Source organism: Dipteris shenzhenensis, chromosome 22 (genome assembly GCF_047967505.1).
Source record: "Dipteris shenzhenensis isolate YYH24624 ecotype China chromosome 22, Dip_SZ_1.0, whole genome shotgun sequence".
NCBI lineage: Eukaryota > Viridiplantae > Streptophyta > Polypodiopsida > Gleicheniales > Dipteridaceae > Dipteris > Dipteris shenzhenensis.
In genome coordinates this window covers 49,685,596-49,829,774 of record NC_141617.1, presented here as the reverse complement: position 1 = coordinate 49,829,774, position 144,179 = coordinate 49,685,596, and the positions used below count along the sequence as shown (strand labels likewise).

Here is a 144,179-nt window from a genome sequence, read left to right as displayed (position 1 = left end):
ACGCAACCACCCAATCGAGTATCATTTGAAGGATCAAACACACGCATACAACAATATGATGTTTTACCACGAGAACCCACGTAAGTTTTACAACACCAGAGGTATAGGAAGAGAGAGGGAGAGCTTTTTGCTTCACAACACTAAGCCAATGACCTCATGAAGGATCATATGAAGGATCTAACACACATACACAATGAAGAGAGAGAGTAAAACATGTTTGTGCAATGCTTATATTAGTTATGCAAGTGTAATAAGCCATGCTCTTAATGCATGTCTACATACATGCATGTGTGTTTGCATGCAAGTATCTTTATGTGATACATCATGTTAGAGAGAGAGAGAGAGAGAGAGAGACCCCAATATATTTATCCTTTCCACTCATTTCCCTTTTTGAGTGCTATAAATTGTGACCGTTACAATGGACCCATTCTTTGAATAACAGTAAGGCCACTCACCAAGCTCCTTTTTCAAAGTACAAGATAGGGAGGAAAGAATGCTCAAAGTGAGCATAAAGAATATGTGGATTCACGAACTTGTGAGGGTATCCACATATGTTTGCTTGCTTTCTCCCTTTCTCCTCCCAACCACAAGTTTGGCATTTAATAAAATTCCTTACAAATCCCAAGACCATGAGACCTTCACACAAATACTATAAGGGTCTAGGCTCTAGCACAAAATTATGAATATGATGTGTTGAAGAGGTGGAAAGGACACATGGCATTAATCCAATCCTTCAAATGGGAATCCCATCCCCTCTTACTAGAGGCCAAGTTGGTTTAAGATGGAAGGAAAATGTCTTAATAGAAGATGGGAGAAAAACTTGGTGACTAACACCATCCTACATTATGTTCTAGTCTAGCCTAATCTATTCAAATGGGACTAGTATATATTCACATCCTAAGCCCATGTTACTTCCCTCGATTCTAGACCAATAATCAATTTATTAAAATGGAACTAGGATCATGGATTTATACAAATTCAATGCTAGACCAATTTATTAAAATGGGATTAGGATGGAAATATAAATTCCATGCTAATCCCATACTAGATCCCTTCAATTGCCAAGCTACCCTAAGCACAACATACAAGTCCCTCACACTACTAGTAAAGACTCTGGAGGCCTTTCATGAACATAAATATTATTGTACCTTAGTGGTGTGCTAAGTCGCATTATAGCATATGTTAGATGTAATAAAAACATTAAAAAGGGATGTGTTCTTGTATGGGGACAAACAAGTAGCAATGCAACATGTGACACATTATGTTTAAAAAGAAAACTCAAGCAGGGATGTGTTCTAGTATGGGGACAAACAAGTAGTGATGAGACATGTGACACTTCATGTTTTAAAAGATTAATGAAGTACTTCAGAGTTGAAACACTTTTTCGATAAAAAAATATTTTGATAAAATATAAGGGAAATTTTTGTAAAATCTACTTTCCTATAGTGGTTCTTGCCAAAAGGTTGTAACTCTTGAGCATGTTACAAAATCCTCACAAACCTAAAAACAAACTTAAGAGAGAAACTATTGGTAGAGAAATTTCCTCCCAATTCTTTAAGGCTTTAGGCCTAAAATTCAATTGCTTATAGTACTAAAGTATATTGATTTGTTGAGAGGTAATACATGTATACCAGTCTAGTGAGTTTTAGATAATTTATAGAGGTTCATAATAAAATATGAATCCTCACGATAGTTATGTAGCACTTAGAGATTCACTAGCTTACCATTATGATCCAATAAAATTAAATCATTATACTTTGGCTTGCATGTTGCCTAAATGGATTTTCCTAGCTAGACCAAGTGACAGCTAATACATCTTGTAGTATAAGGCTTACTAGCTAAACCAACTAAATTGTACATCTTGTAACTTGTATATCTTATAGCTAGAGGAACTAACAAGTGCATCTTAAGTTACAAGCAAAAAATTATGGCCTTCCAAAAATATTGTGTAGATTTTGTAGCTTTCATTTTAAAACTTGCCTAGGTAAGTTGAAAATCGATGTCCCCTAAAGTGACTTTTGTAATTTTGGGCTTATGTACCAAAAAGTTTTGTTCAAATTTTAGGATGAGCAATGTGGCCTTGAATCTTGTAGGTTTTTGGCAAATGAAAATGCAAAGGGAATTTGCCATAAACTTACGAGGCCTTGACCCTTGATTTTTGGAATGGTCACCTCATAGAATCAAAATCATTTAGGGAGTTGAGTATGGAGGGACTAAAATTTCTTAAATTCCACTTTCGAATTCAGGCATCAGTGAGTTTTAAATGGGCTTTTTATATTCTCACATTGCATTTTTGACTGAGGTTGAAATTGAGGTCTTCTACTTTTGGAGCTACCACATGTCACACAAGGTCTTCTTCCTTGCAAGACTCATTTGAGAACCATGATCTATTTTGGTGCTTTAATCTCCCTTTGCCTTTGCTTTGTGTGCCACCTTTGTGGCATTTGTTATGTTACTTCTATAAGGCTTTCCAAAAAAAATTTAGCACTTTTCATAGCTTATTGAAATAAGGCTATGTCTCCATGATCCAATGCTCCTACTCGACTTCTTAGAAACTTGCTTGAGCTTTCCACATACATTAGTACTTTACAAGTCCTTTTAATAGCTATATGATCAGTTGCATCACCCGTCTAGGACGGGTTAGAGGCCCACTCTGCTGGGTCTTAAGGTGGGATCTTAAAATGTCAATAAACAAAAATTCAAGTTTCATATAACCCAATTTACTCAACAAGTGCAATTGCGTTTATTAGGGAAGCTGTATGTAGATCTAATGTATCTTTTGAATTTGTTGTCTTTGCTCTATACTCAACAAACACAATTCAACTTATTAGGGGAATTCTATGTGGATCTATTGGATCTTTTTGTATATGGCTTTGGAGGCTTTAAGAATTTCTTTTGTATCATTGTGTTCTTTTAAACATCATTGTGATGAGGACTCTCTCTCTCTCTCTCTCTCTCTCTCTCTCTCTCTCTCTCTCTCACAGAGAGAGAGAAGCTCCTTTTGGCACATGGATTGAAGGATGCTTAAATTGCAAATCAATTCACCTTGCATGCAAATTTTAGCTAAGTCTTAGCCCATGGCTTTGAGACCTTCGATCTCCTCCTTTTGTTCCAGTAACCTTCCCTCTCCTCCTTCCTCCCAAAGTTAAACTTACATCTCCTCCATTCCATTAACCTTCTGTCTCTTCCTTCCTCCCAAAGCTATCGGGTCATTGTTTGCTTACATGTAGCCATTTTTTGTGAGGTTCAGGGACTTTTCTGTATATAGGTATCTTGCATGACCCATAACTTATACATTGCTCAATGGAATTCGTAAAACTTTGTCTTCAAGTTGTAGTACACATTCCAAGCTTGAACATGAGGCCAAAAAATTATGGAATAAGGATTTGGAATGAGACTGTTAAAGCATCATAATTGCTGTGTTGCATGTGAAGCATGCATCCTAAAGACTATGGGATATAGCAATTTATTCAAAAACATCAAAATTTTGTACTAATGCAATGAAATAATCATTCAAAAGTACACTATGTGAGGTTCTCCTCAATCCAAGGACACACCTAAATGAGAATATTAGGCATGGGTTAACAGGCCTCCAATGTTGTGCTAAAGTGATGCATACCCATTTGAGGGCACGCTCCATATCTTTTTTTTATTTGTTGAAAACCAAAACGGATTGAAATCTTGGAATCCAAACTACTAGGACTACTGCATGTTGGTCTTAAAACATTGATAGTTGTTGGTATTGGTATCTAGATTCACCGTAAAATGAAAGAAGTTGAAAATGTGTAGTTTGTGCATGTGCAAAGATCTTTTAATAAATCCAACACTATTTACAATTTTGAATTGTTTCTTTTTCCATGCACTTACTTGCTATATGGCTCATAAGCATGCCAAAGGACATTGCATTTGATAATACATAGCATCAAACCCGATAGCATGCCCTTTGGCCTATTTGTGCTTTGAAGCATTTCAGGCCACATTGCACTTGTTTGGGATATCCAATTTTGCTGACGTGTATCGCCTGAGAGGAGAAAATTGGAGGCTAAAAATTTTGCTACTACAAATTTAAAATTTTGCTACTACAAATCCAAATTTTCACACCTCCCGCCCATCAAATCTTGGAACATTAAGTACCTACCCTTGCCCTGCAACCCGCATGCACCTCGATGTGACCTTGCACAAACTTTAGTTTGGCATTGTCTTCTTTCGGGTAAGTTGTCTTCTATTCTTTGCTTGCCTCACTAGCTAGCTTCTTGGGTCTATTTTGTACTGATCATGGCCATGGCATAAATGGCAACATGTAGCTTGCCATGGCTTGCAAGAGAAGTAGACAGAGGCTACGAGACAAGAAAGCTGAAAAGCCTAGTCAAGGCACAAGGAACAGATTACGGGTCGAGGAAAGCGATGGCATGGTATCAAAATGGCAATGCAAGACACTTTTGCAACATCTACGAAGGGAGAAACAACGAGAAGAAAGAAGACTCCTTGCAAAGAGTAGCAACAGGAAGCCATTGCAAATGCACAAATTTGATCATTGCCACCATCGGAGCAAAAAACACGAGCTGTGGTGTAACGATTGGTGGGAGCATTTGTGGCAGTACCATCAAGCCATTCGGGTGATTACTAGTCTCCAGTCTTCACAAGCTTTAGCCTGCACCCTAAAGTTCATAGAGTTATAGCCCTACCAACACCTCAGGAGATGCACGCTCAAGTGGTGATGCTCTCCAACTTGGGAAATGGCCTATAGAAAGTAAAAGAGGTGCATAGATTAGATCAACTAGCTGCAAAGAGGGCTCAATCGCTAGTTATGTGATTGTCCAGAACCAGCATGGTTGAACATACATTAGTTGTTGTCCAACCCGGTGGTTGGAACATCATGCAATCGTGGCTGCTTCAACTCAATCACTAATTATATGATTGTTCTGAACCAGCGTGGTTGAATAGACATTAGTTGTTGACTAGCCCGATGGTTGAAATTATTGTGTTTCTTACTACTTAAATTTGTCAAATTTAATTTCTTGCTATTCGGGTCATATACCACTATTTCTAGACCAAGATGGCTTGGACTTAATGTGATTGTCCTAAACCAGCCCGCCGGTGCTAGTTCAAGACAAATAGCAATTACTAACTAAAGTCGTGATTGAAATTGTGAAATTCAAAAATGAAAAATAATATATTGTTATTTTCTAATTGTGAAATGTTAATTTCTAATTGTGAAATTCAAAAATGAAGAGCAATATATTTGTTATTGTCTAATATGTGAAGTTGAGACCATAAGGCTAAACCAGCCCAGTGGTTGAAATTGTGATAGTGTCCTAAACCATCCTGGTGGTTAAAATTATGACTGTCCTAAATGTGTCTAAACCAGCCCGTTGGTTGACTATACTAAATGTGCCCTAAACCAGCCCGTTGATTGAAATTGTGACTGTCCTAAACAAGTGCGATAGTTGAAATTGTAATTGTCCTAAACTAGCACGATGGTTGAAAATTGTTTTGCTTCATTATATACTTTAATTAGATTGTGTTTTGTTTGAGTAATGCAAAAAGGGGGCTCACTGTACTGTTGTTCCATTTAAAAGAGGGCTCACTGTTCTATTGTTCCCATGACAAAGTGAGGGATTAAGGAGGATCAAAGCACCACAAGAGAGACATAGGGTAGCAAACACTCAATCTATTGTAATGTGTGTAATCAACAATATATGATAGCCTTCTTATATAAAGAGAGCCTTTAGAATAGTCAAACCATGTGGGATCCTCTCATCCACATCTCTCCTTGTGGATATCCTCAATCCACATCTCCACATCATGTAGTCCACATCCTAGGGTGGCTACTTTAATTCTTTCCTATACCATACCTTAGCCTCTAATATGTGCTCATGGCACCACAACTCTCAACACCTCCCCTTAGTGCCATGATCCTTTGGCTACTACAAGGTGGTTAGATGTGAGTTACAAGATCAAATCCTCCCCTGGGTGCTTACATGGCTACTCTCAGGTGGTCAGGTTTGGTTTACAAACATATGGGCTAAAGGTGGCAAGGATGTTGCCTCTCAATACATGTTGTTCTTGTCATTCTGCTCATGGCTTGATGATGACTCCACGTAGTTGACCTGCTAGCTCTTCAATCTGCAATCTTCTTCCTTGTGTCCTAGCTTCTTGCAATGGTGACACTTTGGTTTGTTCTTCAGTCTACAGTCACTTTGATAGTGACCCATCCTTCCGCAATGGTAGCACTTCGTTGATGTTTTATTAAACAATGCTTGTTCTTCATTATAGTTGTTGTGTGTTGATGTAGATGTTGATGTCGATGTCAATACCTTCAACTCTCTTTCTTTTTCAAGAAGAGAGGATACGCATTCCTCAAACTTTGGATCTGGCAATTTCTTCAAAGTGGTTGTTAGTGCACTGTACTCTGTAGGCATGCTTTTAAGGAGAATTGCAAGTGCATCTTTTTCCCCTATTTTTGCATTTATGCCTTCTAGTTGGGTCATAATGCTTTTGATTTTGTTAACAAATTGTGCCATGGATTCATTGAAGCTCATGTGCAAACCATAGAATTCAATCTTAAAATGAATTTCTTGGTTTTTGGCTTTTGCACCAAACACTGTGTTCAACTCATCCCATGCATCTTTGGCATGATCCTTGGAGTCTATATGATGAATTATGTTTGGACCCAAGTGCAAACCAATAAGTGATAGTGTTGCTTCGTCTTTTTCCTTCCAGGCATCATTTTGTGCAATGGGTATGTCTTCTTTTACAATCTTCCAAAGCTTTTGATGCATGAGTAGATACCTCATTTGTGTAGACCAGGAGTGAAATCCTTCCCCGATGAACTTCTCAATAGTTGGGGTGCATATTGCCATTGCAAAGGTCTTACCAATTGAAGATACTTTCAAATCTGGTAGTGTCTAATTGCATACAAAAAATATGAGTTGACAAGCATGTAGAGCTCAAATAACCAGTTATTTTTACTTCTTGGAGTGCATGCAAATTCTTTTTGGATTGAGAGTTATGGCTTATCAAAGTTTTTATGAAGAAGAGGCATGATGATGTGGCACAAGGGGCATTCACATGCTACGAATACGCTATGCTTAGCAAGGGCTATGTGCTTGGGTTGTACTATGCCATGTGGCAACTAGCTAGACCAAACTTACAAAGACTTAACCATGGTAAAGTTAGTCTAACCATAACCTTAACCCAAGGCCATACTTAACCAAGGTCTGGTTGATTACCCTTCCTTATCTGCCACGTGTCTCTACCAATGATTGCCATGTGTCCTAAGGTTAGACTTTAGAGAAGAATGACTTTGAGGCTCTCAATAATGATGTGGTGAAGAGCGACACGGTCTGTTGGACAGGGACGCAGTGGGGAGTTGCTATAGAGGCATCGTTCATCGTCACTGGCTATTGTCATGATTTCTTATGGGTGGCTGCAGAGGTTGGATTACCCTACAGCTTGCTGTCATGACCTATGGAATTGTGTGCATGAGAGGCTGCTATCGCAGCGATGTAGGTTGTAGAGAGGCAGTTAAGCATAGGGTGTAGGTGCGCTTGCTCGATTGATAGGAGCCTGTGGTGGATGATGAAGAGAGGAGGAAGCCAGTTAGTGAAACTTGATGTGTCAGTCAATAGGTGTGATTGAGTGAATATAGGAGTGTGGTGTGTGATTGAGAGATTCTAGGAGACATTGGTGGTCTTCTGGATTGAGCTAGATTCCACCTACTCATGGGTAGTTGCCTATATGTACTCCATTCTATGAATGAATCAATTGCTCATTGCCTTCATACTTGTGCCATTGTCTCTACCTCTTATCTACCTCCACATCATGCTTCCATGCTCCAACATGTGGTATCAGAGCCACTCAGCCTCCATGAGCCTCCTTGAGCCATTTCTAGCCATGTCATCGTCTTCTTCCTCACACTCATTTCTTCTCCATTTTTTTCTCTTTTGAGCAAAATTTCCAAGCACTTGTTCTCCCTCTATAGGTGACCATTTCTAGAATGCCTTGAGTTGTAGAATACTCTTAGTAGGGCAAATCTCCACATCTAAGAAATTAGTGAAATATTTCTCCAGTCGCCCGTGCCGACAGCTTCTTCAATCGGTAAACTTTTGCATAATTCCACGTGCTAGAGTCATATTTCATCAATTTCTCCTAGCAACAGCTTGGAAACCCTATGAGCTAGCTACAGTTCAAATTTGAGCCCAAATGCTTTAGTATTCGAGGAGAAATCGGCAAAAAATCAGTCGAGAATGGCACACTTCTCACAAACAAACTGATGTGGCATTGCGCATCTCCTTGCTAGTGGATTATCTCTGGTACAAGACCTTTCTTTCTACCTAGAAAGCCCTCTCAGAGTTTTTTGGTGCTAGTCGAATTTCATCCTCCAAGTTGTTGCTATTTCTAGCTACTATTTTGTACAATTTTAGCTTTGAAAAGGTTAACCAAGTCAACAAAAATTGGGGCTTTTGACCTTGACTAGAAGTTTTCAGTATATTGACTCTTCTTGAGGAATAGAACTCAGTTATGGAACTCATGGGTGTCATTGTACTTTGCATTTATGGAGATGACTTGATGGTCTATGCACTATATCTTATGATGGATACTCTTCATAGGTTCTCTGCCTTGGCTTTGCCTAAAATGCATGTAATGGTGAAAGGTTATGTGCTTCACTTGAGTAGTGACTTCATGAGCATAGATTTAAAGATCAAGGAAGACATTATGTGCCTCAATGGTGATATACTAGCTATACTAGCTAGTGATTCTTTTATGGAGATATGTTCTTGGATGCATGACAAGAAGATTATGAAGTACAATACATCAGAAAGTCTAGTGATCAAAGGACATGCTGAAGACATGATGATGATCAAGTTTGATAGTCTAGGTTCCCTTGAAAAGGACAAGGGAGCATCCCCAAAGGATACCTTTCAACTTCAATAAATTAATGAAGACATTCCACATTAGGTTTAGGGTTTGTGTGTGGTTAATAAGGGTTCTCTACCTTGGGATGTCTTCCTCAAATGATTGTTAGTCTTATGTTTTACCTTGCTGGATCTAAGGGTATTCCCATGCATAGTCATTGTCTATCTCCAAATTGTAAACCAAAGACCAAAGTCAGAGTGAGATCATATTGGGGTGAGGATGCCCAAATGAGTCTATTGCTAATGCAACTAGAGTGAGTCCAAGTTGTGGGTCATGTGTTTGCCACTAGAGGTGGGCAAGCCATGAAGTTTCCCATGGACTCTACTACTAGGGTTGAGGTCATCAATTTGTGGGGGTATGAAGGACAAATTGATGTAATGGATCATACCACGGGTTACAAGGTCTATGGTTGTGAGTGATCACATGAGTGAGTGTGTGAACACGTGTGTGTGTGTGTGTAGGTGTGCTTGATTAGGTGTGAGTAGTAGGTGTGATTGAGTGAATATAGGAGTGTGGTGTGTGATTGAGAGATTCTAGGAGACATTGGTGGTCTTCCTAATTGAGATGATTGTGGATCTAGATTCCACCTACTCATGGGCAGTTGCCTATATGTACTCCATTCTATGAATGAATCAATTGCTCATTGCCTTCATACTTGTGCCATTGTCTCTACCTCTTGTCTACCTCCATCATGCTTCCATGCTTGCTCCAACAAAATTGTAGGCTCAGTTAAAGTACATTGAGATAGTAGAGAGTTATTTGTAACTTTAGAACTCTCTGTCTCTCCCTTTCTCTCTTGACCTTGTAGAGTGCTCAAAAAACTCTCAAAGGCTCATGAAATGAATCACTCATAAAATTCAATCTCTTCCTTCTAAAAAAAAACTCTCTCAAGACAAATAGAAATCTCTCAGGAAGAAGGAGCCTCTCTCTCTCACGTGAACGAAAATTTTCTTCACATGAATGGAAGTCTCTCACGAAAGAGAACACTTAAGAACTCTCGATCACTCTCGCATACACAATCTCTCTCACAAGGATGGTGCCTCAACAAAAGGTAGAACCATGCTGTGATACCATGACAAAGTGAGGGATCAAGGAGGATCAAAGTACCGTAAGAGAGACATAGGGTAGCAAACACTCAATCTATTGCAATGTGTGTAATCAACAATGCATGATAGGCTTCTTATATAGAGAGAGCCTTTAGAATAGTCAAACCATGTGGGATCCTCTCATCTACATCTCTTCTTATGGTTATCCTCAATCCACATCTCCACATCATGTAGTCCACATCCTAGGGTGGCTACTTTAATTCTTTCCTATACCATACCTTAGCCTCATATCTGCTCATGGCACCACAACTCTCAACATCTCGCATGTTGGGTCAGTAGACGGAGTTGTATCTTAAGTTTATGGATCAGAATCTGGACATCTCAACTGGGCAGAGGAACTTTTAGCATTGTAAGCCCTGGTACGTCAGGAAACTCAAAGACAAGAATGTTTGTTGTTGCAAAACATATAGCCCAAAAAGCTATGAATGACTTGAGATCTGGTTGTATTGGACCATTGCTCCATGGGGATCAATGCCCATGTCTCCCCAATGAATGCGTAGTTTGTAGGCCACTTGGATCCTCATCATGTGTTGCAAGGGAGAGCAAGTTTTATAGCCTAAGGTCTCTATGCAGCCACTAGTTTGTCCAAAGGGAGACCATGAGAAGTGGCACTGCATTGAATTCATGCGTGCCATATGCAAGCATTGCAGTCTAAAGTTGAAGAAGAAGACATTTCATGTCTATCCAAATGAAATGAGGGAAGACAACCATGTTGCTCTAAAATGGAGGAGATTTGAAAATATCAATGTTGAAGGATCCGATAAAAAGAGATGGCTACTATCATATAAGAGCACTCAGCCAAAGGAGCTTATAGATCATGTGGTTCAATCCATCCCAAAATATGTGCTTCACAATTTCATGGCCAGATGGCAAGATAAGCAGTTCAGGGCGTGCCTTGCCAATTTTCCCCATGACACTATTGTCTTTGTCATAGATTTTGCTAAAAATTTTCATTTCAAGAACAAGATGAGATACAAAGTGCTCATTGGTACAACAAGCATATAACAATTCTTGTGCATATCACATACAATCATTTCCTCAATTCTTATATGCTTATGCCAATCTGCTTGCTAACTCACAGGTAAGTGCAATGCACATACCATTTCTACATTTTAAATGATAGGGAACATGACACCTTATTTGTGCAGCATGCTTTTATACTGTATTGGAAATGGCTGAAAAATGAAAATCCCCATGCAAAAAATATTAAACAACATTGGGCATGGTCATATGATGCTGCCTCTCAATTTAAATCAGCCTGTGGATTCTACTTTGTCTCAAGGTTCAAACCCCTGACCGGTGGTCTAGACATGATGTGGAATTTCTTTGGGTCTATCCATAGGTGCACATTCAACATATAGTAAACAAAGCCTTAAGAATAGTGTAGTATGCAAAGTCTTCCATGAAGTGACAATGGATCAAGTGCAAAGGAGAAGCCGGCACAATTGCAAGAAAATTAAAGGAGTTCATGGTCTACAAAGCATATGGGTATTTTCAAACAATCAACTGATTAAAACAAGAAAACTTTCTTGTTTCTATAGTGCGTGCATCATAGGGGACCACGACAATTGTGAGAACATTGCAACTGTGAAGAAATGGGAGCAAGTTCAAGTTTTTCTTCTATGTTTAGATGGAGTGACAAAAAATGACTCGCCATAGTTTGGGGAGAGTTTTGATGACTTCACTAACTGTCTGGAAGAGGGGGATAACTTTGTAGTTGTCGCTACCTCTAGGGAGAATGAGGAAGATGATCCATACTTTCTGTTGCAGTGCACAAAACCTAAGCACAAGGTTGAGCTAGCATTTAAGGATAATTGGGGAACAACCTATGAGAAGTGGGATATAGTAGTCAAAGCTTTTTCGTACCAAAAAACATCCAAGAGAGGCCACAATTACGAACTACTACATAAGAGTCCACAAAAATTTGTGTACTCTCATCTAGTAAGAGCTATTAAGTAACAACCACCATGCTAGTTTTATTAAATTGGTTTTGTAAATCTCAAAGGATAAATCCCATGCTTGTTTTTAGTATATCCCAAACAACCACCGCGCTTGTTTTATTAAATTGTTTTTGTAAATCCCAAACGATAAATCCCATTCTTGTTTTTAGTATATCCCAAACAACCACCGCGCTGGTTGTATTAAATCCCATAACAAATCCACACATCCACAAATCCATTCATCTTGTAATAATAGAAGCAAACCACCGCATTGGTGGTTGTTTATATCCTAGTGCAACCAACCACCATGCTGGCGACTACTTATCCTGTACTACCACCGTGCTATTCTAAAATTCATTGCACAAATCTATACTAAAACAGTCCCCTTTAGACCGGTTATCTTTAAGTGTTAGATTTCAACCACCGGGCTACTTAAAACATTTAAGTACTAACATGGAAGCAGGTCAACACAAAATCAAGTATTACAAGCACCATAGATCATGGATGATTGCAATCTGAGAAAGTCCACAAGTCCAAGAAATTCCTGCAAGATTTTTACTTTTTCAAAAATACAATGACATTTTGCGGCTCAAGGAAATTCCAAACTCCCAACTATCTTATTAACCTCTCTATAGCAAGCATCTCCTAGCTCTTTAGGCTAGTCTAATGGATTATCACAAACACACTCGAACCACCAACTGTTTGCTTGCCTCTTCCAACTTGTAATCCCATAGTAACTTCTCCTTTTTCTCGGGGTCCTCTTCATCCTAGTATTTGTGTTCTATATAACTTTGCTCCTCCACTATGTCCTGCCAAAAGAAACCTACATCATGAGCTTGACAAGTACCTTAAAGGAGCGGGAAAATTGATAGCCAAGGAAATTAATATTCACTATCTTTGTCGACTCCAAGTCATACACCCAATTGCGAAGAATGTCCTCCTTGTAGCTATTTTCCTCCTAATTCTCCGGGTCTGTTTGTGCAAGGAGGTCATCCAACATTGTTCTCAGATAGCCCATCAGCATTCCGAAGTCTTTTGGGTATGCCATAGTAGATTTGCAGTAGGTGGATCGGTGTATAGAGTTTCGGGGCTAGATTTCATAATGGGCTCTTCATTGTGTATGCACTGCACTAGAATAGGGAGAGATTTCATTGAGCCCAACCTTCTCATTCTTCTTTCATCCAATTGACTAATCGAAATCTTTCAGTCTCACATTAGTTGTCTAATCAAAATCTTTTGTCTCACATTAGTTGTCTAATCGAAAATTTTCATCTCACATTAGTTGTCTAATTGAAATCTTTCATCTCACATTATGGTCCTTGGCCTATGAAAGGACACTATCTAGTCACATAGCTGAGAAAACATCACTTCAGCCACTTTGGCTAGTTAGCTGGCACTATCTAGTCACATAGCTAAGAAAACATCACTTCAATTACTTTAGTTAATCGAAAATTTTCATCTCACATTAGTTGTCTAATTGAAATCTTTCGTCTCACATTATGGTCCTTGGCCTTGGTTCTTAGCCTGTCAAAGGACACTATCTAGTCACATAGCTAAGAAAACATCACTTCAGTTACTTTGGAAATATTATATTATTGCATATATATACATATACATATATTATTATATGTGTGTGTATATATATATATCTTAACAACTACACTTACATATATTATTATATGTGTGTGTATATATATATATATCTTAACAACTACACTTACATTGAGAAATAAGAAATCCCATAACTAATTATATGCCATTCATCTTGTCTTGTAATAATCATACTATAAGCAAACCACTGCATTGGTGGTAGTTATATTCCTAGTGTGCAACCAACCATCGTGCTGGCAACCAACCACTTGTGCTGGTGGCAATGAAGTTAATATCCTCGGAATAATAGAAGCAAACCACTACTGGTGTTATCCTAAAACAAATACATTGCCCAAGTAAACTCTGGACAAGATTAATAATTTAATAGATTACACACAGATTACATAGATTACATCTCAAAGACTCCTTTCCTTTAGATTACATCTCAAGGACTCTTTCCTTCAGGGGGTTGGTTCCACATTTCTTTGACCAAGTTGCCTTTTTTAGCTCCCTGATTGTGCAAGCTCATCCCTCCTTGCTCCTTTCTCGAAGGGGGCTAGTTCCTTCCTTTAGGGGCCCGGCCCCTCCCTTCATGTCGCTTCCTCTTTCCTTGATTTGAGCTTCTTGGTTACAGGCTCGGCCCTTCTTGCTCCTTTCTTGAAGGGGGTTGTTTCCTCCCTTTAGGCTCCTTTTTCACAAAGTCATGAGCTTTGGCCTTCTTTAATTTGAGCTCCTTGTCTTTTGCATTTTTTGCCCAAATGGAAAACTGAGCTATAGCATCTACTTTCTCGTCATATAGATAGCTATATGAAGGTAGGCACATTTGATCTATCCATGATTTGGGCAATGGCAAATGGCATTCTCTACATAGAGAACTTGCATGCATAAACACCCCAAAGCAAAAAACATCCACAGGGTGGTAGCACGCAGGCCATTGGATCATGCAGTCATCTGTGATGGGGGTATGGCAGACCATGCATTTTGGACCTTGCTACATAGCAGGATAGGAGGATAGGCATCCGATTTAACTATTGCGGCCATCAATACCACAGTCTTGCTTTGTACATGATAAAGTTTCTTCTTGATTCCTTCCTCCCTTATCCTAAGGCTGCGGATGTTCTCCTTCATCTCCTCCACTCTTTTCTCACTTTGTGCAATAGCTTCATCTGAATCCCTTAGCATCTGTTGAAGCTGCTTAAATTGCTCAAAAACATCAACATGGGCCATTTCCAAGACTTACACTCTAGTTTGGAAATCTCTCATGACGATGAACTGCTTTGCAAAACTGTCAAAAGCCATGGCAAACTTGTGCACAACCCTATCGTAATCTTGTTGCAAGGTCTTGTAGCTTACTCTTTGAACTTCCAACAATGTTTTCGGAAAAACTTGTATCTTACTCTTTGAACTTCCAACAATGTTTCGAAAAAACAACACCCACTGTGACTGAAGTGATGTTTTCTCATCCTTCCTGGCCTGGAAGGATGTTGCAACTTGCTCCACTGTGGTTGATCTCTACACCCCTCCTGGCGAGCTGCCTCATTGTCTTCTCCACCCCGGCTGCTCTCTGCCCCATCCTTCCTAGCCTTAAATCTCTCTCGCAATTCCTGCATCACTTCTCTGGTTTCTACATTCTCCCTTTTCAGCTCCTCCATCATCTGGTCTTTTTCAATAATTAATGTGTTCTACATGTTGCAAAGCCATTTGTAAAGACCCTCTTTTTTGGCTTTCTAATCTTCAAGCTCCTTTTGCATCATTGCTAGCTCCTTGTCCGCAACGTCCCCATCACTTCTAACTTCTTCAAGCCTATCTTAGAGCTCCTTGATGTGCTTCTCTGCTTCTTCTCTTCTGTGCCTTTCCATGTCGACCATTTTTGCAGGGCCTTAACTTGCTCTTGTACTTGCAAGGCCCTTGCTTGTGCCTCTTCTACCTTGGCTTCTGCATCCTCCCTGAGAATTTTCTCAAGTTGCACTACCTTTGCTGCATCGATGGCTTTCTCTTGTAAGAAAAGTCACCTTCTGAGACATCTTCTTATCGTATTCCTAAAAATTTCCTTTAAGGGTAGATGTCATCAGGTGCATTGCAACTCTAGTGGACTAAGATGACAATTGGGATTTGCCATCCATGTAATTCTTCAGGTTGGTTATCACGCTCTTGGAGATCGCCCTTGAGGATACATCATGTACTTTCAGCTACTCTACTGCTGCTTGAATCTGTCAAAACTTCACGGTTCCTCTTGTATATCAAGAAAGAAGTGCAATGTCTTCTTTAGCACATCTTGGAGGTCTGTTGACAAGCTAGAAAGCTTGACTCCACCATCTTTACTAATCTAAGTATTGGGGTATACATCTAGAATATCTTTTCTCTTCCAGTGCTTCTCGAAGAAGTGTGCTTGCGAATTGCCTCCAGGAATGCCTAGTGCATTTTCAATCATGCGTTTAGTGATGGTAATCTTCTAACCTTGACAGACTATTTGTCCCTCCACCTTCACCTCCTGTACCAACCTGGTGAAGTTACTGAGAGCATCCAAACTAGGCTTTTGAAGAGCAAGTGAGGAGCTCAGATGTCACAATTTCAAGATCAGGGGAGGAGAGGCTCTCGTACTGTGCTATAGAGGGGGAGGAAAGATTGTGTGAGGAGCTCTCTGACTGTGCAAGGCCCATTACAAGAGGGGATAGAAGTTGCAAGAAGAGTGCAAGGGAGATAAAAATGGTCGAGAGGGATAGAAGATGAAACAATGAAGGAAATGGAATAGTGGAGGCTTGAGTTTGCAGTCCAAGTGCAAGGGAGAAAGAAACGGTGAAGAGGGATAGAAGATGAAACAACTAAGGGAATGGAAAAGAGGAGCTTATGTTTATAGCCCGGCTACACTATTAAGGTGAGAGTCACCATGGTGGTTGGCCCAAATTTCAATTAATTCAAGGTAGTAGTACTACCTTGCATGGTAATGAGTGATTAGAGGTGGTGGTGTCTAAGATTACTAGCCATGTTTGTGGTGACGGCTAAGATTCCATCGGGTTGGCATTTAATTACCAACCACTGCAGTGGCCCACAATTACTCACCTTCCAGCTACTACCACCACCAGGCTTGCATCCATGATTACTACGAGGGCAGTAAATTACCAATCATTGAGCTTGCATGCTCAATACAGTACTAGAGTGCATGGAAATGAGTGATTATACGTGATTACGCTTCATGATTAATGCCCACTCGTGGTGGCTCTCATCAGCCACATCTATCGTGGCTAAGTTCCACTTGGCTGGTAGTTAATTACCAGCCTCGGATGCCAACTCAATCTATAATATGCTACTACCCTCATCCAAAATCTAGGGTATGGGGGGACAAGTTTCATATATAATATGCATGGAATTCCTTTTAAAAAATCAAATATGCAAGGGAAAAATATGAAAATTTCATTCGCCCCCCCCACAAAATATAAGGTATATACCTTGAAAAATGTGCAAGATTTTAATATTTGTACATATTTTTCATAATATGTGAGGCCCAAGGGAGGGGGGGTTCTTTTGGATGAAGGGGGGTAAAACAAAAAATACACTAAAATATGAAAACCCATCTCCTTTCAAATTAATGTAACTTTTTCATGTGGTACCCAAATTTCAATTTATAAAGACATATTTGAAGCTCTTTTAGTGTAGAACACAACCATGTTGATTTGAATAATTTCTACTCATGTCATATTGTTAAATTCATCTCATACTCAATATTTTGATAGGTTTTCTTACTAAAGGGAGTTGGCACCCCGGGAATACCAGCCATCACAATGGCATGCTCACCCACCATCGGGCATCTACCTCATGATCAATAGCCTGCCGTCTAGGGTGGCACCTAAGATTCCATTGCGGTGGCCTGCAATTATTAATGGAACCCCGGGCTCCAACCACCACTGTGGCTCAAACTTTATAATATATAAGATCCATGGCATTTGGCATTTTACTACGTTGCTCTCATCCACCCTTGCTCTACTACTTTGCTCCACACACTCTGCTACTTTGCTCCACACACCCTCCTCTAGCTCTTCTCCTCCCCTGCTCTACTTTGCTCTACTCTCTCTCCTCCAACTCTTGTCACTCATTTGCTACTCACCCACTCATCTTCATCATGCCTACCACCACCACCCCTCGATGCACTATGATCCCAATGTTATCTACCTTCTCATATAAGGTGATTGCATTGCACTCAACTGGAGCAGAAATGCTAGCACTAGTGGACACCCTTCATTCCCACAGTCAATTCCCCCCATATCTACATGTCACCACTGTAGATGACATGCTCACCTCTGGCCTCTTTATGGCCGTGTTGTATGGGTTCCCCCTAGATGTCAACAAAGGCCTTAGGATTTTCATAGCAAAGTACTCTCGACTTGTTGGGGGGGCCGTAATCTGAGTCCTATTGTGCATGTCTCCAGTGGCTCCCTAAAAAATTTTAATGCAACAAGCTGGGCTGGCGGCAATACTAATTTGTATAAATTTTCTCTTGCTCGATGAGGCTCATAACCACTCTTGGATGTAATCTTTTGGCCTCTAAGGCTCTCAGCGATCTTTTGGCTCGCTGGATGTAATGTGAAGGGCCATATCGTTAATTGCATTTCTCTTGGTTGCACAAGGAAATACATTTTCCTTGGTACACAAATATATAACTCCAAGAACTAGTGCGGTGGCTGTCATAGATCTCCTTCTGTTTGCTAGCATGGTAGTCATCATAGGCCTCCTCCTATAATACGTAAAAATAGGTAACGGAGCTATAACTCTAAGAACCAACAGGATGATCACTCCAAGACAACCTTGAATTTTGGGCGATGATAAGTCATCATGCTAAGGCACGATGATTAGAATGATATATTGTATCTCATTATCATGCCAAAAACCAGCGTGATGGTCTCTCCAAGACAGCCTCTGTCAAGCTAGAGACTCAAGCCAGAGATTGCATTGTGGTGATGTTCAGAATGATAGATTGTGTCTCATTATCATGCCAAGAGCTAGTGTGATGGTCTCTCCAAGCCAACCTTGAATTTTAATGATCTGCATGGGTGCACTACCTGGTGACAGGTGGCAAAGCTAGGGCAAAATGTTGCGCAATGATAGGTGGTCATTCTAGAGACTGCATTGCACGAAAAAGTGTAGAGATGCACGATGTAATGCAGAGCTACCGTGTGTCAAGCTCTGCAGTGTTCAGAATAAATAGATTGCATCTCAAATTGACATGACCATATCTCTTGTGCCATTTTGCGGATAGTGGTATCGATTGCGGTTGAGCTAACATGGCACACATATCTAGTACTATAGCTAGCATTATGTACAATCATCCTTCCTTGACACCTTTACCTACTAGCTGAAATCTTCTGGATTTGTCTCTGATAGTGCATTCATCTCCATCGAAGATGACTCGGTAGTTGTGTTCCGTCATTTGACCTACTGACAAGAGGTTCTTGCTAAGCTTCAAAACATAGAGTACATCTTTCACCAATCCTTTCAAACCAGTGAAAAAGTTCATAGGGATAATGCCTATCCCTTGAATTGGATTTGGTGTATTATCTCTGCTATGTAGTTGACATTATTCTAATCTTCTAATGGTTTCAACTCTGTGAACCATTCCTAATGATTTGTCATGTGAGCTGATGCACCGCTATTGATGTACCAAGGATCCTATTCTACTTGGTTGACTTAATAGCTGAAATCCTCTTTTGGATTGCAATCAATGTCTAGGTACACTGTATCATTCTTCTGCATTTCTTCGTTTGCAAGAAACATATTCCCATGTTCATTTGCAAAATGATTGTGACGAATGTCCACCACAATGATTTCCTCTTCCACAGAAATTCCCTCGATTACTGCTAGATTGATTATCTTGGTCGTACTGCTTTTTGTGGCAATCTCTTTCATAGTGTCCAACTTATGATAGTAGTTGCACTCGACATTTAACACGTTGATAAATGCATTCCCTCATCATTGGAATCTTCCTCAGTTGGAATGATTTCCTCTTTGCTGATTTTGATGTTGCTAAGAATGGTATTGATGCTGATTCTGACTTTGATGATGATTTTGTTGCTGATGATGACCACTTCTCTGGAATGATCTGCCTCTGCCTCTACCTCTGTCTAAAGTTGTGAATGCCTGATTGTTAGAATGACCTTTGTGTGCATGAATGGCCTGAGTCTTGAGTTCTTCACCCAGTAAGACTGACTGAAGCTCTTCCAATGTTGGAATTTGCTGTTGAATGGTAGTACTCTGGACTAGATTCTCGTATCCCTCTCCTAGTCCATTCAAGGTGACTTAAACCATTTTCATTGAATTCATGGTCTCTCCTAGTGCTACAAGTTGATTATTGTAGTCTTTGATTCTGAGTACATAAGCATGATCAGTTTCGCTGGCTGTTGTGGAAACTCTGGTTGATTTGGTTTCTCAGTGTGAGAATCCTGGAAGTGTTCTTTGACTCGTAGAGAGCTATGAACATATCCCATGCTTCTTTTAATGTCCTGATGGTGTTGAGTTGTCTTAGCATGACATCTTGCACATTCAGCTTGATCAGATGATATGCATACTTATCTTTCTTATCCCATTCTACTCGGGCAATGGTAGGATTTACTACGGGTGTGAAAACTATATGTGTAGCTGGAGATCCCACTGTAGATCCTACTACTAGTGCTGTGAGAACAGGTGGAGTAGAGCTACTGATGATTGGATCATCCAATGGTCTAGGTGTAGATCCATCGAGATACTCCCATTTATCCTGAAGTACAAGAATGCTCTCCATTCGATATTTCCATGTGCCATAATTGAAGTTGTCTAGCTTAGCAGATGCCTCCAAATTGAGGTTGCTAGTTGTAGACATGGTGCAAGAAATGTACTCAAAGTGTCATGAAAATCACTATCTGAATCAACTACAAAACATTGACTATGGCAAGTAAAATCTAAACTATTGGTGAAGGTAGAACTGCAATATATATAATCCGATCTGAATTACAAGACTTGTAGCAAATGATGCCAGGAATAACCAAGAGGCTTTACAAGGTTGAAATGATGTGCACAATGCCGTGAAATAGCCAAATAGGGTTTACAATGATGGCATGTTTGTGTGAAATCAAATCATGTGCCCATTGATCAATCGGCAATGCCTCTAAAAACTTTGAAGTCTACTCACTGAACTGATGAACGTCAAGTTTCAGATAATGTGACGATGTGAAACCGTATGTGAGCATAGGGACTATGACTTCGAGTAGGAACTAGTTAGGAATTTTGGGCATGGCTTAGATTAGCAACTTGTGGAAATTCAAAGCATCCCCTCTATGGCGATCTAGTCTACTTTGATCTAGATCTATAACAACTATCGATCGATGAAAGAACAGCAAATAATTTCTTTTCTTTGGCTCTTTTTATGTGCAGGGTCAGATGCATCGATGTAGAGGCTCATGTGCATGTAGGAAGTGGATTTGACGGCAAGGCTTAAAAGTGAGTGATACTTGTGCCAAAATGTGTGCATGATGTGATAAGCCTATAGAGCACAAAAAAATCAATTGTTTCACCTTTTTGTAGCACCCTCAAATTCCTTCTGGATCAAGAGATACGGCTTGATCTAGGTGGAGGGGCAAAAAAGAGTGAAAATGTGCAATGATGATGTGGACTGATGATGTGGACTGTGACTCACATGTAGTGATGATGTGGCACAATTCTTAGCAAGAGGTATGCCTGTGGAGCAGTGATGAGGTGGTAGCTGTGTGTCACATGAAGTGCCTGTGGAGAGGTAAGTGTGCCTAGCTGGCATTGTGTGTGCCATGTGGCTATTGACTAGTCAAAGGTGACATGGCACTTGACTTTGATTGTTGAGGTGTCAGGATGATGTGGTAGCTGAGCTGGCAGGATAATGTGGTAGTCGAGCTGGCAGGATGACATGGTAGGTGACATGTCACTGATGACATGGTAGATCAGATGATGTGGCAATCGGTGCCACATGTCAATCGATGGTGACATGGCACACCGATGTGGATGCTGATGTGGCATGATGATGTGGCTACCACCATGGTAGATAGGGTGTTGATGTGGTAGATAAGTTGATGTGGCACACGAGCCATGTGTCATAAGCTGAGAAGCCTTAGGATAAGATGGTAGAGGCCATGTGTCACCTCTCTAGCCACCAGAATCTTTTGAGATTTTGATGGAATCTAAAAAGAGTTCTACTGGAGGGCACCACAGATGCTATTGCAGCATATGAATTTGATTTTCGTTCATCTCCATGAATGATTGGCATTAGTCTGTACTTAGGTGTGAGGATTTGTTTCCGTCAATCAATTTACTACCACTACCACTACTTGATGAGCTTTGAGAAATCTAATAATTTTGTTGGGTCCATGGGGACCATCTCCACCATCACGTTGTGGAGGGGCTAGACCTATGTGTCTAGAAGCATGGCTCATGTGGTGTTGGTATGTGTGCTATTGGCAAAGACTATTTAGCATCCATACATGCTTCACTCTCAACCTATGCCTGGTGGAGTGTGGTGACATCTTATGAAAGTTTATTGGCCCAATGGTACAAGAGCACTGAATGGTCAATGTGGAAGTTTAACCAATTGCCAAGTAGATAATGCCTAAATTTGTTGATAGCATAGATCATCCTAAGAGATTCTTTCTCAGTGGTGGAGTAGTTATTCTCAATGTTAAACAATCGCCAGCTAGCATAATAGAGGGGTCGGTATCATCCTTTGTTTTTCTATGCATCAAGACTATGCCAATAGCCATGTCAAAGGTGTCGATTAGCACATGGAAGGGAAATTTCCATTTTGGAGGTTGGTCTATTGGATCTTTTTTTAGTGTTATTTTTAGGTGCCAAAATGCACGATCACACCGTTTGGTCCGTGTGAAGGGATACATATGGACTTAGGTGTGAAGGGGCATGATTATGTCTGCAAGGTATTGGAGCATCCAATTGAGCCACCAAACTTGGCATAAGGGTTGGGCAAATTGATTACCCATGGTGGGGCATTCATACTTGCAGATCTATTTGACCTTAGTCTAATCAAGAGATATTGCTTCTTTAGAAATGATGTGCCCGAGGAGCATGCCAATTAATACTCTAAAGGTGCACTTTGCTAGGTTGAGCAAGAAGTGGGTTGCATGGAATTTGGTAAGGTACAACTCGAGATGATGGAGGTGCTCTATTTGGGCATCAAAACACTAAATAATCCAAGAAAATTTGCATGAAGGACGTCAAGTCTTCATCAAAATTTTATTCTACAAGGCATTGGGATAGCATAGGCACATTCTTAAGGCCAAAAGTCATGACACTAGATGTGAACACCCCTCATTCCATGATGAATGAGGTTTTCTCCTAATCTTCCTCAACCATGTGTACTTTGGTTGTAACCACTAAACCCGTTAAGGAAAGAACACATGTCATGTCTGGCTAGACAATCCAACATGGAATCTTGGGGCACCAACTCAATATGTAATATGTTACTACCCTCATCCAAAGTCTAGGGTATTATGGGACAAGTCCATATATAATATGCATGGATTTCCTTTAAAAAATTCAAATATGCAAGCGAAAAATATGAAAATTTCATGTCCCCCCTCCCATAAAATATAAGGTATATACCTTGAAAATATGCAAGATTTTAAGATTTGTACATATTTTTCATAATATGTGAGGCCCAAGGGGGGGGCCTTTTGGATGGGGGGGGTAAAACAAAAGATACACTAAAATATGGAAAACCATCTCCTTTCAAATTAATGTAACTTTTTTGTGTGTTATCCAAATTTCAAGGTGTAAAGACATATTTGAAGCTCTTTTAGTGTAGAACACAACCATCTTAATTTGAATAATTTCTACTCATGTCATATTGTAAAATTTATCTCATACTCAAGATTTTGATAGGTTTTCTTACTAAAGGGAGTTGGCGCCCAAAGCATGGAATGAGGAAGGGTATAAAGAAGGGGTTGATTACCATTCTAGCATTGAGCCAACAGTAATCCACATAGACTCATAGCTTTTTATTTTTATTGAGGATGATGAATATTGGAGAGATTTATGTGGCTTGATCAATGGGGTATTGAAGGCTACTTGCAACAACTTGTTAATTCCTTATTGTACCTTTTCAAATTGAGTATAATTTGGGTCAATTGGTATCATTGTTGGTGGATCAGCTTGCCATCATCCTTGATCATAATGCGGTGTTGGTAAAATTAGGGATCAATGTCCTCAATGTCAATGTAACTCTAGGCAAAAATGTCTACAAAGGAACCAAGAAGGCTCTATGGATGTCAGACTAGAATTTGGGAGTAAGCTAGGAATTGACTTGAATAATCTGTGGGTCATTGTTTGAACCAAGTTTTAGGCCAAACAGGTCATCTTCTTTGAAATGCCAAGAAAATAAGAGTTCTGAAGGTAGGATCTTCTTCCATGTTATCATCAAGTGGAATGGCCAAATTGGGCTTTTCTTTTGCATCGTGAAGAGGTTACGTCATTTCTTAGGGAAAGTGGTACTTGTCAAGAATGGCTACAACATCCACTTCAAAGAGGCTGATGAGATCAAGATTATAGAGGAGCTCATCTTCTTCATCTTCATAAACCCCCATCAATCATGTTGATCACTTTGGCAAATTGAGGCTATATGTGTGTGGGTGAAGAGGGTGCTTCACCTTTACTGACATCTTAACCTTCCTTTTGCTCTTTCGGATAGTGATCTAGTCAGAGTATCAATATTGTTTGACATCTTCTTATTGGAGCCACATCCTTCTCAATAGCATGGGGTCAGTGCCACTAATATATTTTTTATTCATAGTGCTATTTTTATTCAACAACACTTATAGTAAGTCTATAGAGAGAAGGCCCAATGGTTGTGCATGCCATTGATTCAACATTCTTGCTGCAAATGGGGATGACTCCCATCTATAGAATCTAAGAATATAGCACATAACATTAGACATAATGTTCATGCTTGAGCCACCATCAAGTAGCACATCTGGAATAGCTTGACCCATCAATGTTGCAATAATAGTTGCTATATTTTTGTGGTATACTAGACCTTTCCCTCTAGTAGTAGATCAAGTTGGGTGGTGCAAATATCTAGACTAGGACCCATCGGGGCTACATCACACATCATTGGAACTGCAACTATCAAAGTAACCTTCTTTGGGATTGGTGTAGTTAGCTTTGTTGTGCCCAAGATTTGCTTGTGTAGGTGCTAGTAAAAGGTTTTCACAAGATTCAATAGCTACTAAAATAACATGATAACCTTTGCATCCTTTAACACTTCCCACAATTTATAACCGACATTTAAGGCTATATCATCCCCTTTACTATGGCACACTCAACCCACCCTCGAGGACTACCTTTGTCTCTATGAGTAGGGATCTTTCTGTATCTTTTACAGCATGCCAATAGAACCCAGGAAGAAGGGAGCTTCCAAGGATACAACGGCCCCACTAAGGCTAAGGTAGTAGACCTGGCATCAGAAGGGGTGGGCCCACAACCATTATACATAGCAAATAACCTCACCATAGGAGCTCGCTTTAATTGCCCTCCTCTAAGAGTACAAGGACTGCATGGCCTGGAAGTACACAAACATGAAGGGTGTGCCTATTGGAGGTCATGCAGCACACGGTACCCATGCTAGATGACATCAGGTCAGTGCGAGAGCATCCCTATCCTATGAATCCCAAATATGCGCTCATAGTGAGGGAGGAGATCCAAAAACTCATAGATCCAAGATTCACCTATGAGATATAGGATACAGGCTGGGTGTCACCCATTGTGATAGTCCTAAAGAAGAATGGAAAGATTCGAAAATGTGTAGACTTGAAAAAGGTCAATTCCACCACAAGGTGTGACCACCACCCATTGCCTTTCACAAAACGTGTTCTAGAAAGAGTAGCTAGGAAGGAAGCTTATAGTTTCCTAGATGGGTTCTCAGGATACAATCAGGTATCCATCGCCCAAGAAGATCAACATAAAACTACCTTTGCAACTAAGTGGGGTGTGTATGCAGCCAAAGTGATGATATTTGGACTTACCAATGCACCTGCCACATTTCAACGGTGCAGCTAACGCCTTCAAGGAGTACCTAAGGGACTTCATAGAAGTCTTCTTGGATGACATGTGTGTGAATTCGGCATGGGATGATCATCTGAGATACCTGAAGCTAGTCCTTGAGAGGTGCATGTTGTACCAGATATCCCTAAATCTTCTCTAGTGTCAATTTTGGGTCAAACACGGCGTGATTCTTGGTCACATAGTGTCCAAGAGAGGCATCTCCATGGATTACAACAACATCAAGCTCATTCTAGAGATACGCCTCCCCCCATGAATGCCAAGGGAGTGCAACAGTTTATAGGCCATATGGGTTACTATCAAAGGTTAATCCTATTGTATGCAAACAGAGCCCGACCATTGTACAAGCTGTTAGTAGTCTTTGAGTGGACCGAGGAATGTAAAAAATCCTTCAAAGTCCTCAAGCTAGATCTAGACATAGCATCAATATTGTGGGCACCATAGTGGAATCTAATATTCCACGTCCACATAGATGCCTCAAACTTTGCCATCGGATGCATGTTAGCCCAACCAAAGGAGTACAACTTGGACTACCTAGTGTACTTTGCCAGTCGGCAATTAAACGATGCCGAGGTTAATTACACTACAACAGAGAGGAAAGGCCTGGCCATGGTTTATGCCATAGTTCTATCTAAATGGAAAGCATTAGAGAATAGATTCAATGCAATGAACATTTCTAGGGTAGTAAGTACTCTCACAAAATCAAGTAAACATTACAACAGATATTAAAATAAAGTAGGTGACTAGACTATCTATTACACTAAATAACATTGTTTATCAACCAAATTCTGCATGCTAAGGATCAAGCATGAAAGATTGGTATAAACTTAAATAGTATGATAGTAATTTATGATAGTCATTCTAAAGATGCATCACCAACAATTGAGATTATTTCAAATGTGCTTATGAAGGAACAATTAGGAAGAGAGAACAATTTGGACAATAAAATTCAAGACATTCATTTTCTACCAAAACACGAAGTAGTAAAGGAGATCAAGTCAAAATACGTACAACAAAGGAGCATGAATTTTCCAAGGTGTACTCAAAATACACTATTTAAGCACGTTGTTTAGGCAAATACATTCAAGCAAACATCTAGACAATTGTTAGGCATCATGATTGAATAGTCATCAGAGTCATTTTATTACAAATTATGGTGTATCAAGAGTTAGGAAACAAAATGCAAAAAGAAACAAAGAGATTGGGAAAGCAATATCGACATAGCAAATAATTTGCGCTTTATCAAATCTGATCAACAATTTTCAACACAAGCACATTTTCTCATTATACTATCACACAATTGTTTAGAGGACATAGATGGTTCAATATGGTGTTTTGATACTACAATAACTGTTTACATGATCCATTCAAAAGGTTGGCTTTCACAATTGCAAAGCAATAATAATGGAAAAAGTATAGATTTATAGGGGATAATATACCACATAAATTATAGCCTTTGTACTATTCCACTGCATAATAGCACAAGAGACGTAGGTAGCAATGGAGATTCCCTTTTTACCATGCAAAGTCAAAATGTATTCTTAGTAGGGCAATTATTGATAGATTCATGTAAGAAAACTCTAGAAAAGTTGGTTGCATAATCAAATAACAACATTCAAAATGATAATCTAGTAAGCATAATGTGAAATTGAGACATTTAAGGTGACTATATCAATACAAACACTGTCACCTAAATTCTAGATATCTCATTTCCTTAGAAATATCAAACATGCTGTAACAATGCCTACCATATGCCTAATTTCGATATGGTATTTGTGAATCCTATTACATGGGTAACAATTTGGATAACGAATTTTGACTTCGCTCTATTAGGAAGCAATGACATATGTTGTGACTATTCAATCTCACACTCAAGGACATGTTACAACACAATCACTCATTAGAGCATGTAATCCATCACAAGAATGCTGATAAACTTTGATATAGAAACTAGATGCACTCAAATAATTCCAATCTCTAACTAAAAATAAGATTAGAAAATGCATGTGGCGATGGAGGAGCATACATGTCAAATGAATTTAAATCATTCTACAATTATTATAAAGAGAATTTGACTTGCAAATACACACAATAATCAAATGGCATTCTAAGAAGAATAAATTTGAGTCAATTTATAATTAGATGTATGCATGATAGATGAGAAAAATGTACCAAGATCTTTTTGGTTATAATCATGTGCAATAGTTGTGTATCTCACGAACAAAAAAATAGCACAATGTAACAATAGAATAAGCACTAACTAGTGTTAAATAAGCATTCAAGCATTTTAGAGACAATTTGGATGTCAACCTTAAAAAGGCACTTCAAATGATCTAGAAAATAGGCTAAATTGGAATTAAAATATATATATGTATTTATTTATTTATCCTTAAGAGTTCAAGGTTAAACGCCTCTAAGGCCTGATTGAATGAAGATTTATCATTTCTAGAGAGGCAATTTTTTATGAATCAGCTTCATGATTTAGTCAACAATACTTATTTACATAGTAGTCAAAATCAAAGTTTCAATTCCAACTCAATTAGAGACTCTTTGATCCAAAGTGATGGCACAAAGCAAAGAAAACTATGAAATGTTGACTGGTAGACACACGTGTCGTGGTGATGCTTAAAGTGTGCCAACAAAGCTCCTCACTCTTGTGCTACTCCTTGTGGGAGCATTGTGTAGTTAAGCCTTCACTCATGTCACTTGAGTGGATCGTTGCAATGGGGTTTCCACCGAGAAGAAGGGGGTACAAGGAAGAGAGAAAGGGGGGGGGGGGGAGAAGGAGGGGGATGGAGGAGGAGAAGAAGGGGAATTGGAATTGTGGCAAACACCAAAGGCAAACAAGAGAGCAAGCAAACCTCAATCTCAACATATGAGCAAGAAGAGAGCTTGTACTTCTCAAGGTGGCATACAACAATGAAGACCAAAGTCAACCGTTTGGCCTTTTATACAAGTCACCTTTTGAAGGGAGGGTCAACCCTATTCCTTATACCACTCTCTCTCATCTCTCTTTTGCTACAACCTCTTGGGCCCACATGGCGCCAAGGTATATGCTGATTCTCTCAACCTCCTCTTTGTCTTCAAATGGCTTTTGTGTTATCCTTGCTAATTTAAATAATCCTGGTGACTACCTCAGTCCTAAGCCATTTGAAGCTCAAACCCATAGGACTACCTTGATCTTGAGCCATTTGTAGCTTAAAACTTGTAGGGCTAGATCTGTCAACGTGCTCAATGGCTGTTAACATGCCCCCTTCCTGTTGCTGAGCCACCCTCGAATCAGCTACGCTGGAGTAGGTGAGTGGAGAGGACTGTCTGGAGGACTGCATAGTGGTCATAGTGGTCCAATTGTCGAGGGATGATCCCTATGAAATAAGCCCGGTTCTTCCAGAAGTGGGTAATATGCATGTCATCGAATGGCCATGGAGGTTGCAGACCCGAAGGTATAGGCATAAGTCCTAGAATTGGGAGGGACCGGTGTCGGGGTTGAAGACAATTTGGTTGTTAAGATTATGTAGTTTGTCGTCAATGGACCGACTGTGGGTGGGGAGATCGCGGAGTAGCAAAAGGATAAGGTGATTGAAGTGTACCGCTGCAACCACTAGAACTGAGCTGTAGGTATTGTTGAATGACTGGAGGCAAAAGCAAAATCCTTCTTGAGTCATTTCCTTGGGGAAGTTGTACTTCAGGAAGTTTTATATGATATTGGGATCCTTTTGTTGGAGCTCTTAAAATTGAGCCTAGGTCCATCGTCTTTCCATGGGCATGTAGAAGGGATGGATCTGCCACGCGAGGTGTGCATTGCGATAGTAGCACCGAATTTCAAAAAGGGGATGTGCCAATGGGGCTGAAGGCCGGGACCTAAGTCGGTGAGGGGAATGGGCACGTCTAGGGCTAAGTGGTAATGGCCACATGTGTGCTTTGGGTGGGTTCACCTCCAGTCGTTGAAGGACTAGGTGATAAAGTGAGTGAGTGGGTGAACTTCCACGATCTCATACAGATGAAGGACAGAGCCTTCCAGTTATGCATGAGGGTGCTATCAAGTAAGTCTTGGAAGGAGTGCAAGTTAGGTGGCCATTGGATATCTTCGGGCGGTGAGGAGGGGGGTGTTGGAGGGACATCATCATCGACATTGGGCATAGGTTCCTCCTCTGCATTCTCGATAGGCGAAGGGTCGATGGGCATATGGACAAAATTTGTTGGCCATAGTAGTGGATTGAGAGTCTCGTATGGAATGTCGACAAGAGCATTGGAGGAAATGGACTAGAAGGTCCCGTGCAATGTAGTGCTAGTGTTGAAGGCATTAGAGGAGTATTTAGGTAGGTTTGTGCGAGGATGGGATTGGTGTGTTGTTGAGGGGGGTGGGTGAGATCTATAGGGAGTGGCTGCTGAATTTCTATGGGGAAGTGGTAGAGTTAAAGATGGAGATGGCATCTTAACCCTCCTTCTTGGTGACATCTTCGGGGTATGCTATATGAATTGTTTTAAAATTGTTGACCAAGGACTCGAGTGAGTCATGGAGAGATTGTAGCACTCGATTGTACAAGATGATGATGCCGAGGGGATGGTAGGCCGTGGAGTGATATTCAACTAAATGTCCTTGCATTTGAACTACAAAAGCTCGGCCATGGGACAACATCCAGCTGATGTCGGCTTGTAGGCTATCGGGAGTACAGACCCATGGGCTAAGCTCGTCGGGCTTGGCTAGGTGCATCACGTCATCATCCTGTGGATAATTGGTGGACTCATTGATTACTTGACACACCGCATGGAAGTTTAGGAGGATGGGGTGGGTGGCTAAGTTTTGAAGATTGGATAGGACAAAGGAGGAATAGGCTGGCTCGCTGAAGGTCTAGGGAGAAGTAGGACATGGTGACGAGGACGGGGCGATAGTTGGTCAAGATTGTGAGAGGATGGTCGGGAGAGGGGTGGTGAGGTCTATGTGGAAGATGAGGTTTTGGGCGCAGGGTGCATTGAAGTGCATTTGAATGTTCAGGGGATGGTGCGTGGGGCTAGGGTGTAGGTGGTAAGTTGTGCATAGACCTCCCTGAACATTGTGAACTTGTCCTACTCTCTATCTTCCAACATGGATTCCTCTTGGTGGCCAAAGGTGCGAAGGTTCTTGTTGTCAGCTTGCATGGCGATAGTGAGGGATCGCTCATGTGCGAGGAGATCCTGAAGGGTTTGGATTTGTCGATCGGCTTGAGCCTAGCATACTTGTCTCAACCTGTGTCCATTCTTTTGTGGTACAGAGGCTAGATTTGTCTAGCTGTTCCATCATGGTTTGGAACCAGGGTTCACTTGTAAAGAGCTCCCTTGAGCTTTGTAAGAGTGACCTCTAGCTCTTCGACCTTTGCCCTATACTCCTCTGCTCTGTCGAGGGTGGTTTGCCTAGTAGCTTGTGCGGCAACCATGAGGGTGTGGCTGTCATGCGCACTTATTAGTCCTTGTAGGAGAGAGGACACTTGGGATGCATGCTCTTGCCTCTGTTGCAAAATTGAGGGAGATAGCCATTGCATCCAACAAAAATTGGAGCTCCATGTGGTCTACCTATGATAGCTATTTGGGTGCCATGTCACTGTAGCCTCTAGGTGTTTGGTACTGAGGCACGCTACAAAATTGTAAGGTTTCTGTGAGCTCGGACCATGGAGAAGAGGAAGAGCCTATGATAAATGAAGCGGGCTCTTAGGGTTGTACTAGGGTAGTGATTGTAGTTTGGGGAGTAGAGGGGTGGGGGAATGCTTGTTGCCACAAGGTGGAGACAAAAATTTACACTATCATCCCCATGAAACCCTTCCACATCAATGGGGTCCTAATTGGTTGTCTTGCCTTTAGGGTGTCGAGTGGAGGCCTCAAGGCATTGTTGTCTCCTCAGGAATTCCCGCAGCTGTTGACAATCTTTGTATTGTTCCCGTAGTTGAATGTCAAGTGGCTGTTGAGTAGAATGGCTGGAGGGGGTGGCGCTTGGATCACTTCTCAGCCGTTTGGGCTGGCCACCATCATCTCTTTGTCTACTGGAATGGGTCCTGTGGCTTCCTTGTCAGTTAGCCCATATCTAATAGGCAGCTGTTGTCCCAACATACAGTAAAGTATGGTCATGTACAGCATTAGGTTTTGGCTAGGACATTGCCATGTGTCTTTAGGTCTTCCCTCAGCCAAGATTGGGTGCACTGCTCCTTTCAGCACACAAGCTTCTCCCATTAGCATGCATACTTTTTTCTTACCTCTGCATAGTGACAAGATATTAATCTCCCAATTTTGCTTGATTTTAGCCTGCCACAGCCAAGGTCTTCCCAACAAAATGCTATACTCCAGACTAGGCACCTCCATGTTAAGAACTATGAACGACACTATAAATTAGATCCTTGCAACTTCAAGCAACCACCTTTAGAATCCCCAGTGGCCAAACATGCTGGCCAAACACGCCTCGCTGATCTACCATCCCCATTAAGAACGGTGCTAGATTCCATTCCGTCTAGCCCATCTCCTAATGACACAGGTGGACCCTTATCGATGTGAGCACTTGTGAAAAGAGTTGGCCTTGTGCTTTTGTGGAAATAACTGGTATGTGCATGTCAATGAGTGGTGCTGCCAAAACCAAAATTGATGTGGCATGAAAGGCATCCACCTCGGGTACTGGAATTTTGCCCAACAATGATTGGATGAGTGATTTGTGAAACTACAGCATTAACTTTAGCAATCGACCCAAGGAAATCTAGATTGGTGCATCTAAGAGATACTAAGCTCCGGATTCATTGTCCACTTTATGTGGGATTTGCAATCTTTGGTAGGGATTGCATCGCTTGATAAACTTGGCTGCATCTTCGAAGAGAGTTGGCCACCATAGGCATGCCTCTAACACTTTACGTGCCGTAATGTGAGCAAAGTGACCGCTTGCTATCTCGTAGTGGGCTTCTTCGAGCATGTCGATATATTCATGTTCGCACATGCACCTACGCATGATGCCATCCTTGCCCATGCGATAGAGTTGGCATGAAATTAGCTAATACAATGTTGCGTCCTTAATGAGTTTGCGGGCTCTGTCCCTTTTGAGAGCTTTGTCCAAGGGCAACCCATTTGCCAGGTAGTGGCCTATTTCGGCTACCCATTCCGGAATTATGTCAATGAGAAATAGGGGAGCATCTGGGAGGTCATCCTTGACTCCCGTTGGAGCTTCCCCATAGGGAATCTGGTCAGCTAGGACGTGGGTCTTTCCTTTATGCACCACAACTATGAAGTCTAAAGTCTAGAAGGATTAGCATCCACCCTGTTATGCATCCCATCATGCAGGGCTTGTTAACCAAATATAATAATGCTTGATGATCAAGAAAAAAGATGAACTTGTTGGCTAGCAAGTAATGCTTGAACTTCTTAACTATCTTTTTTTATTTGGTTAATTTTGATGGCTCTTTCCCTTTGATCATATTAATTTATTCCACTCTAAAGTCTTCCATCTAATATATTAGTTCAAAATTACAATTACCATAATTATTATCCATCTAGCTTCTCTTTTAGTTTTAAAAACAGTGTCATTAGTGTTTGTAGTAGTTAGTATTGATGGCAATGAAGGCTATCTTGACTTGAAAGTTGGTCAAAAATAGTTTTAAAACTTTGAAAAGAGTTCTCAACCTAATTCTCTTGTTGGCTACAAAAATGAAGTTTAAAACCTTTCAAAGAGCTTTGAGAAATTTCCCAACATGTTACTCTTTTATGTAAAAAATGGGTTCAATTTGTACCAAATATGATGCTTGAAATCTAGCTCAAAAAGGGACATGAGGGTGGCCATGAGGTTTTGACGACATAGGTGTGAATATAGTTCAAATACAAGCCACCCATGTAAACGTGCTTAAATCCTTGGGTCCTTAGTTTAAGTAGCCCTATGTAGGAAGGGCTGTTATCTTATTTGGTTACACAAACCAAACCTTTTTGTGGGGTCATTGTCTAGCTTAGATATTACACATATCAGTCTTGGGTAGCATGGTTACACTATCCTAAGGTATGACTAAACTATCTCATCCTCATGATCTATGGTTGATTAAAAGGAACCTCTATTTTTCTACTAAAGTCCACCAAGATCTGATGATGTGGCATGATGGTGTCATGTGGTTCTTGGTTGTGTAGTACAAATGGGGACATTTGGTAGGTACATGGACTATTGAAATATCAATCTTGATGTTGTGGAAACAAGGATATTGATGACATGGTAGCTTATGGAAGCATTGTGATGGCACTTAATGATGTGGTAGTTGGTGTGAGTTGACAACGTGGTAGAGGCTAATGTATGGCAAGTGTTGATTAACTTGCAAGTTATGATGATGATATTCATATGCAACTCTAAGGTTGAGCTACAAAAAGGATAAGAATTAGATGCAAAGAGTCCTATAATGTACAACTTTGACATTAGTAATGGATAATTTTATTTTATACATCACATTTAAACTTGGCACTTTCTATGATCCTTTGATGGTCCTCTTTGACTATGCAAATGCATATGACACTTTGTCGATTTAGTAGCTTCAAAGCAATAATTCAATCCACAGATGCCTCATTCACATCGTCGTTCTCAATATTAGCTTCACACCAATCAAGACATACGACACCACTCAGAGGAAAGCAATAAATATGACACCTTAAGTGAATAGGACACACCTTAGTGAGGATAGATGTTAATGGAATTCAACTCTTACATGTTTTGTCTATTATTAATATTACTTATCACAAGAGGTTCACCATACTACATACTAGTATAATTTGTATTACTCTGTGAACCCAAAAGTTTATTCTAATATGTCTTTTAGTCTACCCAAAACTAAATAAGCATTTTGAACCCATCTATTTTAATGTCCATGGAAAAAATTTATAGCAAAATCATCTCTTCTACTTACCACAGTGAGAGAAATAAAATACTTTTATAAAAAACTGATGCCACACAACTACCTCAAATATGTTGCATGGGAAGCAAGCCCTAGAAAACTCATAGGAAAATTTATTCAGTTTGGTTGGATGTATGCCAATATGAGGAAATGGTTTCACGCATTGGGAGGCATACATCTTAGTGACAAATTCATGGATTATTGTGGATTTCCTCTAAAGATGTCTCTTTCACACCTAGGAGTAAGTAGAGCACTGCACCAAGTTGCTCCACTACTTTGTCTCGATCTCCCCAACTATTTAGATTATATATATGGCAGCTAAGAGGATGCATAATTCGCCATACCTCCTTAAACCATCACCATAATCAACCCAACGGACTGTCATTGCATCAACACTACACTTGTAGACTGTGAAGCAAGGTACAATGCTAGTAGATAGCTAGACTACCTTCATAATCTATTATCCACATATGCACATGCTGTGATGCTAAATCAATCAAGGATGAGCAACATTGTCTCATCACCTAAACAACACATGAGGACATTAGAGCTAGATCCCTATGGCTCTTGTTCTCAATTGTAGCCCTCGTCTTACAGTTGGATGGATGACATTAGCTATTCTCATTGTTGAAGTTCTTGATAGACAAGACCAATTCTTTGGTCCCAAGGCCAACACTACATGATTTACACCTTCCCCTTGCATGGATCCCAAGGCCAACACTACATGATTTACACCTTCCCCTTGCATGGATGAAGCTAGCACTCACTAGACTAGTTGCTCATCTACTATTCCTCACATGTTTTGCTATGTCTCTATCTTTTGTCCCATTGGCGATATCATCATCTCATCATCTTCTCTTTCTCTCCCCCCCCGGTCTCTCTCTCTCTATGCTTCTAATTTCCCCCCATTAGAAGTTGCATTTACATGGCATGAAGTTTCGCTTTGTTTTGGCATTCCTATGTGGAGTTCCTTAATATACCCAAGAAAACCATTCAACTTGCCAAGATTTGTGTATACAATGATGGTCCAAAGCCATGCATTCCTTATGTATTGATTCCATGGTGCAACAAAAAAAAGTACACTCTCAATTGAACAAATTCCCAAACAAGACATGTCTTAAAAGATTATGTTATAGGCAATTTACATTGAAATCTTTTATTTATTTATGATTTTTTACTTCCTCCAAGGATTCAAAGTGAGATCACCAACTTTAACCATGTAAGTACTAAGCTAAATATCATCTACATGATGGTTGGAGCCTAAATGCGACTACCTAACCTGTAAGTCCTTCCACATCACTTATCAACCTATATGACTAGATAAAATGTGTCGGCTACCTTAAAGACTATCATCCTTAAAGACAGTTCGACACATTTTATCCTTTGATGTAAGTTATCCTCACACCCCAAATAACCAATTTGATCTAGATCTCTCCACTTAGCACTTCTCTCAATCACATTTACTATTCAAATATTGTCCTTGGAGTATTAAGAGTGTCATATTAATTTGCTTTACAACTTTAATTTTTTATTGATGATGTCATTGCATAAGGCCAATATTTGAGTCAATCATTGACATCCTTCAATATATATATATATAAAGCATGTCTATGAAATTTCATTAAATTTATGTTCATCGATGTGTGTCAACTTAATAACTATAAAGCTTTGGTTCATTCTTAAGACAATAGTGCCATTTCTCCACCCACTGACATTTGTTCCAATATTGATTCTCATATCCCAAAGAAATAATCTTCTAGTTTATAACATGAGTATTTTTGTGAAAGTATAACTATGAACATCTCTTTTTCCACATCCAGGAGATTGATGACATAGATACTCAATAATACTTGGTAAGTGTGAAGTTTTAGAGAACCCATAACTATCTCCAATCATGGACATTCAAAATTAGGATCCATTATGCTTCTAAGACCTTTTTAACAAGTATTTTCAGGAGCGCACGGTTGGGAGGCAGCGCCATCTATTGTATCAGTTCTATAGTAATCAAATTTTTTATTTTCCATACTATCTTGTTTTCGGCAACGCGATTCGCAATGTTGTGGTAAATCGGCGTGGATCACGAGCCGTTGATTTGATCCATATGAACTCTATTAGCCAGTCGATGTACTTAATGTAGCCGGTAAATATTTGGACCACACATTCTGATTATGTAAGAAACTTGATCCAACGGCTGGGATCTCGATTCTACTGACCCCAATCGCCTGCTGATGGGTGTAATCGGTTACGACGATTGCACCGTTAGGCCAAAACGCCCCAGTTTCATTGGCTCCAATTCTTGGCCATCAACAGTCGAGGGAACACGTAACACGTGGCATAGATCGAAGTGGATTTGTTAGCAGTGCCCCTAGGGGCAAGCTATAGCAATGGGAAAGTTGCTTTCTAAGGTGCCCGTCTAAAGCGTACTTGCTAAGTGTGGATTTTACATTAGAAAGCAAACTTTCCAGATTACAATCAAAATAGAACTCTCGATTGTTGCTGCCTCCCGTCGTTGCATGATCGCTCCTCCTGTTGAGTCGTCCCCTAGGGTGTGTGAGAGCTCTCGAGCCAAACACCCAAGATGGGCTGAGTCCGGGAAGGCTATGGTAGGTACCAAAATGTCAATTGAGAGAGAGGACCCTGTGGCATGCAGTGAGAACGAGGGACTCCAGAATGAAGGCTCTGACAAGCCATCTGAGTCGACTCATGCTTCTGACTGAGAAGATGACCGGCGCCCTCCATCATATGCGGAGATATTGGCCAAAAGGATGCAGGGAGGTTTCTATGAGCTCCATGATGAATTGGCAATCAAGATGCTGCACATAAAAGCTGGTAGGAGGTCGAGGAAAGTCGCCAACAAACCCTAGTTTGGGCAAGAAGCACTATGCATCGTGCAAGCTAGACTTGGTTGACATCAAGCCTAAACTCACCAGGTTGGCAAAAGGCAGGTTGTACCTCTTCTTCACTGGCAAAGTCCCTTCAATGGCTGAACTGGAGGGCTTTCTTCTCTACAAATTTGATATACCATCGATTGGGTTCTCAGCAAGATTTCTAGGGAAGGGTTTCTTCTTGGTCAAACTGGTCTCAGAACAACTTAGGAACGATGTGGCAGGTCACTCTTACATGTTTGCTGGCACAACTGTTCTAGTGTTTCCTTGGAGCTCGAACTTCAGCATCAACGAGTTTCTCTACAGGGAGTTCCCCATGTGGGTGGAGTTCCCAAACATGCCCGTGATCTTGGGGGACTCAGTGGAGCGTCTAGCCTCGACTTTGGGAAGGGTGCTCCTTGTGCCTTCCCCCTCAACTTTGGGAAGGGTGCTCCTTGTGCCTCCCCCCTCAAAGACCCCATCTAATCTTAGAAGGGCCTGGATCCTATGGGATAGGAGCCAAGATACTATGGATTTCGTCGAGGTCGAACTTGCTAGCGATGTTCCGTTTGCCCAACAAGTTAGGTGTGGGATTTTCCCCAACTCCTGCTACATTTGCCATGCAACATCTCACTATGCGAAGAACTATCCAAGGAAAGCCAGCAACACTTGCCTGGCCGTGGGGGATAAGTGAGAATCTACTCCACTGCTACCAACGAAACCCTCAATCGAGGGAGGCTGGCCAGAAAGTAGATGGTTTATCGAGTGTTGGAGGGACCTCAGTTAGCGAGATCCCTAACAGGAAGCCGAAGCCTACGCGATGTCCAGAGGGAGAAGCCTGGAAGATGGTTGACAAAAGGGGAAGGCGAAGTTGGGCATGTAGGACAGCCACCCAACTACCAGCGTGCCTGCACAAATTACCGCGTCAAGGGAGGATACTGTCCCAGACGCCCGGAATACTATGTCGACCTCTATCAAGACCGTGGTTCGTGACCGACTTGTGGAGGGCTATGAGGATAATACTGCTCGACGAACCCCCCCAAGATGCAGCAGATTGTCTATGTGGATTCTTGTGAAGAGGAGCTACCGGATGCGAACCATCACAAAAGGATACTGGAGGAGAAGAAAGTAGGCGATGCTAACTCGATTCACTCTAGCATCCTGTTCTCAAGGATTGTGTCAAAGAGAATCAAAGATAAGCAAGGAATGCAGGCCAAGGGAAAGATAAGCGTTTCCACTTTTTGTGCGATGCCTACAGAGCACTCTCAAACCAACAAGCTGATCCGACCTAGCAGAGGTAAGGCTCTAAAATCGATGAAGCTACTCTCTTGGAATTCGAGTGGGTTTTGCAAGCAGCCAACAAAAAAGGGATGCCTATCTGTTTTAGCGAGCATTGGTGGGGATGTGGTGTTGTTGCAAGAATTGAAATGTAGAGAACATGACCCATTCTTTCGGCTACTTCTCCCTAATGACATGGGGAAAAAAACTAATTCCCCATGTTAAAGTATCATAATGGTTAGTGAAAAATGTGGAATTTATGTTATTTTCAGTCCTCCAATGCTTCACAAACTCTTGTACTCAAGAGCTGGCTTTTATGGAGAAAAGGTGGGGGACCACACTTGGCCTTGGCATTGATGTTTTGATGCGCCAGGGGTGGTTGAAGATGAGTGGAGTGAAAGGGGGGGGTAAGAAGGGGAAGAGAGAGAGAGGGGGTTGAAGAGTCGTCATCAAACCATGATACCCTTCACCTTCCACGTCCAATTCCACCTCCCTTTTGCTTTCCTGTACCAGTGCTTGTGCTTTAATGCAAACACAGGTTTGACCAACGACTGCCCAGTGTCCCCCCCCTTCTACCGTCCTGCTACCTAGGCGCTCACTGACATTACCTTAGGTGTTGTGCTTTCTACCACCTCGGTTTTGCTGTTCTTGATTCTCTTCTCTGTGCGACATCTCTCTATCTGTATGTATTTGTCCCCGCCCTCTTCAATCGAATTCCTCCACATCCCATTTTCCAATCTTCCTTCAGTTGGGCGATTCCCAGCACCAGCTCCACCAATTCCACCCATCATCCAATGCGTTCACCTCCCATTAACTCGCATTCCTCCTCTCTCCGCAACCCCATGCACCCAGCCACTCCTTCAGCTGTATATCCTGGGACCCAAATTGACTTCGTGTTGCTTTATTTTCTCTCGTGTGGCTTCCAAGGTTCCGTCTCCCTGTTTTGTCGTTTTTCTCCTTCCAACATTCAAGTTTGAACATAAGTACTGCACCATTAATCCCATCATCATATGATCCTACCCGAACCTCCACATAAAGCAGGGAAAAATCTAACTGGTCTCATTTTTGCTTCATCATCGCGCGTGCGAGAGAGAGTGGCTGATGAGGAGAAGGGTCTGCATCCGAGAGGAGGAGAAAGACAAGGGCAAGGAATATGCACTCTATGCATGCTGTAAGCTTCGCTTGCGGCTCTTTTAGCCGGAAACAATACAATCGGGAGAACGCTCGAAAGTCTCCTGGCAAGGATAGCCGCAGGAACATATTGTCAAGACATGGACCCTTTCAGAGATATCCTTGGCAACTATACTGGCTTTTTTGCATCGCTGCGTTTTGTAATTTATGCGGACAGTCCCTCGGTGTCAGGCCTCTCAAAGAGAAGACTCTGGCAATGGAGGACTATATGTGGTTAAATCAGGCAAGTGGCTCCATGCAACCCCTCTCCTAGTTTTGTTCACAAGAGAATAAAAAGAAGAAGCTTTTAGCACATGCAGGAAAACGGGGGGGGGGGGGGGGGAGAGAGAGAGAGAGAGAGAGAGACATAGAGAGGTTACTTTTAAGGACATGTGGATCAACGAGAGAATGTGAAGAGATCTTTTACACTAATTAGGTGAAGAGATCTTTTACACTAATTAGGGGACGCGTTTAAAGTTATCATATAACGTTCAAGTCCACAACAGGATTATTCACTCAGGTCTGGGTGAGTGTAAAGAAATCTCTTTCAGATTGGAATATAAGGCACATGTTGAATATGGACTGTATCATGGCTCTAAGGCTTTAGAACAACAAATAAAGCATGAATATCCATTCGGGTTTCAGAGAATTTGGGGTGGGCTCGTTTCCTATGTCCTCCAGCTGCTCCAAAGCTTCAAGTGTGAACACGGATGCCTTATCTTTCTGCACCCTGGAATCAGGCTGCCTTTTAGAGCCAGGAGAATATCCTTTGCATGGGAGCTGTGCAGAACCTCTTAAAGTTTCCATCGTAAAGCAGAGTTGGAGCGTTGCTTGTCAAACAAGAACCAACAATGCGGAAGCACAAGTACAAGAACAAGATAAAAGGTGTACTCACACAAACTTGAACAAGCTGTATTGCAAGAAGCAGCATCAGACTCCACCCTCTCTCCATATGTACAAGAGTGATCCTCAGTATAAGTGTTCGGGCTACAAAAGAGCCTTATATTTGAACCTTATTCACATAACGTGACCACTCTTCACTATTACTTTAGCACTAGAACTGATATTACGATTTATTTGATCGCTGGGGTCAGTTAGGGTGATGGCCAAATATACATTGACTAAACCCTCTCTCAATACATAGACCCATATGCCATGTATCGCGACGAATATCACTGCCAACAAATTCTTAGTGGCCTGGTTCTCTTCCTCTGTCAAAAAATGATCCTCAAGAATTACGCACAAGAATGATCCTTAGAATAATGGTTCAAGTCCACAAAAGAGCTTAACATATGAACCTTATTCACTTAAGTGAGGTGGCATCTACATGGCCACTCTTTACCATACTGTAGCATCTACATGACCACTCTTCACCATACTAGCTAGTATTACATGACCACTAGACCACATATACGTTGATCTCCAAACTCGTCCTCAATGGATATTTATCCCATGAGGTTACAAGAGACTGATTACCTAGTACATGATACGTGATACGTGAGACATGCTGCATGATAAGTGATATAGGTTACATGATACATGAGTTTTTTGGACTCGTGACACCCCTATAGTTATAAATTCTTCTTTCTTTAGTTATCAACAAACTTGTCTAAGGTTTTTTTTTGGCTTAGAAAAGCTCGTTTGTGAGAGACTAAAATGAAATCGTAAGTCATTACATGGAGTTGTCAAATGTGTGATTTGATGAGCCTTCTCCTTTAGTGCTAGCCTTTGTCATGGCCAGTCTCAGTGGCGGTAGAACTTAGTATGAATATCCTTCTCAAGTATGTGTGGATATATGTATATGTGAGAGCATATGTTTATACTATGGTCTACACAGATAGTGGGCAGGCGTTGATGAAGCTGGTGGGTACACACACACACACACACATACACACATACATACAATGTATGCATGTGTATTATGTGATGGGATATCTCAAGGTGTATGCCCCAGGCACACCTTGGTTTCTGTGTGTGTGTGCTAGAGGCACAGTTAGGTGCCCATAAGCACTGTTAGGTGGTGGTAGAAGCCACATAGGATGATTGAGAGAATCTAGGAGCAGATTGAGGAGATGATTGTGGAGCTCAGAGGTCATCAGTGATGTCAGTGATCATGTAAGAGGTGCCTATTTAAGGACCTCACCTTTCTTCATTCTATAAGCAAGAATTCTCAGTTTGTGTTCACTCCATGCTTTCCTTTCAGTTTTCCAACATGGTATTAGAGCCCTTTGATCCTCCTTGAGCCCATTTGTGCCACATCATCTTCTTCTTCTTCATCTTCACCAATTCTTCCCTTCTTCCCAAATCTTGCTAAAGTTTGTTCTCCCTCCAAGCCCTTCCTGCTGGAGATACCCCTCGTTTGGGCGAACTTCCACTTGCAAGCAATTGAAAAAAAAACGTCTTTGCTGGCTGCCATTCTCCAAACAGCGCATTTTTTTGTCATTCTTCTGTTGCAAAATACTCCCTGCCTGCTGCACCATTGCTCGAGCCCTCTTAGGAGTAGATGGACGACCTCAAGACGAACATTTTGAGTCACTTTGCAGCCCATTTGGTTCAGTAACGAAGGAGAAAACGTCAAAACACAGGTTCAGCCTACAACAACTCCCCCGGGCAAAACAGCGTGCCATTTCGCCCAACCTCTGTGTTGGATCTTCTCTGGTATATGAGCTTTCTTTTGCTTCTGAAAGCCCTCTTTTCTTTGCTTTGAAGAGTGAGATACAAGCCCTCCAAGTTCAGGCCTCTGTTTTGGACAGTTTTGACAAGGTTGTGAGTGTGATGCTACATTAGATGCTACTTTAGCATTTCTGAGGTTTTAAAGTTTTGAAAAGCATCAGTACAACTGTGGCTACAACTTTCTTTTAAGTTGCTATACCTGGATTTGCTTGGAAAGCTTTCATTTAGCCATCTCTGTGAAGCATGTAAGTGAAAGCATCATTGATTTGTAGTATGAAATTTGGTCACAAGTCTTTGCTACATTAAATGCTTATACTTTGAAGCTTTTCAGTTGTTTTTCTAGCCTTGTAAGAGAGAAGACACTGCCCAATTCTTGGGTTAAACCCTCTCATGGCTACCATCTTGAATATGGATAAGTTCAATGGTAAGGGCTTTCACACATGGCAGATGAAGGTTAAATTTGCATTGATGAGGGAAAACCTCTGGGGGCTTGTCAAACCGGTTTTAACTTCTTCTTCAACAGCCTCCAATGTTGGAGAATCCTCAGCTCCAACACGCCCGGCAAGAGATCCTGCTAGAGAGGAGAAAGCATATGGCATCATTGCTCTTGCCTTAGGAGATGACTATATTCATCACATCTCTGACTTAGAGTCTCCTTCAGAAGCTTGGCAGAAGCTTGACATTATTTTTGGTGCTAGCTCTCATATCTCAAAATTGTCACTTAAGATTGCTTTCTTTGAATTGAAGATGGTTAGTGGCACTCCTTTGGCTACCCATGTCAATTACATGCGGAGTTTCATGACTCAACTTGCTTCTATCAACTCTCCTATCACTACAGATGATGCAATGGCAGTGTTGCTCAAGAGTATGCCTGAAGATTATGATCATGTTGTTACCACTTTGAAAAATCTTCCTAATCCTAATCCTAAAGGTCTTATCTCTGCTCTTCAAGAAGAAGAAAGACACATGGAACTCCGGAAAGGCAATGATATAGCCTATGCCATAAAAATCCAGAAGGGCAAGTTTTCACCTTGCAATCATTGTGGGAAGACTAATCACCTCTCAAGAGAGTGCTTCAAGATCAATCCATGCAAACACTGTGGCAAAAACAATCATCATGAAAAGTTTTGTAGAGCCAAAAAGGAAGCAACTTCAAAGTCAGAAACTGCCAATCTACTTTCAGTTGATGTGCCTTCACAAGATGAGGCATCCTATGAAGATTATGCTTTTTGAATCATCTCCATGTATGCTCCAGATCTCTCTTTTTGTTGAGTCAAGGTACTCAGCCTAGATAGTCGTCCAAAATGAATGAAATAAATTATTGTTTAGTCAAGGTACTCAGCCTAGATAGTCCTCCAAAATGAATGAAATAAATTATTGTGTGTTTTGTAAACACCTCTGGTCACCATATGATGTAGGCCATGTGTATGTGTTTTGCTCCATGGTACCTCCTGCAGACATTGTGTGCATGTATATGCAGGGGAGATAACCATTGGAAGGTCTTTTGTATCCCTTTTGTTTACTTCACACCCTTGGGAACCCCTTGCTAGTATGAGAACCTAGCCATAGATTTATCCTTGACCACCATGAGATGGCATGAGAAACTATGAGACTAGATGTATCCTTGACATAGCCTGAGGCATTCCCTTGAGGGGGGGTATGATGGGATATCTCAAGGTGTATGCCCCAGGCACACCTTGGTTTCTATGTGTGTGTGCTAGAGGCACTGTTAGGTGCCCATAAGCACTGTTAGGTGGTGGTAGAAGCCACATAGGATGATTGAGAGAATCTAGGAGCAGATTGAGGAGATGATTGTGGAGCTCAGAGGTCATCAGTGATGTTAGTGATCATGTAAGAGGTGCCTACTTAAGGACCTCACCTTTCTTCATTCTATAAGCAAGAATTCTCAGTTTGTGTTCACTCCCTGCTTTCCTTTCAGTTTTCCAACAATGTATGTATACACATACATACACATACATACATACATATATGTATGTATGTGTATATATATGTATATATGTATATAAATCTAAAAAATCTAAATTTGTACGATTGGATATATTCTAGTCTTACAAAGGTATGCTAGCCTTTGTCATGGCTGAGTCTGCCATTCACCTCCGAAGAGCCGACAGAAACTCAATACGAAGACTTTGTATAAACGGATGCTTAAGTATGCGTGGATGTGTGGATTTGTATGTGTGAGAGCATATGTTTATACTATGGTCTACACGCATTGTTGGGCACTAATGATGTCAGTGGGGATGTCATAGCAGCTAGTCCCTGCTATGCGTGATGGAGTCTATGGTTTTCAACCTTAAGAGTGACTATCAAGATTGGAACTGCACTATGTTTTAGAGGATGAGCTTGGGCATGTTCTTGGATTTGTGTGTGTGTGTGTGTGTGTGTGTGTAGATGTGTGTGAGTGTATGTGTGTGTGTGTGTGTATACCTTTGTAAGACTAGAATATATACAATCATACAAGTATGTATGTATGTATGTACAGCACGCACGCACACACACATAAAAGTTTCTGACTCTTTTGACATGATTGAGTTCAAGAAACTATATGCTCGTCATTCAAGAATATTCCCTCTGATACTTGACTTTTGAGTCAATACATAACACTCAACAAGACTCAACAAAAGCTTTATACCCTGCCTTGTGCCTTTATTACTCGACACACGATATGAGAGAGTAGCGATACCATATAAGAACAAGAATCACAAGCTTCTCACAATAGTAATTACTTGAAAATAATGAGAGTTTAGAAAAAGTATGGTTTCCTTCTTGACATTTGTGTTTCAGTCCTTTTTGCAAAGACCTAAATTATTCTTGCTTGATTGTTCTGCAAGATTCACAGGATTACCGCCAAGTGAAGAAGATAGATCCTCACTTGCATGCACCTTTTCTTACCTCTAACTACAGGAACTAGTTGATAGATTACTTGTATTGACCTAGTCTTAGTTGATGGATTGACCACATTTGTTCTAGTAACATGTTTCTCCCTCCCGCACTGCACTTGAGCAAAAAACACTTAGTTGTTTACCAGTTGACATTGGGTGAGATTAGGAATTCATTGACTTTATTGCATATCCTGATCTTTAATTGGCATTTTGGAACTCAGGTTGAGACACCTAGTATTTAATGTCTTCTCCTCCTTTAAAAAATCAATGAACTTTGTTTGTGAAGTGATCAAGAGCATTAAAGCATTGAGCATCATCTCAACTTCTTGGACACGAGTTCGGCATGATAAGTTCTTTTTTGCTCCTTTTGTTCCATGCCTTCTTTTTCTCTTCAATTGCAATACTCTCTTTTGGTTGCTTCTTATTATGTTTAACTAGATCACCATATGCCTTGTGTTCATAAATGTTCATGTTGAATCTCCATGCAGAATAGTTGGAAGCACAAGTAGTGGAAACATATTAAACACTTTCACCGTCTGTTAGCCATGCGACCATCCCCCAAGTGAAACCCCTCTACATCCTTTGCGTATTATCCTTTGTGTTGCTGGGCAGCCCTAGAGATTGTGCGGTATCGTCTCCAAATCTTTGTTTGCGCTGTAGTGGCATTTGCGTCCACACACATCTGCTCCAATCAAGGCCTGATGGGCAAGCCTCCATGCATTACCATCCATTAAAAAAAAAGAGATCTTTCGCGGCCTGAGACTGGAGCACAGATGAGACCAAAAATGTGAAATGACCTTGTGGGGAACCTGCTGCTTTACCCGATCTCTCTCTCGTGAATGGGTGCAATCGACCTACTCTTGACCTAAGCAGATGTTTAGTTAGAGTGATTAGACTTGACCTCAGTTGTCCAAGCTTGCTTATTTGCAACCAACCCAAGTATGGTTAGTCTAACGATGATTAGTACTAACCTAGGTACCAATAATTCCGGTTTAATATTAATTGGAGGTTAATCAATGACGTGGCTTTTTGGAAGACACTGGCAGGCTTGTATACTCGCAAGGTTGTGGCATTCGCAAGATTCTTTTGTTTGTGGAGGACTAGCAAGATTGCATCAACACTTACAAGTTTTGGTGATAAAACGCGCAAGTTCTTGGGTCTCTTATAACTCGCAAGAGCTTATGGATGCAAGTTTTGCATGCCCTCTGAAAGTGCTACAATCGGCCAACGTATATAGACAAGGCCTTCCCTCTATAATGTGATTAAAGCTCTTAGCTACTTCAACAAGCTTGAATGTCAACAGAAATTGCATGAGTTATGTGCCCTTTCTTTTAGCCTCGTGGTGGCCTCATTGCATGAACTTGCTCATACGTGCAAGCTCTGAAGCTCTATATGCCGCTATACAAGACGGCTGTGAGCATAAAGCCATTGCATCGTAGACCTATAGGCTGCAATGCTGCATTCCAAAGCCAACTTCTTTGATTCTTGTTAGTGACCATAAGGAGCCTTAGTGCTTTGCAAAATCCACATGTTGTGTGCACTTCTTATGTAGAGGTCTGCCTGTCATGTGCATGAACTGTATTTGACATGTGCTCTCATCACACAAGACTAGCTCAGAAAGCTTGGGGAGACTTAGGGCTAGGTAGGCGATTCTCGGGTTGAGTTGCAAGGGCACTGATGAATCAGGGTTTCTTGCTAATTTAGGCGTATTGGGCCCAGCCTATATAAAGAGCCTAGTGTTAGAAAATACCCAACAGAGGGTACACACAGCGGAAGACTTATAGTAATGCCCAGGAGCTCACACAGTGTGGTGTGGGGTGTGGAATCACAAACTTCTTAACTTATGTGCATAAAATAGGTGTGCAGACTCATCAATAGACAATGAACCAGCCAGATAGAGAAACCACCAAAATAATATATTTCCGTCCAAAACTATGGACACAATACAAAAGAGATAGATCCAGAGTCCCACCAATGGTGTGGTCCTCTGATCTAACCACAAGGTCCTTCTCCTATCTGCTGGCTATCTCTAGACTGGAGCCCGCGTGCTCCACCTCGAGCGTCTGTAGACTTTCCGTCCAGTGTGTTCTTCTCCACCTTACTGCCTGTGAATTAGCCTAGGTGGGCAGCCCCTGCCAAGCTTTGTCTGCAGCACACAGGTCCCTGTTCCACTGCTCCAACCTGCTTGTGAATGGCTGCTCCAGAAGGTATGATGATCTCAGCACCTTGCTGCCCTAGAAGACAGCCAAGGTCCAGCCTCTCCCTAGAGCTAAGTCTGCAGCACCTGTTGCACTCTCTCACCTCCTGTAGATAGGCCCAGAGAGTAGGCTTCCTGCTGCTCCTTTCTGCCCTGGAACTGCTGGCTATGCTGGATAGCAAATGAGGCCTGAGGCCTCTCCTTTTATAGGGCTCAAGGCCCTTTCAAATGGACCGACCAGCCAGCCCCAACTGGGCCGACTGGACAGACCTGATTGGCTCAGCCCAACCGACCTGGTTGGCTCAGCCCAACCAGCCCTATATAAGGACCCTAGCCAAGCCCTTTTGGGCTGCTGCTAGGCTCCCCTTTGCTGCTGCTGGAGACCCTGCTGCAGGCTGTATACCTGCCCATAGACCCCCACTATGCTGCGCTATTTCTTGGCTCCCTGATCTGCCCACACGTGTGCGCCTCAGCTCCGTACTGTTGCTGACGTCATCCGTGAGCTCATGGCCTCTTCTCTTGGGTCCCTACTGTTGTCTTCTTGCTTCGCCTTTTGCTGCTGCAGATCCATCCTAGGTACCCTCCTCTCTTCTTTTGGGTATATCCTGCCCTAGGTCTCCCTTCCCCACGCTCTCCTCATATGGGGGCTTACAGATGGGGAGGTGACCATTCCAACACCTAGGGTTCAGTTGTTTACAGAGCAAGTTGAAGTGAGTCAGGTTGCCCCTTATTGGTCTGAACCTGGATCACGTACTGACGTGTACCTGCTATCTAGTGTAGCCCAAGATCCAGCAACAGTTCCAAGGCCCTTGGCCACCTCCTAATGGTATAGGAGAGTGTGTTGGGTGGGAGAGGGGAATTGAGATCGATGTGAGAGAGAAGATTTTGTGCGCGAAGTGCATTTGGAGGGTTTTTTGGATTGTGCGTGGGGAGAGTGTGTAAGTGGCAAGCTGTGTGGAGACCTCTCTATACATGGTGACCTCTTGCTGCTCCCTGTCTTCCAGTGTCATCTCCTCTTGTCAGCTAGAGGTGTGAAGCTGCTATTCTCTTTTTGCAAGGCGATGGTGAGGGCTCGCTCCTATGAGAGGATACCTTGAGCATTTGGATTTGGCAATCACAACCCTCCCTGTGCCTTGCATACTTCTCCTCGGCCTGTTCAAATTGCTTCTCCGCTGTTTTGAGGCCATGTCCAACTGGTCCACCATGGTTTGAACCAGGGACTCACTCATGGAGAGGTCATCCTTCCAACACTAGCATTCAATGATAGACTATAAGGGATGCGATGGAAGGGTCCAACAATAAGAAGAGAGCCATCTCTGTCAGTTAGATAGAGATGGCTCTCTTCTTATTCTTGGACCCTTCCATTGCATCCCTTATAGTCTATTATTGAATGCTAGTGTTGGAACTTTGCCTAGGATGGTGCCCCTAGTCCTTGTTCCTTTGCTTTGACTAGAGCAAAGCTTAGGGTATGGCATGGGTTGTGTCTAGGATGGAATGCTTGGTTTCTGATCGTCCAACATGTGCTTACGGTGATCACAACGTATGTGAATTCTATTTGGAACTTTAAAAGGATGCACTGGATGGAAATAGAAAGTTTGCTACGGGCCTTCCTATGGGTTGAGGAGGATAACAGGAGGAGAATGCACTACATCTCATGGGAGTTGATGAAGCTACCAAAATAGGTTGGGGGTTTTGGGCTTCCAGATGTTTACCCCGTCCTCGTGTGAGTTGTGCCATACCCGCATGGATCATCGTGAAACCTGGTCTAGTGAACACTATCCCCAAATATGCCAGGCTCGCTGGGGATTGGTTGGATGATGTGCTAGTAGCTCAGCTTGTTGCTCGGAGGGGATGTCCTAGAGTCACGAGTCATTCACTAGTGGACGTCATGGTTGGGAGGTGAGCAAGCCTTCCCTTTTCTTGGTAGATGAGGGTGGCTCTAATACCATGAAAGAAACAGGATGCCTGCTAGACTATAATGCCCTCCACACATAAATGGAAATAGATGCACACACAATTTGAGATTCTGCAATGGAAAATGCCAATACTGGCTACAATGGATGCACAAACTGATAACTACATCAACAACTGACTACAAAATGCATATGAACCCAATACATAGCAAACCCTAACAGAGGAGGTGAGAGGTCGAAGCCATCAATGGCTTCTTACAGAAGCTACAGCCTTAGCCTAGCACATAGCACCTCCATGGCTATAGCACACATCACCTCCATGGCTGATCCTACAGCACACAACGTTGAAAAAACCATTCGCTGATCCTAAATCTTCGTGAGTGTGAATGCTAATGGTGGCCCCAGCTGTGCGACCCAACTTGAGTGGATCCTTTCAGCCTTGGCATTTTCTCCGGCTGGCCTGAGCGCAACAAGCAAAAGCAAAAAGTGGAAATCGATCTTGGTGATCACGATTTGGTGATCGCGATTAGGAGAATGGAAATCAAATTTTATGAGCTTTGTTTGGGTATATATAAATATAAAAATAAATAAATAAATAAAAATATAAAAATATATAAAAATAAATAAATAAAATTAAAAAAAAAAATATATATATATATATAGAGAGAGAGAGGGGGGGGAGAGAGAGAGAGAGAGAGAGAGAGAGAGAGAGAGGGGGGGGGGGGAGGGAGGGGAAAGCAGCTTGGAGGGAGCGGAGAATGAAAGGAGAGATATAAGAGAGAGAGAGAGAGAGAGAGAAGAAGAAGAAGAAGAATGTATTACCGTCCTCTGGGGGCCGAGAAACCGACCCATGGGACCCATGAAAATTACAATACAAGTGTCTCCCTTCTTTTATGGAAGGGGTAGGAAAACAACTATTCTGAAATACATTGAGTAATACAACATTCCAGAGAGAGAGAGAGAGGGGGGGGGGGGAGGGATGGAGGGGAAAGCAGCTTGGAGGGAGTGGAGAATGAAAGGGGAGATATAAGCGAGAGATGGCAGTGCTGGAGGGCATTCTAGATTCTCTTGCGGTGCAGGAGGGCATTCTACACTTCTCCACGTCGAACCTTCTTGAGCTCTGTAGATTTCGTTGGATGTTATTTTGCCGAGTCGCTTAGGTTAATCTCTCCCTTCAATTAATTCTTTCACAAAGCTTAGGTTAATCCGGCATCACACTCCCTTTGATTAATTGAAATTCCCATTTTTCCAACGTTGTGGGCACCTATTGTCACCATGCTCTCTTACAGAGAGAAACTTCCCATGCTAACTCAGCTTCATCATTACCTCATCACTTAGGAAACCAAAAGTTAGAGTTAGAAGGTTGTAAATTGGGATGACATTGCCTTAATGTCTAAAAATAGAAACAATATCAGAAACACCGATTTAGTCCTAAACCAAAATAAAATTTTAGCTCTTTGTGTCATCATGATGACAATAAAGATCATCATGAGCATACATATACAAAGAAGAAAGGACTTGGGAGCATAGCCATTGTGCTTCAGAGTGTAGGAAGAAAAAGGGGATATGGCAGACTAGTCTCAACCTAGTGGTAAAGACTATGCGAATGTACTAACACTCCAGACTGGTAAATATTAAAGAGATGTGGCTATATCTGAGCCAAACAAGTCTGGTCATGCTGATCCATGACTCAGGAGCCTGCAATCATATCGCTCCACAAACTGTGATTTTCTCATCTTGTAGTCATTTCACTTCACATAAAAAGTGGTTTTCTAATCTCGAGAAAAGTAGAAATGACCAAGTTCAGCTTTCAGACCCTAAGACTTGCGGTATTAGTAATGTATCGATACGAATGCCAAACGAAGACTTGTTGGATGTAATAATGTTTTCGTTGGAAAATATGGTCTCACCTATAGCCCTCCAAATGAGGGGAGCACAGGGACATGGTGCCAATGTAGGAATGGGGGGCATCAGAGTCTACTGTGTGGGCATCAGGTTTGGATGCCACATGGGGAGATCTAGGTGGAAGGAGATATCCACAAGGCAAGCATGTGGATAGCGCCACATAGTCCAAGATTAGGGCTGGCAGCGGAGTTCTGAAAGGGGCATACCTGTATGGATGTTGCAGCAACAAATATGGAAGCTGTACCAGCAGGTACAGAGGCCAGAACCTGTATGGAAGGTGTAGCAACAGCTGCGGAAGGTGGAGCGGGATGTACAGAGGCCAGCAGGCTGTGCAATCATGCGGGGTTGCAGCAGCAAGCACATCAGCCTGTACAGAACGTCTGAGGGGCCTGGAAGGGAGCGCACATGTTGGCAGATTAGCAGGTGGGACCGCCTAGGAGGTGAAGGATCACTACTGGCCGATCTCATGATATAGATATTGCTGTATGGCTGATGACATAGTCCTCATCTCATCCTTAGTGGAGGGGCTGTTGGAATGGTCACCTCCCAATCTGTAAGCCCTCATATGAGGAGAGCATGGGGAAGGGAGACTTAGGGCAGTACCCCACAGAAAAAGAGAGAAAGGGGCTGCCACATGGACAGCATCATGGCTGTCATGTGGGCAGCACATCTAGAAAAGTATGGCGCTGCACACGTGGCTGGAGATAGCCTGGCAGAGGGCAGAACCAGCAGGGCAGAAGGGGCAGAGGTGGAGGCTATGGTGGGCCAGCCACCTGGTCATAGATATGCCCAAGAGTAGGGCCAAATGGGGGCTGCCCTTGGGGCCAGGCAGGAGCCCAAAAGAGCCCAGCAACAGCCCTTATATAGGGCACTAAAGTCGGCCCAGGAGGGGCCAGAAAAGACGGCCAGGGGGGGCAGAAGAACCGACCAGGTCGGCCAGATCTAGGGACCTGGGTCGGTAGGTTTTCCAGCCCCTTGGGGCCTATAAAAGCAGAGGCCCTTGGCCTCATTCTACATCATCTGGAGCAGCAGAGCCTCAGCAGACTGGAGCAGCGGATCAGCACCTATAGGGCCTACATCCAGAAGGTGTATAGGAGGCTGAAGAGCTGCAGACAAGCTGAGTTAGGGCTGCACACCTAGGCTGACATCCAGGGCAGCAAGGTGTAGAGATCAAGGCACGGTGACCAAGTCTACAGAAGCTCGACAAGGAGCACGCGGGCTCGAGTCTAGAGATAGCAAGCAGATAGGAGGAGTACCTTGTGGTAAGATCAGAGGACCACACCATTGGTAGGACTCTGTATCTATCTCTTTTGTATTGTATCCATAGCTTTGGACGGAAATACATTATTTTGGTGGTTTCTCTATCTGGCTGGTTCATTGTCTATTGATGAGTCTGCACATCTATTTTATGCACATAAGTGAAGAAGTTTGTGATTCCACACCCCCACCACACTGTGTGAGCTCCTGGGCTATTCTATTAGTGTTCCGTTGTGCGTGCCCTCTGTTGGGTCATTTCTAACAGGGGCTGCAGAGACACTTGGAGGCCCTAGAGGTGTTTTGTAGAGAGAGAGACCTGACAGTCAACCTTGGGAAGACCAAGGTTATGGTCTTCAACACCTCACATGCAATAATCCGACGACTCAGTTTCATTTATCGAATTGAGCCAGTGGAGATAGTGCGGTCATACACATATTTGGGAGCAGTCTTCACGGGACCCCTTGTCACTATGACACATGCAACCCAGGCACGACTCACACGGGGACAGGGTGCTCTGGCCCGATTGGGCACGCTTCGAGGATCCATCGACGAAGTGCTGGCTTTTTGATACGCTAGTGCGATCGAATGCCATGTATGCAGCACCTTTCTGGGGATGTGATCTACCGATAGCAATGTGGAAGACATTTGAGCGGCTTCAGGTGACAATGGGATCTAGGATGATTTGGAGCAAGCCCTTAGTCCCGCATGAGATAGAACAAGCAGAGTTTGCCATGACACCACTACAAATTGATGACATCTTTTAGAAAGTGACTTTCATTCATAGAGTCTGGGACTTACGCCATTGGCCGACGCTGGCTCTGGAGTCATCTAGACGACTAGTTGAGGGTGGGGCAAACACATGGTATGCACGTATATCCACATGGTTTGCCAGACACGGGATTCAGATGGGCAGGCTCCCCCCCTTTCAGTATAGTCTGGATGCACCCCCTGAGTCGATCCCGCAAGATGAGATTAACGGTATCATACGGCTATATCTTCTCTAGCTCCACACGTCTCGGGCTTGGGGGGGAGATTAGGAGCTCCCCACCAAGACATAGTTCTACCGTGACAATTTTTTGAATGTCTTAGAGAAGAGATTCATCGTCAGACCCCTATATCTCGAGGACGGAAGAGTCTCACATGCACTGAGGATCGCCATTGGGCAGATGCGGGTTTCATCCCATAAGCTAAGGATTGAGATAGGGAGAACAGCACGTATATCTAGAGAGCAGCGGACCTGCACGCTATGCACATTGGGAGGGGTTGAGACAGAAGGGAACACTTTCTTTGCACCTGCCCAGCTTACTACGAGATCCGGGGACGATACCACTGCCTCTATCAAGATGGGAGTGGCTTCCGCCCACTATCACACTTGATCCATTTTCATGACGAGGTCTGCATTCGGCTCTACCTGCTTGAGATGCGCCGACATAGGGAGACCTTGCTACGACAGATTAGAGAGCGGCAGGAGGCGATCACACCACAGGATGCAGAGGCTGACCACAGACATCGGCACGTCACATATTTTTATCCATTCGAGTCAGCTCCAGGGACCAGGACACAGTGGGGTGGAGGAGGAGGAGCTAGTTGCTATGCGGGCAGTTTGGATTACCGAGAGAGGACTGCAGAGGCCACCCATGACACAGAGAGCGCCCAGAGCACACTCGATTGAGGTTCGCCCTATCATAGCTTTTCTCAGAGGGGACTGCTCGAGACGAGGTGTCATGTGCACGGATCGGTATCTGACGTGTACTAGGTACACAGAACTAGCTCAGGTTAGCCTGGGGAGGCTTAGAGCTAGGTAGGCTTGATTCTCGGGTTGAGTGGCAAGGGTACGAACTATTTATAGGTCTTCGCTATTTTTGGCGCCGGGGCCCGAGTCTATAAAAGAGGCCCAGGGGGTTCAGTTCTCAGTGTGTGCAGTTGGGAGCAAGTCTCGTTCCCAGGTGCTAGGTCTGATCCTGGATTGTGTCGCGGACGCGCGCCTGCATCTTAGCGTAGCCCAAGGCCCAGTGGCAGATCCAGGGCTTCACAGCGCCACCTGGTGGTATGGGACACCAGGCTGGTTGGGATCTGATTGGGAGTTCGTGCCAGTAGCTCAGCTCGTGGCTCGGGGGGACATCTTCTGATTCGGGATCACATCCCGTAGATGTCACGGTTGGGTGGTGAGCAGCCTGCTCAGTTCTGATGTTGTGTGTGGTTATTTTGCAGATCAGGGGTTTCAGGAGTGCTGGGATGTGTCAGTTGGTATCAGAGCCAACTCCTGAGGTAGGAACTTCTGATGCGAGAAATTTGACGGATTTCTCTTCCAGGTATGCCCTAAAATTCGAGATTTCCTGCTGCGTTTCTGCTGACTACCTGGGGTAGAAGGGGTGAAGAAATATCTGGAAAAGGAAGAAGAAGAGGAGTGAAATAGAATCGAAATTTCTGAAGGCTACGGAGAGAAGTTTTGAGGGAGGAGAAGGAGAGCAGAAAAGAAGGAGAGAAGTGCAGGAAATAGACAGCCAGGGAGTAGGGGATGCGGAGCTTAGGAAGGGGCGCTGTAGGCGAGGCAGTGTGGCGGGACAGCCTGTGTAAAAGGCTGTCCACAGCCAGCGCAGCGGGCTGTCCACAGCCTGCGCAACAGGCTGCGAACAGCCTGCGCCTAGGGCTGCGAACAGCCTGCGCTGAAACAGGGTGCTTTTTTCGAAAAAGCACCCCTCCAAAGTTGGAGGGGCTCAGGTGTTTTTTTTCGAAAAAGCACCCCTCCAAAGCTGGAGGGGCTTAGCCTTCTTTGGAAGCCTAGCTTCCAAATCAGGCAGCCCTGCACCCTATATAGGTGGGGGCTGGGTGCTAGGCAAACCACAAGCAGCCCAAGATTCGAGAAGCTATCTCGAGATTCGTGCCAGCCAGCCTCGCCCTTCAGCCTGCGCCCTGTTCGATCAGGTCCCCTGCATCCGCCCTTGCCTGCGATAGCCCTGCACAACTCCCGAAGCTGCCGTACCAGCCGTACAGCTTCAGCGACAGCCGTACAGCTTGTACGGACTGTCCTGCCTGCTTCAGTACCAGCTGCTGTACCGAACAGCAGCTGCGCCAGCTTCTGCAGCTACCGTACGGCCTGCGTCAGCAGCCGTACAGGCCACGTCAGCAGTCCGCACAGCTTCAATTCCAGCCTGCGCATCCGGTTGGCAGGTTCGGGGAGGCACGAGGACACGTGGTCTTCCGGTTCACCAGATTTCAGCATCTCTTCTGTCAGTTTCATCTGGGACGGTTTTCTTCTGCTCCATCTCCCTCCGTGCTTCGTTTCAGTCAGTTATTTCTCTCCGTTTGTAATCAAATCAGATTCAGCCATGTCTGATGCTCCGAATCCCGAGTTCGCTATGGGAGAGCAGGACTTAGATTACACTCCAGTGGGAGAGGATGATCAGGGTCTCTATGACGACCTGATCACTAAGAAAGCCTTCAGTGAGTTCACGACTGCTCTGGATGGTAAATTTGAGCAGGTCAACGCTAATCAATCGGGGTTGACACAGCAACTCCAAGGGATACAAGCAACTTTGACTCTTCTGGCTAGCACGGTTCAGGCACTCACGCATGTGGATGCCATGGCCTCCGTGCTAGGCCCGAATATCACTCCGGATCCCTTTCCAGGTGACCAAAAATCAAGAACAAAGGAGGTGGTTGACACTTGGTTACACAAGTGGCAAGTACACTTCCAATTTCACCCCTATCCAGACGAGAAAAAGATTCAGCTTGCAGCAGGGTTTATGTCAGGTAAAGCCTTGCTTTGGTGGAAAGAACTCCAGCCTAAGCCTGACACTTGGACAGAATTTGAGGGTATCTTCAGGAAGGAGTTCCTGAAGAAGGAAGATGACTACGATATCGTCGGCAAACTCAAGGCCCTCGATATATCAAAATTGAATTTAACTTTTGAAGTTTATCTTCAAAGATTTAGGGATCTGCAAACCAGGGCCACCAAAATGGATCCTGTAACCTTGTTAGGTTTTTTCGTGGATGGTTTGCCAGACTCCTATAAGTTACAGATTAAGAATAACAAGTGCACAACATTGCAAGAGGCCATGACATATGCGCGCATATATGATGATACCATAGCCGGTACCAAGGCAACCACAGTTACCGAGACCAGCGGAAAGAACAAACGCAAGTTCTTTCAGCATGCAATTGGTATTGGGGAGACGAAGTCTACGAACAACGCCTCTAGGAAAAGCTTAACTCCTGCGAAGAATGGTAAGGCCCGTTTCCTTTGCACTCTCAGGCTCAAGAAAGAGGGCCGGTGTTTTTATTGCGAGGAGCGGGGCCACACGAAGAATGAGTGTCCTAAGCGGAAGAACCAGAAATTGGTGCTAGGACCCAAGCTCCAGGCAGGTCCACGTACCGCAGCCAAGGGAGCCAACCAGGTTACGATGACAGGTATTTCAGTAAATGTCATTACCTGCCCCCTTTCTTGTAATTGTACCTTTAATACTTCGTTGTTTGGTTCCCATGATCTTTTCCGAGTTTATGGAGAAGTTAGGGACCAACAGGTTCACATTCTCTTTGATCCGGGCAGCTCTCACAATTTTGTTAATTACAAATTTGTGCAGAAGATGGGGCTGTCCACAGTACCTAGCGACCACACCTACGAGGTGCAGCTTCCAGCCGGGAAGCAGTTTTGGGATCGCAAGGTTGAAGCGCTTCCCATCCGGATTCAAGCCTACACAGGAGCTCTCACATGTTATGTTATGCATCTAGAGCATGTAGACTTGCTGATCGGGATAGAGTGGTTTAAAACCCACAATATCCAGATCGGATGGACGGAGCATACGCTTTCTTTTGTAGACAAAGGCACCCAATTTTGTATTCAGTGTGATAAGATTACCCCTTCTCAGGGGCCTATTGTATCTGCGATGCAGCTTCGGAATATATTGAACACTTCTCATTATGATGTCTATCAGTGTGTTTTGATTCCACTTTCTTCATTTGTTGTTTCGGTAATTAACAAAAATGAATTAAGTGTGTTTGAACACCGAGAATTGAGAACGTTGTTAGATAATTTTAAAGACGTATTCCCAGCTCAACTGCCGGAAGGTTTACCTCCAGAAAGGGCAGTAGATCATCGCATAGACTTAGTCCCAGGGGCTCAACCTATCAGTGTACCACCTTATAGGATGAGCCAGGTAGAGGAGGATGAGTTAGCTACCCAGCTTCAGGATTACCTGAATATGGGCTATATCCGCCCAAGTAAATCTCCTTGGGGTGCACCTGTCCTATTAAGAAAGAAGAAAGATTCTTCTTGGAGAATGTGTATAGATTATAAACGATTAAATAAAGTCACAATTAAGAACCGCTATCCTTTACCTCGTTCTGATGATTTGATAGACCGTTTGGCCGGAGCGAAGTATTTCACTAAGATTGATTTGCGTACGGGTTATCACCAAATCCGTATCTATGCTAAACACATAGATAGGACCGCATTCCGGACTAGGTATGGTCATTACAAGTTCCTCGTATTACCTTTTGGTTTGACCAATGCTCCTGCTACTTTTCAGCAGATGAAGAACGATTTGTTCAGAGATTATCTGGGCAAATTTGTTGTAGTGTTCTTAGATGATATCTTGGTATATAGTAAAACGCTTGAGGATCATATAGGACACCTTTGGGTTGTCTTACTTGTTCTAAGACAGCATAAGCTTTATGCCAAGATGAGTAAATGTGACTTCTTTATGAAGGAGATCATTTACTTAGGACACAAGATTTCTTCTGAAGGTATTAGCATTGATCTGGATCGTATCCAGAAGGTTTTAGAATGGCCTATCCCTCAGACTGTGAAACAACTTCGTTCTTTCCTAGGATTTACGGTATTTCTTCGGAAGTCAGTGCGTGATTATTCACATATCACGGCACCCTTGACCAACATATTGAAAGGTTGTGGACGCAGGTCTACCCAGCCGATCTCTTGGAATGATGCAATGAACAAGGCTTTTGAAACCTTGAAGTTTTCTATCAAGGAAGCACCCGTTCTTGCATTACCCGATCCTACCCGGCCTTATGTTTTAGAGGCCGATGCGAGTGATTATGCGATTGGGGCAGCTCTATTCCAAGAGGGCAGACCTGTAGCTTTTGAGAGTAAGAAGCTAGACGACACTCAGTATCGTTGGCCCACACTTGAGAAGGAACTTTATGCAGTAGTGTATGCTCTCAAGGTTTGGAGACACTACTTGTATGGTTCAAAGTTCCTTGTATTAACTGATCACCAGTCAATTAAGTATGTGTGTGATGGATCAGAATTGAGAGGAAGGAAAGCTAGATGGGCAGAGTTAATGCAGGATTTTGATTTCGAAATACGTTATCGTAAGGGTTCGTTAAATAGTGTGGCGGATGCCTTAAGTCGAGTTAAGTTTGTAAATGCTTTGTCATTTACGGAAATATCCTCAGACCTATTTCAATCCTTGAGAGGGCTATACGCAACTGATAGTCATTTCAGTTCTTATTGGCAGAGAGTCCAGGATGGAAATTCCATGGTTGACCAGGACTCAGGGATTGTGCCACCTAGGATACAGGCGGCGGGAGGTCAGTGGATGATTAGGAACGGCTTGCTGTTCCGGAATGAAAAGATTTGTGTGCCTGATGTTCTGGACCTTAAATCCAAGATTCTCTGGGAGTGTCATGATGCTCCTAGTGCGGGACATCCAGGTATACATAGGACTCTGTCTCTTGTGAAGCATACCTTTTATTGGCCTAAGATGCGTGCATTTATAGAGAACTATGTAGTAGGTTGCCGGGTTTGTCAGGTTACTAAGGCTGAACGCCTTAGGAGCGCGGGCTTACTACAGCCATTACAGATTCCAGGTAATAAATGGGAAAGTATTTCCATGGATTTTATTACTGGTTTACCTCGAACGCGCAAGGGTCATGACTGTATTTGGGTCATAGTCGACCGTTTGACAAAAATGGCTAGATTCTTACCTACAAGAACAACTATTTCAGCTGTTCAGTTGGCTCACGAGTTTGTGGACCACTTGTTCAAGCTGTATGGTTTGCCATCTGACATAGTCAGTGACAGGGACTCAAAGTTTACAAGTAACTTCTGGACACTTGTATTTGAGAAGTTGGAAACTACTCTAAGTATGAGTTCCTCAGATCATGCACAATCCGACGGCAGTACAGAGAAGGTCAACCAGTTAGTTGAAGACATGCTTCGGGCATATGTATCTAAGAGACAATCTTCATGGGAAGATTATCTACCCATGATTGAATTTGCTTACAACAGTGCAAAGCATTCTAGTACAGGTTATAGTCCTTTTATGCTTATGTACGGGTTTCAACCTAAGTCACCAGTTATGGTAGGATTAAAAGTACGATTTCGAATCTGTCTTTCACGAAATTCAAGAATTCCTTCAGGTTCGTGAGGAATAAAAGTTAAGTCTGTAACTTCTATAATCTCATGAGGAGAAACAAGTTGATCATCTGCACCCAATACTTCTTTCAGTCTACTGACATGAAAGACTGGATGTACTTTAACATCAGGAGGCAATTCTAGTCGATATGCAACTGGTCCAATTCTTTTAATGACCTTGAATGGGCCACAGTATCTGGGGGATAATTTCGGAACCAAACCAGTACTTAGGCTCTTGGATTCCTTAGGAATTCTCAAATATACCATCGTTCCTTCAGAGAACTCTCTAGGTGAACCATGTCTATTAGCATAAAATCTGTCCCGATCTTGGGCACTTCTAATAGACTCCTTGGCAAACTGCAACATTTCCTGCATGTCTTGCAAGAAGTTCTTAGCAGCATCATTTTGAATCCAATACAAGATTAAGTGGAAGGATCGTGTTGAGGAGGATGCAACATGGGAGACATTACAAAACCTCCAAAGAACATTTCCCGATTTCTTAGCGAACTCAGGAGTGAGTTCTTAGAGGAGGGGGAGTATGTCATGTGCACGGATCGGTATCTGACGTGTACTAGGTACACAGAACTAGCTCAGGTTAGCCTGGGGAGGTTTAGAGCTAGGCAGGCTTGATTCTCGGGTTGAGTGGCAAGGGTACGAACTATTTATAGGTCTTCGCTATTTTTGGCGCCGGGGCCAGTCTATAAAAGAGGCCCAGGGGGTTCAGTTCTCAGTGTGCAGTTGGGAGCAAGTCTCGTTCCCAGGTGCTAGGTCTGATCCTGGATTGTGTCGCGGACGCGCGCCTGCATCTTAGCGTAGCCCAAGGCCCAGTGGCAGATCCAGGGCTTCACAGCGCCACCTGGTGGTATGGGACACCAGGCTGGTTGGGATCTGATTGGGAGTTCGTGCCAGTAGCTCAGCTCGTGGCTCGGGGGGACATCTTCTGATTCGGGATCACATCCCGTAGATGTCACGGTTGGGTGGTGAGCAGCCTGCTCAGTTCTGATGTTGTGTGTGGTTATTTTGCAGATCAGGGGTTTCAGGAGTGCTGGGATGTGTCACGAGGGGTCACTTTGAACATAGCTCAGTGGGTTCAGAGATCGAGGAGACCACGTCTCCCTCCGACGCCACAGTATGAGACAGCAAGACAGACTCAGGTTCGAGACATTTTCACCGCTCATAGATGAGGCACCACAGTGCCGGGCTTCGATTTCTGAGTTTCCAGTTCCAGTTCTCAGCCTGCTCCAGATAGCAAATAGCACATGATATGATATTTTTGTACTTGTTTTTGCTTGAGCCATTGAACTCTCTTTATTTCAGCACAGTACTCAGCAAAGGGTCTTATCGCACCCTTTGCCTCAGCCCCTTGTGGCTTGTATGAGTTTTTCTCTTTGGTGTCACTTTGTCCCATAGGCCCGCGAGGCCTTCCGTGGACGTTAGTATATCTTTCTTTCTTTGTTTCTCCTTTTCTTTTGGGCACATGCCCTAGGTCTCCCTCCCCCACGCTCTCCTCATATGGGGGCTTTACAGATGGGGAGGTGACCTTTCCAACACCAACGGGCCACCTTGAAAGCATGTCCATAAAGAGCTCTCCAATACTCTCTCTCTTCTACAAAAGCAAAGGTATTACTTCGAAACACGATGCTTCAAACATAGGGAGCGAGGCGACAACTTGTATGAGTGTCCTCACAAGCGGGATGGCAAAGCAAACAGCAATAAGGAGGCTTTGACAAGACACCGGCAACGCACAAAAGGATGGGATCTTTTAACCTATAAACTTAGGGTCAGGTAAAAAATCATTCAGCCCTTTTCTTGCTTGATGATGGTGCAAAACATAATTTTATATTGCAGCACAAAATCTGGGCATAGCTACTAAAGACAAAGGTGAAGTATATAAGGCACTTGGTGCTCTCAAGTGTCATGAAGAAAAGGTCTATCCTCTCATCGGCAAACTTAGGGTTCACATTCAGGGGCATCTTGATCTGTCCTAATGTAAGGTGCCGATGTTATACTTGGAATGCCTTGGCATAAGCAAGTCAATTTCCTGAATTTATTGCGCAAAGAACATCTTGACCATTTTAAAACAAGGGTCAAGATTCAAGCAGCTCAGTTGGAGTGTCAAGAAATACTATTCCTACGGTAAGCCATTCACAACCTTCAGCAGACACTTATTAGAAAAGAAATATGTTCTTTCCTTATTTATGTTCTTGAAAAGGAAGTTCCAGAAGGGATTTCTACAAATCCATGAAGCCAAGAAAGGCTAAACTTTCTTGGATGCGTCAATTTTACGAGCAAAAACCTATGAGCAAGTTTATCCGAGCGTGTTTTTCAAGAGATTTTTAAAAATGTTTTTCTTTAGGAAACATGGTTTTTACACTTTTATTTTCACTAGAACTAGATCCCTTTATCATAAAAATATACAGACTAGTCACTCATTCATTTCTACACAACATAATTTTCTTATTTAGAGACATCCCTTTGTACCCCTGTTATTACCTTAAAAAAGTGTTGATTTTTTTAAGAAACATTCCTCATAATCACTCTCAATGTAATAATACTATGCATATATAATTACTTATTAACACATTTATATCATATGGCAATATCTTTTTAGTGTTTTTATAGCATATTTATGGACATGTTTCTAAAGAAGTTTAAATTACTATAAATAAGTATTAACTTGGGCTTATATATCACTCTCATAAAATACATGTAATATTTAATACTATATATGAAAGATTTTTCAAAATAGAACTCCATAGATGTGCTCAAATGGGGTGTTCCGATCAATTTGAGTGGTTGAATGACTATATTTGGACATTGGATATGAAAGTTATGTCACTTTTAAAAGTGCTGTCCAAGGTAGTGAAACTACCTTGGGAGACTTGCTTCAAAGGGGTTTCGCTGGCGAAACTACCTGGATGGCTTGCTTCAATGAGTTTTCTTTGAAGAAACTCAGATAGGTTGAGAGAGGGTTTTCAATGTCACCCCCTATTAAGTAAAAGTTGTAAGAAGGATCATAAGGGAATTTTCATAGAGAAATCTACTCTACATGTGGGTTTCTTCAAAAGCCATCCCATTATGCTCTCACCATTCCTACAGATTCACCTAAAGATTTTTGTATAAAATAGGCATTGCTATAATACTTTGCATATTTCTAAGTGAAACTATGTTTTCTTCTGATCGATTTTTGCCATATTTATGCATAGTTGGAAGCTTTTTTTTTCCTTCGCTCGGACGCTCGGAAGATTTCACTCAGAAAATGCTCGTCCCCAACTTTCTTAAAGAATTTTCAAATTGTTTCTCACAAGGGTTGTCTAGTCAGCTTTCACGAGAGAGGGCTGAAGACCATAAGATTGACTTAGTTCCCGGATTTTCTCCACCCCAATAGACCATTATATCGAGTTACTCAAACCCAACAAGATGAGATATTCAAGTAAGTTCAAGAACTCTTGGAGAAAGGCTTGGTCCAACCTACTAGTTTCCCCTTTGCTCTCCTGTCTTGCTAGTCCTTAAGAAAGATGGGCCTTTCAGGATGTGTGTAGACTATAGAGCCATCAATAAACAGACCATCAAAGATCATTTCCCTATTCCTCCAACAGATGACATTTTTGATCGTTTGGGAGGATCTACGATTTACGGCCACATAGACACTCTTGGCATCATGAGGTTCGAGCAACTATTGTTCAAAAACCATTGAGAATTCATAGGAGTTTTCTTCGATGACATTCTTATTTTCAGCAGGAATGAGGAGGAACATAGAGAGCATTTGAAAATTGTGCTCAAAGTATTATCTGAAAAATGCGTTTTTGTCTAATGAAAAGAAAAGAAAATTATTATACATATTATCTCCAAAGATGGTATTTGAAGTGGATCAAGCCAACCACATGCCTCGTCCTCATCATTCTTGACTTAACCCTTCTTGGTAGCAGCGGAGACTAGTGGTGTTTGCATTGGAGCTACTCTAAACCAAGGCACTCATGCAGTAGCCTATGTAAGTAGAAGGCTGAAAGACGCTGAACTTCATTATGACATCTATGTGAAGGAACCCTTGACAGTAATATAGCCTTAAAGATTCAGAAACATTATGTGTTATCAATAGACTTTCTTGTTAAGACTCATCATCAAAACCTACAATACTTTTTGAAGCAACCTCTCTTGTGTAGTCCTTTCATTTCCAAATCCAGTACCCTCCTGGAATGATGCACTTTCTCACAGGCCAAGAATTCAGCATATCTTAGTTACATATCATGATGACTCATGAGTTGACAGTTTAAGGACATGTATGCTGGAGATCGTGATTTTTTTCAAGTATGGGCACATTTGGTGATCAGAGGTACTTGCTATGCTTACTATATCGATGATGGATACTTGTACATGCAAGAGAAACTATGTATTAGAAAAGAATTCGGACCAAAGGTTTTAGAGGAAAACATAATCCACTCTATGCTGGTCATGGAGGCATTGTGGCTACATTTACAGCCTTAGATAGACTCTTCTATTGGCCAGACATGAAGAACAACACTATTGCTTACATCTCAGCATGTATGTCATGTCAAAGGCCTATGATAGAGGAAAGTTCAAAGGGCTGACATGATTTAAACCATAGTGGTTAGGTTTAGTAAACAAGCTCATTTCATTCCATGTCGGAAACAACTAAGGGTTCCTCAAGCTGCACACCTATTCATTAGATTACCTTAAATCGTCATCGAATTTATAGTTTCTGATAGAGATTCTAAATTCAGTAGTAATTTTTCTGGCAAGCATTTTTTGAAAACCTTGGATTTAGCATTTTATCCTCAAACTGATGGCCAAAGTGAAATTACTAATAGCACAGTATTGGGATCTGCTCAAAATTTATGTACATGACTAGCAAACCTTGTGGGAAAAGTATCTCCTCATAGTTGAGTTTGCTTACAATACTACCATACACTATTCTAAAGGAAAGACTCCTTTTTACTTTATCATGGCAGATCCATACCAACTCCATTAATGCAAACCAAGGATAAGATCTTTGCTGTTGAACAATTTGTAGAGGATTAAGACTCCGCTTATGTCATAGTCTGCACAGCCATCCACAAAGGCTCATGAAAAACAAAGGTCAAATGTAAATAAAATACGGAGGGCCTTCGAGATCAAGAAAGGACAATGGATTTTACTAAACTTTGAGAACGCCAGGCTGAAATCCAAGGTGGGACAAAAGAAGGTCTATTTAAAACTCTTTTTCAGTGGTCCTTTCAGAGTATTGGAGGTTATTAATAAGGTTTCTGTTCGGCTGGACCTCCTATCACATTGGAAGACACATGATGCCTTCCATATTTGTTTGATCAAACCCTATGTTGGGGATATTCCTCATGATCAAATATACGAAGATCCACTAGACGTGGAGGATGATGAGGAAAAGTCAAAAAAATGTATCTTTTGAAGTTTAAGGGATTTCCATCTACAGATGCTAAATGGATGGAAGGATCAATGTTTCAGGAGTTTCCTGACATTCTTGATGCTTATGAAGAACCACTTCAGTTGAGGTCAACTGAATGAAAGACAAAGGGACTGCCACTTATCTTCTCAAAACACATATCGGTAATTCATTTATTTCATATCTTTATTTTCAGAAATTTTAATTTCTTTAAACTAGGATGTTTGCCAAAAGAATGCATTTTTTTCCTATTGTTCAGTTAGGTACTAGCTGGCCAGGGTCTACCATTTGAGGGTGAACCTCTATTAAAGGTGTTACGGGCATTAGTGTCCCACAAGTTGAGATGTATCTCTTTAAGAGATTGTAAAGACCACACCCCACTCGAGCATCCAAACATGGGACCAATCAAATGCATAGAATGCAAACCACCCACTACTAAAGAGAATAATTGCACTAGCCTTAGGTGTGGGCGTGGGAATATGAAAGAGTAAGAGATAAAAGACAAGATGACAATTAATAAGCCTAATACTTTCCAATGCTCCTATTGTTTGACAAACTCCGCTACTTCCTAGTGTTTGCTTCTCCTTTGCACAAAAAACGTTCACTTTTGGAGCAGGGCAAGAATGTGTTTTAATGGATGCTTCTTTAGTTTCTCAAGAAGCATAAGCTTGAGAGTTGGTTTTTGTTCACAAAATTTGGAAAGACTATATTAATGTCATAAATTCTATGCACAAATAATGGAAATGTATATGTCAATAAAGCACATCATTCTTATCAATTATTGAAGGATGAATTTAAGATTATGCACACCATCTCTACAACATGTTATGCACACCATCTCTACACACCATCTCCATTCGTTTCTTGAATGAAGTCATGCAGTTATTGAAGGATGAATTTAAGATTATGCACACCATCTCTACAACATATTATGCCCGAGGCAACGGCAAAGCCGAATCTACAAATAAAACTCTCGAGTTGATTCCAACCAAGACCGTGCAATCTCATAAGAGTGATTGGGATGCTAAGCTACATGCTACGTTACGGGCATACAGAACTGCATTCAAAGTCACCATAAACTTAACTCCAATCAGGATGGCTTAAGGGTGAAAACATAAGTCAAATAGTAGTATTAATCACCTAGAAGTCAGGAGTGGTTAAAATAACCTTAGTCCATGATGTGGCATGTTGATGTAGCATGTTGAAGTCGCATGATGATGTGGCAGGCTGACATGGTAGGCTGAGGTGGCAGCCCTGACATGTGGCAGGGAACGTATGGCAGCCTGTGGGAATGTATGGAGGGCCATGCATAAACTATGGCACCACGTATCATTTTAGGAACTGCAGCACCCCCATGCAGCCCACCAAAATCCAAGGGAGCCAGCCCCCATGCCGAATTAGGCACAAACTCCCACGTTTTTGAAGCTGCCCCCTCCTACATCTCTAAAAGAAACACCCCCCTCCCCTCATTTGCACACATTTTTCTGCCCCTCTTGCTGGTGCCTACTCTTCTGCAGTGGCTCCCACAGCAGCAGCTCTTACAGCAGTAGTAGCCCCTTCCGCTCCTCTCTAGCGGGCTGCAGCAACTCTTTCTCTTGTAGCAGCACTTCCTGTAGCTTCCCTGTCACACAATCTTACTGGTGCAGCTACTCCTACGGCTTCTCCATGCAGCCCTGCTGGTGCAACTCCTCCTGCAGTTCCTCCTCCCCACAGCCCTGGAGCAGCCTTTTCCCATGCAGTCCTGCTTCCACTGTTGACGCAGCTCTCACCCTAAACAATGCTACTTCTAGCCCACAACTATACTTAAACTAGGAGGAAAATCTGTAGCAACTTGCATTGTTTCTGCATAACATTTGAAGTTGTATCAGTGAACTAGAATTATTCAGTTATGCTAAATCTGAATCTCTGTTTCTAAGCAATGGCTAATTGTTACTAATGTGTGAAAGCAGTGGTAAGTTGTGCAGGCATCTTCCCTCTGGATTGGAAAGCCCTTGGAGCTTTGAGCACCGTAGCTAGGCTATCTAATGAGACACTCTTTTGTATATAGACTTACTGCTCAGCCTTGAGCTTCATATTCATGTCTTGTACATAGCTCTGGCTATAGTCTAAGTCCTTTCAATTTCATCTCAAGTTTGGAAGGTGTTGATAAGATTTACTTCATTACCTTGGTCTTGTCTCATTGTAATAAAGAGCTTGGATAAGGAGGGGGCTTCTTGGCCCCTTAATCATGTGTTCATCTTTTGTCTCATTGTAATAAAGAGCTTGGATAAGGAGGGGCTTCTTGGCCCCTTAATCATGTGTTCATCTTTTCTCAAGCAATATTGTATATTTCAGTTTCTGTCTCACAAATCTATGAAGTAAAGCAATATTTTGCAATCTTATGCAAAGCAATCTTTCCCCTTCCCCTTCAAGAAAGCATGAAGAGGTTTCAAACACCCCCTCTCACCAACCTAATGTGGGCCAACAGCCATGTGTTGATGCAGATGCTCGATTAGGTATCATTGAGATCTTAGGAACAAGTTAAAGGCGTCCTCAAACTCTATGCCTGGACTCTGAAGCTCCAAGTTGGCTTTGTACAAGCAAATGATCCTGGAACATAGGTTTTCTTTGTGCAGTAGCAACCACCCATCATGCAATACAGGTACCATCAACAGGTTCATCCTCGAAGTTAGCATCTTGTAGAGTCTACATATAATATATATCAACTCCCAAGGCCATCATCCATATGAGAGATGAGCGTCCAGCTACTCCCCTCAAAAGTTGAGGATAGCCTAGATTCTACAAAGCACCCTTCCTTGGCTGACGTCAAACTAGCACCATCTATACCCTGGTCCTTCAAACCTTGCGCAGTGATATACCTGTGGCTGCTTCACATGAATCCATATTGGTAGGAATCTTTCTAGTTGTCTTTGGAGTAATACTTTTCCTGATTGATTTTCCATGAGTAGGATCAATCTCCTCTAATTGTCTGGGCCCGAAGTTGTTAGAATTATAGATATAATTGAGCAGTGACTAATGTAATATTAATAAGCTAGTTAGGGGCACTTTTCCCTCTTTAAGAGGTTTTTCCCCCTAACCGCAGTTAGTTCACTAACTATGGTTAGTGACTACTAAGGTTTTGTCACTAGGACAAAACCTTATCTTTCTCTCATTGAGTTGTACTCTCACACTCTTCTATTACAACTCAGCTTTCAGCTTCCAAGCTTCCAGCTCTCACTCTCTCTTGCTCTCTCTCACTCACCATCTCCTCACATTTGGTATCAGAGCGAGTTCAAGAGCTCCGTGCTCCCTGCTCCCTTCAGCTCCTGCTTCTTGCCTCCAGCTCCAATCTCCCTGTTCAGCTCCAGCTTCAATCTGCTACACCTCGTCCGTACAGTCCGTACGACTGTACAAAATCCTGCCGTACAGTCCAGCTCCCGTACAGCTCCGCCGTACAGTTTAGCTCCTGTACAGTTCCGTACGTACAGCTTGCCGTAGTCGACCGTACATGCGCGTACACACTATACAACAGGTATTCGTACCTGTTTTCGTACAGGTCATAGTTCCGTACAGCGTACTACTCCGTCGTACAGATTTGCGCCGTACAGCGCTGTGCAGATCTGCTCGCCGTACATCGTCGTCCGTACGCCGTACCTCGTCCGTACAACTTCTGCCGTCTGCAGTCCGTACATTCGTACGGTCATCCGTACATGTACGAAAATCCGTACAGGACCGTACACTGACAGATCCGTACTGTCAGCTCACAGTCCATACCCTTCCATTGCAGGTCTTCAGTGCAGAGTTTTATTTTTGCAGGCATTGTTTGCAGACAGCCATTGTTTGGCTCAGTATTCTGGGAGTACATTTGGGGCATTCTGTATGTTGCAGCCATTGCAATCATTGTGTAGTTTCGGAGCTACACTTGGAGCAAAAATTGCAGATTTTGTGTGAAATTTGGGGCTTTCAGTTCTGCAGTACAATTTCTTGAAGAAATTTGGGGATTTTGTGATTACACTGCAATTTTGCAGTAAAATTTGGGGCTTTTGCAGATAGCGTAATTCTTGCAACATTTGGGGCTTTTGTTCAATTTGCCCCTTTCCGGTTGCAATTTCAGGCCTATTTTGGGGCTTTTGTGTTGGGAGAGCAATTTTTGGAGTATTCAGTTCATACTGCCTTTCTTGGAGTGTTTGAAGCACTTTTGGCAGATTTTGGAGAGTTTTTGATGTTTGGACAGATTTTTGACAGTGCAAGTACAGAAATCTAAGTTGCATTTACAGCCCGTGCTTGGCTGTGTTTTTTTGGGAGTTGTGCATTTCATTCCCAGTAAGGGAATTCAGCTTTGTATCTGCTTCAATCTTTTTCTCAGATATGGCCCATCAAAATCAGAAAGAGTTCGAGTTCGGTGGTCTTTCACAGGAAGACAAGTTGGATGGTACCAACTACTCCCTCTAGAGTTTCATGGTACGCAATATTCTGATTTCTCGCAATTTATGGGATTATGTCAATGGGGATGAGATCCGACCAGCAGATATTGCACCTGCTACCCCTCCCCAGCAAGGAGATGGAAGAGGTCGTGCACAAGGTGCAGCTGCAGGACAAGTTGTTGGTGCAGCTACAGTCACTACTCCAGAGCAGAAGAGATGGGATTCACGGGATGCCTTAGCTTTGTCATGCATCTCTCTTTCAGTGAAAAGATTTATCGTTCCGCATATCCGGTCGTGTAAGACCTCCAGGGCAGCGTGGGATATTTTGGAAAGCATGTATGCAGCTCGGAATGATGCAAGGGTATCTTTCTTGAAAAGAGAGTTGAGTAATACACATATCGAAGAGGGTGACTCCATGTCAGTCCACCTCACAAAGCTACAGGATCTCATAGAGCAATTGTTAAACATAGATGAAATTATTCCTGATTCAGACATGATAACAACCACTCTGAATTCTCTTCCTGAGTCTTATCTCAGCTTTCATACCTCGCTGAACTTATCATTGAGGGGGGGTGCAAATCCTCTCACTTTTCATGAGTTGATAGGACTTCTGCTTCAGGAAGAGCAGACCAGGAAAAATTTGGCTTCACATGCAGGTGAACAAGCCATGCTCTCAAAATTTAAATAAAAAACAAAGGGACAGGCAAAGACATCAGTAAATCAGCCTTCCAGTGGGTCAGGACAGCCTTCACAAAAGGCTAAAAATGATGCAAGTAAGCCCAAGAAGAAGGGTTTTTGTCACTACTGCAAAAAGCCAGGTCATCACATAGCAGAATGCAGGAAAAGGCTTGCAAAATAAAAGAAAAACAGCTCAGGTATGGCTGTTTCAGATTCAGCTCCTCATGCATCTGACAGTGGGGATGCTGCAGCCAACTTCGTTGGACAGGATTATGCCTTTTTATCTTGCATTTCAGATTCTAGGTTGGCTGTTCTAGATGCTCGGGATAGTACAGCCACTTGCAGTGATGATACATATGCATTTTTAACTTGCAGTTATGACTCTTCTACAGATGCATCTGCTTTCAGTGTCAATGAAACACTGAACACTTGGTATTTTGACAGCGGTGCATCCAAGCACATCACTTCTAGGAAGTGTCTTTTTACTTCCTTGCATCCACCTCCCGTTGGTAAGAAAGTCACTTGTGCCAACAACTCATCATACTCAGTACGTGGCACAGGAGATGTTGAGCTCACTGCCATTGATGGCTCGATTTTCAGACTTTCAGATGTCTTATATGTGCCTGGCATAACCAAAAATCTCCTTTCAGTGTCCACTCTTAACAGAGGGGGATTTCAGGTCATCTTTGAGGATGAAAAATGTGCTGTCCGAGACAGGGAAGATGACTATGCCTTAAGGTTATCTGGTACTGTGCTGCGTGGGCTTTTTCAGCTTGATATTTTTGAGAAAAGAGCAGCCCATGCTCTTGCAGTTTCTACCCCTACAGCTGCCATGCAGAATGCAGAATTATGGCATGCCACATATGGCCACATGCATTACAACAGCTTGATGACACTTCAGAAGTTTTCCGTGGTTGAAGCATTGCCACCTCTTGAGATACCTCCTCCACATGCCTGTGAAGGGTGCATTTTAGGCAAGATGCATAGATTCCCCTTCAAGAAGGATGGTTCAGTTAAAGCTGTCCGCAAATTACAGCTTATACACAGTGATGTCTGTGGTCCCATGAGGACTCCATCGTTGGGTGGTCATCTCTACTTCGTTACATTTATTGATGATTACTCCAATTTTACTTGGGTTTATGGGCTGAAAAAGAAATCTGAAGTGTTCACGGTGTTTAAACACTTTTCAGCCATGGTTGAAAATGAAACCGGACTCAAGATACAGACATTGCGCACAGATAAAGGTGGGGAATACCTATCTGCAGAATTTGATGCTTTTCTGAAAGGCAAGGGTATTGTGCATCAGCTCACAGTTAGGCTGACCCCTCAGCAAAATGGGAAAGCTGGGAGGAAAAGTAGAACCCTCATGGAGATGGACAGATGTATGCTGAAAAGCAAACACATGCCTCACGAATTCTGGCTAGAGGGTTTGATGTGTGCCAATTACATTTTGAATCGGGCTCCCACTAAGGCTTTAAAAACAAAGACTCCTTATGAGGTCTGGAATGACAGGAAGCCTTCAGTGGATCACTTCCGAGTCTTTGGATGCCTTGCTTATGCTCATGTGCCAGTTGAATTTAGGCACAAGTTGTCAGATAAAGCCATCAAATGCATATTTGTTGGCTACAGTGCAGAAAGCAAGGGGTACCGTCTCTACAATCCTGCTACACGCAAGATCATAGTAAGTAGAGATGTGATATTTTCTGAAAATTCAGCTCACACTCAGGCTGAATTTCAAATGCCTTCGTCTTCAGAGGATGTCTTTGAGGGGTTGCTACCCATTGCCTTGGGTTCCCCTGCTGATTTTTCTGATCCAAATCAGAATTTACAGCAACCTCCAGATGCTTCAGTTTCGCCACAGGATGTCTTGCCCCCTCCACAGGCAGTGGAATAGGTGGTGCAGCAAGAAATTGCAGACATACATGCAGCAAAAACAGTCCCAAATTGGCTGTTACAGACTCTCAGGGAGAGTAAAATTGATGCTCCGTTATCTGGCAGGACTCGCAGTGCAGCAAGGCACATGGAAGGTGCTAATTTAGTGGAATCAGCATATGCAGGTACTCTCCTTGATGAGGAAGAGCCTGCCACATTCGAAGAGACAAAGGATAATGTGCATTGGATGAATGCCATGCACGATGAGTTGCAGTCCATTGCAAAAAATCAGACTTGGGATGTTGTAGACTTGCCACAGGGTAAACATGCCATTGGCAAACGATGGGTTTTCAAGGTCAAACGGAAGCCAGATGGCTCCATTGACAGATATAAGGCAAGGCTGGTTGCTAAAGGCTATGCTCAGAAAAAGGGCATAGATTATGAGGAGACATTCGCTCCTACATCCCGGATGACCACCATCCGATCAGTTATTGCAATGGCTGCACATTTTGAGTGGAATGTTCATCAGTTGGACATAAAAACAGCCTTCTTAAATGGGGACTTGCTGGAAGAGGTGTATGTCAAACAACCTCCGGGCTTTGAAATTACAGCAAATACACTTCAAGTATGCAGGCTCAACAAAGCTTTATATGGGCTGAAACAGGCCGCTCATGCATGGTATGCCAAGATCCATGCCTTTTTGACCAGCAAGGGGCTGCACAATAGGCCTACTGAGAGCACCCTCTACATCAAGATGGATGCGGGGGAAATTTTAGTCATCCTTCTTTATGTCGATGACTTACTGCTCACAAGGTCCAATGAAGACAAAATTGCAGATTTCAAAGTTGATTTGTAGACCAACTTTGACATGTCAGATTTGGGGCTGCTTCACTTCTATTTGGGGATCCAGTTCTCTCATGAGAGACGTGTCACTGTTATGTCTCAGTCCAAGTATGTTCAGAAACTCTTGGACAGATTTAACATGTATGAGTGTAAGCCCATAGCCACTCCCATGGAGCCGGCGCTGAAACTCACAATGCATGATGCAGGAGAATCAGTTGATGCCACACTTTACAGTCAGGCTGTTGGATGCCTCATATATCTCTGCAACACTAGACCTGATATTCAGTTTGCAGTATCTCAGGTGAGCAGGTATATGCACAGCCCAAAAACTATGCATTGGCAGGCAGTTAAGCGCATCTTCCGTTATTTGCAGGGCACAAAGTCTTTTGGCTTGCTATTTCCCAGGGGGGGTGACTTACAGATGCATGCCTACAGTGATTCAGATTGGGCTGGTGATTATGACACTAGGCAGTCCACTAGTGGCAATTGTTTCTTGTTGGGTAAATCTTGCATTTCCTGGCTGAGCAAGAAACAATCTACAGTGGCTACCTCATCATGTGAAGCTGAGTACAGGGCAGCATTCACAGCAACAGTTGAATGTGTCTGGCTGCGACGTCTATTTGCTGATCTTCATCTGTCTTTGGAGGGTTCTTCTCCAATTCTCACTGATAGTCAGAGTGCCATTGCAGTGGTAAAGAATCCAGTGTTTTATGCTCGCACGAAGCACATTGAGGTTCACTATCACTACGTCAGAGAGAAGTTGCATGCAGGAGAGATCAGTATGATCTTTGTGTCCACACATGACAACGTTGCAGATATTTTCACCAAAGCACTACCATGTGAAAAGTTTGAGGCATTTCGCAGTGCCTTGAACTTATATCCGTTTGGTGATTGATCAGCCTTGTACATGACATTGGCACTGCAGGGGGGTGTTAGAATTATAGATATAATTCAGCAGTGACCAATGTAATATTAATAAGCTAGTTAGGGGCACTTTTCCCTCTTTAAGAGGTTTTTTCCCCTAACCGCAGTTAGTTCACTAACTATGGTTAGTGACTACTATGTCACTAGGACAAAACCTTATCTTTCTCTCATTGAGTTGTACTCTCACACTCTTCTATTACAACTCAGCTTTCAGCTTCCAAGCTTCGAGCTCTCACTCTCTTTTGCTCTCTCTCACTCACCATCTCCTCACAGAAGTTTCTATTGAAAAGGCTTCAACGATGTGGTCCTTTGCAACATCATGCAACTAAGCCAATTTGGAGAATTCTCTTGATCACCTTCATTGATGAGCAACTTGAATTTGTTAAAGTCCTCGACCTCCTCAATGAGAACCTCCCCTTTGTCTGCATGGATGGTTTTCACTATCCCTCTTCTTCAAACCACCACTCTAGAGGAATCTATAGAAGTTTCCAATCAAGGAAATTGAGGAAATGTGCCTTGAAAATTCAGTCTAGTATTGCTTGCCATTGCAGCAAGTCAGGTATTGATTGGAGTTAGTGTCTCTATGTAACTTTGTAGGCATGCTTCCTTGGGTAAACTCTAGCACGTTAGGCTCCAACTTTGAATGAGGACCTCCATCTTTGCCGGTGGTATTTTCCTCATGTACCAAAACTGAGGAAAATTTACTAGCCTCCACAAAGTTGAGATCTGTGCACCATTCCTTGATGTTTGTCATGAACACCGCATTGCAAACTTTATCTCGGTGATACTTTTACTAGAAAAGTTCCTCTTTTACCATAGGGCATATGCTGTGCTTTGATTGTTCCTCCATCACTAGTTGAGCTTCCTTCTTCTTTTAGTCCTTTGCAAAATGTACAGGTTTATTGCAAGAGAAGTAATTTTGCTTGTTCTTGCTCTTCTTTTTGCTTTCACTTTAGAAGAGTCCCCATCATCTTGTTCTTGCTCATCCTTTTACTTTCGCTTCAGAAGAGTCTCCATTATCTTTTGAATCCTTGGCATTATCCTTTTTTGAGCCTTACATTTGCTAGGCTTACCCTTGACCATATACTAGATAGGCCTTCTCATCAATGTTGCTGCTGTCATAGAGCTTCATTTGTGCCTCCTCTTGGAGCAACAGCGGGCCCATCTCAAATGTGATGGGCTTTGATGGTTTTCCAGTGGTGAGAGTTGTCACCACCCTTGGAAGCTCTTTGGAAGCTTATTGAGAGACGGGAGGGTGAAAGACTTTCTCGTAGGCAGAGGGGGAAGTCTTGTTGCTTCTTCAAAGCTCGGCTGTAGATTACTGGAAGGAGAACATGATGAATATGTTGAAGCCTTCAAGGTGGAGATGCGGGCATCTACGGGTCAAAAGAGATACTGTCATAGGTAGAGGGGAAGACTGTTGCTTCTTCTAGCTCGGCTATAGGTTACTACAAGGAGAACATGATGAAAATGTTAAAGTCTTCAAGGTGGAGATGGGGGTATCTATAGGTCAAAAGAGACACTATCAAAAAGAGATAATGTCATTGGAGGATTAATCAGTTGAGAGTTCGTCTGGAGCTCATGGTACAGGACTTGTGGAAAGGCAGTTGGCTTTGGAGATCTATGTGGATCAACCATTGGAATGTCATTGTTCAAGTGAAGGACTTGGTTGCAGATATAGCCAGAGTGAAGACGGTTTGAAACAGAACTTGGGACAACTGGATAACATTTGTGCTAGGATTGCTTGAGAATGTTGGCGGGTTTGTGATCGGGAATGGACGTGGAGGAGGAGGAGCTGTGGGCTCAAAGACCTATGATTGAGGACATCCCCGACTTGTTCTAAAGTGCTTCTCAATGGGAGTGAACAAAAGGGAGTCCTTTACGGCTCATTCACTATCCGTTTGGTGAAGGAGGTCAAGGTTCCATAGCAAGCACTGCCTAATGAGAGGCTGTTCAAGAGGATCAGTTGGAAGGTATGATTGTGGGGTGAGTGTTGTGGAAGTGTTCAGGGGTCCACATCTAGTTATCACTCTGTTGATAGAGGGTGGCACACTGAACATAGCTCTTTGTATTGTGTCCACATTGGATGGAAATATATGACGATGGTTCTACATCTCTTTTATGAGCATTGTCTATTTACTTCGTGCACATCTATGCATAGGACATATTAAGGAAAGAAGTTTGAGATTTCAATATACCATTGTGTGAGTTCTTGGGCTCTATATGTCACGGGGATGTGAATTTTCTAGACCTATGAATACCTTTGGCCTCTCATTGATTAAACTGTAAAAAAGGGCTTATCCAGTGTATTAATTCTATGGGCCTAGGCAAGGAGCTGAAGGGCAAGAGGGGGGTAAAAATCCCACTACTAAAAATTGTTGGAAAGTAGAGGATAGAATCTCTCACACCTCTTACAGCTCATGCAACACTGAGTAGACTATGTAGATGATCACATTCATACACAAAACCTTCCTCGAAAGAGATAGAGAGAGATAGAGACCAAAACTTAGATATAGTCTTCCACAAGATGTGGGCCGACAAAAGCTCAGAGATGAGCAGAGAAGACATCAAGTGTTGCTGCCCAAAAACCTGAGTACTCTCCTCTCCTAGCACGCTTGCTGGGTGCAAGGTGTACCCGGCCTTTGGGATCTCCAAAGGGCGGTGAACAATTTTTAACCACCAAAAACCATGATTTCAGCCACTTAGAGAATTATTACAGCCAACCAGAAAATAATAACAAAAACCAAAATCAGGAGCTAGATTGCCCGTGTCTGTACTAGACACCAGATTGGCCCTAAACTTAGCGCCCCTTTTGATAGTTTTTTGTCTTTTATTCAGAAGGCTTGCAAATACAAGAATAGCACCGCAGTGCATCAGCCCACAGATAGCTAACTGAATAATCCGATCATAGGCACTTCCGTCTTGCTTTGCAATCATAGAAAAGGCATCCCAGCCCAGTGCAACATTCCATGGCAGCCCTTCTTCCGAATCTGGCTGAGGGTTCTAACCTGGCAGCTCTGATACCCACTAGGGGAGTCCTAGCAGCAGAGAAATCGGCCGTATCTGTCTTGGTAGCTCTGAATACCCGTCAAGGGAGTCCTAGCAAGACAGAAGCCAGCAAAACAACCACACCTTGGCCGTTCCCGGCAAACAGAAAGGTCAACTGTGCAAAGAAAAAGGATCTGAAGGTTCTGAGGCAATAGGAAAGTCCTCGGAAAGCAATCAACTGATAGGAAAGCTCCCGAAATTCTGGGAAAAACAGCCAGCAGGGAAAAACAAAGTTCCCTGGCAAGATCTTTGGCACTCTGGCAGATGAAAATCAGGAAAAGCAATCCTGGAAGACCTGCTGGAAGAGAATCACCAAGTTTGGAAGCAAATCGAGTTGCCTAGAAGCTCCAAACTGCTTGGAAAAGTTCGATTTTGATAGGCACCTGGCCTGGAAAGCTCTTGGAAGAAGTGCGAATCAGATTTGGGCCTTTGGGAAGGCATGAATGGTAGGCGTGCAGCAAAAACGAACTGATCTGGAGGCTCCTGGCACAAAAACGAATTTCGTTTTTGAGCTTTTGGCAGCCCTGGCAGCCCACCAACAGCCCACATACTGCCCTAGGAGTCAAAAATCAGCATACCGATGTGATAGAATAGCCCTGGAGCTCTTTCCCAGCATGTGACTTGCCTCTCTCTGTTCCTCTATGGTCCAGAAAACAGCCCTGAAAGCAAATTTCGACTTTTCAGCTTGCTTTCCAAGCCAGCTAGCCAAACATGGCTCCTGGTGCTACTTTTAGCGAAAGGGAAATTTACCCCTCTCTAACCTTCAGTCCCTTGCCTTGGCCCATGGAATTAATTGCACTGAAGTGTCCTTTGAAATGTTTTGATCAGTTGGAGGCTAGGCTAGTCACCATAAAATCCTAAAGCTTAGAAATTCACGTCCCCATGACACAAGGCTTTCAGTGTAGGTGATGAGGAATGAGGGGGAGTGGGGGGGCTTTTTATAGGAGGGCCAGGGCCTCTCAAAGTGGCCGATCAAGGAGTCGGCTCCCTGATCTATGCACCGACCTGGTAGGGCCCCTAACTGACCTGATCTGGTCGGTTATAAGGGGCTGTAGGAGGCTGACCAGACCTGGCTGGTCTGGCCTATAAATAGGCCCCTTTGTGGGCCTTGTGGGCTGTTGCTGCCAGGCCCAAAACTGCCCTGCATCCCTTCTCCAGCCCCCCTTGTTTGCTGGCGCATTTTACCACGCAGGGTGCTGCCTCAGATCCAGTACATTTCTGCCTCCAAAACAGTCAGGTATGAACCTCCCTTCCCCCTATTGTCTTCTGCCCCCTTGTCCCCTTGAATCGGGGGCTCACAGGTGGGGACCGTGACATTCTAACAAAAATAGCTCCAGGGACCATGTTTGGCAAGCTGGCTTGGGAAGCAAGTAGAAACGTCGAAATTCACTTGGAAGCAGTTTTCTGGAGGAGAGGAAGGTAGAGAGAGGCAAGGCATAGGCTGGGAAAGTGCCCCAGGGCTATGCTAACAAATTGCCTTGCTGATTTTTTGACTACAAGAGCAGTTCGTGGCCGAGAGTTACCACAGGGCTCAAAAGCGGAATTTGGCTACAGCCAGGGAGCCTCCAAAAGAATTCCCCATCAACCAAGGAGATGCCAGGGCTTCTAGAAGTTCAAAAACAAAATTCGCTTACTGCCCAAGAGCCACCAGGTTGATTTGCTTACTGCCCAGGAGCCTCTAGAAGAGTTTGCCATCAACCAGGGAGCTGCTAGGGCTGTCAGAAGTTTTAAAAAAAATTCACCTACTGCCCAAGGGCCACCATACTTCCCAGGAGCTTCCAGGTTGATTCGCCTACAGTCAGGAGCCTCCAGATTGATTCGCCTGCAGCTAGGGATCCAGATTGATTTTCATTCAGGGTCAGTTGCTAGGTCTGGTGTTGCATGCCAGCTCCGGACAGCAGAGAGTTGCTTCCAAAAGACAGTTTGCATGGAGAGTCGCCTTCTTTTCCTTGTCTACTAGAGTATCCCAAGGAGGGCAGCAATGGTATGGCACTAGTAACAGCAATGGTAACAGCCTGTGAGAGCTGTGTGGCTGAGTCAGGCTGCTAGTACCAGCTCCGGGCTGTGTGCAAACCTTGTGTGTTTGAGGGATTGACGCACTCTTAACACAATTATGGATTGGGAAATAGTCTTATGATTTCTGAATCAATCTTTTATCTTACTTCATTTCTGTTGTGCTTATCTTTGAAATTGGCAATGTGGCCGTTCCTTTTGTCATACGGGAACAAGATGAACTCACTATTAATTTCTATCTTTCTGATTCAGCACTTATTCCCAGATGGAGATGAGGGTGCGGTGGGACCATATCCAATGTGGAATATTTCAGGCACATACAAAGGTGAAGAAAGTTGTAAGGTTTTGGAACGTATTGTTATAGGTGTGCCGTTTCATGTCTCTAGGAATTTGGAGTTGGCCTTTAAAGGTTATTTCTGTGAGCTGGAATTTACATAAAAAGTTGTAGCTTTTTTTCCCTCTCTTGAAAGGTCTTATGTAACTGTAGTTTCATTGTGTCCAGGGACTTGGGGAATTCGTGAGCATCAAAATAACTCTTCAAGGTTGCCAAAGTTTCAGAAGACTATGGGGAATATTGTCATCGAACTTATAAGCTCACTGTCAAAAATATATGGTGTACATTATGTTCAAGTAAAACTCAAATGACTCAAATTCATTGCCTTTGGTTGATGACAAAGATTATTCTTTGCAATTCCATATTTTAAAGATGTTTTGATCGATTCAATAGGGGGAAGTGTTACTACATGATGGCATGTATTTGGATGATAATGATTTCGAAACCCTTCAAATAAAAATTGAAGGGGTTTATGTGTGGCCTTTCCGGCAACTCCGAATGGTCGCCAGTAGGTGAGTGCATATCGTATCACTGAGAGAGTGCTTAATTTGCTGTCAGTATTAACCACAAAGCAATAAAAATTGTGTCACTTTTATATTGACCAGTCCGATTGATGGAGAGATTACCCAAGGGGAGGAGTTTATGCAGTCCAATCCATATCATTTGGTGAGCAGCTTCATGTACTCAGTTTTCTCAAGGTTTGAAGCACATTGAACATGCAAGATGGCAAATATGATTGCATAACCTGTAATTTGGTTTCTGGTAACATCTAGTATTTACAAAATTCTTTCCATTTATAAGGACTATAATGAGCATGTATGGTTGCGTGGGTTTATTTAGGGGACATGCGAGAATAGATGCTATTAACACAATTCTCAATCTTTTTCGAGAGAACAGCTTGTTAAGAATAAATTGACAATGAAAAAGTTGGTGAAAGACTTTAGGTAACTCAATGCCCTATTCTCGACCCTAATTTCTCTGTAGTCCACAATCCTCTGCAGGTCGAGTGCCAACTCTTCTTTCAAATTCTGTAAACCTCCTCAGGTCAATTGTTGAATATATCAAGCAGTGTTCTGCAGGGTAATTTTAAGGTTGAATTTTTGCCCAATCGTGAATCTAGAAGCTTCTCAGTGTTGGGGGGCTAATTTTCAAAGCTTAAATTTTGATAAATTCGCCCAAAACATAATTAACTCATATGAGGTCCAAATTTAGCCCTTCAAGTACTTGAATTGATCCGCATAAGTCATCCAGAGCCAGCTATAAGGTTAGAATTCTCAAATTCTAGCTTATAAAAAACCTATGTAACAAGAAAATCTCTATGTGAACGTGTGGTGTACGCCATATGTTCGAGAGGAATTGATATGTCCCTTTGTTTTTCATTTTTTCGCAAAATGGGCTATATTTGACAAATACTTGAGATGTGGTATATGCCTTATGTTTACAGTAATCCACTTATACCCTACATTTTAGTCTTTTTTGAAAATCGAGCTGTATGTTAGAAGCCTTGGAAAGAGTCTTGGACGTGTTATATAGCTTTTTTGAAAAAGAAAAGCATGACTATGGGATTGTGACTAGTCCACGGAGTGGAACCTGTAAATGGAGATGGGGGTGATATGGCCAGCTGCACGAGAAGCTTGCCTAAGTCATGTCAAGCACAATGAGTTTACATGCTAGGGCCGCCATATATATTAAATTTAAGTATACTTAAACCCAAGTAATTTTTAAGAGGCGAGCACAGTTATGGAAGTGTAGGTCATTGGGCGAATCGTTCCTAGGGTAGAGTTACAAATATTAGCCTATGGTACCATTTTCAAGGCTTCAATGGGTGCTTTGTAGATCATTTTGGGATCTCATATTTTCTTACATTTTATAATTTGCTTCACAGTGTGTTCACAATTTGTGTTCAAAAATAAAAATTTACCTTGAAATCCCCCTTTGGTCCAGGCCAGGCCAGTCTTTGATAGAGCAATGTCTTTGCAAATGCTGACAATTATTTTTGTTTCTTTTTGCTGTTTGTTTTTGTTGAGGGAGTGCGGAGGATGATTTGTATGGCGCTTGTAGCTTTAGCCTTTTTCCCAAGATTCTTTAATTGTTATGACTTGTGATTTGAAGATTTTATTTCTTGTGATTATTCTTCACCAATTGTTGTTTTATTTCTTGCCATTACTCCTGACTAATTCTTGTATTTTCATTTGAATTCTGTTCTGCACTGCCTGTGGGCATGTTCGGAGATGTCTCGGTTGTTCTGATCAATATCCAACATAGGGTTTGAGAAGGTATCGACCAATGTTTGGGAATACATTTTCAAATGAAAAGAGAGATCCAATCACTTCCGACAAAGCAATCGATTGGAATTCCATCACATGATTTCTTGGGTTCTACCAACTTGTAGAGATAGAGTGATTGACTGTCTTTTTACCTGACTGAATTGGTTTGGGGTATCATCTGGTTATTTGTTGCCTCTTTCTTGCTTACGCTAGGGCAAAGTGGCTGTCAATTAAACATGCATTGCTTTTAACCACAATTGGCTTAGTATTGCATTTCATAAGCTCAATCTGAGATCACCTGTAAGGCATTTCATGATGACATGGTTCTTGTGGTACTTGTCAAACCTGGAAACATTCCTGCTTGTCAAGGCCAAGGATACATACACTAGTGCCATTTGCTTGCTTGTAAGGCATCTCACAATGACATAATTCTTGTGGACTTTATCAAAACCTGGAAACATCGTTGGCTTGTCAGGGCCAAGTATACATATACTAGTGCCATTTGATGAAGTGGTGTCATGTGTGCTTTTAACCACGTTTGGGTTAACTTTGTGTTTTTAAGGATCAAGTACAGCCATCACTAGATTTCATGACAACATGGCTATAATGATCCTTACCAAGGCTTGGAAGAGTTCTTGACTAGTGTGAGGGCCAAGGTACCGTGCAATAGTCTTATCTTGTGGCTGTTCTCTTGAGTGCATCGCCACTGTTCCCTTTGCACCTGTCAACTATTTGGTTCTTTTAAATCTCTAAAAGATGACTAACGCAGATCGATTTAGAAGGTATGCGTTGATGAGAGAGGCTTGTAGTGAGTACAACTTCAACATAAACTTCACGGAACTCTAGAGGGCTACTCATGGCAACTCGTCTATTCCCAATTTCGGGCAGAAGGGGGTTTGGATGGGAATAATTACCCAATCTTCTACGAAGTCACATGTTGACGAGGGAACTCTAGTTGATTACTAAGGGTGTCAAGGTCAAGCCCGAGGACCAAATTCATTTTTGGAAAGACATGGGTGAGGGCCGTAGATCTCATCGTATACAAGACATTTAAAAGCGAAGTGCTTCTGTGTCTTAGTCTCTTGCAGATCACTTAGGGTGCAGATCTAGGTATGCCCTCAGCTTGTCCAATCTTACGTAATTGATGTGAAGAAACACGGAACCACCCGTTTGAGATCGTGAGAGTGGGGAGGTAGATCCATGTGTAGCTTGGTGGGTTGATGAAGCTAGGTTGTGTATGTGTGTAGTTGCGTACACGCATGCTCACACACACTCACACACACGCACATGTACACGCTGTGTGAGATCCTTTTGAATGACCTGGTTAGCCTCGTGATAAGTGAGTAGAATAGAGGGGTCCTCAAGGCTATACTGAAAATGAGGCAATCTGTCCAAGTAAAGTCCCAGGCTCGCAAACCGTCTACATGTATGGTTATACCAACACCTCTGATCACCCTCAGCTGCTACCTCTTGTTGCTAATATTATAAGGCTAGCCATGGTAACCTGTGGCGACTTGTGTTCGAGAAACCAAAATCGTTAACTTGGTGGAGGTATGTGATCACCTATTCAGTGTCGAGATGGAGTGGAGGGACCCCAAACTCAGCCAAGAGGAAATGGTGTGGGATGGATGGCTTATTGCGGATCATCTGTGCCGATAAGAGAATCCGGAGCCTCTCCAACCGAGCCCAATCCACCTTCGATAGATCAGGGTCCCAGCATGGGCTACCATTTATACGAGCTTGGTGGACCAAAGAATCAAAGAGAAGAGATTTGGTCCAAGGATCCTGGAAGTGAGAGTGAAAGCACTCTCTCAAGCCTGGCAAGTCCGACGTACCCCTTGCTCAGTCTGGCTTGCATTGCTGATCATTGTGAAAATTGGACCAGAGGAAAGCACTCCCAGATATGTGGAGGATGCAACGATCTCCACAAGTAACCCATCGAAGGTGGAGTGCTCTCCATGCATGATTGCTTAGGATGTGTTGAAGATCTAACCTTTGTTTTACCACGGTTGACCTTCAAGTTATGTCTCACAGAGGGTGTGTAGTGTATCTAGTGTCGTTGGAGACCTCAGTTGAAGAGGGGAGTCAGACTCATCTACATAGAGGAGAATTGGTATCAAAGAATGCCTGTCCATCAGCTCTGAGTCCTTGGCGATCTGCAATTGACTAACCTACGTACATCTTGGACATGTCATACCCAATCCGGAATGTTCTTATAGTTTTCAGAGCTCATGGGATCCCGATTCCCCTGCCTTGTGAATAGGAATGATGTTGTTAAGGGTCTGGGTGTGGGGAACTCCAGTGTAGACCACTTCGTTAAAATGCTTTGCCAAGATTGGGATTAGTTCATATGCAATGTATTCAATATGTAGTCCCTTTGATCGTTGTCTTGGCCATTATGTAGCTTTAGAGTTGCACGTCTACCGTCATCGGTGGTGCGTAGTATGGGGTGGGTAGTAGCTATGAGAGGTCATGTGTCGGCTGAGTGCCAAAATGTAATGTTGGTGAGAGGAGAGGGGGCTCATTGCTCGAGAAGCTTCCACCAAATGTCCTTGGGAGTTGCTGCTAAATAGGATGTTTAGTAACTCCTCGTTCTGGCAAATGAATGCCTGCTTCTTTTGGTGAACCAGATGGTGATACTTGCGTACAGTTTCCATCTCACTTGTGCTTAGTCTTGAATCTGAGTTGGCAGCAAGTGCCTTACACTCAGCATCGTACCAGCTATTGTGGGGGGCTGAGCTGAGAGGCAGCGGGCGAGTGGAGCAAGTGGTGTGTGGGAAAGTGTGTAGGGCTGCCTCATGGAGGGAATGGTAATCAGAGCGGCTTGATCTTCTAGGAGTGGAATATTCTAGAGATCTGTTAGTAGGGTATTTGGGTGGAAAGACATGCTAGTATAAGCTACGTTTTGGACGGTATCATGGTGTGCGTTGTGTGGTGGGGGATGGTATTGTGAGTAGAGAGTGAGTGAGAGAGAGCAAGAGAGAGTGAGAGAGCTGGAAGCTTGGAAGCTGAAAGCTTAGTTGCAATAGAAGAGTGTGACAGTACAACACACTGAAGGAAAGATAAGGTTTTGTCCTAGTGACAAAACCTTAGTAGTCACTAACCATAGTTAGTGAACTAACTGCGGTTAGGGGGAAAAACCTCTTAAAGAGGGAAAAGTGCCCCTAACTAGCTTATTATATTACATTGGTCACTGCTGAATTATATCTATAATTCTAACACCCCCCTGCAGTGCCAATGTCATGTACAAGGCTGATCAATCACCAAATGGATATAAGTTCAGGGCACTGCGAAATGCCTCAAACTTTTCACGTGGTAGTGCTTTGGTGAAAATATCTGCAACGTTGTCATGTGTGGACACAAAGATCATTCTGATCTCTCCTGCATGCAACTTCTCTCTGACGTAGTGATAGTGAACCTCGATGTGTTTCGTGTGAGCATGAAACACTGGATTCTTTGCCACTGCAATGGCACTCTGACTATCAGTGAGAATTGGAGAGGGACACTCCAAAGACAGATGAAGATCAGCAAATAGACGTCGCAGCCAGACACATTCAACTGTTGCTGTGAAAGCTGCCCTGTACTCAGCTTCACATGATGAGGTAGCCACTGTAGATTGTTTCTTGCTCAGCCATGAAATGCAAGATTTACCCAAAAAGAAACAATTGCCACTAGTGGACTGCCTAGTGTCATAATCACCAGCCCAATCTGAATCACTGTAGGCATGCATCTGCAAGTCACCCCCCCTGGGAAATAGTAAGCCAAAAGACTTTGTGCCCTGCAAATAACGGAAGATGCGCTTAACTGCCTGCCAATGCATAGTTTTTGGGCTGTGCATGTACCTGCTCACCTGAGATACTGCAAATTGAATATCAGGTCTAGTGTTGCAGAGATATATGAGGCATCCAACAGCCTGACTGTAAAGTGTGGCATCAACTGATTCTCCTGCATCATGCATTGTGAGTTTCAGCCCCGGCTCCATAGGAGTGGCTATGGGCTTACACTCTTGCATGTTAAATCTGTCCAAGAGTTTCTGAACATACTTGGACTGAGACATAACAGTGCCACGTCTCTCATGAGAGAACTGGATCCCCAAATAAAAGTGAAGCAGCCCCAAATCTGGCATGTCAAAGTTGGTCTGCAAATCAGCTTTGAAATCTGCAATTTTTTCTTCATTGGACCCTGTGAGCAGTAAGTCATCGACATAAAGAAGGATGACTAAGATTTCCCCCCCATCCATCTTGATGTAGAGGGTGCTCTCAGTAGGACTATTGTGCAGCCCCTTGCTGGTAAAAAAGGCATGTATCTTGGCATACCATGCATGAGGGGCCTGTTTCAGCCCATATAAAGCTTTATTGAGCTTGCATACTTGAAGTGCATTTGCTGTAATTTCAAAGCCCGGAGGTCCCCATTTAAGAAGGCTGTTTTTATGTCCAACTGATGAACATTCCACTCAAAATGTGCAGCCATAGCAATCACTGATCGGATGGTGGTCATCCGGGATGTAGGAGCGAATGTCTCCTCATAATCTATGCCCTTTTTCTGAGCATAGCCCTTAGCAACCAGCCTGGCCTTATATCTGTCAATGGAGCCATCTGGCTTCCGTTTGACTTTGAATACCCATCGTGTGCCAATGGCATGTTTACCCTGTGGCAAGTCCACAACATCCCAAGTCTGATTTTTTGCAATGGACTGCAACTCATCGTGCATGGCATTCATCCAATGCACATTATCCTTTGCCTCTTCAAATGTGGCAGGCTCCTCCTCATCAAGGAGAGTACCTGCATATGCTGATTCCACTGAATTAGCACCTTCCATGTGCCTTGCTGCACTGCGAGTCCTGCCAGATAACGGAGCATCAAGTTTACTCTCCCTGAGAGTCTGTAACAGCCAGTTTGGGACTGTTTTTGCTGCATGTATGTCTGCAATTTCTTGCTGCACCACCTATTCCACTGCCTGTGGAGGGGGCAAGACATCCTGTGGCGGAACTGAAGCATCTGGAGGTTGCTGTAAATTCTGATTTGGATCAGAAAAATCAGCAGGGGAACCCAAAGCAATGGGTAGCAACCCCTCAAAGACATCCTCTGAAGACGAAGGCATTTGAAATTCAGCCTGAGTGTGAGCTGAATTTTCAGAAAATATCACATCTCTACTTACTATGATTTTGCGTGTAGCAGGATTGTAGAGACGGTACCCCTTGCTTTCTGCACTGTATCCAACAAATATGCATTTGATGGCTTTATCTAACAATTTGTGCCTAAATTCAACTGGCACATGTGCATAGGCAAGGCATCCAAAGACTCGGAAGTGATCCACTGAAGGCTTCCTGTCATTCCAGACCTCAAAAGGAGTTTTTGTTTTTAAAGCCTTAGTGGGAGCCCTGTTCAAAATGTAATTGGCACACATCAAACCCTCTAGCCAGAACTTATGAGGCATGTGTTTGCTTTTCAGCATACATCTGTCCATCTCCATGAGGGTTCTATTTTTCCTCTCAGCTTTACCATTTTGCTAAGGGGTCAGCCTGACTGTGAGCTGATGCACAATACCCTTGCCCTTGAGAAAAGCATCAAATTCTGCAGATAGGTATTCCCCACCTCTATCCGTGCGCAATGTCTGTATCTTGAGTCCGGTTTCATTTTCAACCATGGCTGAAAAGTGTTTAAACACCGTGAACACTTCAGATTTCTTTTTCAGCCCATAAACCCAAGTAAAATTGGAGTAGTCATCAATAAATGTAACGAAGTAGAGATGACCACCCAACGACGGAGTCCTCATGGGACCACAGACATCACTGTGTATAAGCTGCAATTTGCGGACAGCTTTAACTGAACCATCCTTCTTGAAGGGGAATCTATGCATCTTACCTAAAATGCACCCTTCACAGGCATGTGGAGGAGGTATCTCAAGAGGTGGTAATGCATCAACCATTGAGAACTTCTGAAGTGTCATCAAGCTGTTGTAATGCATGTGGCCATATCTGGCATGCCATAATTCTGCATTTTGCATGGCAGCTGTAGGGGTAGAAACTGCCAGAGCATGGGCTACTCTTTTCTCAAAAATATCAAGCTGAAAAAGCCCACGCAGCACAGTACCAGATAACCTTAAGGCATAGTTAGCTTCCCTGTCTCGGACAGCACATTTGTCATCCTCAAAGATGACTTGAAATACCCCTCTGTTAAGAGTGGACATTGAAAGGAGATTTTTGGTTATGCCAGGCACATATAAGACATCTGAAAGTCTGAAAATTGAGCCATCAATGGCAGTGAGCTCAACCTCTCCTGTGCCACGTACTGAATATGATGAGTTGTTGGTACAAGTGACTTTCTTACCAACGGGAGGTGGATGCAAGGAAGTAAAAAGACACTTCCTAGAAGTGATGTGCTTGGATGCACCGCTGTCAAAATACCATGTGTTCAGTGTTTCATTTACACTGAAAGCAGATGCATCTGTAGAAGAGTCAAAGCTGCAAGTCAAAAATGCATATGTATCATCACTGCAAGAGTCTGTACTATCCCGAGCATCTGGAACAGCCAACCTAGAATCTGAAATGCAAGATAAAAAGGCATAATCCTGTCCAACAAAGTTGGCTGCAGCATCCCCACTGTCAGATGCATGAGGGGCTGAATCTGAAACAGCCATACCTGAGCTGTTTTTCTTTTCTTTTGCAAGCCTTTTCCTGCATTCTGCTATGTGATGACCTGGCTTTTTGCAGTAGTGACAAAAACCCTTCTTTTTGGGCTTACTTGCATCATTTTTAGCCTTTTGTGAAGGCTGTCCTGACCCACTGGAAGGCTGATTTACTGATGTCTTTGCCTGTCCCTTTGTTTTTTATTTAAATTTTGAGAGCATGGCTTGTTCACCTGCACGTGAAGCCAAATTTTTCCTGGTCTGCTCTTCCTGAAGCAGAAGTCCTATCAACTCATGAAAAGTGAGGGGATTTGCACCCCCCCCAATGGTAAGTTCAGCGAAGTGTGAAAGCTGAGATAAGACTCAGGAAGAGAATTCAGAGTGGTTGTAATCATCTTTGAATCAGGAATAATTTCATCTATGTTTAGCAATTGCTCTCTGAGATCCTGTAGCTTTGTGAGGTGGACTGACATGGAGTCACCCTCCTCCATATGTGTATTGCTCAACTCTCTTTTCAAAAAAGATACCCTTGCATCATTCCGAGCTGCATACATGCTTTCCAAGATATCCCACGCTGCCCTGGAGGTCTTACATGACCGGATATGCGGAATGATAGATCTTTTCACTGAAAGAGAGATGCATGACAAAGCTAAGGCATCCCGTGAATCCCATCTCTTCTGCTCTGGAGTATTGACTGTAGCTGCACCAACAACTTGTCCTGCAGCTGCACCCTGTGCACGACCTCTTCCACCTCCTTGCTGAGGAGGGGTAGCAGGTGCAATATCTGCTGGTCGGATCTCATCCCCATTGACATAATCCCATAGATTTCGAGAAATCAGAATATTACGTACCATGAAACTCCAGAGGGAGTAGTTGGTACCATCCAACTTGTCTTCTTGTGAAAGACCCCCAAACTGGAACTCATTTTGATTTTGATGGGCCATTTCTGAGAAAAAGATTGAAGCAGATACAAAGCTGAATTCCCTTACTGGGAATGAAATGCACAACTCCCAAAAAACACAGCCAAGCACGGGCTGTAAATGCAACTTAGATTTCTGTACTTGCACTGTCAGAAATCTGTCCAAGCATCAAAAACTCTCCAAAATCTGCGAAAAGTGCTTCAAACACTCCAAGAAAGGCAGTATGAACTGAAGACTCCAAAAAATGCTCTCCCAACACAAAAGCCCCAATTTGTGGCTTGAAATTGCAACCAGAAAGGGGCAAAATTACTAAAAGCCCCAAATCTGCAATTTTTGAACAAAAGCCCCAAATTTCAGACTAGATCTGCAGATCTGTCTATAAAAGCCCCAAATTTCAAACAAAATCTGCAATTTTGCTCCAGATGTAACTCCGAAACTGCACAATGATTGCAATGGCTGCAATATACAAAATGCCCCAAATGTACTCCCAAACAACTGAACCAAACTATGGTTTTCTGCAAGATGTGCCTGCCAAAGAACACCTGTGGCTGAAGGAAACCTGTGTAAATCTGCAAATACAGATCTGCAAGTACAGATTGTACGGATGAACAGATTGTTGCCACACGTGTGGTACTGAAGGAATGCACGGAGATCTTTGGAAGGTACAGTTGGTACGGTACAGTACGGAACTGACAGCGCAGGTACGGAATCAATCTGTACGGCGAATCTGTATGGACGTTGCAGCGCAGGTACGGCGATCCGTACGGCGCTGTACGGTAGCTGTACGAAAACTGTACGGTGAATCTGTACGGGGAGAAGTGACGCAGGTACGGCGATCTGTACGGCGTTGTACGGAAACTGTACGTACCTTGTACGGCGCTGCACGGAAATTGTACGGACGTTGTACGGCGCTGCACAGAAACTGTACGGAAGTGTTTACAGGAGCTGTACGGAGGCTGTACGGATGCAGTACGTCAGGATTCCGTACAGTCGTAGGGACTGTACGGACAAGTTGGAGCAGGCTGAAACTTGAAGCAAAGGGCTGGAACTTGAAGGGAGCAGGGAGCCCGAAGCTCTTGAACGTGCTCTGATACCAAATGTGAGTAGAGAGTGAGTGAGAGAGAGCAAGAGAGAGTGAGAGAGCTGGAAGCTTGGAAGCTGAAAGCTTAGTTGCAATAGAAGAGTGAGAGAGTACAATACACTGAAGGAAAGATAAGGTTTTGTCCTAGTGACGAAACCTTAGTAGTCACTAACCATAGTTAGTGAACTAACTGCGGTTAGGGGGAAAAACCTCTTAAAGAGGGAAAAGTGCCCCTAACTAGCTTATTATATTACATTGGTCACTGCTGAATTATATCTATAATTCTAACAGGTATACCCTAAAAAAGATAAGTGGATCAGCTCCAAGTGGTGTTGGGGAAACAGAGAAGTCAGTGATGTGTGGAGGAAGGCAGGGGATCCCATGAGGTAGTCAACTACGCTGGAGCCCTCCTTGTGGAAAGCAGTTGAATCCACTTGAAGGTCATCGGTCCAAACCATTATAGATGATAAGGTTATGTATCCTGCATGTGAAGAGAGTGCATGTGGGTGCAGGAAGAACCAACAAGCAGAGCTCACCCTAGAGCAAGCTACTGAAGCCTGTGAGAGGCACATGGTAATCCAGGCGGGTTCTACCGAAGAGGTTTCAGCAAACAGAGCTTGTATCGGTGCCATATTTCAGCATAAGTTTGCTGCAGGTGTTGGCTCATTTTTGGAGCTTCTCGTGTAGCATTTCTATTCTATAGATGATATCTATTTTGGCTGTACATCTGCGTATCCTCTCTTACACATGATAGTGTTCTCTATCTGCACAAGTCTATAAGTGGAGTGTTGTACCATGGCACATCTTCTGCATTAAGTTGTCTTGCTTTCTCAGTTGGTGATTGCAAGGACATTATTTTATCTACCTGTTATGTTTAACTATGCTATGTTCCAGACAAAAGTAGATATGTTTTTGAACATTGATCTGTTCAGTTAGTTAGGACTGCTTGTTTCCAAGGAGAGTCTCTCTTTGCAAATTTATACATATGATCTTATCACTTATTTGTGGACATTCATTCATGTCCTTCGTGCTAATGTGTTGCTATATCCTTTCTCTACCTTACAAGTTGTCTCATCATAAGTTATGTATTTTGAGTTTAGATTACCGTTGCGGTGAAGACATTACTATGCTTGTTTGGGAGAGACTAAAATGATATCGTTTAGACTTCACAAGCAGTTGTAGCTTGAATGAAGAGATTTTGGACTACTTTTTGATTAGCCTTCTCCTTTAGTGCTAGCCTTCGTAATAGCTGAGTCTGCCCTTCACCTCCGGAGTGCCGACAGAAACTCAGTACGAAGACTTTGTATAAATGGATGCTCAAGTATGTGTGGGTGTGTGGATTTTTATGTGTGAGAGCATATTTTTATACTATGGTCTACCCCCACTGTTGGGCGCTGATAACGTCAGTGGGGATGTCATAGTAGCTAGTCCCTGCTATGTGTGATGGAGTTTATGGTTTTCATCTTATGAATGACTATCGTGAGATTGAAACTGCACTATGTTGTGTTTTTAGAGGATGAGTTTGGAGAAATGTTCCTCGATTCATCTAGGTATAAGACATTACTGTGCTTGTTGGTGTCCAAAAGTCTTACACATCCCATTTGTCTCAATGTATCCAGCGTTTGCAAATTGTGCTTACATTGGCTAGAAATTGTGGATTTATGTTACCCTGAATCCCATATTTAGTTTAAAAGTGATCAATCAATTTAAATTTCTGTTTTACATTGCAGCTGGGCATTTTCTCATCTCAGGTTTTGCAAGACTCTCCCAGGGATCACATGCGAAAAAAGGCAAAGAATGGTGTGGTTTCATGATCAATTGATGCTGTTTGTGTCATAACTCCTATCAGTTTCTTTTGCTAAGTTTTTTGGTGACCATCCGGGACCTCCAACAATAAGTACTGAATTTCGTGTGTCATGGAATGCCAGCTCAAATGCTTGGGATGAATCAGAATTGTAAAATCCAAATGGCATCACAGATATCCCAAGTCTTCTTTGACTATAAGGGTAACTTTCTAATGACCATCTCTTCATGCTTTTATGAAACAATTTATCGCTGTGATCCTTCATCTTGGAAGGTTTTACTCTTTAAACAAAAATTTTATAGCTGGGATATTTGATTTTGAAAGGTTCTCTGTTCTGCAAAATCTTAGCATTTTCTTTCCAGAAGATGAGAAAATCTAAATAAACATCCAAGGAGAACCAAGCAGATCATGACAGAAAGATTCGACGTTGCATACAACTTCATTGTATGCTTTGCATGCCTATTGTATGTCCACTCTGAAGGGTTAGGGCTGGCTTGGGGTTAACTAGGGCCTGCCAGCTGAGGAGTCCTTGGGCAGTCCTCCCCTGCACAGCACCCAAGGACCATCTGAAGCAGTGCAGGAGCTGGTCAGAGCAGGGCAAAACAGAGGCACAGGTGTCAGGATTGCCACGCAGCAGTTAGGTGCACATTCAGGGGCCATTTATAGGCCATATGCAGGTCGGGAGTCTGCAGAAGATCCACAGACGGAGTTGGCCCAGTCTGTGGGAAAGTCCGGTGGTTCTGCAGGGCTACAAGCATATAAAAGGCCCCCCTAAGGGGGCATTATCCATTCCGCATTGCTAACTCTCTGTTGCGTCAATTTGGCCTGCCCACTGCAGTAGGGAGCTCCAGAACAGCAGTATAAGGCCTTCATCATTGGCTGCCTACGCAGCAGCAGGGAGGGACAGAATCATTCGATTCTTGTACCTTACCATTCGGCTACCTAGCAAGGAGGTCAAGGTTCAATAGAGCAAACACTGCCTTACGATAGGCTGTCCAAGGGAGCAGCAGGAAGGTGTATTTGCAGGGTACCCTCACGAAGCCCACAGAAGCTCTACGAGAGCGACACAGGCTGAAGTGTTTTGAAGGTGCCACGAGGAAGTAGGAGAGAGTATTTTGGGAGCCACTGCTGTCCACATCTAGGCAGCACCTTGCTGATAGATGGTTGAACCGGCCCATGATAAAATAAGGGCCGTGAAATCTCAATCTAGCAAGTATTATTCCAATGGCACAAGACCCATAGCACAAACAAAACACAAGGGGAGCTAGAATGCTCTTGCTCAAAGACACATTACACCGATTGGCCCCAAATCAGCTGGCGCCCCTTGCAGTATTTCTTTATTTTTTATTTCACTGAAAACAGATCACAACAAGCCCTGTAGGTTTCCAAAACACAGCATAGCCTCTGTTTCCAGCAAACTCAGACAATCAAAACCTTGTAGGCATACAATCCCAAAGCAAAACCCTTCTGACAACCTGCCTCCAGCTCTCGCAGTGGAAATCACCTCAGAAATTCAGCTTTACCCAGCTGTTATGGCACCAAATGTTACGCTCTAGCCGAGATAGCATGACCTCGGAAAGATCGGTGGGCATTTTCCCTTAGAGGACCGACTTCTGTAATATTTCATGTGCGTAAATTAAATGGTTAAGGGAACTAACTGCCAAGGTCCTAGGTGAGGGTGTATTGGCATCGACTAGGTGGTTCTGAGTGCTCGCCTAGTGCACCTAAATGTGTAAGAATGCCAAGGGGCAAATGTTTTAATTGTGCCCCAAGAGAGGGGTAAATGGTGTCCCAAGCTAAAGGTCTAAAATGATGACATGTGGCAGGAGGGAACCATCTAGGGATTTGTGGCCTTGTGGATAGGCATGAAGAGAATGAATTACGTATCTTGTGTGCATGTCATCCATGAGATAGGCTGGGAGGATAATCTGGATGCCATCGCCTGTGATTGTGTCCGTGATTCGAAGGAAAGAAGGCAGAGATTAGTATTGATTGTTTCATTTGGTATCGGAGCGCCCAGGCTGGACGAGGGGATTCATACAAGTTGCGTATGAAGGGAGCGCAGGGCGTATTGGGTGTGTGACGGCGAGCGACGTGTGCTTTTAGGTGGTTACGGGTTTAGCCATCTCGTCCGTTGGCATCAGGCAAGGATTACGGGTGTTTACCTTCAGGACGACGATACAACCAAGCTGCTGGTTATTTGGGTAGTGTGAAAGAGCGGAAACCTGGCCTTTCAGAATTGTGTTACGTATTAGGAGCATCGCAGCTATCGGGTGATGGCGCAGCTGTGAGGTCTCGAACATCATCACCGTTGCAGGAGAGCAGGAGCGCGTACAGCTGCAGGCTTATAAGCTGTCACAGGAGCGTAGGGTTCCCGTAGGCAGGTGACGGAAGGAAGACTTCAGCGCAGGATTACTTCGTGGAGGAATTGGTCTGTCAAGAACGGAGACAAGGGGTTGAATCGCCTGTGATTTGAACCAGACTACTGTGCATCAAAACGCCTATCTTCATTCTTGAAGTTGGTTCGACTATTTTATTGAAGATCTGAGTACCAGGGATAGGAGTATCCTCTCAAGACTTCGTGGAGCTTCCAGGGGGATTTTTTTTTTCCCTTCTATACAAAATTTCAGTTTTCAGTTTGCAGTCTATTATTCTTGTACAGCAAAGGGGAATTTGAAGTGTGATATACTTTTGGAGTTTTGGCGTATGGAAAAAAAAAAATCTATTTTCCCTTTTGAAAGAATGGAGGCAGAGGGACAAGATTCCAGGGTAAATCCTGGTGAATCTAGAGCGCGATCTATGCAACAAGTGTCCCACCACATAGCACCTACTCTGGTGGGTAGGATTTCTGTGTTGGAGGATGCCTTACAACAGATCATGAACCAGCAACTTCAAGTGAACGCTGGTCAAAATGAAATTAGAGAGATGGTGCAAGCCTTGTCGGCTAGACCATCTAGAAATGAAAAGGGCAAAGCTCCAGCAGAGCCAGAGCCCAGTATACACTCGTCGGAATGTGCCAAGGTCAACGTACCTAATATTGTCAATTATAGACCGGAAAAGTACGATGGTCGGATGACCGAGTGCAGTCCTGATGTGATCGAGGTTTGGTTACACAAGTGGGAAGAAGCCTTCGCCATTTGTGAAATCAGATCTGATCTAAAGAAAATCCGCGAGACTACTCACTTGTTTATTGAGGCAACGGATAGGTGGTGGATAAAACAACAGAAAGATCAGGCTGCCCCTACCACCTGGGAAGGGTTAAAGGCTGAATTTAAGAAACACTTTCTTCCACCTGACGAAGAGTCCCGAGCTTGGGATGCTTACAGAAGCCTTCGCCAGAGGAATTTGTCGGCGGCAGAGTACACTAACAAGTTCAGGGAATGTGTTATGAAAATAACAGACCCTCTCCCTATGTCGGTTCAGTTGAAAGACTATATCTATGGACTGAACGACAGGATTAAAATGGAAGTTCGGGCTAAATATGTGACTACATTAGATGAATCTATTGAAGTAGCCCTGAACTATGAGGATGCTAGAGGCCAGACCTAGTGGGTTTGTGCAGGCAGGGACTCAGCATGAGCACCCGAGAAAAGGGGGATTCTAGAGGAAATGGACTTCAAAGGCAAGTGTCTTGCAGCCAAGTGGCCAAACCAAGCAGGTGAAGCCGGTTGAGGGACATGCAAAGACAAGTACCACCGTTGGGGTGAAAAGAAAAGTAACTCCAATGGCAGCCCGGGTTTGGTCAAAGTCCTCCTTGACCCCTGAGCAAAAAGAAAAAGCTAGAAAAGAAGAATTGTGCTTCGGCTGCCCTCAGCAACATCAGTGGAAAGATTGTCCACTAAACAAAGACCGTCGCACGGCCAATTTGATAATATCCGAATGCGATGCGGAAATGCAGGAGAGTCCCAATGCGGAACATATGCAAATGCAATTGGCGGGACCTTCTCAGAGGTTAGTACCTGTGTTGTTAAGTGTGTCTGTTACTAAGTTAGTAAGCAGTGCACCCGATAACATCCTTTTAAAGCCCACAGCAACGGGGTATACGGTTTTTGATGAGCCCGAGTTGATTAAAATGAAAGGGAAAGTAGCCAATCATGATGTGATTGTATTGTTTGACTCAGCGTCAACGCACAATGTAATTAACTCGATGCTTATTAAGAGGCTCAAGTTGAAAACTAGTCCGTCTGACTATGCTTATACGGTCAGGATGGCGGACGGAAGTTCAACTGAAGTATGGGACCAGAGGGTTACCCAGTTGGAACTTCGAATATAGGACTATGTTGAGAAGCTGGACTTTGAGTTGACCAGGCTTGCTCACGCAGATATAGCCCTAGGCATGGCTTGGCATTTTTGGAAAAATCCAGCCATTGATTGGAAAAAGCATATTTACCAGTTCAAGATGAACGGGGTAGAATATGTTTTGCGAGGTGAAAAGGATTTACCTCGAGGACCATTGATTTCAGCCATGGAAATTCGGAAGACTCCGAAACAGTTTCTGTGTCTGTGTATAGCATCGGTAGAGTCGATTGATGATGCATCGGCTAGCACTGAGGCTACCCAAGATGGAAAAATGGCCGAGTTGGCTAAAGAGATATCGGAGAAGTTCTCTGATTGTTTTAGGGATGAGTTACCTTATGGGTTACCTCCAGAGCGGAATGTTCAGCATAAAATTGAGCTTATCCCGGGGGCAGAACCTGTAAATAGACCTCCCTATAGATTAAGCTTTACAGAAGAAGCTGAGGTGCGAAGACAATTGGATGAATACCTCAAGCTGGGGCAGATTCAACCCAGTTTTTCACCTTTTGCTTCGCCAGTGATATTAAATAAGAAGAAAGATGATACTTTTCGTCTCTGTATAGATTATAGAGCATTGAATAATATCACTATCAAGCATAGGTTTCCGATGGCTCGGATCGATGATTTGCTAGATGCATTACATGGGGCCGTAAGATAGATCTTAAGTGTGGCTACCATCAGATCCGTATTAGAGTTGAGGATATGCATAAAACCGCTTTTAGAAGAAGGTTTGGACATTATGAGTTTTTGGTAATGCCCTTTGCACTTACCAATGCTCCAGCTGCATTCGTCGTGCTTATGAACGATTTACTACGTCCGTATATCGGAAAGTTTGTAGTACATTTTATTGACGATATTCTGGTATTCAGTAAAAGTATTACTGAGCATCACGAAGACTTAAGAATAGTGTTCAGTACTTTGAGGAAAGCCAGTCTTTATGTAAATAAAAAGAAAACTATACTGTGTATGGTAAGACTTGAATATTTAGGATTCATAATTACTCCTGAGGGGGTAGAAATGGATCCAAAGAAAGTGGCTGCGATACTGACTTGGCCAATCCCTCAGAGTTTGATTGCTTTGCGATCATTCTTGGGATTTGTCCAATTTTATCGAAGGCATATCAAAGGATATTCCGAAATAGTATCGCCATTGACTGATCTGACCTCAGATAAAGTACCTTTTATACGAGGACAGAATCAACAGGAAAGTTTTATCACCATAAAACAAGCTGTGGTCTTAGGACCAGTGTTAAAAGTAGTTGATCCCCAGAAACCGTTGTTCCTTGAAACTGATGCAAGTGGCATTGCGGTAGGAGCAGTTCTCCTCCAAGAGGAAAGGCCAGTAGCCTTTGAAAGCAAGAAGCTTTCTCCCTCTCAACGAAATTGGCCAACTCATGAATTAGAGTTGTATGCTGTTGTCCATGCTTTGAAAACATGGAGACAGTATTTGTATGGATCAGAGTTTTATGTGGATGTTGATCATGATACTCTGAAACATTTTTGTAGACAACCTGACTTGAGAGGCCGCCAAGCTAGGTGGACAGAACTCATGCAAGAGTTTAACTTGATGATTCGGTACCGAAGAGGGAAGGATAATAAAGTTGCTGATGCGTTGTCACGCATTATGCATAACATGAGTTTCACGGTGTTAGAGAGTGCTCTAATGGCCGAGATTAGAGAAACTCAAAAGGTGGACGAGTTTGTCGAGAGCCTATGGCCTAAGGCTCATGTGTTCAAACCCGGGGAAAAGGATGACCTGGCATCCAGAAAAGGCCAAACTTATGCAAGATATGCCATAAGGGATGGTATGCTGAAAAGAAATGGCAAGGTAGTAGTACCTAATCAGAATCATCTCAGGCAGAGAGTCATTCGACAATGCCATGATAGCCCATGTGCGGGACATCCAGGAGTCGAGAAGACATATGATCTCGTGAAGCGAGTTTTTTTTTGCTAAAGATGAAAAGGCATATTCATGAATATGTGACACGTTGTTTTTCGTGTCAGGTAAGTAAGGCAGAGCGGGTGAAACCACCCGGACTTTTACAGCCCTTAGAGATACCACTAAGTAAGTGGGAGAGCATTTCCATGGACTTAATTGTAGGGCTGCCTACGACACAAGGTGGATATGATTCTATCCTTGTGGTGGTTGATCGTCTTACCAAGATGGCTCACTTCATTCCAACTAGAGAGTCTGTTAGTGCCCCGCAAGTAGCGGATTTGTTTATTAAACATATATTTCGTCTGCATGGATTACCCAAATCCATAGTGTCAGACAGATATGTCAAATTTACCGGTCATTTTTGGACTGCGGTATTTGAGACACTAAGGACTGAGTTGGGAATGAGTAGTGGGGATCATCCAGAAACGGATGGTCAGACGGAAAGAATCAACCAAATTTTAGAGGATATGCTTAGAGCATATGTGTCATTGAGGCAACATACATGGGACAAGTGGTTGCCATTGTTAGAGTTTGCCTACAATGATAGAAAACATTCCTCTACGGGGTTCAGTCCGTTTGAATTGAACTATGGTTATAGGCCAGCGAATCCAACTATAGTTGGAATATCTCAAAAAGTGCCTAGTGCCGCGAACTTTGTGGTTCAGATGCGGGAAATGCTAGCACTTGCGAGAGCTAACATTCGCCAAGCTATGGATAGAGCTAAGGCGTATGCGGATGAAAACCGATCCGCTAGAGAATTTAAGGAAGGAGAAAAAGTTTTTCTCAGAGTTCCTTCGTACTCTAAGTCTTTGACTACAGGAGAGTGTGCTAAGTTATCACCTCGATATTGTGGGCCATGGTTAATTCTAAAAAGAATAGGCAAGGTAGCCTATAAATTAGAATTACTAGAGGGGTGTAAGGTGCACCCAGTGTTTCATGTTTCTTGTTTAAAGAAATTTTTGCATACAGGTGACTCACTAATCGAAGGTGTTGTTTTGTTTCAGGAGATAGAGGATAATGCAAGACGCAAACCAACAGGAATCCTAGACCGAGGAACAATGCAAGTGCGCAAAATTCATGTTGGCTATGATAACATCTTGTCATAAACTCGCCATCACATTTTTGTGGGATGAGGACCCAAACTCACATATTGTAATAAATATCCTTAATCTCGCCTTTTCGCCATAACAATTTCTTAAGTATACTAAAAATTGTGTTGAAAACCCATTAATAACCAGTCAACTTGCTACCTAAATAAAGTGCATATCTGAAATTCGGTTTTCACGATGACCTCATTCAAGCCCGTCCAAAGTATGCATAAGTGCATGGTGTTATATTTAAATCTTTATCTCATGTGCAAAACTAGGATCGGTGACAGCGGGCAAAGGCAAAGTTCCGAGAGGCGGAGAGATTTCGTAGCACATGTGATATACACTACAACCTAAAGATCCACAATGTAAATTTGAATAGGAGAGATGGACCGTGACACAGTAGCTAAGGATCCAAAGCCCCGCACTGAAAATGTTGGCAACATTGCCAACATTGCCCCTATAATTTCGAACAGGACTCAGTAGACAGCAAAGAAAACAAGCGACTGTCGTACAAAATGTCTGAAGACATCTCTGCCCACACAGAGTCGAATACTACGACACATAAAACTCATTCAATTGGAAAACATCTGCAACAAAAGTGATGGTCCACTCACAAAGAGCCAGAATCACACTAAAAAAAAACCCATCAGAGATCATTCACAAAGAACCGGATCCCTAACAGCCAATTGGCCACCCACAAAGGGACAGATCAAATTAAACAATTGTCTGCAACCGTTGAATGAAGAAATCTTTATCTTTAGACATGCTTGCAAAAGTTGACTTGTATACAGATATCCAAGTGCCATTTCAATACTCTTTGTTGTCTAAAAGCTATGAGAACGAACATAAATAGTGACTCAGGATGCCCTGCCCAGGTCAGTGCATGGGCACTATCTTGCCAAACTAGAACCATGGACAATGAGCATCTCTCGGAGACATTCCTGTTGGAGGTCAACATCTCCTGATGTCACCATAGAGAGAGAGGGCCTTTGTTGTGGGTGTGCCCGCCTAGAGAGGGGATAGGTTAGGGTACAGAGAGAGGGCCTTGTGGTGTGCGTGCCCGCCCAGTTATGAGCAGAGGTGGGTCTGTTTCAGGCAGGGGAGCAGCCCCTTTTATGGCTGTGTGCAGCCCGTATGGTAGGGCCTCAGGTCGGCCCCTTAGAGCCTGCTGGTCGGGGGGATGGCTGCAGGAGGGTTGCCCTTCATATGGGACCCTTGCAGCCCATCTTATATTGCAGGAGGGGGGGTGCAGTCCAGTCGGACTTGGAGGCAGGGGACCAGCCCCTCTTAGGGCTGTGTACCAGCCCTTATAGAGGGCTGAGGGGTCTGCCCCCTAGTAGGAGCTGTCGGGCTGGAGGGCAGAGGGTACAGCCCTCTTTATAGGGCCATAGAGCAGCCCCTTATTTGGTAGACCAGGTTGGTCCACCTAGGGGCAGGACCCAGGAGTCGGCCCTTAGAGCAAGGGGTTAGTGAGTTTGCTGCAGCCAACTGAGGGAGGAGCTGAGGGAGGGGATCCTATACCCCATCCTTGCCTTTCATTTCATCTCAGTGTGGTGCCTCTTGACCAGTGTTGTGAGCTCTTGAGCAGTCCCCACCACATTGGGGGTTTTCCAGAGATCACTTGCAGTTTCTCTCATCTCTCTCTCTCTCTCTCTCTCTCTCTCTCACTCACACACACACACTTTTTTTTTTTGTGGGATCACTCACACACACACACACTTTTTTTTTTTGGTAAATCCATGATCATATTATCAGCAAAATTTACATGAGGGTCTCAAAAAAGCAGAGAGCCTCAACAGGAAATCAAAAGCAAAGAAAAACTATTTCCAGGCATGACTGAGGAAGATCTCCTTGATAGCAAGCATCATAGATAGATTGCCGTAGGGAGAGTCTGAAATATTCATAAGATTGCAAGAACGGATTCCCAAAATATCGCATGTTGTGATCCTGCCAGATGGTCCAAAAAGCCCAATAACACACACACACACACACACTTTTTTTTGGTAAAATCCATTGTATTTATATGCTCATAAATTTACAATATGGGAGGTCTCCCACACACTAGCAAAGAACTCCGAAAGAGAGCCCAATAGAAGAACTCAAAAACAAGTAGAGAACACTTCAAGGCAAGTAGCATCCAAATCCCTTGCAGCAATACTGTCATGTAAAGACTGCTTAAGGGACATTCTGAAGAAAATATATGCCTGAGGAAACTGTTGACCCATCCTAGAGTGCAGTCTCTGTGTCCAGATGGTCCATAATACCCAAAAGCGAGTCCAATGAAAGAAAAGGAGTAATGGAGACATCTGAGATGAGCAGCATCCAAACATCCAGAAAAGTTTCCCAAATCTGATAGAAGGGAACCGAAGCCGCAGTAAATGAGAAACCTGAGTGATCAATGTGCGAGAGTGCGGGCAAAACCATAATAAGTGAGGAACTGTCTCGCGAGGATGAGAGCAACGGGGGCAGAAAGGAGAAGCAATGCGGCGAGCTGCCAATTTCACCCCAATGGAAAAGGCTCCCACTATACATCTCCAAAAGAAAAGCCTCTGTTTCAATGGCAATTTTGTTTTCCAGATTTTCATGAGACGGGATTGCCACCAAGATAAAGGCCTATCCAAATTCCAAAGAGTGTTGGCATGCTTGTCAATCCATGGCTGTGGAAGAAGAAATCTGTAAACCTTCGAGGCAGTCAGATTGTGTATCGAAAGTGTGTATGCAGCAGGAGGTATGGAAGTCAAATTCCAGTCCATTAATCTGTCCTGTGCAAACAGTGGAGGAACCGGAACAAATGGCTGCATCATAATTGAAAGTGTTCTCCAAATGGATCTATGATGCAGACCCAAGGAAAATGTCCTGCAAGCTTGTGGAAATGAAAGTGTATAGCCTTGTTGATCCACAACATCACCAACAAATCTTATGCCCAATTTCATGAGATTATATGCTTTGATAGGTGCCTGTAAAGCGAGAGGCGATGCAAACACCTTGCTCCAATGGATGCTTTCCAATCGAAAGGAGTTGCCATGACGAGAGGAAGCACCTGTCCATTTTGCATATGAAAGAATTCTCTTCCAATCATGAATAAAAGCAGTAGAAACAGGGCAACCAGGAATTTTTCCCTGAAAATTAGACAAAACTGCTTCCCAGTGATCTGTAATCCAATGCCCATATGCATGGGAAGCCATGTTTCCACACATAGCTGCTAACATAATAGCCCATGGTTGGTTTTGCTGAAAAAAATCAGCAATCATAGTGCTCTTTCTTGCCAACATATGAACCTGGAGATTGAGAATATTCAGCCCCCCATGAGTCTTGGGTGAACAAATAGACAGCATAGGTAGTAGTCTCAAAGCTTTTTTAAGAGATTTACTTTTCCAAAATATCTCCATAGCTTGGGACATATAAGAAGCCAAATGCTTGAAAGACCAAGGAAGAAGAGGCAGATAAAATTGCACATATGCCATAATGATGGACTGTACTATCCGGAGTCGAACATGTAGAGGCCAAGTGGACAAATGCCAGTATTCCAGCTTCTTATTGATCTTTTGAAGCACCCATTTGAGCTGTTGTTGCGGAGTAATATTCCAGCCAATGGGGTATCCGAGATGTCTGACAATAGTAAAGGAAGAGATAATGTGGCCTGGCCAAAACAGTGCATGCCAATCAGCTTCTTTCAAAGCTAGAAGTTTTGATTTCTGAAAATTGATATGCAGTCCAGCAGCTATACACACACACACACACACACACACACACACACACACACACACACACACACGCACGCACACACGCACACGCACACGCACACGCACATTTTTGGTCAAACCACTGTATTTACACTAAGAAAATATTTATACAATGTGAATAGTCTCAGGAAAAGACTATTGTGAAAAATCAGAAGCAGACATCCAAATCATCCTATTGACAAGCATCATATAGAGATTGTCTCAATGATGCTCTGAAGAACTCATATGGCTGAAGCAATGGGCTTCCTAAAAAGACTTGATTTCTTTGCTTTCAAATTGTCCAACCAATGAAAGAAGAGAGAGTATTGGGCTTGTGCTGGAGCATATCTTCCAAATAGCCAAAAGAACTTGCCAAATCGATGGCCAGGAAATCTGAGTTGAAGGCAGTGAGAGATCCTGTCCATAAGAAATCTGGAATAAGGACAAAACCATAAAAGATGTGGGACAATTTCAGTAGGATGGGAGCACCTCAAACAATGAGGAGCTGTAATTCTGCGTCTGGCCAAAGGGACACCAACTGAAAAAACCCCCACTATACATCTCCAGAGAAACAATCTTTGTTTCAAGGGCAATTTACTTTTCCATATCAGTTTGAGATTGGACTTCCACCATGGAAGAGATTTATGCAAATGCCAAAGAGCATTCCGATATTGTGCAATCCATGGATGAGGCAAAATCAGCCTAAACTTTCATGGAAGTGATATTCTGTAGTGATAGAGGGCGAGGGCCTTGAAAATGAGGCATGAGCTTCCAATCCTGAAGCCTGTGTGAATCATCAAATGGAGGTACTGGGAGAAAAGGCTGTAGTAGAGAGCATATTTTCCTCCATATTGGTCTATGATGCATACCAAGAGGAAATCTACGGCAAGCATCTGGAAATGATAATATATTACCCTGATTGTCGACATCATCATCAATATAGTGAATGCCAATTTTCATAAGATTGTATGCTCTGCAATGCCAGAGGAGTATCAAAGATTAACCTCGAGTGTATGCTTTCTTGATAAAGAGAGTTAGCCAGAGCTGAAATCTACGGCAAGCATCTGGAAATGATAATATATTACCCTGATTGTCGACATCATCATCAATATAGTGAATGCCAATTTTCATAAGATTGTATGCTCTGCAATGCCAGAGGAGTATCAAAGATTGACCTCGAGTGTATGCTTTCTTGACGAAGAGAGTTAGCCAGAGCTGAAGTGACAAGAGACCATTTAACATTAGAGAGCACTCTTTTCCAATCTTGCAAAATAGAAGTGAGTAAGGACAACCATGTATTTTTCCTAGAAAATTTCGAATCACTACCTCTCAACGGTAGTGATCCAGTCTCCACATGCCTTTGTTCTCATGTTCACACACATAGCTGCCAACATAATTGCCCAAGGCTGTTTTTGCTGAAAGAAAGAAAGAAAGAAAGTCTATTAATGTCCACTGGAGACCAAAAGGTCTATGGGACAGCAAGAAACCCTCTAGTACATCTGCTTTAGGGAGGGCACATGGCAGCTCCCAAGGAGTGCAAAAAGCAACCCCAATTATTTAGAGTACCTAAATGATATTTTGGAAGAGTAACCAGCCATACATCAGTTTAAGACTGAGAGTCTTTTGGTTTTGATTATCCGAGGTGTTGAGGGAGTGTTGAGCCAGCACACATAGAGGAGGTTTAGGGCTGTTGTTCGGAGGATCGTGTGAGGTGTGACTGTTTGAGAGTGTTTTCAGATTCGAAGGGAGGTTTTCTCAAGGGCGAGACAGCGAGGTGTGAAGGTCTTGTAGGCTCATAGCCTCTTCATCACCATATTCAGCCCCTTCTCCCCTTCTTTCCATCCGTCCCCTTCTCTCCTTCTATCCCATCCACCCTCTCTTCTTAGTTTTTATCTCTCTTCACTCCGACATGGTGGCTTTATCTGAGATGGTAGAGAACAAGAAAAAAATTCGAGTTTTGCCCATGTTCCCGATCGACCGTCAATCAGATGGACTCAATTACGGAGTCTGGCGGATCATGATGGAGTTTGTGCTATAGTCGTATGATTTGGCGGGCTTCATTTTGGTGGGAGTTTCCATGCCTGATCCCCTTGCGTCCAACCTTGGCATCCTGGAGCAAAAAGAGTCCGAGACCATGTCTCAACTTCGGGACCGTGTCAATGCAAGGGAAGGCCATTTATCTTTCTTAACTGTACTCCTCAAGTGATTAATCACGTGAAGCACATGATGGTGGCCAAGAGTATATGGGGGCACTTGGGGTCCCTATATAATCGAACCTCTCCCATGAAGAGGGTTTTGCCTGGAAGTCCAGATGAGATTGTTGGGTCCCAAGAAGTCTTCAGCGATGCGGGAGCACATCAACAAGTTACAGGAACATCAACATGAAATCTTCCAAGTGGGGAAGCAGATATCATCCGAGGACATGGCCATAACTCTATTGTCCTAGTTATCCTCTCAGTATGGTAGCCTTCTATTCGTCCTTGATTACTAATGGAAGGATGAATTCGTTGATCTGGGTGGAACTGGTCCTTATGGTGCTTGACCAGAAGGAGAGATTTGTAGATCATTCCTATGAAAGGTAGCTTGAGGCATTGGCAGCTGAGCTGAAAGGACGGAAGCAGCTGACAGCTGATGAACAGGGAAGCACTCAAGGCGTCACATACTTGTAACCGATGTGGCCAGAAAGGTGGCTAGAAAGGTCACTACTGGCGGCAGTGTCCTCAGAGGCAAGGTGAGGGGACCAGTAACCAACTGGACAGTGTTACCGCCGCTACGACGTATACTCCAACTTTCTAGTAGCACATGGTAGGATGCGCTGCCAGCAGGCTTTCTGGATCCAGGAGGAGGATTGCTTGTTTGTTTGTGGGAGCCGTACATGCCAGCCCAGGTGCAATGGCTATGGAGTCTCAGATCAAGGCAGGCTTTCAAGTAGGACCTCGAGCCATGAGGAGTTATTCCCGCTAACTCAGGTGGAGGTTTGTTACCGGTATGTATTTTGTTTGGACGTTATGACTTGGCAGATCCAGAGGGGGTCTCCTAGTGTTTTGCTGCAGCTATTGTCTGATGAGCTGGTAGAGATCCGGATGTATAGATGAGGAAGATCAGCAAAACATCTGAAAACTGCTGCAACAACTCCTGCATATCCTTATCCTCCACCAACAGTCCATTGCTGTCCTTTGTTTTAGCTAAGTGTACAGCATAGAGTCCACAATCCGCCTTGAGGTCCCTTGCTAATTTTCTAGAGGATATAACTGTCAATTTAGGGGGTTCGAGACCCATAAGTGTGATTTGTTCTCCAAATGCAAGGGACAGTAGATTGTCAATGCAGGAATCCAGACATAATTGATTGATCCTTGTGAGCTGTTATATGCACATTGCCATTGGAGCACTAAGGATCATCGATCTGGTGATATTGTAGTTTGGTCCTGAGTGGGGGCTGTATAGCTTTAAGATACAGGTGCCCATGCAAGGAAGTAGGCCTTGCACCGAGGGCAGTATCAGTTGGATTATTGTTTCAGTACCTTTTGTTGGAGTGATGTACCAGTACCAGTAGTTGGATTGTTGTACTAGATGACTTATTGTAACAGTATCGGACCAGAGGAGTGTATCTAGCACTTGTGGCCTGGCAGCAACAGTACCGGGTTTCCAGTGATCATGCTGAAGTGGTTCATGCCAAGAGGGGGACTTCTTCGACCGTACCTACGGCGGTCTTCTATCACACGATAGATTCCTCCAATTGTTCCAGCGGCGCACCCAGCTCCCTGGCCCCAGTGTTCCATCCAGGAGCTGAGAGGGGGGTTTTGGTGGTCAACATCTCCTGATGTCAACATAGAGAGAGAGGACCTTTGTTGTGGGTGTGCCTGCCTAGAGAGAGGATGAGTTAGGGTGCAATGAGGGCCTTGTTGTGGGTGTGCCCGCTCCCTGTGAGGATAGAGTAGGGTATGTAGAATGAGCAGAGGTGGGCCTGGTTCAGGCAGGGGAGCAGCCCCTTTTATGGCTGTGTGCAGCCCATATGGTAGGGCCTCAGGTCGTCCCCCTAGAGCCTGCTGTTCGTGGGTGCCTGCAGGAGGGTTGCCCCTCATATGGCCCCCTTGCAGCCCATCATATAGGGGAGGAGGGGGGGTGCAGTCCAGTCGGACATGGAGGCAGGGGACCAGCCCATCTTAGGGCTGTGTGCCAGCCCAGCAAGAGCTGTCGGACTTGAGGGCAGAGGGTACATCCCACTTTATAGGGCCTTGGAGCAGCCCCTTATGGGGTAGACTAGGTCAGCCCACCTAGGGGCAGGAGTCAGCCCCTAGAGTAGGGGGTCGGTGAGTTTGCTGCAGAGGGGCTGGGGCTATATATCGGCCTCCTTCCTTGCCTTTCATTTCATCTCAGGGTGGTGCCTCTTGAGCAGTGTTGTGAGCTCATGAGCAGTCTTCTATAGCAGAGGTTTTCCCCACGTCTTGGGGTTTTTTCCAGAGATCACTTGCAGTTTTTCTCATCTCTCTCTCTCTCTCTCTCTCTCTCTCTCTCTCTCTCGTTTCTAGTTTGGTGTGTGTGAGGCTGGCTCTCATCTCTCTCACTTCCGTTCAGTTCCGCTGCACTTCTCGCAATTCCATGGTACCCAAGTCTTCTAGGAACATCGTGTTATGTTCAAGGAGCACTATAGCCATTCTTGGAGACCCATGCCCAATGAAAAGCGATGCTTGGTCCTCAAAAGTTCACAAGAAAGACTAATTCCTTTCATGGAGCACATCATGGATCATGCCAAGGAAATCCGATGCCTCCGCGAGACAAGACTCTACTGATCCCTCACAATGATTCCTCACAACTTGAACTACCCACAAGCTCACAGGAAAGTATTGCTCTGATGTTAGATTTAAATCTTTATCTCATGTGCAAAACTACAATCGGAGACAGCAAGCAAAGGCAAACTTCTCACAGTCGTAGCACATGCAATATATGCCACAACTTAAAGATCCACAATGTTATCAAATCAAAGTTTGAATAGCAGAGATGGACCGTGACACAGTATATACTCTGAACGACACTGACCAGCCACTGGTCATCGTTAAAAACTCACATTAGTTAATCTCAGCTAGGGGAGCTTGTCTCCACATTGGGCTAGTAAACCTTTTTGGCCTGCCATGTGGCATTGCCACATTGTCATGGGTCTAGAGCCCCCAACTTTATAACTACATCAATCTGTGATGTTGTGTTTTGTTTTGTACTTCTCACACACGTTTTGTATGCTGTCCCTCTCCGATTGTGAGATATTATCAATACAAGCCGGCAGTTTTATCAATCCCATTTGTTTTATGCTGCCCCAACAAGATGAATTGCAAAAACTGCATGATTTGCATGTTCAAATTATAAGGCAAGAATGTAAAGGCAATATGATGAAAATAGGATTATTATGCTACGAGAAGAAAAGTATGCTCAAAGTATTCTGCCTTAGAAGTTTGTCTTCTGTGCTATCCTTGTACGTTTGGTCACAATGTCTTTCCCTCTGCAATGTTTAAAGGTTCATTCAGCCTGTGCATTCCTTGTGGTATGTTGCAGGTGCAGAACGTGACCATCAGGCTTATGAGATGCAAGGTCTTGTAGAAACTGCTACAATGGAGAGTGATGAGGAAGCCTGCTTTTCAGCGCTTGTTGTAAATGCAACCTCTGTAAATATAGAGCTTTACTATAATAAAGCTGTGAACTATACATTGATGGTCACATTTGTATCCTTTTTTGAAGGCCTATACAGCAATTGGCAAGCAATCCTAAGCTTGACGAGAGTATATTTGTGATCTTTGAACTACATTTCTGGAGTTTTCAAAACTATTGTTTGAGCGTTACAAACATTTTGGTATTTTTTAATGTTTCCTTTACTATTTTTTCTCGTTTAGATATCTTTTTTACAGGTTTTGTGCCTTATTAAACAAATGGATCACAGCAACACACAGTCGGTAATAACACAAATTTATTCCATGTTGCTCAATGTAGGTGTCTCACATATTATGTTATGGCTTTATTATTTTCTAAATATCATGTTCCGTGTTCCCTTCATTATATCAGGGGGCTGCCAAAGTTTCTCTTTTGATGATTGGACAGCAGGCGATTATGGATGCATACTTATGCCTTCTGCACTTGACAGCAGGCATCCTTGTAGGTGAGTTTGGAGCACATATCAGCTGCATTTCACTAGTAATTCAAGCTGTTTGAGTGTTAATGGATGGGATTGAAAACGTGTTGGGGGTGGAAAAAAGAAAATTATTGATTTGTGCACTGAGCAAGACCACAAAGAGTGGCCCCTACATGTGCTGTATTGTTTGTCAGTTTCTTCCAGCTCATGGTTATCAAGTAAAGGGTACGATATTGCATATTCCAATTGTACAGGGTCTACACATCATAAAGTTTTACTGCTGAGATGCACAAAGCTGCACTTTGCTGAGGACATGGGATAAGTAACAAAGCAGCTGGCATTGATTTTAAGTGGTTCCAAGTTTTTTGGCTCTGAAAGCTTGGGAATCTTGAATATTGGCCGGATAGATATATAGAAGGTTGGCTTCAGGACTGATAATAGCAAGATGACATAGATGACGCATGGAGCTCCAATGACGTCCCAAATTAAAACATTTTGGAATGTAATGGAGTGAGGATAATTGACTGATTTGAGCATGCAGAAGAGCATTCCAAGGGATGAAATCTGTCAATCTTAGTGTATAGGTATAGTCTTGATGGCCGTAAGTACTCTATTGGAATGGTCACCTCCCCATCTGTAAGCCCCCATATGAGGAGAGCATGGGGGAGGTGGACCTAGGGATGTATAGACTGCCACATGGGCAGCACATAAGCTGTCATGTGGACAGCACAAGAAACCTTGTGCAGGAGAGATGGCGGGGGCATGTAGCCCTGGATCTGGCCTGGCAAGATGGAACTGCAGAACAGGCGTACGGCCTGCAACAGGGCCCTGTGAAGGGCACGATGACATCAGCAGGGTACGGACCCACTGTACGGGGCTGTACAGAGGCCTATTGGAAGCCTGGCTGAAGGTGGGATCTGCAGAGGCCAAAGGCGCCTGCATGGCAGGGTCTTTGGGCCTTGTATGGAACCTGCAACAGGTCGGGAACAGGGCCAGCAGGTGGGCAGAGTGCCTGGGCCTATGGTGGGCTGCCACGTGGCCAGGCAGGTCTGAAGAATAGCCCCCAACCAGGTCGGTTTGCAGACTGGGGGGGGGCAGACTGGGCAGCCCAAACAGACCAGCCAGTTGGCCCATTTAGGGCTGGCTGGTCGGTTGGTTCAAGGGGACCTTGTGCCCTATAAAAGGAGAGGCCCTGGGCCTCATTTCATATCCAACAGTTCGGCAAGAAAGGAGCAGACAGGAGCAGCCAGAAACCACTCCCTTGGGCCTCACACTGGGGGTGAAGGAGAGTGGAAGGTGTGCTGCAGACTGAGTTCTCTAGAGGCTGGACCTTGGCTGTCTTCTAGGGCAGCGAGGTGTTGTGATCAATATCATCTGAAGCAGCTTTTGAGGAGCAGAAAGGAGCAGCAGTTGGGCCTCATCCTTGAGGTGAACTTGGCTGGAGACCTGCAGGCTTCGCTCACTCAGACGGCTGCCCACCTAGGCTGGTTTCCAGACAGCAAGGTGGAGAGGATCACTCTAGACAGAGAGTCTACATCTGCTCGAGGTGGAGCACACAGGCTCAGAGATCTAGACTTGCTTGACATCTAGTAGGAGAACCTTTTGGTATTGTATCCTGTCCTACTTTGTGGACGGATGGAAATATAAAGAGTTGCTTCTATATTTGTTTTTGAGCATTGTCTATTTACTAGCTTGCACATCTATGCACATAAGTTAAGAAGTTTGTGATTCCACACCCCACACGCACACTATGTGAGATCCTGGGCATTACTATTAGTCTTCCATTGTGCGTACCCTCTGTTGGGTCATTTCTAACATACTCAAGTTTGAAGAGTAAAGCATTGTGTGGGGAACATAGTGGCTCAAACAGATTCAGAAATAAAGTCGAGATGCGGATTGCAAGAGTTGGATTGGGCTAGTGAATAACATGGGTTGTTCATGTTGAAGAAAGCTACGCAACGAGCCAAGTGAAAGTACATCCAAATCGCACAATTGTGTGCTTCAAAAGATGGTTGTGCATCAGCCTGAGCATGTAATGGTCTATACCGGGAGATAGGCACATCCTCCAAAGAGCAAGGCTCAACTAGGTGTCATTGAATGGTGATGGCTCAGGAAGCAACCTGCCACTCATAGAAAATCCGAGGTCCTGACAAAGAGAGCCAAGCCACTGATCCCCAAGTCATGAAGAAAAGAGAGGAAATAAAAGTGCTGAGAATTTGGGCAACCCCTATCCAAATGACTCTCGCATGTCTGAAGTCCCAATGAACCGACTCCTCTACAGACGAGCACCTAGGACAAGTGGAGTTTGTCCCAAACCTGTATCTCCACTTGCTCACTGCAATCCCTCCATGTATAGAAAGCCAAAAGAACAAAGTAATCTTTCTATTTCTTTGGGATTTCCAGAGCCTGGTCCAAAAGACTTTATGCAAAATATACATACCATTGGATCCACCTGCTCAAATGATTGCTTTGAAAATAAGGCAGGTACCTTTGGAAGGCAGTGACAGCATCCATATATAACCTTGTATTGTCATCATTGTCCGTGTACCTTTTGACTGTTATCCTTGAGGTCTCCACAAAGACACCTCCCTTGTGCAAGTGGTCTTAGCTTTGTTCTCAGAACATCCTAAGCAAACATTGCTTTGCTCCACTTTCACAAAGGCGTGTGGCTCATTTGACTCATGAGACTCTCTCTCTCAATGTCAGGCATAAAAACATGTTTGCCTAAATCTGCATACCTAATCTCGGAAACACTTGGGGTTCTCACCATGAAAAGTTTTCCTATTCTGCTGCCACATTTACTGCTGGCTTTAACTCCTTTGAACCCTTGATTGAACTCCCTCCTCCTTTCCTGATCAGCCGCCTTCTTTTTGTAGTCCTCAACAAAACTGGTTGTAGTAGAAGCATTTCTTGTTTTCCGTGCTTCCACTAGATGAAGAGTCCTCCTCCTCATCAGTTTTGTCATTTCTCTTCTTGTTGGGCTTGCCATTGCCAGGCTTGGCCTTTCTCGTGCCCTTGCTCTTGTCTTGTGCAACGGATTTGTCAGACTTCCTCTCTTGAAGTGGGGGTAGTAGCTCTTTGAAGGTAACCATTTCCGATTGTTGCTGTGCAATCATGGTTGTCACAAAACCTTTGTAGTTCATGGGGAGCATAAGCTTGGCTGTCCAAGATGAATCTGTTTGCTGAGAGATGATCCCTCACCTACCTGATGTGATCCTCCAATGTGTCCCCCTCCTCCATATGTATATTGGAGAGTCCATTTCTAGGTTGAGGATTCTAGCTGCGTTGTGTTTTGTACATGTCCTTTAGAATGGTCCGTGCCATGTCTGCCGGCTGAAGGACCGAGTCTCCAGTTGTGCATGATTATGGCTAGGGCCTCTATATCACACAATATTCAATCTCTGATTGCATTAGGACCTACTGTTGTCACCACTACCCTAGCAACATTCTTGATGTGGTGAGGGCTTAGCTCCACTCCTGTTGTAGATTCTCCCAAGTCACTTAGACAAGGTGGCTTTGGATCTTCATCTTCCAAAGAGGGTAATTTGTACTGTCACACTTGCCCAATTCCCCAAAGCTTGGGATGGCTAGTCTGCTGGCCATGACGAGGATGTGAAAGGCTTAGGAGGAACACACTTGTCTGAATCTTGATCACCCTTTTTGTCACAAGGTTAATATTGCCCTCAGATGTAGGAGATGATAAGCCTGAGGTGAGATCCCCTTCCAAAGGTTCTCACCACGTACTTGTGAGTCTTCCTCAAGAGTCAGGCCTATGATACCATGTTAGAAAACAGAGACGGAGATTGATTGCTGTAGCCAACACTCCTACACAGCAGAAGATTGTGTAAACACTCCTGCACAGGAGAATATTGCTGTAGCCAACATTTCCTTTTTTTTTTTTTTTCAAGAAAGAGACTTCTATTAAGTAAGAGGAAAAACCCGCGAGAGCAAGCTCAAAGCGGAATACATCATGAAATCATGAGGATAAATAAAAAACCCCCTCAGGATAAAAAGCCAACATTTCTTTCAGCAGAAGATTGTGTAAACATACTGTGCTAACTCAAATCTGACTGCTTTTCCTTATTGTGTACACAATTGAATTGCAGACAGTTAATGAGCTGTGCACATGAGAGTAGAAACAGTAAATATGTATTGCTCCAAGGAAGGACAAAACCTTGTACAAAGGTGTGCACAGTGTGTCATCATCTAGCATATAAGGTACTGCCTAGATGTGGACCCCTTGCACACAATGCTCTTCTCGAACTCATCCTGGCACCTTCAAAACACTGTCAGCCTGCGTGCTATCCAAGAGCTTCAGTGGGCCGGGTAGATGCCATCCAAACTGACCTCCTTGCTGCTCCGATGGACAGCCCAAAGGTGAGGTACTTTTTGCACCCTGATCCTTGACCTCCTCACTGGTTTCCTCTGCAGCCAATGGTGAAGGCACAACGTCCCTGATTCCTGGCCTCCTTGCAGCTGGAACTGCAGCCTGTTATGAGGCTCTATCATTGAGTTCTTTGGAGTCCTTGCCGCTTGAACGGCAATCCAAACTGAGGCACCAGAGGCTCTATACTGGAACAATGGGCTGCCCCTCCAGGGGTCCTTTATATGGGGCTTGAATACCTCCAGAATCAGCTGACCGTCTGCAGACTGGTCTGACCTGGTTTGCACTTGTTTGCCGACCTAGAGCTACTCTGGATCTGCCGCCTGACTGCCACATGGCAGGCACCTATTGGCCTGACCTTGTCTCCGATGTGGTGCTGCACATTTCTGCTAAGTTGCATGAAATGTTTCCATGCAAGATACGTCTCAGACCCGAACCGTTTCTGAAACGCCACTTGAATTAATAGGAAATTGCGGAGGCTGAGTAAAGAAAACTTGTGGATGCATATAACTATAGGAATTCTGCAGCAATTACAGCAATTAGAGCAACATATGCATACACACAATTACTTTAGGAATTCTGCAGCAATTACAGCAACATATGCATATAACTGTAGGAATTCTGCAGCAATTATAGACTGCTATTATGCACACACAAGCTAGATGACATAATCCGTTAAGCATGTTGCATTAAGTAAACTTCTAATCGCTGCAACGTGTAGATGACAAGTAATTAATAGCAACATGGGCACACACACAAGCTGGATGACACGTTCCATTAATTTCAGCATATAAATAAAATGTGCACATTGCACATAGGCATTACCACATTGCTGAAACTTAAGACGACATGGAAACTGCACCATCTTCCTCTTCCCCCGCATGAACATCCCACTTTTGAGAAGGGCCAGAATTCTACGATGGATCACTCCTAGAAAGAAGCCTAAGGTTGCTGTGCACATACATAAGGTTCCCATGCATTTTATCCATTTTATGAGCAAGCTGATCGCCTTTTACTGGATGTACGAGCCCATACCACTATGTTGTAGGGGAACTCGATACTTGTGAGAGGGGTCTGATCGCCAACTTTTGCAATTGAGGGGTATCTAAACCATAGTTCTGCCACCAAGCAATAGGAGAAAGACACTCTCGATTTGAAGAAGCAGAGAGCTCCCTAAATGCACCCACTTTGGCCAAGATACATTGACAATTGATCCTTGATCGGAGTCCTGTTTGTAGCATCCTTTTGCACCTATCCAAAGTCTACCTCCAACCTCTCATCACTTCAGCATCTTATTGAAGAACCATTTTGATTTAGAAGCAAGGCTGTTGCATGGAGAGGAGAATGAAGCATATCCCATATCACTTCTGCAATTTCTCTTATTTCTTCATACCTAGTGTCTCCATTGCTTTCTCGGGCTAGGACCTCTTTTATGTTCTCAAGCATTTTTTCAATACCTTCATAGATCACACCAAAACATGCATCATCAACATCCACCAATCATAACATGAGCATGATATGCCAACTCACTCCTGCATACTTTTCCACTTCATCCCAAACAAGGTTGACAGTATGGTGTTTTGAATCCGGGAGGGTTCAACATTGTGACCTTTCCAATCATACCAATGTTGGATGACAACCATATACTTCAAGGATGCTTTTATCTTTACCAAGTGGTGGAGCATGATTAAGTTTGATGCGAATCTAGTATCACGTGGCTTCACCAACTTCAATTTTGAAAATTTGGCTAGCATTGCCCTTGATGCCTCACAATTGGAGATGAATTACTGTACCACCTTGCCATGACAGATTGCCAGCTCCATACATTTGTTACGGTTTCAAGGTCTTGCTAATGGCTCGTCCGCACTCTTCCATTGTGACACCTTTTGATGCGCAGGTTTGAGAAGCCACAAATCTTCACTTGATATGGGTGTCACTCTTTTGAAGTTGAATATCAATCGGATTAATTAGCACAATTTGAGCCTTGCCGGCATGAATCTCATTCACTCACTGTGCTCTCATGGTTAGGGCTTCTAAAGCTCACTCCACTTGACTTAACCACTCTTCACAATAGAACTTCCCTAGCAGGATTGAAGAAAGCATGCTTTGTAGATAGTATCGCAGAGGGTGGCTTTAATATGAGACTAAGAGGCTGTAGCTCTAGGATATCTATCTTCCTCTCCTTTTAGATAGGTGCAAGGATGGGGCATCCAATCTATTCTAGACGGGGGTGATGTACCACCCAATCTTGTGAACCATCATGTGACTTGTGCATGCTGACCCCTCTTTTTTCCAACGTGAGTAAGTTGGGAGGAGGTGCTAGTGCGATGGTCATTGCTCTCAAGGGTCCTTTGTAGGCATGGAAACTCACATCCAACTCACAAGGGATGCCACGATGTGAAGCCGAGGGGTAGCATGAATGATGTAGGAGTGTTCATGATGTGTAGTTGCTCTACTTCGTGCCATTCTTGGGCAAGTCTCTTGATACATGCCGGCCTCGAAGTGTTGAAGATCATAAGCTTGATTGCCAAGTTTGGACATTCAAACCTCTAAGATCGTAGAAGTCTTGGGAGGGTGTGTAGGCATGTTGTCTAGGTCTGTGTAAATGAAGATCGCCCCTGCTGTGTGGGCCAAGGGTAACGTCTTTTGTTTGGGAGTATCAACAAACATAGTGAGCACATCCATGTAGAGGCTAAATAATTTGGGTGTTCCTTTTATGGTGCTGATATCTTTGTGCTTATGCATTCACCTTGATACTCTCTCATGCAATGCCACAACAGCTTGGTTAGTGTTGCCTGTATGTGTAACTCCTACATTCCCTTGATGTGCACGTGTGCGATAGAGAGATAGATAGAGAGAGAGAAAAGAACGCCTGTTATTGTCCATGGGAGACCAATAGGTTTATGGGACAGCAAAAAGACCCATCTAGTACATCTGCTTAGGGAGGTGTCATGTGCACGGATTGGTATCTGACGTGTACTAGGTACACAGAACTAGCTCAGGTTAGCCTGGGGAGGCTTAGAGCTAGGCAGGCTTGATTCTCGGGTTGAGTGGCAAGGATTGTGTGGACACCTTGTGCCTCACATTTTGCCTTGATCTTTTGATCGAGGACCTAGGAAAGAAACCTTGGATTGATGCCATCTTCTCCATAGCTCGCAGTATCGTGAAGTTTGTCACGAAGAGACCCAAAGTCCTCAACATCTATCGGGCTTACAGTGACCTTGAGCTATTGAAACCTCCAGCCACAAGGTTTGCTTACATGTTCATAGTAGTGGAGAGGCTTGTGCGAGTGCACCAGGGCTTGTTGCGCACGGTTGTGTCTCGGGTGTGGGGGGATTGGGATGATAGAGGCCAAGTAAAGTCTATCAAATTTGTCCGCATGATCATGGATGAGTCTTGGTGGAATCAAGCGGAGGCATTAATCAAATCGATTAATCCTATCTACATGGTGCTTCGCATCACGGACATGGAGGGAAGCACATTAGGGCTCTTGTACGAGTTTATGGACAAGATTGGAGAGACCCTCAACAGAAACACTTTCCTATCGCCTGATAAGTAAGACTTTTTACTTTTGTAATATGTATAACTATTGCAGTTACTAAATTGCAATTTGCTATCAAAGCTTATGGCTGGAGCCTGGAATTTTCAGATATGTATTATGTATGTACTATGAATTTTGCATGCATAATGCATTCTAATTTCTTGTGGCATGATTTAGGGTTGAGTCCATGCGTGCTATATGGAATAAGCGGTGGATTTGGTCCCACCGCCCAATCCATGCGGTGACACATGTATTGCATTCCCTCTGGCGCAGTCAAGAGCAATATGAGAATGACGATTTGGAGGAGGGGATGCAACAATATCTACAAAATTGGACGGGTGGTGACTTGGAGATGCAACGAAGAATAGAGGATGAACTTCTATTGTTCCATGATCACAGCCTCTCCTTTGGTCGACCTACGGCTAGGCTCCAAGAGACACAATTACAGTCTGTCTCCTGGTGGGAGAAATATGGCAACTGTACTCCTACTTTGGTGAGAGACAAGTTACAACGTCACTAGTTAGAACTTAGTAGTTAAGCAATTTGAAGTTTTATCTACTACAAATATATTTAAAGTTATTAAGTTCCTGATACCTATCTCTGCTTAAATGGCTTATGGCAAAAACGCCTTGCTATACGTGTTCTCTCACAGGACTAGAGTTCCGGTCCTTGTGAGAGGAACTGGAGCACTTGGGCCATCTTTCACACAAAGAAGAGGAACAGATTGAGCACGGCTCAATTGGAGCGGTTGGTGTTTTGTCATTGCAACCTCCATCTCCTTGAGTTCGCCGCTGGCTGCCCCGAACCTTGCCACGTGAATGTAGACAAGGTGGACGTGGAGAAGATGAAGGCCATACCAGATATCCCACGGGAGGAGCTGGACATATACTCCATGTTGTATGAGGGGTTGTCAGCACCAGCACGCAACACATGATCGTAGGCTCAACCATTTGGAGATGATGCTAGTACTTCAGCTGCACCTGATCTTGTGTTGATGATTCTTCTTCAAACAGTGACACAGATGCCTCAAGCTCATCTGAGGAGGCAGAGGATGACGATGACGAGGAGTCCATGGATGATGCAGATGTTTAGTAGTGATGTACCTTGGTCCTTGACTACGACTGTATAGACTACAGTGCTAGCCTACTCCTAGTCATGACACTTCAAATGCATCATGTATGCAGCATGATGCATCCTGGACTATGTTATTTCTTTTTTTATGATAGTAGATACAGTACTGAGTATACTTTGGACCTTGGTGGCAGATGCTTTTTTATATATCATCCATGGGTGCTTTTATTTTGAGTCTTGTATGACTCATGAGTCATGATCATGGAATTTGTGGATCATGATCATCTATGGACATTGGATGCTTTCAAGTTTCAAGTTTCAACTTGTGTGCTAAGTTTAAAGTACTTCAAACTTTTAAATTCCAGATTCTTGTAATGTCAAACTTGTTAGTCATGACACATGTTGATTGTTGAAGCATCATTCAGGAATTTAGAATCATAGAAGCATGCATGATGCATTGATGCTTCAACTATAGATAATTGTATTATGTATGATTTGCACTCTATTGATAATTATATTATGTATAAAAAATAAAATTTTATGCATAAATTGCATTTCTTCCGTTTTCGTTTTGGCGGGGGCCGGAAACTCGTTTTCCCTGGTTTTTTCCGTTTCCGTTTCTCCCGTTTCGGCTGGCAACTATGTTTCTATTTACAGAGGGATTGCAGTGAACCTGTGGAGATCCAGGTTCAGGGCTGACCCTACATGTCCTTGATGCCACATAGCAGTTGAGTCAGTTCAGCATTGCCTCTGGGAGTGCAGACAAGCGAGGATGATTTGGAAGGGTGTTGCTAGGATACTTTGCATATTTCATAGAGTACCCTTCTTTATGACCTGGGGATCAGTTGCATGGTTGTCTCTTACTCGTCATCAGGTGTTTTTCAAGGGACATGGATCAAATTCAGCCTTCTTTGTACGATGCCATCTTGTGCAATCATGTTCCCTCGAGGATGTTCCTTTCACTCCTTTTAGAGCTGCCCATGCCTCTATAGACACATCTTGGGAGATTTTGGCTAGTATTTCAGCTTGGCATATTTGGAGGGCCAGGTGTACGGAGGCGATGGAGAGCTCCCAGGTTCACCCTTCCGAGACTATATCTACTGCTAGGAGGGATATTTTTTCCAGAGTTTGGAGGGGATCTCCTTTCTTCTGTGATTCTTCTTTAGGGTTGAGGTGTCATTTTCAGCCTCCACCCTGGATTTTTGTCAGCTCTTTCTGAGCTGGTTTATTCTTTCATGCATGTCATGATTACTTCCGCACTTGAGCTTGCTCTTGCAGTTTTCATCATACTTAATGAAGTAATCTTTTTGAAAAAAATAAATAAATCTTGTGATTTGAGCGTAATAATAGCATGCCCTCTAGAGTGTGGAATTTTAGCTGCTCCACTACCACCACCATCATCTTCATCATTTTCAATCCTCCATTCAATGTTGGGCATGGCTGCTTTGACATGAGAGAGAGAGATGATGATGCCTTGTTGGTAAATGTGTGGCAGAGTCACTTTTCAATGCATTTGCAACAGCGGCCTTTTTCAAGTTTGTGATATTCTCAATATTTGAGATGAGGTACCTGCTGGCTATTTGGAAATCCAGGCGTCCTATCAATTCTGGTGAAGGCTGGGAGACAATGAGGCGTGAACTTTCGGTTCTTTATTCGCGCTTCTGTATGAAACTGTATTCCTTACCTCATACTCACAATTTACCTTTATGAAGTCCCTTTGTATGGCTATATCTTAAATGCAGTTTTTATTCACAATTTGGTTGTTTGCCGTACTTCTGAAGCCTGGGGAAACTGCACGGCATATTCTGTTGGAGTGTTGTATTGTTTTATGATATATTCTTCTCATGTTACTTATTCGTGGTACAAATTTGCTAATTGCAGATGGTGTTCTTTTGGGAGGCATTCTCTTAATGTATGAGTTTCACAGTATGCTGCGCTATATTCTGTTTTTCTTTTACTCCTTCTGGATTCCGCAGATTGTTACGAATGTTGTACGTGATACACGCAAACCATTGCATATTCACTACATTTTTGGATTAACGTTAACTCGACTAGCCATTCCTCTTTACACTTTTGGCTGTCCAAATAATTTTATGCGGGTTGAGACCGACACAAGGTGGTGTATCTGTCTGAGTACCTTTTTGACTGTGCAAGTAATCATTCTCATCCTCCAGCATTATTTTGGCGCACGTTGGTTCATACCTCGCCAGGTTGGTCTCTTTCATATCCCTACAGACCATTTTTTAAAAGGATGTTCACTTGTGTGTTTTTGAATTGGAATTTATATGAAGGCTATAAGAGTTTTATCAGCTTCATCACATGAGCTTCATTATGTTTATCATAGCTGTTGTGCTTGTTTTTAAAAGTGGGAGGACTAAGGTTACAGTGCATACAAAACCTCATATGGCCACTGAAGAATGTGGGCCACCTCAGATTCAAAGGAAGAATTTGTTTTATATCACATGCACACATGTGTACTTGCATGCATGCATGTGTATGCATGCTTGTATAAGTACGTGTGTGTGTGCTTCTCTCTCTCTCTCTCTCTCTCTCTCTCTCTCCGCCCTCGTCACCATCAGCTTTCTCCGCCTTTATCCTGCCTTCGTACCTCCATTTGAGGCTGCAAGTGGCTGCTACAGAGCCCCTTGGCTGCCATGACCTGTGCGCCAGGCTGCGCAGCCCCTAGCCTGGCCCAAGTCAGGCGTGGCTGCTGAGAGCAGCCTACAGCCCTCCCAGGCCCTGCCTAAGGGCCTCGACTCAGACCTGTCCATCAAGAACAGTGCACAACAGGCACACTACCCTACAAGAGGCCCCTCAACTGCTCCAGGCCCTCCCAGCTGCACCTCTCCAGGCCACTTTGGACCTCATACTTCTGCTGCGCATCACAAAATCTGCAAGAAAAAACAGAGACCAGCCCACCATTAGATCAAGATCCAACTAAGGATAGTAGTGATCTACAGGACTGCCTATACGAGGATGTGTAGAGGATACTTTGGGAAAGCAAGCTTTAGAAACTGCTATGGCAGCCTTCTCAACAGGAACACCTCATAAGGGCACATCAGATGTGCTCACCTGCCTCAACAAGATGTGTCTTGCATTGATCGAAAAGATTGACAGTTTGGAGGCCACAAATGTTGCTCTAATGGCTGAGAACGCTCACTTCGACAAGACAATAGCCGAGATAAAGAAGCAGGGAGGGACATACAAGAAGAATGGAGGAAAGAAAAGGCCAAGGAGGATTGGCAGAAGGAAAAAGCAGGGTGGGAAACTCAGAAAAGAAAACTCCAAGACAAGGTACATGCATTGGGGATTGAGTTGCAGCAACTAAAAGATATGAAAGTCAACTCAGAGGGAGGCTGCAAATCACTTCAATCACTTAGCACAACTTAGAAACAAACTTCAACAACAACAAAGGTGAGGCTAGAATGCCCCTGCTCAATGAAAATAGTACACAGTGCACCCACTAGCCCCAAATTCCTTGGCACCCCTTACGGTATTTATTTAATGCTTCTGAATGGAAATGCTTTACAACAAGGGTTCAATCCTGCACTGTTCCTCTCTGCTAATCCTCTACCTGTCTTCAAGGCATCTAATCCAAGTGCACCACTAGAATTCCCACTAGCAAGGCATACTCAAGCATCCCCTTGTGATCCAACCCAACTGAGAGGCATTCAAGCATCTAGACCACTGGCGAACTGAGCTCAAGGCAGCCTCAAGGCTATCACATGCATTGACACTGTCCTTGGGCCCACCATAGGAACATCCTTGCCTTTGGGTGCTTGCTAGAACCTGTAGGAGTCTTGAAAGGAGAGGAGTAGCACACGAGCAGGAGCAGCAAAAATTCAACCAAAAACACACGGGGAGCCTCTGCTTGACGTCTAGCACCTCTGGGAGAGTGAGGGAAGAGAGGTGGAAGGTGGGGGAAGGGCATGCATACACATGCATGACAAATGGCACCTCCTTCTTGCCATTTGTCCCTTCATTAAAGTCCTAACCCCCATACCAAGGACAACATTGGTTGTCCTTGGGCCCAACCTTTAGACGCCTCTTTTAAAGCCTTTGCCTTGCCCTTAGGACCTAGTGGTGTACCTAGACTTTGCCCCAGGAACTTCTAGGAAGCATGCACTTCCTCTAGCCAGTCCCTCACTGCCAAACCATTACTACACTTAACCATGGTGAGTTGCAAAGATACTTTACATTAATTTTCACGTCCCTGTGACATACCCTCATCTTAAAATAGCAAACTACCCAAGTTGTTGTTGAAAATTACAGTGAAAGTAAAGTAAATAGGCAGAAATAGCCCATACCAGAATATACATCATCTGTAAGATAGAACCTCCAATGATAATATGGGTTAGGAGAGCTCGAGAGTCCATCCATACATCAATGTATCCTATGTGCCGAGTGTTATGAACACCCATCATGGAGACCTCACGGCAGAAATACTATCAGCAAGCAACATCTCGGGTGAGACAATCGGTGCCACCAAGCTATCTCCAGATACATGAGCAGTATGAATCAAGGAAGGGGAGGTGCTACCCTCCTCTCAAGCACTAGGCAATTCTCCAAATCTCTGCTCTGCTAAACCCGTAGGAGCCTGTACCGTAGTGGGCGCAAGCTGAAATGCGTCCAAGTAGAGCTGCAAAATATGAGGTGACTCTGCCAAGTCACCCTCCTCCATCCAGTGCGCATCCAGTGCAGGATAATTCCTGAACTTCTCTAGGTAGCGACGGGAAACTCTACCTTTCACTTTTCTGTGCATATGTGCCAAAATCTGTTCCGGAACCAAGATTTCATCCAACTCTTCAACCTCGGGCTGATCCTCATGAAGCATGTCAGCAGGCACATCACCCTGGAAAGGCTTCAATAAACTTACATGAAAGGCATTGTGTATGGTCCAAGTGGCAGGTAGCTTCAGCCTGTAAGCTACATCATTAATGCGTTCAAAAACTTGAAAAGGACCATAATACCTGATGAACATAATTAAATAAATGAAATACTTTTTAATTATGATCAAATAAATGTTCAATTGAAACTTTGACCTTGGAGTATTTACAACTTGGTGAGAAGACATATCGGGTGGTGCTTGCAACGGACTGTCGTAGAGAGAGCATACGTATGTATGCCTAGTGTATGGATCTGTGATGGGAATTGGCGACTTCCGGAAATTCCCATCCAATGGTAGGATGTCCCCCTCGGAATGATTTGATCACCTTTCCTGTATGTGAGGAAAACCTACCTCTTACGGCGCATCAAACGTTGTGAGATCAATAGTGCCTCGGCTGATGTTTGGTGGCCCAAGGCTTGCTCACGTGTGAGGTGAACCCTCATGTCTCTACAATCGTCATCAAACCAAGGGTTTTGGGGCATCTTTTTGACTGGGGCATGTGCAGATCGGGATCGTGGGGAAAGATCTGGTGGCAGCATCATGTAGCACTCAGATGAGTGTCGGAGGCATGGGCGAGGTTTGTATCTGTATCATCTCCAAGTAGGGCTAGAAGCTCCTGGGCTAGGTGGCTCACATACACTGGGTCAAGGGCACGGTCAAAGTGGATCTCGACACGAGTGGATGTTGGAGGGGCCCTCCCTGTGACTAGCCTGGCAGTTAGAGATACAAAAGGCTAGGTATGAATGACTAGCACCGAGTAGGGGGGGGTCACACCAAAGTCATATACCCGAGAAGCAAAGGCTATGGGACCCAGTAGGTGGTCCACTTTACTTGTTTGCCCGCCATGAGTGAAACAAGTAAGCCCGCTAGATGATGGTCATCTCTGGAGATCGTTATATATGATCAGATCATGGATTGCACCCAAATCCAGTAGATGTCGCCCACATCCCCCGTCACATGTGGCGCATCTGCTGAGCGCCTGACTATTCCCAGCTCTACTGCATCCAACTCGAGTACTATGAGGGGATCAGATCCAAAGTCAAGCAGGCCCACCTGTCTGTCTCCTGTGCATGCATTGAAGTCACCAAGAAGGACAGTGTCTCCGTGTCGAGAGAACTCTGTGATGTCATCATGTATCGTGTCGTATGCCTACAGGGAAGGAAAATGGGGAGTTATGATGGTGTCAGACCTATGGGATGAGTGCACAAGGTGCACCGAAAATGGCGGTGTGGAATTGCAATGGCACCCTTTGGTACGATCCGGGGGGTTTCTTGGAAACATACACTGGTAGGGATATGATCTTCTATACTGAGACACATGAGAGCCCTGAGAGAGGACTGCCTGCAGTGATAGGATATACATGGGAATCAGCTCACAATATGGAGATGAGGAGAGACAGCGGTGTACGAGGCTTTGGTGGTGTGGCTATCCTTTTCCTTAGAGCTGTCCTCATGCCCTGGTATATGGCTACTATGGTGGTGGTGCTCTAGGTAGGCAAGAAGCCATGGCATACGGCATGGTTGAATAGCTGTGCTAGGACCGGGGTCTAGATCTCTTGCCCATGCGCCAAGTGCTCAGTGTGTAGTCCCTCATGATCTGGTGATCTCCGGTTATGAAGCCGAAGAAGGGCAGCACATACATTCCGCGTAGTAAACAAATGATACGTAGTGGGTTTGGGCATAGAGGACATATCAGGTGGTGCCTGACTTGGGACATCATATAGAGAGCATGCATATGTATGCCAGAGTGCTAGATTTGTGATGGGGATGGGCGACTTCCCCGCCAACAAGAGCCCCCATCCCGTAATAGGGTCTGCTCCACGAAAGGAGCTGATCACCTCATCCATTTTGTGTATGAGGAAAGCCTGCTTCTTACGCCATGTTACTCAGCGTGAGATCCGTTGTGCCTCTGGTGAAGTCAAGTGTCCCAGTGCTCGCTCACATGTAAGGTAGGCTCTCATCTCTCTGCACTCATCGTCAAACTAGGGGTTTTGGGGCATCTTCCCATCAAGGACACGTGAAGATCGTGTCGTGGGAAAGGATCTGGTGGCAACATCTTGTATCCCTGAGATAAGGGTATCTGATGCATGTGCGAGGTCCATCCCCTCCAAGTAATACTGGAAGCTTAGAAGCCAGGTGGCTCACGTACATCAGGTCAAGAGCACGGTCAAAATGGATCTTAATGCGAGTGGGTGGCAGGGGGGGCCTCCTCATGGTTGGCATGGCCACCGATATACAAAAGGCAAGGTATGAGTGGTCAGCCCCTTGTGAAGGAGGAGGCACAATAAAATCATGTATCCGTGGGGCAAAGGCTAGTGGACCGAGTAGGTAGTCCAAAATACTAATCCCCTCGCCATGCGGGAAACAAGTGAGCCTGCCAGATGATGGCCATCTCCGGAGACTGCTATATATGATCAAGTCATGGATAGCGCCCAACTCAAGTAGACTGCTATATATGATCAAGTCATGGATAGCCCCCAACTCAAGTAGATGCCTCCCATATGCTGTCAGTGGTGCATCTGCATTTGCCGATTGCTTGACGATCCCTAGCTCTGCTGCATCCATCTCCGGTACTATGAGGGCATCCTCATTGAAATCTAACAAGACAACCTGTCTGTTCCGAGTACGTGCATTGAAGTCACCAAGGAGGAGAGTGTCCCCATGTTTGGAGAACTCTGTGATGTCATCATGGATAGTCTCATATGGGCTATGCCCGTCCCTGGTGACCTCTCTTGCATAAGATGATGTGTCTAGGGGAAAGTAACACACTGCAACGAAGATCGGCCGTGCATCTGGTAGCTGAACTCGAATCCACATGTGCCGTGCATGCTCCTCCCTTCGTATCACAGAGAGGAGTGGCCTTAGATGTGATCTGAAGAGAACAGCCACACCTCCAAATCCTGGTACCCCACTATCCCTCCTCAGTTCCCTCCTATGAGCAGAGTCCCATGTGTATCCTGTCACTGTGGGTAGCCCTCTCTCTGGATTCTCACGTTTCTCGGTGTAGAAGATCATGTCTTTGTTAGTGTATGTCACCATGAAACCCCCTAGATCAGACCAGAGGGTGCCATTACAATTCCACACTGCCATCTTCATTTTGTTTTGCATACTCGTCCCATTGTTTAGACACAATCATGTGCTGTCCCCTTCTCCTTCATCTCATGCTTCTCTTTCTGCCCTTTCTCAGATGGTCACCTTGCCATCTCTGTAAACTGCCCATTTCCCCTCTTGTCTTGCAGCCACCACCCACACCATTCCTTCCCTTATATGCTCCTGCTGTAGGAGTGTGAGATCTTCATCCAGGAACATCCTAGTTGCCTTCAGTGTTGCCCGCGTACTCATGAGGGTGGATCTATCTGTGGCTGTTCGTAGCTTTACTACCAAGGGCCCCGTCGGTGCATCTGCTTTGCCCACTCTCCAGGCTGATTCACAGGTAAGGTTGACTCCCATCTTGTCATAAAGGGTTTTGGCATCTGACATGGGGCTATCACCTATTGTTAGGCCTCTTACCAGAGAGAGATGCTATGATTGATATGAAATGATTGTATTAAAGTCCATGGGAGCTCCTTCAGGATCTATGGGACTTGCGATCACTATCAACTAATAATGATCCCTTACATCGAGTGAGAGAAAATATAACAACTTGTCATGTCTTGAATACTTGTTGGGATAGCTGGTGTGCTAGACCCAGGACCTTATTGCGATGTTCCAAAATCTCTTTCAAGTAGTTTTCTAGCTTTTTGGCAGGCTGCTTCAGCAGATTTTTTAGATCCCTGCTGTCCCCATATCCTCCTTTGATGTGTGCATAGGGTCTACATCTTATAAGTACATGTTCTTCATTTTCTACTTCCTTTGTGGGGCAGATTTTACAGGTTCTTTCCTTTGTGAGGATCCAGGATCTTGCCCATCTACCCCTCTCTACCTCGAGATCGTGTGAACCAGTTCTGATTTTGCAGATTAGATGCCTTTTGAATGTTGATATATCTTCCCCGAGGTATTTCTGCATTCCATAGCTGCCATTGAGTTAACTTCCTGTTTGTAAAACTGTGTTTTTGTTCCCGGGTTTGGCCAGAGTTTTTGTAGCCTTTTCTGCGTCACTACCTCCCCTTATTTCACATGCATCTTCTGGTATATCAGCGGTTGTTATACCCCATGATGCCATCCACTCCCTTCCCTCTCTGTGGCAGCCATGATCTGTGTAGCTTACATCGCCTTGTTTGGTATCCTATTGGTGTCCACCTTATGAACTTTGTTGAGGTAAGCCATGAATTGACTTTATGCTTCCCCCTATTGAGGTAACATACTAGTTTGAGCTAGTAGGATGGGGTAGGGTGTGTGTGCCTTAACCCCTAACTCCCTATCAGGAAACGTTTGTATAGTTCCTACCCTTTCCCTGTATATTTTAGACAGTCCGGATGCCCAACCAGAGCATCCGTAAAGGATGACAGTTTGCACAAGCATGGTGTATAGAAACTTTTTCATTTTGTGATTCCAAAGATGTGCCTTCCTGCATTTATTTTGGAAGCTATATAGAGCGTTCCTAGAATCCTCCTTTCCACGCATGCATTCCATTTGTAGTTCGTGAAATCCATTTGGAGAGAGAGAGAGAGAGAGAGAGAGAGATATTAACGTCCACGGGAGGCCTCGCGGGCCTATGGGACAAAGTGACACCAAAGAGAAAAACTCATACAAGCCACAAGGGGTTGAGGCAAAGAACGCACTAAGACCCTTTGCTCTGCTGAGTATTGTAATGAAATAAAGAGAGCTCAATGGCTCAAGCAAAAACAAGTACAAAAATATCATATCATGTGCTATCTGCTATCTGGAGCAAGTTGAGAACTGGAACTGGAAACTCAGAAACCGAAACCCGGCATTGTGGTGGCTCGTCTATTTGCGGTGAAAATGTCTCAAATATGAGTCTGTCTGGTTGTCTCATATTGCGGCGTTAGAGGGGGGCGTGGTCTCCTCGATCTCTAAACCCGTTGAGCTATGTTTAGAGTGACCCCTCGTCGTAGCTCCTCCTCCACCCCGCTGTGTCCTGGACCTGACTCCAATGCATAAAGATCTATGATGTGCTGCTGTGTGTGGTCAGCCTGTGTGGTCAGCCTCTGCATCTTGTGGTATGATCGCCTCCTGTTGCTCTCTCTGATCTGTTGTAGTAGTAGGGTCTCCCTGTGTCGGCGCATCTCAAGCAGATAGAGCCCAATGCAGACCTTGTCATGGAAATGTATCAAGCTTGATAGTGGGCCGAAGCCACTCCCATCCTGATAGAGGTAGTGATATCGTCCTCGGATCTTATAGTAGGCTAGGCAGGTGCAAAGGAATTGTTCCTCCGTCTCAACCACCCCCTAGTGTGCATAGCATGCAGGTCCATTTCTCTCTAGGTATATGTGTTGCTCTCCCTGTCTCAATCCTCAGCTGATGGGATGAAACCCGCATCTGCCCAATGGCGATCCTCAGTCCATGTGAGACTCTTTTGTCCTCTAGATATAGGGGTCTGACGATGAATCCCTCCTGTGAGACATTCAGGAAATTGTCACCGTAGAATTGTGTCTTGGAGAGAGAGAGAGAGAGAGAGAGAGAGAGAGAGAGAGAGAGAGAGAGTCTATTAACGTCCACTGGAGACCAAAAGGTCTATGGGACAGCAAGAAACCCTCTAGTTTATTTGCTTCAGGGAGGGCACATGGCAACTCCCAAGGAGTGCAAACGCAACCCCCATTATTTTAGAGTACCTACATAATAGTCTGAAAGAGTAAACATCCATACATCAGTTTAAGACTGAGAGTCTTTTGGTTTTTATTTCCTGTAGTGATATGCACATCCACAAAAAAACACACCCTTAGGTATATTACCTGACCAAGTACTTATCGGATGGGTGTGCCTCTTCGAGAACATTTCAATACCACCTAGGTTAAGGTGTGGGAAAAGTATTGTGCCCATCGGATATGCTTTGCATGGTCGATCGAGCATTAAATACCATTTTTGCCTCAGTGTCATGGACATCCGTAAAAAAACACGCTGCTAGGTGTGTTATCCGATCAAGTACTTATGCGATGGGAATTCCACTTTGCATGTAAGTCAATTCCACCTAGTTGAAGGTGTTTGCAAAGTATTGTTCCCATCGGATATGCTTTGCATTGTCGATCAAGCACAAAACACCATTTTTACCTATGTCATGCACAACCATAAAAAAACATGGTCCTAGGTGTGTTATTCAAACAATTACTTATCGGATGGGGGCTCGACTTTGTACGCAAGTCCGTTTCAACTAGGCTGACGTGCGTGCAAAGTATTGTCACGATCGGATATGCTTTGCATGGTCAATCACGAATTATACAATGTCTTTTCGGTAGTGATATGCACATCCATAAAAAAAACACACCCTTAGGTATGTTATCTAACCCAGTACTTATCAGATGGGTGTGCCTCTTTGAGAACATTTCAATACCACCTAGGTTAAGGTGTAGGAAAAGTATTGTGCCTTTTGGATATGCTTTGCATCGTCGATCGAGCATTAAATACCATTTTTGCCTTAGTGTCACATACATCCTAAAAAAACATGCTGCTAGGTGTGTTATCCGATCAAGTACTTATGCGATGGGAATGCCACTTTGCATGTAAGTCAATTCCACCTAGTTGAAGTTGTGTGTAAAGTATTGTGCCCATCGAATATGCTTTGCATTGTCGATCAAGCATAAAACACCGTTTTTGCCTTAGTGTCATGCACAACCATAAAAAAACACCATCCGAGGTGTGTTATTCAAACAAGTACTTATCCGATGGGATTTTCCATCCTTTCTGGCAGCCCTGACTTTAACTAATTCAGTTGCCTTACTCTTGAGTTGAGCTTGTGGAAGCTCCTCTGCTATCCATACCCTGGTACCCTTCAACTTGTAAGATTATCGAAGAAGCTTGATCCGCATATCTTTTGAGTTCAGTGTAATGATTGCATGACCTTTATAGTGCATAATAGAAGCTGGCTTGGAGTCGTCATCATCTTGCTCATCATCATCCACCCATTCAATGTTGGGCAAGCTTGCTTTGATCTTTGTCAATATTTCACTATATGTGTCCTCCTCTCTGTACCAATCTTCTTGGAGTCCCCCTATTCTAATCTTCAGTGCATTATCACATCTAGCTTCGTGTTCTTTAATCTTTGCTTGAATATCAGACTTTCTTGCTTTGGTGTCCACTTCCGCAGTCACTTCCTTCTTAGCAGTTTTGTACTTCAATGTGAACAAGATCTTTGACTGTAGAGACTAGCTGCGGAGTAGGCGGGGAATCCTTACAATATTTTACACAGAGAGAGAGAGAGAGAGAGAGAGAGACAGAGAGAGAGGAGGTCATTGTACACATTCTTTTGTGTGTCCATGTTGTGTATGTTAATTTTGATTATCATTATTGGCGCAAGAAAGGGAGGGAGGGAGAGAGGTGTCGATGTACATGTTCTCTTATGTGTGTCTTTTTTTAGTACATTTGATCTTGATTTTCATTATTGGCGTGAGCCACATGATGATAAGGTAATTTCATTGAAAGGTGTAGTTTTTGAGACTGATCCTTATTTCCTTGTTGATTGCAGTTGTTACCTGAAAAGTATAGCTATTTTAGGGGTGTCGATAGGGATGAAAATCATACTGTGGATTGTGTGATTTGTATGGCTGCTGTTGACACTGGGCAACGAGCTGCAGAATGTATGGTGAGTAATACCAACTATTGTGTGGTTTATCGGACTGCAATAAACTCTTCATTTTACCATGCAGAAACCTTGTGTTTATGAAACTTGTGGAGCTGCATATGTTCTCTCTGAAGTTTCTTACGTAAAATGCAGCATAAAATTGGTTGCAGGTTTAGCTCTCAGTTATAGACATATCTGCAAGTAGTGGTGAGCATCATGTGCTATATCTTCATTCACTAATTTTTGTCTCATGTGGTTGCTACTTTTTATGCATCTTGCAATTTATCTCGAAAATACTAGATAACTTCCAGAATTCACAAAAATTTACCCTAACTGCTTTAACAACAGCTCTGTGTAGAACACATAAAGTAGCCTAGGCTTGCTAACTCCTGCAAAAAAAAAAAGCACATTAGGCCTAGAACACACAAAGTAGCCTAGGCTTGCTAACTCCAAATTTTTACAATTGGGTATGTCCTGAAATACCCTATCTAATATGGATGTGAGTGATGATGGTGCTACTTCCATACCTAGGGTAAATACTCAAAAGATGGATGGTTCTAGAGATCATGCCCACCTCACATCTGTATACTTAGTGATCTCGTTCTGCCCTTGTTAAGTCAAATATCACTGCATAACACATTGAGGCTCACCTTGAAGGCCAGTATGAAGGTGTTGCGAAACTGAGTGTAACAATTATAGTGGGTAAAAAAAAATCCTATGGATTGGCAAAGCATCTCACTCTTGTGCAGCATGCTGAGCATCAATGATCACTAAGCTTTTGACCGAGGTTGAATCCACCTTATGCACTAGATTCCAGCATTTGTCACGTGCATTGACTAAGCACTCATCCAAGTGTCAGGTGGCTTCCCTGTGCGTCCAAGGTGCCACCATCATAGCAAAATGCACATGGTGATCAGCCATATCAAGGCATATCTTTGAAATGACTCATAATCTGGATTTGCTGAAGAAGGTGCAAGCCAGTATGTGAAGTCATGTAAAAAGAACCCACACAAAAGTTTACATGTGTTCAGTAACATGCGCACAGAATAATAATTACAATAAATGAAAGAAAGGAAAATGGATATCCATGGAAGATGTAGGCATGTCTCACTAGGATAGTTGCCAGTGACCATTAATTTCCATGGAAGATGTAGGCATGTCACACTGGGACAGTTCCCAGTGACCATTAATTGCCTTGCAATACCATGAAAGTAGCAAAACTGTTGAAACTCCAAATCGTTATCTGCGCAAAGTTTTGATCTTTTGTTGTGTCTGGCTCTCTATCAGGGATTTATAAATCTTGAATTGGTGAAGGCTTCAGACATGTGCTGCAGAAAATTAATGACTATTTGGCAAGAATTGTGGTAAATAAGGGTGTATCATTCGTGGGACTGAGTTGGTGTCTAGTTGTAGATGTCTAATTGCATGGATTTGAGTAATCAATTTGCTCGATGCATTGGAGCATTATTGAAAGCAATCTAGATCTTTAACATTCCTTGCGTGATACGGTAGAGCCTCTCATGGTGATCACAACCCATGCACATTTTCTGCGATGTAGATAATTTTGCCAAGACGATACTAATGAACGAGTTCGGTGTTCAAACTACTCGTATTGGTTTCTACAACAGAAAATATATTTGTCATAGACGATATGTAGTAACTTACTACAACTTCACTTAGGTGTTACCAATGCCAACAACATATTGCCGAGTATTATTACCAAGAAATATTGTAGTTGGGTTCTCAAGTGTACGATAATTATCAAACCATTCAAAGCGAAATGTCATGCGTATCTAGTGTGGATGAAGCCTTGCTATAGCAAAGAGTTGCAGGGTGTCTAAGTGGTGGCTATATTAGCTTGAGTCACATTTGTTAGAGGGTAGGGCTGTTGATGTGAAAGTCTTACACCTTCTTGGTCATGTTTCTTGTAACACCTTCGACGCTTTTCCAATATTTTATATGACCCAGACATTGACAATAATGCAGAGCTTCTTTGATTGAATCTTGATCTTCCTCGAACACACAAGGTGATGGGGCTTTGAGGGCTTTGTGAAGCACTTGTGTTTCTTATGGGGTCTTCTTGTTTGCAGATTTGTTGTTTCTAGCGGATATAACCAGTGTATAATCAAGGGTAAGCTTGTACCGATGGATGGGTTTTGTGATAGAAAACAAGAATGGGAGGCCTACTAGACTGCAATGGCCTCTACACACAGGTAGGGATAGATGAACACGCGTGAATTGCTTCAAATTGAAATGCCAAATTTGACTAGAATGAAAGCATACAACTGAAATACAGCAAGTGAATTGCAAATGCACAATGAACCACAAAATAAAGCAGACCAACTAAGGAGGTGTGTAGGTGAGCAGGGAGAAGCTTCTTGGTGAATTCTCATAGAGGCCAGAGCTTAGCCCTATCCTATTTGAAACACTAACACAATGTATTCAATCAGAATGCACCAAACACATGCACTAGATGCAATACTTGCATTTGATTGGCTGCCCTACAATGAATGAGATGGTGAGTAAATGTATGTGTGACACGTGGCAAGGTTGCAAGAGATAGACCAATACAATGGTGCCATGTGGCAACCATCCTCTTCATCCATGATGGACGTATTTGGGGGCTTGCCACATCATGTGGTCTGTTTAAAATCTCTAGCCCATGTCCATGACATATGTCATGGATGTCCTATCCTAGGACTTAAGGTCTATCTACCACTCTTTTTGACTTTTTATTAATCCTAGCCCAAAATTACCATAAGGGTAATATACTAAACTTAGTCCATAGTTAATCACTTTTTCCAACACTCCCCCTTGGAAAACTTCTCTTGCTTAGTTCTAGCAGGAGCCTTGGTTAGGATATCAGCCACCTCATCTTCTGTCGGACAGTATATAAGTTCAATATCATTGCTTAGTGTCTTTTCATATATAAATTGATGTTGCACCTCGATATGCTTTGTTCAAGCATTAAATATAGGATCCTTGGTGAATTAATAGAGCTTTTATTATCAGTCAATAAAGGAGTTGGATCTTTTTGAATAAGTCCAATATTATTTAAGATCTTCAACCACTTCACAGCGAGCATCATTGCTTGGTACATATGGATAGCTAGGCGTGGGCAGGCCATAGAGCAGTAGAACAACATCAGCCTTTAAGACATTGGCCAGCATTTTACTCTCAAAGGTAGATGGGATAGACTCTAGAGATACTCATATCGCGCTAGGCGCAAGAGGGAGGCTTTTATTAGTTTATGGGAGCCAGGCCCTTTCCTTCATTTCGTAGACGGTGATATGATGTTAGCATTATAAACCACCAGAGTGGCTATTTGTTCAGCCCTTTGTATGAGGTAATCCTCCATAGAGCGGCCAGCTAGGGGAATATCCTTGTATTTTTATAGAATGTTCTTTTCTCTAGAAAGAAAAACCATTAGTGGACACTCTATAGTCGGCTTGTGTGCAGGATTAAACAATAGTACTTTTGCTTCTTATTGCTCCACGATATCATGCCAGATCCAATGTTGAAGCAATATCCAAAATAGTCCTATCATGTGAGCATGCTGCCTAATCACTATCAGTGTACCCTGACAATTTTAGATTATTGCTTCTTTTGTACTTGATTCCATGAGTCAGGGCTCCCTTGACTACGTGAGTATTTGTCTTGGCTGCCTTCCAATGACTTCACTGAGTGGATAGGCTATGTCCAATCTGGTGGTGGACAAATATATCAAGTTGCCAACAAGTTGCCTAATAAGGTGCCATCCACTCTAGGTCTATGTTTGAACTTTCGACAGTTTCTCACTTGGATTCATTGGTATATTGATCAGCTTACAATCCTCCATTTTGAACAATCTGTGGTTTCATCGGCATACTTGGTTTGGGATAAGAACATTAAATCTTGGTCTCTCTAGACCTCAATTCCCAAATAGTAATAGATATAGCCAAGGTCTTTCATATCAAAGGCTTCAATCAGGTCTTGTTTGGCCTGTCTCATGAGTTCTAATGGTTACCGGTGTCTCATGAGTTCTAATTGTTACCGGTGATATCAATGCCATCAATGTTTAAGACAATGAGAACTAGTCCCTTTTCATGAAAATGTTCATCAATTTTTGAATAGGCCGTCAAACTGCGACCAAATACTCTAACGAATGAGGCCAAACTAGTTTGTACAACTTGTCCAAGCCAATGAAGTGGTTCATACATCCCTATCCATGCAGTAGATGACCTACGTAGTTGATGATTCAACTCCAAGCAGTATTTATGCACATGATTTAAAAGAAATTCAGCTCCGTCTGTAATGCATAGTGCATTTATGCGTGATGCCCTTCTCAGTTGCAAATTCATTTTGACATGTACGCCCCCGCTATCAGAATGCAGTTTTGCACTTTGCATCGTGAATGATGATTTTCTTCATATCATTCCTGATTTCACAAATGGCGAAGGCCTCGTCCCATTTGTGTAACCAGGTCTCAATGATATCGGAACTACGGTCAGACATCCAACCAGAATGCTTTTTTGCCCTATAATTGGTAATATTAGGCACCTTAGCCCTCCTAGGCTTGACCGTATGAACGCTGGACTCCGGTTCCATTGAAGATTTACCTTTCTCTTCACGAGATGGTCTAACAGACATACTATGAACCATTTTCCTAAGCTCAATTTGCCCTACATTTGCTTGTAACTGTTGCGCTAAAATCTGTTGCAAGGCATCTTCTATGCTTTTCTGGTGCTGAAACTCTCCAAAAGCTTCAGGACACTCGTCCCCTTAAAAAGTGTGGAATTTTCATTTTAGAAGCTTCTTCTTCTACTTCCATTTAGATCGATGGGTTTTTTTTAATAAATAAATATAAATAAAACACCGCTTGAAACTGTATTTACAATTCGAAAGTCCAACTTCCAAATTTACAGCTGCCCAGGCATATATCACACTTCAACCAAAACCCACTTTCCCTAGGCTAGGGAAAACTCCTGCAATCTGAAATAACTCAAACACAGATGCAAATAAACGAGTACATATTCCAACAAACTTTAGAAGGCATAGAGAGCTTCCTGGTCATATTTCTGCTGCATGACGAAATTAACTTGTCCTTGAAAACCACTCCATCATTCTCAGTGGGACTCCTTGAACGAATTCATGTACGTGACGTCGATTTGGCTATTGCTGACCATATAGGCCTTCGTGAACACAGTCCAAATGATACGACTAAATATAACCAAGCTTCTTCATATTCGATCACAGCAAATTGCACGTATCTCTACAGACTAACACAACCATTTGTCCATCGCAACGCACGAACCTTGCAGAGCTATTGACCCATATGTCACCTCGATTGAGTCACTAGACAGAATATGTGAACCGCTTACGGGCTCTCTCACCACCGCAAAAAGGTAAAAATCATCAACGCACCACTACCACCAAACTCGCTTTCGGAATACTTTCGTGACCTCAGCCCAGAGCCGTAACTGTTTCACGTGTCTTCGGTGCTTCCTTGAGTTACAAACTCCTTGCAATAGCTAGCCCCCCGCGATGCCAAAGAGCCCTAAAGACACCAAGTTGTAAACCTGCGACAACGTCTGCTAACAAACGACCTTGCGAGCAATACAACGGGCAACTCCAACAACTGCTCTTCAGCGACGAGCCCAAAGACGACGACCCTAAGCAACATGCACAACCTCACCAAAGTCTTGCCAGCGAGCTCAGCCAATCGCCTCTACAAGCCGCTCTTCAGTGACTTCTACAACGATGCACCACAGCACACCTACACACAGCCATAGCTCTTCGAGCTAGTCACGCTCCAACTCTCGTGATCCACCTACACGCTCTGATACCAAAATGAAACATCCAAAACTGCTAACTCCTAGCTTTTCATCAAATCACGGGCATAGGCACACGAATTCACCTCCCAGCCGACCTCAGTGGTGGTAAGCTCTCTCTAAAAAATTCATTACGTGAAAGCTCTTACTTACAAAATTCCACCAAGCCCCAAAATTCCCTAGATGGATCCAGTATGCCAAATGTCTTCATTCTAGGGTCCCTCCTTAATGCATCATTTACCCCTCTCTTGGGATATCATTAAAACCATTTGCCCCTCGGCACATTTCATGCATTTAGGTCCCTTAGCCTTAGATCCACCTAGTCTTGTGCCATGTCACCCTCACCAAGGACCTTGACCTTGATTCCTTTTTGATCATTTACATGAAGCCCAAACAAATATAATACAAACATTGATCCTTTAAAGGAAAATGCCGACTGACCCTTCCGAGGTCATGTTATCTCGACTTGAGCGTAACATTGACCATGCCTTATTGTTTTAGTACTTAATATTTGATCGAATGCCTTGTTATTTCTGCTAAGACATAGCTCATATTCCTTGTATCATCCTTGAAACTTCTACGTTGAGCTCATGGTTGCCTACGTTTGACGTATGGAATGTTCCGTACTGTCCCGTACCATATGCACATTCTATTCAATGCAAAAAAATCCGACCGTTTGAGTGCAGAAATCAGCTGTTGCATTTCTGTTTCTGGCCGTTGCGGAGCCGTTTTCTACTCGTTTGGTTCTTTCGCACATATGTAACATGTTTCTGTTTCAAGAATCATCTCAGCAAGTTTTCAATAGCTTGTACAAGTACCTACTCTAAAACTCTAAAATCTGTCTCTCTTCTTTTGGATATCGAACGTACACTCAAGATTATTTTGTTCTTTTAGTACCGCACTAATATCGAACGGTACACATCGTATGCGATCGGATTTGTCGACCTTATTAGTAACCTTATTAGGCACCCAGGCTCTTTAGGACCTATTGGAAAAGAATAGAAACTTTACATAAACCTTTTCTCATAGGGGAGCTAGGGCTAAGGCACAGACACCTTTTCCCGTTCTACTGGCTGAGACAGGTATGAAACCTCTCTAAGGGGAGGCATTATGTCACTTCATTGCTCTCCAAGGGGAGGCATTATGTCACTTCATTGCTTACCTCAACAAAGTTGAGAAGATGGATGCCAGTAGGTTACCACATAAGGCAATGGAACCTACACAAATCACTGGGTGGCACAGAGAGGGGATGAAATGGATGGAATTATGGGGCACGGCTGTTGCTGAAATACCAAAAGATGCATATAAAATTAGGGAGTTAGTGACACAGAAAATGCTACAAAAATTCTGGCAAAATCCAGGGGCAAAAATGTGATTCTAGAAACAGGAAATTAATCTGATGGAAAGCTATGGAATGCAAAAACATCTCGAGCAAGACTTACCAATGTTTAAAAGGCATCCACTCTGCAAAATGAGAACCCCCATCCAGGAGTAGATAGCTTTTACCCTAGAAGGTACCTAGCCAGACAAACAAAATCCTGCAAGAATCAATAAACTGAGAAGCACTTTCTCTACCCTATCTCGGACCAAGAGCAGAGCAAAAGTGTTTACTGATGTTCCTCCCATGTGTTTACTGACGTTTCTCCCATGTGAATCCAAAAAGACTCCCATGCATCGAAAGCATTGTTAGCTCTATGTCCAAAATTGTCTGATGTTGAGCCCTTGCAACAACCGCAAGGCACTTCTGAATCCAAGCATATGTAGGTCTCTTCTACTCTTCCCTCTGTATGATGGCTACTTTATTGATCTATAATAATGCCTCTGAAAGGCCCTCCTCTGCATACAAAGCCTCCAAAATCTTGATACTCAGAATAGGCATGTGTATGTGTCTCAGAAACCGTCAAGACCACCGGAAAGTTTTCCGAATTGGAGACCCCTTAAGCAATCCAAAGAGTACCACCTCTATCCAGTGTAAGTTAAAATTGCAAAAGCTCAATGTAGAAGTTTCAAGGATGATAGAAGGAATATGAGCTATGTCGTAGCAAAAATAATAAGGCATTTGATCAAATATTTGAGTGCTGGAAACATTAAGACATTGTCAATGTTAGGTTGCTAATAAGGTTAAGCTTTTTGGGATTTTGCTGCCATGTAATTTCTGAAAAAGCTTTTTGGGATTTTGCCGAAGCTCCTCCAAGCCCTCAAGCTGTTTGCTCTTGATAAATATTCTTTTTTTGTTTCTTACCACCTGTTTATTTGCTCGAGCTTTGTCCTCTTTCGCAATTGTATCTGCTGTTTTCCAGGCTCTATTTGCATTTCTGTTGATGTGTGAGCAGTTTGCATGTGTACCCTTCCGTGTCTCTGAATGTGAAGTACCATTACAGATATGCAGCCTGAAGCATCCACGTAAGGTGAGGAGTTGCCTCCCATTTGGGTGATTTCCCTGCATCTCTTGATGTGCTTCTCCAGTCCTTTCTTTCTTCATTGTCTACTTCCAATTCTTCCGCCCGTTTGGGGTCTCTCCCTTCCATTGTAATGATGCCTTGCATTGAGCCTGTTCTTGCATTGAAATCTCCTGTGTATGCAAGAACCACTCTGAAGTGCTGCCTTTGGGGCGGGGCACCATCAATAAGGACATGCCATGTGGATCAGCAAAGACCTGACCAGATTACAAAATTTGGACAGAATAGAGGAGTGTGAAAATGTTAAAGCAGAAGCAGCAAAGAAAGGGGTATAAGGTGGCCTTCTTAAGAGTGTAGATTTGATTAAAGGAAAGTCCAAGAGAATGAGACACAACCATGAGTGACCCTCAATAGCTACATCGGGAAGGTGAATGGATCCAGTTTGGATAAGCTATTTGCTGCTAACAGTTATTCTGCTTTTAATTCCGAAGGGATAGTGGGTGAGAAATAAGAAGGTTTTCTCTTCTATAATACAGAATCTGCTAAACAGACTAGACTGGGATGTGGATCCTACTGCACTAAGAATCATCATGGCTTAAGTTGTATTTGAAAATCACTAATGCGGAAGACTTTTTTTGCCTCTTTCTGGGTTATTGAGAGTTTGGTGGCGGTTGACTTTCTGAATTCTTGAGGGCCTCAATGAAAAGATTTAATGGCTTTTGGATTGTAGGTAACTCCATGTGACCATTTCTTTCATGCTGGTTGTTTACAACGCTGGATGGACATAAAGATGGAATGTCCAACTTGTCGGAGACCCTTGCCTCCTATATAGGCATGGTAATTTATATTGTAATAAGGCTCGTGCCATTTCGCAGCAGTAAGCGACAAAACAATGAGCACCTTATTGAGCAGGTGCCCTCTGATCACTGACAATATTCTGTTGTGGAATATTCTCTTATATCACGCTCATTATGTTGGACTTGGCACACATACCTATGCTGAAGTGTTGTCTTGAAGAATGCAGGTCATTGCTTACTTTACAATTGGCGTGATCAGAGCTTTTGGGTATGCTAGAGCTGTACAGGGGAAGCTGCAATGTGGGACAATCAAAAGTCCCTTCTAAATTTTTTATTTTGGTACTCTTCATATTTTGTAGTTTCCAAAATTGGACTGCTTTCCCTTGTGAAAGTGGCCCCATATGATTATGGTATATGACTGTCACAGGTAGTGCAATTATCCTTTTCCAAATTGCTGTATCATTGAAATCCTATGTGGTATCTTGTATCTTTTTCCCTTTTTTCTATTATTTGAATTGTGAATAATATAGAATAAGAGAGATAATCAGGCATAGTGATATTTCTGTCAGTGCTCCCGGTCTTTCTGTTGCCCTTTAAGAAATAAGCTTGCTAGTGTCAATATTCGGCATTGGGTTCTATGAATTACCACGGTTCACAATGAACCTATAACAGTCTGGACTTATAACTTCTGTTTCCTTCTATTTTCTCAGGCGTGGACTTTTTTATGAATAAATCATTCAAGAGTTTCCCTCTTGCCTAATTTAGATTTGTGATTGTGTGGGGAATGGTCAAGGCTTCATTGTAGAAGTGGGCTTAAATAATTGGATTCTGAGGTTTCATTGTAGAATTGGGATTATTGAATGGCATAACATAAGACAAAACTATTTGTTAGTACGTTTGCATTCATATTTGGAATAGTTTCACTTGTAGTTTTATGGAGATATATTGATAATTGAATAGTTTCAATTCCAAGTTCTAAGGAGCTATATTGATGCTTTCGGTTGGATGCCTGCATGTGGGAACAATGTTAAGCTTTGTTCATATGCATGTGTGAAAAGTTCTTGCAATGAATTTGGTGGATATTCAAGCTATGAAGGTTTTGTTTGTTAAAGAGGATCCAAGACTATCACAATAATGAAATGGCTTAAAATGACATGGGAATTGATATACTGTCACTATTTCTTGTTTCTTGGAAGAATAATGCAGGCTAGTTGTTAATGCTTGTCTTGAAGGTCTAGTGTCTATTATAGTGATTGGATGTTTTCGGTTGAATGCCTACATGTGGGAAGAATGTTAAGCTTTGTTATATGATGTCTGGAAAGTTTCTGCAATGAATTTTGTGTATATTCAATCTACAAAGGATTTGGTTGTTGAAGAGGATCCAAGACTATCACAATAATGAAATGGCTTATGCAACCACCCGTCCCTCATAAAATGTGACGATAAAAGATTGTCATTGTTGATCATAAAGTCGATTTTAAATAGTAAGTGGAATCAACATGGTTTTTACCCTATCCCATATTCGCTTTGTAGACAATTGTTTCAAATCCAATTATAAGCTATAATTTTACCAACACATAACAAAACTATAGGGGAGATTCTAGTGGACACAACTAGGACTAGGTTCACATGCAAATCAATATATGTGGCTCACAAGGGCTTATTGTGGTCAAAACTTGCTCTAGGTTTTTGAAAGTCCAAAGTTACGAAGCTAACATTAAGCAAATAGTAGGAGCAATGAATCAAATATATGAAATTGGATAAAATGAAAAAAGAATTATGATTGAAAAGCAAGTGAGTGTTGACCAAACTATGAAAGCATGTTTCCTTGCCTTCAGTCAAAAAGTGCAAGTTAACATAAAAAGAAAAGTGATGTTAGATGCAATCTTTAACAACCAAATGATGGAGGTTGAGTTGCACAAGTTTTTGGAAGGAAAGGGCAAACTAACTTCTAAGTATGTAGTTCCATGTCATTATGAGTGACAGTAGCAACCAATGCATGAGCTCTTTTTCGCTATGAATAAGTAGGGATTTTACATTTCTGGTTTGCAAGGAATAAGTAGAATAATACACAACTAGAATAACAAAAAGAATGATGCGAAAAGAAGGGACTTGCAAATGTTGTATCATAATTTGAACTAGCCGAATTAATTATGTGCTATCAAGGAACATGATATTTGACATCACACAAAATGATCATCCAATAGTTATTGAAAATAATGTGAACTTTATATATTATGTGCATTTCATTTGATATTCGTGCATGTATGTATCTACATGCACGTGTGCGCACACACTATTTGCTTACATGCAATATATATATATATTGTATAAGTGGGGAGAAGATTGGCATGCTTCCTCTCCAAAGCTATAGAACTCTAAGAATGGGTCCTTCATAGTGTTAACTTGGCAGTTGGCTTTTTTATGTTGGTTGTTTTTATGGTTGTCTTCTATGTGTTTCTCTTCAAGTACAGCTTGCATTGAAATAATAAAAGTAAAGATACAAAAAATCAATAGATTTAATGGCTTTAAAATTGTCTATGGCAAATAAGTAATGCGTAGAAACACTCTTTGACTTGCTCATGTGATTTGTCAAAATATAGATATGATGCATTGGACATTCATTGTCAAAATATAGACGCGTGATCAATTGGTTGTCATTAGTCTATGATGAGCAAGGTGCTTATCTTCAACAACTAAAACCTTAAAATTTCCATTGTGATTTGAATGTCTTTTTGTGTTTGCAAGTTTGGCATTGGTAATTTAAATGAAAATCTTGAAATTGTTGATAGCTTCGAGTTATACATACACAAAACCTCTACTATTTGGGTATGCATGTTTCCCTACCTCAATCTTCATCTAATGTGAGGAGACTCGTAAAATTGCTCGACTCATTGGCAACATGCGTTATACATGTAGCTAAAGTTAGTACTATCGAAACCCCTCCCCCTCCCCCCCCCTCTCTCTCTCTCTCTCTCTCTCTCTCTCTCTCTCTCTCCGCCCTGCCCTGCCCCGCCCTGCCCCTCGCCTCTCTGCCCTGCACCTGCTCCCCTCTCGCTAGCCTCTCCGCCTTGCCCCTTCGCCATCTCCCACTAGCCCCTCCGCTCCCTCTCCACCCTGCCCGCTAGCCTCTCCGCTCCCTCCCGCTAGCCTCTCTGTCCTCTCGCTCTGCTCCTCCGGTCTGCCCGCTAGCCTCTCCGTTCCCTCCCACTAGCCTCTCCCGCTAGCCTCTCCACTCCGCCCTGCCCCTCGCCTCTTTGCCCTGCCTCTCCGCCTTGCACCCACTCCCCTCCACCCTGCCCCTCCAGTCCTCTCGCTACCCCTCCCAAGCTGCTCCTGTTTTGGTCCCTTCGCCTACAACTCTGCCCTTCTACAACCCCTCCTTTGCCTGCTGTTGCCTCCCCCATAATGAATGGCAAAGGGGGATGAGGACAGGGGACTAGGTGGGAGACCCTTCGGTTCAAATTTACATACACGAGGAGATGGGGAAGGGAAACGGTGATAAGGGGAAAAGAAAAAAGCAACTCAGCCTGGAGGACTTCAACAAACGCAGCAACTGGAACGGTTTGACAGTGGACAACACCGTGGCTTGGAAGAAAGGGGCCACCCAAAGCCCATGCCACTTACCACATCCTCGATCTCTATAGTTACCACCACTATTTCACCACCATCATCCGCCTCATCATCTATGCCACCTCTCCCCCTCTGTTGTATCATTATCACAGGTCCCACCACTAGCCCAATTGGCCACGGCTCCATAGTACTTTTTCCTCGTATCCCCTTTACCTCTCAGTCAGCCACCCTTCATCACCTCGTCTGGCCTCACTACTCCTTACCACTCCCCCGCCTAGATCATGCTGTCCTCACCCTCAATACAACCTCAGCAGCCCACCATTTCAACCCCTCTCGAGATCCAGTTCCCACCTGGACCAGGATATCTTAGGTTCCCACCAGATGCTTGGGACTTCCTATTGGCTGAGATACACAGCATCCGGGCCCGTCAGGCAGAGCTGACACATTACACTCCGGAGCAGGCCTGATACACCCAAGAGCAGGCCCGCATTATACATGAGCAGGGCACCCTTATCCAGGGGCTCAGACACGACATCACATAGCTTCGAGAGGAGCTCAGAACCCTGAAAGCAGCGCCTGGAGGGACCCCAGTCACAGAGATGGAGGCACGGATAGCCACGATACAGT

General features: G+C 43.2%; 1 protein-coding gene across 3 annotated transcripts; it reads left to right on the top strand.

The window, feature by feature from the left end:
• The first annotated feature begins 39,169 nt into the window (after window positions 1-39,169).
• LOC147888237 (transmembrane E3 ubiquitin-protein ligase FLY1-like) lies at window positions 39,170-140,689 on the top strand. 3 transcript variants are annotated; one of them, XR_015543122.1, is made up of 15 exons: window positions 39,170-40,044; window positions 79,473-79,545; window positions 79,723-79,850; window positions 79,948-80,066; window positions 80,160-80,220; window positions 92,180-92,249; window positions 92,378-92,455; window positions 108,845-109,011; window positions 109,180-109,239; window positions 109,349-109,442; window positions 119,907-120,074; window positions 120,293-120,621; window positions 130,878-130,994; window positions 139,913-140,094; window positions 140,207-140,689. XR_015543122.1 is itself a non-coding variant. In XM_087393558.1 (14 exons), exons 1-14 carry the CDS (start codon window positions 39,784-39,786, stop codon window positions 131,147-131,149), a joined length of 1,731 nt encoding a protein of 576 aa, XP_087249684.1. In that variant the 5' UTR covers window positions 39,170-39,783; the 3' UTR covers window positions 131,150-131,182. The 3 variants fall into 3 exon arrangements, 1 of the variants encoding a protein (XP_087249684.1); XR_015543123.1 differs by lacking the exon at window positions 39,170-40,044 and adding an exon at window positions 65,553-65,603; XM_087393558.1 differs by lacking the exons at window positions 139,913-140,094; window positions 140,207-140,689 and adding an exon at window positions 131,144-131,182.
• Window positions 140,690-144,179: the final 3,490 nt, after the last annotated feature.

Bases quoted from the DNA above. Each gene is read 5' to 3' on its own strand.
- LOC147888237 (XM_087393558.1), top strand. From the start codon at position 39,784: ATGCACTCTATGCATGCTGTAAGCTTCGCTTGCGGCTCTTTTAGCCGG. The intron at 40,045-79,472 runs GCAAGTGGCTCC...TTTCTGATTCAG, and splicing joins ACTATATGTGGTTAAATCAG to CACTTATTCCCAGATGGAGA. The intron at 120,622-130,877 runs GTTGGTCTCTTT...TGTTGATTGCAG, and splicing joins GTTGGTTCATACCTCGCCAG to TTGTTACCTGAAAAGTATAG.